At 34.7% G+C, this 144179-nt stretch overlaps 1 protein-coding gene across 1 annotated transcript; it reads right to left on the reverse strand.

Moving 5' to 3' along the window:
• Positions 1 to 22480: 22480 nt before the first annotated feature.
• Positions 22481 to 82890, reverse strand: LOC149574753 (mitogen-activated protein kinase 9-like). The gene is made up of 11 exons (XM_089814570.1): positions 82530 to 82890; positions 62620 to 63028; positions 62379 to 62506; positions 61866 to 61925; positions 40975 to 41124; positions 40510 to 40665; positions 40228 to 40365; positions 40034 to 40107; positions 23468 to 23569; positions 23274 to 23380; positions 22481 to 23130 (listed from the first exon to the last, which is right to left on the reverse strand). The coding sequence occupies exons 1-11, from the start codon at positions 82749 to 82751 to the stop codon at positions 22847 to 22849; spliced, it is 1830 nt and encodes a 609-aa protein (XP_089670696.1). The 5' UTR covers positions 82752 to 82890; the 3' UTR covers positions 22481 to 22846.
• Between the last annotated feature and the right edge of the window lie 61289 nt (positions 82891 to 144179).

A 144179-nucleotide genomic window follows, 5' to 3' on the forward strand; every position in this document is an offset into this window, starting at 1 on the left:
TCTTTTGTATTCACATATTCCATCCTCACTTTTTTGTCTTGAACTAGCTCTCTCAAGTAATGATACTCGATTTTGATGTGCTTAGTCTTTGTGTGCATCACAGGGTTCTTTGATATATTTATAGCACTTGTCTTACCACAATAAAGTACCATAGGTTTAGTGATTTCCTCCTTCATAGCTTTGAGTAGTTGTTTGATCCATACTACATTTGTACAATTTACTATAGCAGCCACATATTTAGCTTCACCAGTAAATTGAGATATGCAATTTTGTTTCTTGTTGGTCCAGGTGACCAACCTCTTTCCTAAGAAAAATGCTCCACTACTTGTTCTCTTTCTATCATCAATGTTTCCAACCTAATTAGTATCAGTGTAGGCTCTCAAATTAAATTTTTTATTTTTCTTGTAGTATAGACCATACTTTGTTGTTCCTTTCAGATATCTCATATTTCTCTTAACAGCCATCAAATGATTCTCCTTAGGATTTGGAGAGAATCTTGAAACAATCCCAACAGATAATGCAATTTTAGGTCTTCTATGTACTACATATTGCAATTTTTCAATCATAGACCTATACAATGTTTGATTCACATCAATAGAATCATCATTCTTTGAAAGTTTATGTCTTGTCACCATAGGTGTGCTAACTAGTTTTGAATCCTCTAATCCAAAAAAATTCAATATTTCCTTCACATACTTCAATTGAGTGATGTATCTATCATATTCCATCTAATATACTTGCAAAACAACAAAGAACTTGCTCTCTTCAAACATATACATCTCAAATTCTTTCTTCATTTCATTTGCAAATGCTTTACATAATGTATCTTGACCTCCAAATATGATATCATCAACAAAAATTTTGGCTACAAAAATACCTTTACTTCCTTTTTTCTTCAAGTATAAATTGTTGTTATCATCAATCCTCTCAAAACCAATCTTCACAAGATAAATGTGAATCCTTTCATACCATGCTCTTGGCACTTGCTTAAAAACCATATAAGTCTTTGTGTAGTCTACATACCATGTTCTTGTTGCTAGCATCAACAAATCCTTCTAGTTTTTCTATATTAACCTCTTCTTCTAATATGTCATTCAGAAATGTTGACTTCACATCCATTTGATAAACTTTGAAACCTTTGTATGTAGAGTAAGCAAGTAGAGTTCTTACTCCTTCCAATCTTGCAACAGTGGAAAACGTTTCTCCATAGTTAATTCCTTCTTCTTGTGTGTACCCCTTGCAAACTAATCTTGCCTTATTCCTTGTGACTTCACCATTTTCATCTAACTTGTTTCTATACACCCACTTGATTTCAATCACATTCTTGTCCTCTAGTCTAGAAACTAGAGTCCATGTCTTGTTTTTCTCAATCTGCACAATCTCTTCTTACATGGCTTTACTCTAGTCCTCATTTTCTAAGACATCTTTCACTATCTTAGGCTCATGCATGCTCAAAATATATGTGTCACTTCTTAGCCCATTTCTTGTCATTGGTCTAGCATCTTTATCTCCAATAATTAGTTTAGTAGGTTGATTTCTTTTAACATACTTTGACAATCTTGGTTCTGCTCTTCTTTCTTCAATAAGTCTATCAACTTTATAATCACTATGTACTTCTCTATGAGGTAACTCACCATTCATTTCATGTACACTTATCTCAGAATTAGAATGTGCCTTAGCTTTTGTCTTCAACTCATTTCCTAAATGCAACTCGACATTCAATTGTATGTGACTCGACAGTCACTGAAATTTTCTATGAGTTACAACTTGGTTTACAGCATCTTTATCAACAAGCATACGTTCATAAAAGTATACAAAATATTTTTAATCTTTAGGTTCCTTCATAGGTTCATCTTTATGTACATTTTTATATTCATCAAACTTCACATTTTCACTTTCCACAACTTTTTTAGTATTAGTATTTAAACACTTATAAGCTTTACTTCTTACAAAATAGCCAAGGAATATACTCTCTTCACTTTTAGCATCTAATTTACCATTTCTAAGATCCTTAAGAATGTAGCGCTTGCTTCCAAATACCTTAAAATATTTTACATTGGATGAGTATCCATACCATAATTCAAAAGGTGTTGAATGAGTATGTTTCTTGACTTGTACAGGGTTCAAGGTATAAAGAGTTGTACTTCAATATTCTCTCTAGTATTTCAAAGCAACATTCTTCTTCATCATGAGTGTCCTAGCACAGTCCATTATAGATTTGTTCCTCCTTTCAGCAATCCCATTTTATGGAGGGGTCATAGGTGCAAAAGTATGTCTTTTGATACTTCTATCATTACAGAACATCTCAAACTCATTTGATGTAAATTCTCCACCTCTGTCAGATCTTAGACATTTCAAGTTTTTTCATGTCTCCTTTTCAACTCTAGCTAAGTACCACTTAAACATTTGGAAAGCATCAGATATTTAATCCAAAAAATCACTGTCATCGTCCTAAAATAATCATCAAAAAATAGGGTAATGTACTTTTCACCTTTGTAGCTTTGCACATCGATTGGTCCACACAAATCAATATGAACAATCTCAAGAATTTATTTAGAGGTGTGATTCTTACTTTTAAAACTACATTTTGTCATCTTGCCTAACTGACATTGTTTGCATATCATATTGTCAGGATTCTTCAGTTTAGGAAAACCTCTAACTCTTTTCATGTTACTGATATTGACTAAGTTATCAAAGTTAACATGGCATAACCTCTTGTGTCATAACCACACATCATAAAATTCTACAACAAGACAAGTAGCATCATTCATATCAAGATAAAATAGATTACCTCTAGTATAATCACCTTTCCCAATTAGTTTCCCATTAGTTTCATAGATATTTTCTATCTTGTTCTCAAACTCAACTTTGCAACCTGAACTATAAAATTGTGACACATTCAGCAAATTATAGTTAAGTCCTTCAACATAATAAGCATTTTCACACATGATCTTTTCTGTGAATTTGATAGATCCTTTACCTTTTATTAGATATGGTGCATCGTTAGTAAACCTTACACTATTTCCATCATAATAATCAAGGGTAATGAACTTACTTTTATCTTCAGTCATGTGATGTAAACACCCACTATCAATGATCCATCTATCATTCTTTTCCAGATAAGATACTAGTGTAGTTGCTTCATCCTCATCAGAATCATCCTTCATCACAACATACACCACTTCATCATCATGGTCGTCAGATCCATCTTTAGTTATAATCTTTGTTGTCCTCATCTCTTTTGCTTTTGTATTTGTCTCCACTTCTATTCTTCTTCTTCTCTAGACATCTAGTAGCAATGTGACCAACTTCATTGCAATTAAAACACATGATAGGTAACTTATTTTTGAATTTTTCTTTTCCTCTGTGAAATCTCCTTGCTAGTAGTCCTTCAAGTTGTTTTGCATCCTCCTCGTCTATATCACTATCACTAGAAACACACTTGACCTTTTTCTTTTTCTCTTTAGGTTCCTTCAATGACAATTTACCATTGAAAGATGATTCAACATTCTTAGATTTGAAGTTATCATAATTGGAGAGTTCAAAGGCAGTGAGCTTACCAACCAAACCTTTAAGAGACAAATTAGTACCAGGTATACATCTTAGTTCTTGTATGGAAGAGACTCTAAAGCATAGATGGGCAGCAATATCCTCAATACTTTTCTCAATACGGTATCACCATCAATAATTTCATTAGCTCCTCTTATAGCATTAACAAAATATTTTATTCTAGAGAAATATTGAACAATGTTCTCACCTTCTTGCATCCTCATGTCATCAAACTTACCTCTTAAACTTTCAAATTTGTCTCTCAAAAAAATTTTGTCTCCTCTATAAATATTGTGAAGAGCATCCCACATCTTCTTTGCAATATCACAATCCTTGATATCATCAAACTCAAAATAACTTAGGGCAGAGGCAATCTCCAACATTTCATGATCATGTTCTTTCTTATTTTTCATATCATCGACAATTAGGGCTCCAGTAGGGTCAACATGCTCACTAGTGATGGTAGTGTTGGTAAAAAGATTTGTTCTTCTTTGATTATGACTCTTGAATGCCCAAATTAGGAACAATATTTGATTACAAATAGTTGAAAAGTTGTTTATGAGTAGATTGGCTTTTCTCTGAATTGATAGGTATAGCTCCCTGAGGTAGATTTGTGATGAATTGTGTTTTGTTTCTAAAACTAGAGGGAGTATGTTCTTAACCCGAGAACAAAAGAGGTAAACCAAGCCAAACCTAAAGAGAATCTAACTCAAGCAAAAAGGATTTCTGAGGAATTGATTAAATTTATGAACCCACACATCTTATGAACTCGTAAAGCTTAATAGTATGTTTAACAATATTGAAATTAGCTAATTTTAATCTGCACTATAGTTAGCTAAATAGGAAAATGCTTTAAATATCTCTATTTGAATATGCAATGACACTACTTATCACATTTGGTTTGCTACTTTTAAATAGAGAAGCAAAACTTTGTTCTTCCTTTGCTTCAATCAAACAAAAGAGAAAGCTTAAAACTATAACTAATAGAAATGGAACAAAAAATAATTGATACAAAAATACCATTAATTATCTCTACAACATCAAGTATTTCACACCAAAAAATTTCCAACCTTTTATTAATCTTTCAATCTCATACATATATGATTTTGAGATGACCGTTACAATGGAAATTCAATCGGTTCATCTTCTCAAAAATGACAAATGGCAAGGCACCAATTTGTCATATTACAATAATTACATAAGAAAGCCAAAAAGGGGGGCAAAATGTAAATCACTTTGAATTCTTCCCTTTTTCTACTTTCGCTCTATAGGCCTTAGCAGCAACTATGATTGGGATGAGTTCCCCATGCTTAGGCATGTGTATGTTGGTGTATCTCAAGAGCCATTTGGAATGTTCTCTAGACAACTCCTTCATAGCATTCAATTGATTTGGTAGTTCCTCCATGGCTACATGTATACATCTGCTGAGTTTCTGGAGTTTAGCAACTCTATTTTGACTACTAGAAGCTACACCAGACAAACTATCCAAGAATTTGGAGTTCTCCTTCATGACATTTATCTCGATGAGTGCTTTTCCTTGGCCACTAGTCTGTGAATATGTATGTAGCCCCTTCATGAGTTTGAATCCTCTGTCTTGGGTCTTCTTCACTTTATCCTCAATTTCTTTAAGCCCTTTCTCTTCCAACAAGATCATTTATGTCTTGAATTGCATACTTTGAAGCCACTTGAACAGAGGTTTGTCTCCCTTTGGCAAGATTTTTGCTTCAATAGCTTATTTTGCCTTCATCTGAATGATCATCTTCAAAAGGGAGATGCAATCATCGCACTTTGTCCTTTCTCTGGCCAAAGTATTGCTATTTGATAAGATGTTATCCTTCTCTATTTCCAACCTTAGGATAACATTACCAATTTGTTCTATAAAAGAATCTCCTTCTAATTTGAGCTTCTTAATCCATTCCTTACCAATCTGGCCAAACTGCCCATCTTCCTGAAGTTGAGAGATGAGGGCTTGAACCTCAACAATAGTAGGATTTTTGGTTACTGATACTCTAGAGGTAGTTTCCAATGGAGTAACCAATTGTCTAATGAACCTATTCAATTCTTCTATCTCAGCCTTCATTCTAGTCTTTGACAACTTTAGATTTTTTAATTGTCCCTCAATCATCTTGTTGGTTGAATTCCACAATCCAACTTTGGTGTCATGTCGAGCCTCTCCAAGGTCCACCGAGTGCAAAGTAAAATATGCAGCAATCATATCTTCAATCCTTCCTCCTTTTTTGGGCTTAGCTATCTCCATTGTCAAGTGTCCACTTTCTAGATCTTGCCAATCTAGAATGAACTGCAAGGGATACAGTGCCTTTGGTAGAAGTACTTTCATCATTCCCTTTTCTCTTTCTTTCCAGAGTATCCTCTAACCAAGAATCAATACCTATCACTTTGGAGGTCGTCCCAAGTAATTCTATACTAAACATCTTCTTCTTAGCTAGAGTAATTGTCACAGTCATCGAAGAGAAGGGATTCTTCAGATCTCGAGAGATGAGCTTAGAAGAGCTCTGACATTTATCTACTTCTAGAGTTTTCTTCGTTGCCTTATTAGACTCAGTAGATTCACTAATACTGCTTTTTCCATCTCCCAAATCTAATATCTGTATTGTAGAGCCACTTGGTTGTAGAAGTGTAGCACTTGCTAGCAGAACAGAGCTATGATGAGGAGAGGGAACTAGAGTACCATGGGGAAAAGGAACTGGAGGAACATGAGGAGATGGAACTGGTGTGACATGGGGGGATGGAACTGGGGTGGTAGCACTATCCTTTGGCTCTTTCATCTTCTTTTCTTTAGCACCAGTTTGGGTTCCAATGACTGGGAGGGAACCATCATGACAAGTCTTGGCTATGTGAATGTTCTTGTCTGGAGGTTGATCACCTCCTCTCAAAGGTTGGGCTGGTCCTTGAGTGGTAGCTATTACTATGCCTAGTGTAGCACTCTAGGAGGAAGAAAGCATTGTTGTTGCTAGGAAGGCTTGAGTGGTTGTGCTTTTACTGTGGCTCCTCTTCGTCATCCATTCAACCCACTTCCCAATTCTCTTGATGATTTTGGCCATCATAACATCTAAATCCTCCTCAGCATCTTCATAAGGCTCTGAAATGATAGAAATGCTCCTTAACTTAGTTAAATATGTATTACTATACATATTTTGTCCATCGTCCTCCAATCCTTCTACATTGAATTTGATACCATATGTTTTAATTTGCTCTACTATGAGCTTGGCGAAAGCATGATCTCTGCTTTCAAGTTCATCTTTAAAGTCTTCCCAAAAGTCTTCAATAGTGGTAATGTGTTTGATCGCACTTTCAATGTGCAACACATCTCTCGCATATCCATTCAGGTCAAACATAGGTCTCATGACCTTGTATGCCTCCAATTTATATTTCATCTTGAACACTTTGAGCGTATTCTTTGCATCAGAGTGGGACTTGCAACTATAAGCTCCAACTCTCATAGGGAATTCATACCATTTCTTCTTCAAGCTTCCTCTTAGCACATTCACCTACACCAACTACTTCACAATCTCTATTAGCACGATCATATCATTTGTGTACTTGGGTAGCTTCAAGGGGAATCCATCGAAAGTTGCAAGACACAAATATGAGAAGGGTGAGAACTAGATAAAATAGTTCCTGAACTAACTAATAGTTTCCATCACCTCCAGGCTTAACCTCCTCTCTGGGCATCCTTGGAGTTCCTTGCAAATTATCATTATAAACGCATCATTAACCTTGACATATTTTGCATAACTGTTCTACAATTGTAAACATGGATAGAATTCATAACATTTCACATCATCAGGAAATTTTTCTATCCTTGGAAGGCTCGGCCATAACTGTAGAGATTCTAGCATATAAATCAAAAAGGAAGACATATAAAAGGTGTTGTAAAACTTCACGGTGCTAAGAGCTCTAGACAGATGCTCACTTACCTCATGGGTCCAATCAATATACTATGTATCTGAATAGATAATTTGTACCATAAAGAAATATTGTTCAAAAAAAATGAGAGCCTCTACCTCGCCTTTCAATTTGTACAGGAGAACCAGAATGTCTACAATCTCAGGCTTGAGATCAGTACCAAATAGAGTTTTGGGAACCTTACTCTTGGTTCCCTATAGCTTTTGAAACTAGGATCACATGATTTCTTTCCTCCACACCATCTTCTTCAAGGAGAACTCAGAGATTACTCCTCCTACTATCAATTCATAAAACTCCTCCCATTCTAGGACTCGGAGGTAATTCACCACAGTTTGCCTGTCAATGGATATTAGAACTATATGATCAGGTAGCAAAATTTGTCTGGTATCTAGATTGTAGTGATTTATACATTCATAAATCAATTATGGAGCTTGGACTACCATCGAGAAACTAGTTACCTCTACTAGTCCACTTCCTCGGAGCTTCTCAGCTATAGGATGAATTAGCTTTGACCTCAACCTCCTTTGGAATCTTGCATATCATAAAAGAAGAGTCAGGTATTTGTGAAGTTTTGCAATGTGGAATTAATCCCATTTAGCCCATCAAATCCTGCAAATCTAGTTGTCATTCTATTTGAGAAAGAAGTAAATTGAAACTTTGAATTTGGATGAGGCACAGAGGATTGAGTTCACAAGCACAGGAAATTTGAAAACATTGTGCAATTTAATAGCATAACAGTTCAAGAAAAAGTGGTAGTTTGAAAAACTGTTATGTTTCCCTCTATATAGAAATCCTAATTCATCTGTTAATCTTCAAGATTTGTGCCACACGAATGAATTAAAGGATAAATCCATTGAATTACTAAGTACGGGAGCCTCTAATAGACATTTCAATGTCTTTTCACTATTTTCATTGGCCCAACGGTAACTTTCCTTCCTTTCATATTTACCTTTTTGTTTTCCATTCAATTTTAGAGAATTAAGAACAAAGTACTCCGTAAAGAAATATCTACCTAGCAGGATTCTGCTCAATATACCCTTCCAATAGTAGTTAGGTTATTTCCACTAACATATTAAGATGCTTTATGTGTAATTCATAAGCCCAATCTACTTATAAAGTTGATTTCCTTATGAATGCGGAAAATTTCCCTCCTGGGTTGAAAACCCACCGAGGAGAAGGCGATTTTCATTTTTCCACCCACGCTTTATTTTATACTTTACCTTTTGAGTTAACATTTACTCTAGGTTTGGAAAATCTCAAAAGGACTATGAAAATCGAAGGGGGGCCCACTTCTTTGCCTTTTTCCTTCACAATTGCTCTTGGCAGAAAATGGTCTTTATGGGTCAAAAGCCCGCCGAGGGGAAGTCATTTTTTGGTTTTCTGCTAAGGATGATTATGATCATCATGATGAATCCCAAATGTTTCCCAAGCTAGAAAACTGTAATGAAAATGTGAATTTTCCATAAAGCAACTTATTATCTTCTTACCTCAATGTGTAAGCCTCATTTATTAATCTTTGCAGGGAATCGCCTGCATGGGTTGGAAACTCACCAAGGAGAAGGTGATGTTCAATTTCTTACAAACTTCATTCTTTCATAGGAAAACATGATAAGTCGTGAACAAGTTCAGCTTTGTGAATAGCCTTATGAATTGCAAGAATCTCCATCGAATTAGGTACTAAGCTACCCATAGACTCACGACGTCAAGGAAAACACAACTGGTCATAAAAGTGTGGGAGAAGGGAAAGGTGGAAAATTCAATGAAGACTCTTTTCACCTAAAGGGAAAAACTAGACCCAGGCATACCTAGAGCAAACTAAGACACAAAAATCTCCACTTTTGAAAAATGGATACAAGGTGAAAATTGGGGCAACGGGTAGATTGTGCATGGTCTCCAAGACCTCCTAAGTGTAGCTTCATCAGACTTTGTCATGCAGAAAAAATTCTCCTTATTAAGCTTTTGTACCTCTCTTTTAGACATCTTGATCTTTTTCTTCTAGTACCTTCAAACTAATCCTCTTAAGCACTATGGCTCTTATACCAATTATTAGAATTCTTTAGAATAACTGAGAGGGGGGCTGAATCAGTTATCCAATGTCTAGAGGTATGAAAAAGACTTTTCAATCCTTAGTAGACCCTTATCCATAAAATATTGTCACACATGCATCCATTAGATCATACAATACTTGAGCTTTTAGGTTATTGTCCTAGGTCAAAAAAAATTGCAGAAGTGTAAACATGAAACAACATAAGAAAATTTACACAATTTGACACAAGGATTTTATGTGGAACCTGATTTGGAAAAAATCACCAGTAACATGCTACTAATTCTCACTCTTCTGAAGTGATGCCTTGTGAAAGGCCAACCCTATTAAAGGTTACAATACACACTGTTACATGTGACTTGGTTAAAGGATTTCAATCTCCCTATTAGGAGTGAGCCTTGTTAGAGGACTTTAGACCATTCCATTAAACTATCACCCAGTTAAAGGATTTACAAATGATTGTTAGGTCAACCTTAATCCAAAGGATTTACCCTAAATTGATACAATGATTAGAAAGTAATAGTAAGGCTTGATCTAAAAACAAATTACAACTCACTTGTAGATTAGATATATTTGTTTTAGTCCTCCATTCTGCTTGCCATTCACACACTTCAGTTATGATAGCTTGTTCACCCTTCAAGCATTCATACTCTTAAGTCTTCTTTCTTTGCATGCCAATTGCAGTCACTTCTTTTCATCCACTGAATGAAGCAATACCCTAGACTCCTTGTCTTTCTTAGGTTTTCACACATGACAACATTTTCTTATGTCTAGCTATCTCTATAAATAGAGAGTTTAGATCTCTTTTTTCTTAACCACAAATGTTCATTTTAGGGTTAGGTAGGATTAGGTAGGATACAATGAGTCTACCTACTTTTCCATTTGGTTGCTCTAGAAATTTCTTCTACAATCTTCCTTGAATTCACCTCAAAATGGTTTGCCTTGAATTCTATGCCACCAGCTCAACATAGTTATCTTCCACACACTTCACATAATTCAAGAGAATAAAATAGTAAGCTCAAATTTGTCAAATCTTCGATTCAACACATTTACTAGCACTTGGCATAAATATGTTGTCACTCGGCATCTATACTATTTTGTCACTCGGCCAACACTAGTTCACTCAGAAAACACTAAAGTTTACTAATGCTTGGCACCAACTAAAATTTACTTGGCATATACTAATAATCACTTAGCTTGCACTATTTTTCATCTTTACTCAGCACCTCTTATTTTTCACTCGGCTTCTACTAACTTATGCTCGGCTTGCACTGACTGCTTGGCAAAGCTTGGCAAACACTTTTCTTACTTGATCTTCTTCCAATCTTAACTTGAGTAATCTTTCATTTTAGACTTTAAGTAGATAAAAAATACACTGTGATTCCTTACTTGTTCTTAATGCTTCTTTTACATATCGAATAACACAACCTTTCTCTAGGTGCTATTGTTATCTCCTCTTTTCAAATCCTCTTCATCAATCAACTTAATCATAGCTTTTAGACCAAAAAGAAAATGTCTCACCAATAGGTAGCAAGTTTGACATCATTGAAAAAATAATAATTGTTCCAATACAGGTTCTTCCATTCAAAAAAATTGTCATATCAAAATTTTTTTATGCAAATAAAGATGATGAGTCTGAGGAAAGAGTTCAGAGTGAAAGTGATAATGAATTAGGATTCATGGCTATAAAAGAAGAGAATTCTAAAAATGAAATTAGAGAAAGAAAAAAAGCCCTGGTTTCACAAGTTGAAAAGAAATCTGATTGAATTATAGACAATGGATATTCATGTCATATGATTAGAGATATGAATAAGTTTGTCAAGTTTAGAAATCATGATGCAGGAATTGTTAGAGTTGGTAACAATGCAGCTTGTCACATCATGGGAATAAATCTATTACTCTTGATGGAAAGACTAATACAAATGATGTTTATTGTATTGATCGACTAAAGCATAACCTTCTAAGTGTTGGATAGTTGGTTGATAAAGGTTATCACTTGCAATTCACAAAGAATAAATGCATTATCAAAGACAAATATGGTAAATTGATTGGAACCAATACAAGATCCAGAGGTAATATATTTCAATTGAACTCTACTAAGGTGACTTATTTGGTTGTAAAAGTGGATAACATTTGGCTATGGAATAGAAGGTTTTGTCACATAAACTTTGACAATATTGTGAAGGCTAGTAGTACATTTGCAGTCAGGAATTTACCTAGAATTGTGAAGTCTACTAATGTTGTTTGCAAAGAATGTATTATGGCTAAGCAAAAGAAGGTTTCTTTTCCCAGCAAGAAGTTCACTACCACAAAGAAGTTGGAGATTGTTCATATAGACTTGGGTGCTCCTACAAGAACAAGAGGATTCTATGGAGAAAGGTACTTTTTTCGTTGATGATTTCACTAGAATGATGTGGGTAGCATTTCTTAAAGCAAAGTTTGAGTCATTTGAAAAGTTTGAGGTGTTTAAGAATAGAGTTGAGAATGAATCTAGTGTAAAGATTAAATATTTGAGATCATATAGAGCTAGAGAGTTTACTTCTAGAGAGTTTAAAATCTTTTGTGAAGAAGATGGAATTAAGAGACAGCTATCATCACCCAAGGCTCTTGAGAAAAATGTGATCGTAGAAAGAAGAAAAAAGTTTGTATCAAATGCATCAAGAGCAATGATGTTTGAGAATGATGTATCTAAGACATTTTGGAGAGAAACAATAAACACAACAGTATACACCATGAACATAGTACACATTAGGAAATGTACAAACAAGACCCCTTATGAATTATGGTTTGCACATGCACCATCCGTAAAGTATTTCAGAATCTTTGGAACTAAGTGTTACATAAAGAGAGATAACAATAATGGTAAGTTTGATCCAAGAAGAGATGAAGGTATGTTCCTTGGTTGTTCATTGAAAAGAAAATCTTATAAATGTTTTAATCAGAGAGCTCAAACAATTTTTGAGTGTACAAATGTCAAAGTGGATGAAAAGTGTGGAGTAAAAGAGAGAATGTTGGATTATATTTATCATGAAGAAGAAGATAATCATAAACCTATTAAAGAAAATATTTTCTTTGAGACTAACTATGATTTGCATATTGATGTTCAAATTATTGAACAAAGAGATGAACAAAGATCATAATCAAGAGAAGGGATAAGAGTTAAGGTAGCAACTCCTACACCAAACAAGAATTTGACAAAGAATCACCTTGTTGAATAGATCATTAGAAGTAAAGGCAAAGGAGTGGTGACAAGAAATAGAGTACATGAGGAATTGTGTTTGATTTCTCGAGTTGAACCAAAAAGCACAAAGGAGGCATGCAAAGATGATCATTGGATTCAAGAAATGAAGGAAGAACTAGATCAGATTGTGAAGAATGAGACATGGAAATTGGTTCCTAGACCTAAAGACAAATATGTTATAGGAACTAAATGGGTATTCATAAATAAGATGAATGAACAAGGTGAAATTATGAGGAATAAAGCAAGATTGGTATGAAAAGGATATTCATAGCAAGAAGGTATAAATTATGAAGAGACATTTTCCCCTATTTCCATAATGGAAGTAGTAAGAATGTTCCTTGCCTATGTAGAAAATAAGAAGTTTAAAGTGTATCAGATGGATGTAAAGTTAGCATTTCTAAATGGAAAACTTGAAGAAGAAGTTTTCATTGAGCATTTTGAAGGATTTTCTTTGACAGAAGAAAAGGACATGGTATGCAAATTGAAGAAAGCATTGTGTGGTCTAAAGAAAGAACCTAAAACTTGGTATGCAAGACTGGACAAATATTTGGGATTTGCTAAAGGTGCAGAAGATAGCAATTTGTATTTGAAAGAAATTGAGGATGGATTATTGATCATTGTAATATTTGTTGATGACATAGTATTTGGAAGTAATGATAAAGAAAGTGATAAGTTTGCTGATGAAATGAAGAATGAGTTTTAGATTAGTATGATTGGTGAGATGAAGTTTTTCCTAGGTCTACAGATTGTGCAAAATAGTGATGATATCTTCTTATCACAAGCTAAGTATTTAAAAGACCTATTGAAAATATTTGGTTTATAAAATTGTAAGCATGTTAGTACACTTATGATAATTGGTCACGAATTATCTAGAAAAGATGAGACACTTACAGTTGAGCAGAAAAAGTATAGATCTATGATTGGAGGTTTGTAATATCTAACTCACACCATACCAGATATAGCATATGCACTTAGGATAGTAGAAAGATTTAAAGTTAATTCTAAGGAATCATATTATTTAGCAATAACAGAATATTCAGATATCTAAAGGGTACACCTAATTTTGGACTATGGTATGATAGATCAAGTGATTTTACTTGTGTTCTTATACTGATGCAAATTGGGCAGGCAATATGGATGATAGAAAAAGCACTAGTGTTGGAGCATTTTTTCTTCAATGAAGATTGGTTTCTTGGCTAAGCAAAAAACAAGATTGTATTTCATAGAGTACAATATAAGTAGAGTATGTAGCAGCAGTAAACAATTGCAATTAGATCATGTGGATGGAGCAGATGCTAAAGGATATTGGAATAGGGTTTTCATAACATGTTATCATACATTGTGATAACACAAGTACAGTGAGTATGTCTAAGAATCTTGTGTTCCATTCTAGGACTAATCATATATCCACTAGGTATCATGTTTTGAGAGAGAAATCATATTGGAGTATGTAAGTATAGAAAAAAATATTGTAGATATCTTTACAAAGCCTTTGCCTAAAGATACATTTTGAGTATTTGTGAGGTATTCTTGGGGTTATGCCCCTTCCTACTTCTAAGTAGATGATGCAAAGAATGCATCAGTCTAGTGGTACATAGCACTATTATTTATCTAGATTAAATGTTGATGCTTCTTGTATGGGGGAGTATCTAAGACGAGAAAAGTTGGCAAGAACTCTTGGTAGTTGGTATAGAACAATTTCTTTAAACACTTGAGCTAGTTGAAAAGCTTGGAGTAGATTATCGACATAATAAAGCCTTTGTCATTGATGCCAATGGGGAAGAGTACACATGAAAAACATCTCCTATGAATGGGAGAAGTGTTATAATGGGGGAGAAGCATTACAATGAGAGTGATTGATGTTAATTGGGAGAAACATTGAATGGGGGAGAATTTGTGAACAATTGATTTCTATCCATCTAAGATTGAGCAAACATAAATAAGGAAGTTGTTTCTATAAGCAAGAAGTGTAAAAATTGTTGACCATCTATGGAAGATTGAGAGTTATTCATGAGAGTCAGAGTGTGAAAAATGGGTGTCAATCCTAACAAAGAGATGCAAGTAGAATAGTGTTCCTATGTGTTTCATATTTAATTGATGAAGAGGATTTGAAAAGAAGAGAACACCAGTAGCAAAATTGAAGTTTGATTTGGTATTTTTGGAACTTAGATTTTTTTCATCTATGTTTCCATCAATGCCAAAGGGGGATTTTGTTAGCATGAATGTTGATGGTACTCCTTTGGGGGAGTATCTTAAGAGTTTCTAGAACACTTGGGGTGATTGTTAGCATGATTGATATGTTGTATTCATGACTATGTTTGGCATTGATGTCAATGTATTATGGTTTTTGTAAAGACTTGTAGAGTAGAAGATAGAGAATGAGGTCATATGAATTGTACATTGATATTTAGGTCAAGTGTATTTAAGGACATATTCTACATTGTGTCCTAATGAAGTGGACAAGAGTGTGTATAGAGAGTCAAAGACATGAAGGAGATATTCCTGATTTACAAAGGACATTATATAGATAGAGAACCTGAGAAGTAGTTTCTAATGGTTGGATTATATCTCCTAACAGAGATAGAATCATGATGTGCAAAGTTGAACAGTGACAGAAGATAGCCTGATGGTGATGTCAGCAAGAACGCAAGGAAAGAGATCACACATGTGATAGTTTGTAAAGATTGTGAGCTGATAGTGTTGTGTAATTATAAAATAATTGATTATCTTAAAGCGGTCCTATTATAACTAATTGGAAAAACCTCAAGGCCAACTCAAGGAATTATTTTGAGGAAATGGTATAAAAGAAGGATATTTTCCTTGTTGTGAGGTATGTATTAAAAATGTGATAAACAAAGTATTTGGTAAATGTAGGTAAATGATCCAAGGGATTATTGGATGCAAAGTTGGTGATCTAGTAACAAGATCAGAAGAGGTTTGGTCTGGTCAAAGGATAGAGAAGAAGATATACATTTCTATTATTCTGTAAAAAATGATACAGAGATCATTTGGACAATGAGTTTGGTGGTCTTGCCCCTGAAGTTGTTTGGACAATGGGTATCGTTTCCTTCTACAACTCCTAACAGGGTTGGCACAACTCCTAATATGGTTGGAACAACTCCTAACAGGGTTGGAATCTCCTAATAGGGATTCAAAGTCCCCTAATAATGATTGATATGTACTAAATGTATTTCATTGGCTCCTAATAATGTCCATCCTCTAACAAGGAACTTTTATATTAGTACATCATTTTGTGGGTACCATCCCCACCAAGGTTTTGCCTCTAATCAAGGGTTTCCCTAGTTAACATATCTAGTTCTATTGTGTATGAGTATCTTCTTATGGTTATTGATTATATTGCTCGCATGGTTAAGAATTAATAAGGCTGATATATGTTCTAATAGTTGGATAATTGATTCACCCCCTGTGCCCCCTCTCAATTATCTTGGTGGACTTTACTTTCTATCAGCCTCTTTGAAGAGAGTGTGGTGGTAGAGTTGTAGGTGTTACACCTAAGGGTTTTAGAGCCCTCTAGAGGCAAATGCAAGTATTGCAAGAGCAAATGTGCAAAGGAATGAATCCTCCCATACGAGATGATGAAAGTGGGGATGAAAGAGAAGAAGAAGTGTTGATCAAGAGGTAGTAGATAAAGTTCTTAACCCAAAGGAGGAAAATTAATTGAAGGTGATTTCCAAGATTGGAAAAAGATGTAAGTTTGATGTTCCCACATTTGTGGGAAATATTAACCTAGAGGGATTGATCAATTGGATCAATGAATTGGAAGAGCACTTTTAATATAAAGATATTGAATATCCAGATAGGATCAAATTTGCAAACGCCAAATTGAAGGGTCACAAGAAGATTTTGTGGCAGGAGATCCAATTGAAGTGAAATAGAAGAGGAAAGGATAAAATCACCAGATGGGATCGGATGATAGCTAAATTTAAGTGATAGTTCATTATCATGGATTATGAGCTTGATCTGTTGAAGAAAATGTAAGGATTGAAGCAAGCAAGAATATCTATTCAAGCGTATACTGAAGAGTTTTACCGAAATTTCATTAGAACTGGCCATGTGAAAGCTGATAAAGAGAAAGTTGTTTGTTATCTTAATGGTTTAAAGCCAAGCATTAAGGAGGACCTAAGTCTAGTTCGAATGAGAAATATTAAGGAAGCATACTAGTTTGTTGCCTTTGTTCCTTTAGTGAATTCTTCTCTTCTATATTCTCTAGTTCCTTTTTTGTGTTTCTTAAGTGACTACTCTTTCTCATTTTTCTATGGTGAATTTCATTTTTGGTTCACAAGTGTCCTTTCCTTCTTTATTCTCTCCAATTTTTTTTCCTTCTCTTGTTGGGCTTGTGTCTCTAGTACCTTCTCCTTCACCAAAAAATCCTCTTTCTGGGGAACTTTTTCACTAATAGACTAGGCTATGATGTGAGTGGACTAAAATCTATGAGTTCCTTAGGTAAATCTTCTACCTATCCTTCTTTTTATTTGTTCAACCCTAGCCCTACTCTAGAATTCTTCTTTACTTCTAGCATTATCCCTTTCCCTTTTGGGTTTGTATGCTAAGGGAATTATGCCTTTGATTCTTCGTCCTATTTCTTCTTTCTTAATTCCTCTAATCATTTAACCAGTGTGTTCCATTTCATGATAGCATATTCAAACACTTCTTTTATTTCACCTATGGTCACTAGGGAAATATTGTATTGCATTGAAAAGTCTTCTACTAGTGTCATTCTCTCTGGTTTGGTGTACTATGGCCTCAACTGTGCAAGGGAATCATCTAGTATCCCTTTGAATTAAATTATCCCTTCGTGTCATTTCTTAACTATAATGTTAGATAGTTTCTTAGGTAAATTGTTCCTTACCTCTAATGGCTTTCTATTGAAAGTCCTCATGCTTACTAATACATCACTAACTACTTTATTCTTCTTTACATCATTAAATTTTTTAAAGCCTTTTTTTGTGTGTTATAATTATCATTATGCATAATGTTGGCAATAATGTCATTGGTCAACAACACAGTCTTGGACTTGTGATTACACCCACACCCATTCCTTATGTAGATTTTCTCATTGAAACTGAGAATCTTGTTCACTCTCTCCCTCCAAATGTGGTTGAAGATGTTCAAAAATATTGTGCAATAGCCTTGAGGGATGCCAAACGTCTGAGGAATAACATTCCTAGTTCTAAACGATTAGCATTTAATGAATTGCTTAAGAACAAATACTTGATCATTACTCGATCAAACAAGGAGAATGTCACCATCTTAATGAACCAACAAGACTACCCCTCCAAAACGTTGCACCTTCTTTTATATGAAATAAATTACAAAATATTACATTGTAACCTTTGCTCCAAAAATTAAAAGAAGGTCAAGGCAACAATCTCTTGTTATTTATTGGACAATGACACCAAAAAGCATCTTATCCCTTCCAAAGAAATAACCCCACGCATTTATGGTGCTCCAAAAATTCATAAAATGGGTGTTCCTCTTAGACCCATTATCGACACGATTGGATCACCAACTTATCCACTTGCTTTTTTCCTTGCCAAACACTTTGCTCCATTAGTAGGCAACTCAATCTTTCATCAAAGATTCTTCCCATTTTGTTGATTCCATCAAAGACAAAAAGCTTGTCAGTTATGACCTCTTAGTAAACTTTGATGTCATTTCTCTCTTTACCAAAGTTTTAGTTCAAGATTCTATTAAGATTATCAAGCGTAAAACAAATGATAAAATTGCCACATTAGTCAAATTGTGCCTTATATCCATATTTTTTCTCATTCCAAGGCATTATCTTCAAACAAGTCAATAGGGTTATGTTGTTATGTGGAATGCAATCAAACTCGAAGGTTAATTTTTCTCCAATTCATTCAGTGCAATTCCTCCCCCCCCCCCCCCCCCCAACAAAAAAAAAAACATTCTATGAGGGTTTGGGGGCAGCACCTCTTGTAGGAGTTAAGGTGTCATGAGTTAATTTTTTCTTATTGGACAACTTATTCTAGCCCTAATTTTGTTAGCAGTAAAAAAATTTGTATAGAAATAGCTTAGGGTTGGGTAGATGATTTAGTGGCAGTATTGAGTTGCAAGGGATTATAGATTGTAATTATGTTGTAATCACTGGATAATAAGAATATTGGACTCGTTGTTAAGTGGATGTAGCCCAAGGATTGGGTGAACCATGTTAAATTTGTGTCTTGTGTTCTCTCATGTGTGCTTTGTTATTTTCTTGATATTGGTTATATTAAGCATGTAGTTATTTATGTCTCCTTAAGCCCAACAGGCTTGTCCTCATAAACTGATTTAAGTCTAACAAAACCTACCATGAATAAAAAGTATTTCACCTTAGCAAACATTATTTTGTATGGCCACTAAAGATTTTAGTTGTTTGAAACATTGTGCCTTAGTTTTTATGTAAGGATTCAATACATAAATGAAATGGAAATTAAATGTTATGATTGTTGGTGTAATTAAATATTCACTAATTACACTAATGATTGTTAGTGTCATGTAGACACGGGAGTTTGCATTGCATTATCGCATATGGTCACTTCAAGTGGAATTATTTGTCATCTCATCCTTAAATGTGAGTGGAATTAGTTGTAATCTCATCCTTATATGTGTGAGATCCGCCTATCACATTATCATCTTCTCATTATTGTGCATACTTTGATGTATAATGAAAGATCATGCACCACTAGTGGACATGTGATTACACCTTATCTAGTTGATAGGTTATATCTTGCATCACCCATAGTTATCATGCATTGTCTATATACTCAAAAAATGTCTACTTTTTGTTCATTGATTTTGTATCCATTATTTTTTTAATCATATTGAAACAATCATTTGATTAAATCATCTTGTCTTTCATATTTGTGTTATCAATTGAGTTTCTAGATCTTGTCATTTTCATTATTTGTCTTAGGCAAACTCTTACATGCTATTAAAGTCATAGGAGTGATAAAGCATAACCACTAACGAGCTATTTGCTTCATATTTTGGAGGGTCATAATTCAAATTAAAAATATCAAGAATTATTGAAAGCATCTAGATCAAGATTGGACATCATCATTGTGTGACATTCCAATGAATTTTGACTATAAATTTATCTATATTGTGCAAAAGTCGGATCTAGAAAAAAAAATTGAAGATCTACAATTTTTAGTAATTTATTTCCATTATTGTATTTTTCTTTCATATTTTTGAGCAAAAAATTGTGTTTGATTCCAAGTTCCCTACCCTATTCTTTTAGATTAGATGTTTGTAGAATGAACTGTACCAAGTGAGACTAAGCTATGAGATCCCAACCCCAACATCACAGTACACCATCAAACCCCTAAAAATAAACTCATCACAGGGTGACCAACCCCACCACATTCACAAGCTCCAACAACTTTGTAGTAAAAATAATAATAATGAAGGGTGGATTTTAAACAGGAAAAAACTCACGTGTTTTATAAATGTAGGATAATTTTTTTTAGGGAATTGAACTCGCTATCCATTGCATGCACATAAAACCTGATCTAGAACATATATCTACTACGATCCTTGTCATCCACCAATGCCACACAATCTAACATTCCCTCTTAAGAACTTCTAACTATTCTAAGTGATAAGTGTCACATTGTCAAAGAAATTGTCTAGAATAAATTTGATGTAATGTCCCTTTTTCTAACCCTTTATCCCTGAAGCATTGTTAGCCTTTTTCGATCACGAAACTAATGCATTGTTAGCCTTTTTCTACCATGGTTTTGTGAGCTAACCTAGCCCTTATAGATGATTTATGTGAGTTTTGGCTAGGCACTTCCAATATTAGGACAATCAGAGTAATTCACAAGATTCTCTGATACTATTTATAATAAGTCAATTGGGGTTCTTATTTCTAGATTTGCAATATTGGACTTTAAACGTCTTGTCAAGAGCTTTCAGGGGAGCTAATATACATAACTTTCTGAGCTCGATGAGATATATATTTTAATGTTTGAATATTATCTTGTTTTAATTGACTTCAAAATTAAAAAGAGAATTAACAAGTCACTTTCACTTATAAAGTTATATTATTATCTTCAGTGGGAAAAAGACAATTAAAAAGGGAAAAACAATAAAAATTGAAGAGACAAATAGCAGAAGATAAAGAATCATCCTATTATACTTAAAAGGGGAAGAGAGTTCATTTCCAGCATGCTTGGATATTGATTTTGTTTGATATTTCTCTTGGAAAAATTAAGGAAGCTTCAACTTCTATTTAGTAGTCGAGGACGCAAACCCTTGTTCTCTTCTTGAGTGGATTGGGCATAGCCTGATTGATTTCTAGTAATTATCAATGTTTTTACGATTAGATTGTTATTATATTGCTGAGAATTATAACACATTTTTTGAGTATTTGTTTGATTTTATTGCATAAATTTTCTAATTATATTTCTAAAATTTTATTGAAGAAAATCAAAAAAGAATATACAAGTAGAATATTACAATTGATGTAGTAAATAATATCAATTAATGATAAAAGTTAAAACTCAAACCAATCACCTAATATGTTGTTAGTCCCTACCTATACATAGGCAAGGAACTAATGTTTTCATTAAACTCCCTTAATTAATTAGCATGACAACTAAAATTTACAATTCTAAAGTTTTAATGACTATTTTTAAAATCAATTTTTGAATCATAATTTGTTTTTTCTAATTGGTTGAAAGTATCTTTGGTGGGGGTTATTTTAATTTTTAAATACAAAAAATAAGATTAAAAAACTAAGATAAGAACAAATTATTCCACTGTGAGAAATGGACACTTCTGGAATGTGGTAGGTAGCTTCCATGTTGATGGCGATCAAGACTAGATATTTCTTTCACCTTGTCATCCACTAATGGGATGGATTCATCTGTATACTCAATTGAAGCCTTTGGTTGCAATTTTAGGATTTTGTAGTGAAATCTATGAGGCCAATACTATGTCTACCATTATAATTATTATAACTTTTCTCAAGAGCAAATTTAGGTAATACACTTCAAATATTTATCCAAACAAACAGTGTCATGTATGAGTGATCGGTGTCTTTTTTCTTGATTAGAATAAATCTAAGTTTTAGTTATTTTTACTCCCTTATTGTTAAAATTGAGGGCAGCATTTTCAATTCAAATTTTCCAATGTTTAAAATTAACTTTTTGTAATAATAAATAAATAAATAATCTTAATGATTACAATTTTTTCTCTGCCTCTATACACTAGTGCTTACTATTTAAAAATAAACATAAATACTTTATAAATAAATAGTACAAATATTTAAAAATAAACATAAATACTTTATAAATAAATAGTACAAATAGTATAAAATTTCTTCTTAGTTTGATTAAAAGAAATTTATTTTTTATATAATTTTAACTTACATTATTATTTATAAACTTTACTCTTTACTAAATTTATTTTTATTATTCTAATTTCTATTATTACTATTTAATAAATTACAATAAAATTTTAATTTAATGTATGCACTTACATTGTATTGACTTGAAATTTTCATTAATACAAGAGACCATAATATATAGTAAATAACTAGATTGCAAATCTAAGCATTAAATTAGATCAATTTCAAACTTCACCCAGGGAGGAGAGCTCTTGTTAATAAAAAGGGATAAATTGTCCAATGAATTATGACAGGAAATGTGACTTGTCTTATTCCTTATTAGATGTGCACTAGACGTTATGCTCGGTTTACAACAAACTTTACTTTTCTTAGCTGTATAAAACAAGGCATATATTCCGAATACATTAGAAAGATATTGTGTTACCGGACATAAGCAACGAAAATAGGTCAATATAACAACTACCCCGATAGACAGGCTACCGAATAGCAGTACATAAGATTAAATGATGATTACGATGAAAATAGGCCAGCCCACTTGACATGGCTGTAACCATGCTTTTCCCAGCCAGCAACCATTACATTTGTGCTGTGCTTAAGAAATTCAAAAGAGAGTCCCTGTTATCCCCAACTTCTTGTGAAAAGCATGTTGTACCCAAATTACAATAAAGTTAGAAACAACTGCCACAAATAACTTAAATATGTAATGATTTTCTTATGAATGGGCCACCCCACTTGGCATTGCTGCAACCTTCCTTGTCAAGCCAGCAACCATAGAGTCTGTTTTCAATCTGACCGTATTCAACTCATGACTCAAGTCCTCAGTCTGCTCATCTGCTTCAGGTTTCATTGTAGAGTTTCTTTTTTCACATGCGTTAACTGCAGGACTGCATTGTGAAGCACTAATGCTAGCACTCTTTACTAAGCTACGTGTATTTGCAACGGCCTCATTTGTAACACTTGTCAGTGAAACTCCCGAAGCAATCACTTCGAATGATTCTGCAGACATGCCAGTGTAATAAGACCAATTCAAGTAAAATTTAGTCCTTCAATGTTGTCACCATTTATATGTTTCACAATATTCCCAGCATAAAAATATTTCAACTTTCAGGAGTGGTCGCATGATACAAATTGAAATTTACCTTGAACTCTTGGTGGACTGTGTAGTGAAGCCTTTGTTACAGCTGCATTCCCTTTGTCCTGCTTTTCAGACTCCTGCTTTGAAGTATCCTCTCTGAAAACTCGCTCTCTACCACCAAAAATAAAGAAAAAAAATTGAGATTTTCTTTAACTTATGATATAATGATCAAAATAATACTACGAGTCTGAGTTGTACCTTGGCAAAGAAGCATGTTGCCTCCCAAGGGGTGTACTATTTTCACCTTTACCATAATGTTCCTCAAGATGAGCAAATTGTCTCTTGAACATGTCTACGGCACTGTTTCAGGCAAGATGGTCCGAAATAATAAATCAAATCCAAATTAAGAAAATTGTGAAAACAGAGAAATGACAAAACACAGGGACCACAAAAATAAATTATTCCAACTATACTAGTCATTAACAAAAAAATTATCCCAACATAAATTTGGGTATTCAGATATCAATTAAAGCTACAGCTTTAGATAATCTGTGAGTGCAAAGATCAATGCTCTCTGTAGGAATATACACGTTTCAAAATCTTTTGCAAGAAAATGACATTAGAAACATGCATGCTTTTCACTTTCACATGAAAAACAGCTATTCATTAAAGAAATGAAGTTTAAACAGATTATCATGTTTACATGTTTGTATCAGCATTAGTAGCTAGAGTCTTCGCTCGGTTTTGTAGACTGTAGCTTAACCAAATCAATCACTTGGAAAATCACAAGCCTTTATCCAGACAATAATGAATCCTTTTTAGGAACCAACTGGTAGATTCTCTTCAGGCAAGATTATGCTTGTCAAAAGGTAAGTGGTTGGCTCAAGGGATCTTCCTCATCAAATCTATTTTGGTTTCTATGCTCATCTATATAATGTTTTACTTGCAAAGATTGGCTGCCATAATTATGAGTTTTGGAAAATTTATATAAAGCTTTCTTCGGTAGGGATCAAATAAAAAGGAACCTCCCTTCTAACCTAAGATAAAGTTTTTTATTTAAGGAAGAGGGCGGTGTTGACATTAAGTGTTGTGATGTGGGGCCTATTCAGACTCGGAGGTTTATTCAATGCAATTTCCCTCCATATTATTTCTACGGGGGCTTGGAGGCAATGCCCCTAAGATGGGGTCAAAGGGCAGCACCCCTTGTGGGGTCCTAGGGCAGCGCCCTCAAAGCCAAAAATGACTCTACTATTGTAAAAGGCGTGGGCTATGATTTTCCAATTGGATGACTTATTCTAGCCCTAATTTTGTAAGCGGCATGAAGCTTGTATAAAATGGCTTGGTGTTAGGGATTTCATAATGGATGATGATGATATTGTAACTTCTTGCAGCGTTATTGCGCTGTAAGGGATTGCGGATTGTAATCACTAGATAATAGTAATAGTGGACTTGTTGTTGGTGGACGTAGCCTAGGGATTGTGTTAACCGCGTTAAATCTTTGTGTCTTGTGTTCTCTTCTGTGCAATTTATTATTTTCTAATTGGTTATATTTGAATGTAATTGTTATTTATGTCTGTAGTTAATCCTAACATTAAGTGTTTGGAATGATAGAAATGACTTTGGAAGCCCAATTGATGTAGGTTGTTTGTTAACCCTTGAGCCAACTAAAGCAAACTCCTTTAGAAGAGGTATTTTAATTTGAAAGATTCAATGCTAATTTTCACAACAGCAAATCTTCCTAGACGGTCTCACAAATGGAACTTAATGCACCACTATAGAACACACCTATCTAATCATCTCTTACAGGCAATCAGAAATGAAAGGAAAACAAAATTTTGGGATTATTGTAATGGATCCTTTGATAAAGAGGGAGGATATGCAAGGAGTCAAAAGATACAATTAATGTCTTGGAGGGAAAAAGGTGTGATGAAATGAGCATTCAAAGAAACAACAGCTTCATATATGTTGATTTTTATCTGCCACAACCATTCCATATAATCATAAAGATGTCTAGAGCACCGAATTGGCAAGAAGACGTGTGAATGTTGGGGGAGGATGTAGATTTGATTAGGTGATCAAAAATGACATTTAGTAGGTGTTCAACTAAGCTTGGATATAAAGCTGCTTTAAAGTCCCCAACTAGAAGTGCCTGGCCCATTTCAAAATGTTAGAACAAAATTTGCCTCCATAAAGCAAGTTTTTTTCCTTGGACAACAATAAATGGGAAAATCTTGACTTTCGATAGGTTGAAGAATGTGACAATTACAAACCCTTCCAAGACAACACAAAGGAATTAGAGGCCGTGGTGTGTGTTTTCCTATGTTGGCCAAGAAACCTCCCTGAAATGATGCTTCAATTGTTTACAGGTTGGTTGGTTGTAACATCGAGGGCAATATTTTCTTCTCTTTGGTTGATAATCCTTGTTTGCCCATTTGCTACAACATTTAGAAAAAACAAAACCAATATTTTTAGTAATTTTTTGAAGAGGAAATGATTGTATGACTAGATCTGACCATTTTTAAGACGGCCATACTACCTACCTCAAAAAATTAGGTTTTCTCATCATAGAACACAAACATCTTGAAGACTTAGCATTTGTTTGAAGCCCCTTACCAGTCAAGGGGGCTATGTATGTTAAAACAGGTTTGCAAAGGAATGAAGCATAATGGTATCCTCTTGCACCCAACTTCTTGAAGTTGAACTTTAATGGATCTTCTAGAGGCAATCCAAGTGCCTCGAGCATTGGTTGTATGAATTCAAAAATGTTAAGGGCTCTTCAGTTAAAGTTTTTTCCAAGAAGTTGATGGAAGGGGTGACTAACAAAGTAGATGCTCTCATTTTTGGGTTTTTGGTAAAATGGCAGCACAAAGTGGCATATTGAATTTTCATATAAAAAGTGATTTTATGGTTTTTTAATAGAATATTTTGGTAAAATGGCAGCACAGAGTAGCATATTGAAGCTTCATAAATAAAGTGATTATATAATTTTATTTATACTAGAGTTTTAATCACTCTACAACACCCCAGGATCAAATGAAAGACGAGGATAACTTTCACAAGAGAATGCCAAAGTCAATTGCAACAAGACGCAAAAATGATATTATTGCTGACAGACATGCGCTGGATTACAATACCATAAGTACAAATATTTTACAATATAGATGTGTTTGCTTATATAAGCAAGGCAATAAGAGACTATGATAGAGTAGATAAGTTATCACCCACACAAGATGGAATCACATATCCAACATAGGTAGATCATCCTCTTTTATGCAATGGAATATGTGCAACATGTGGAGGATGATAATGTGATACGTGGACTAAAGGTGGATCTCACACATAAAGTGGAATGTGATAACTGTCAACACCTAAATTGGAATGTCTATTACACCATGAGCAAATAAGGTGCATGTACAAAGCATTATCCTAAGTAAGCTACACTAAGGTGTAATTAGGAATATTTAATTACACCTACACCCCCTCCCTAAGTGCAATTTAGGTGAATGCACTCAACCTCACAATGCAAGATGGGTCTCAGCTACTAGGATAACCATATATAATGCAAATGCAATGCAATAAATCACTCAAAAAACTTATAAATGAAGAAAAACTCGTCGGAAAAAACTCCCCTCCAAAATGTGAGATGAAAACAAACAATACGTATAGATGGAAGAATCAAAACCACCCAAAGGACTACATAAATCAAGTATATACAAGAAATTTATCCCTCCAAATGAAGGAAAGGAAACATAATATTCCCCTCGCAATGAAGAATCTCTAGCAAAATTGATGTGTGCTTGAACACAAAACATAGTCCAATACCTACAAACAACATTCCTCGCCTTGAGGAGAAGATATACTAAGTATAAATGTGGGAATGCTTCCCATTATTGATAGGAACCAGAAGTGAAACCCAAATGTCGTATGATGATGTTATCTCTGAAATCTGCTCATGTGTCTCCATGCCCTTGATTGATGAAGATGCCATGAACCAATCAAGCTTGTGCCTAATCGCAATAGAAAGTCACAAACACAAAACTGATGGAAATTGATGTTCTACAAGCTCCAAAGACGAAGTGAAAAAAATGTTACCATAACAACCAAAAAATAAGATAGATGTCTCTGAAAACTCAATGGGGGTCTCGAAGCTTGAAGAATCCATCACATAAGCATGATCAACCTGAACCAAGCAATGTGACATATCAACTAAAGGAAAAATCTTGTGAATATCAATCTCCAAAGAAGGTAAAGAAGTATCTACAACTGTGATGAGGTTATCAAAAAGAAGATAAATCCCCTCAAGTATGTTTCTCACATCTAAAATGTAAGACTCGACAAACATATCTGAAATGAGATCCAAGTAATCATCCCACACTACAAGATTTGAAGCACTACGATCATCCTTCTGAAGAGTAGAACTCAAGTCCAAAGAAGCAAGAGGTGAAGTAGTAGAAAGCTCAACACTCGTGTCAAGAACACAAAGATTCAAGTGTCCAAAGTTAACACATAATTTGTCATCATCATCAACAAAATGTGAAAACAAATACAAGCATGATGCGTTATCAACAACTCCCATAGCTAATGACATCTTTAGTCTCCATGTCCTTAATATAGACAAAATCAGGAGTGAGCTCAACAATTTTACCTAGTGCCCCATGAGTAGTTTGATAAATAGAAAGGAGATCAATGATCAAGGACGGTACACATAGAACATCATTAAATGCCCCCTCTCCCATATCACATGACGCATAGGATCCTCTTGTTGCTTCTTACCTTTGTCAATGGAAGCCCTTTGAGTGGGATCATTTGCAAGAAATGCATGAGGCTTTGAAGGCTTCAATTGACCGATCTATGCCAACTTCATTTGATCCCTTGTGATTAAGCTACAAATTCATCAAGAGATGGCATTTTGTATGCACTACCAAGAGCATACATAGTATCATAGTATAAAGAAACAAAAATTGAATATTCAAGACCTAGTTTGGAAAGAATAGATAAAATCAATTGTTCCTCCTCTTTATTAATCCCACAACTAGAGAGCCCCAATCTGATAGAATTAAATTTAGAAAAAAGGTCCTGAATATTGTCAAAATCACTAAGATTAGACATATTAGCTCATTCTCCAACTTGAATTTTCTCATGTTATCTAGCTTACCAAAGAGTCCCTCCATGGTAATCCAAAAATCGCGAGGATGTGTGCAAGATGCAATATTATATTTCAAATCATGAGAGAGAGAATCTAAGAGTGAAAACAACTTTATCCCTTTGTTCAAACCATTTTCTCTTTTTTGCATTATGTGCAATGGGTTATGGGCCCTCACCAAAAGTGCTTCTATGCAATCCCACATGTAACAAATCCTCTATATAACTTTTTTCCATTCATGATGATTATATGGGATTAGGAATGCAAGTTTTGACAAATCCATAATATAATTGACGAGTATAATAGAGCAACATATTACTCCTTCAAATCATTGATGCAAAATAGCAAACTATGATCCAAGTATAACAAGTCCCAAAATAGGCTCCAATGTTGAAAGTGATATGTCCACTCACAATGATTTCACTGATAGCAAATCTGGAAAGTAGAGGAAAAATCATGCACTTTCCAAAAAAAAAACCATCTTATATGTGCCCAAACGAAGCCTCGAAAGTTGCAGAAAGCAGAGAGTAGTCAGATACAATCATCAAAAACTGCAATGTTATAACAATCTTGACACCAAAATCAGCTAATAAAGCCACCAATGGAAAATTCATGAAATTCTACCCCAAATTTAAAAAATACTTGAAAAGAGGACTTAAATGAGCAATATATAAGCCTCTAAAGTTGAATTACAAAAAACGAAACATTCAATGGTGAAAAAGAGATGAATGTCACACCATTAATGATGTCATTAAAGTACTTGATTAAATTTGATGGCCATATGGCCATCACAAGAAAAAGCCAACTACCATCTTTTGACAGCAGATAACTATCAAATTTAAGACAAAAAAAATGTTGATGCAATTGTCAATGCATATAGATGATGATGCAGCAAGTGATGTGGATCACTAATATGGGAATTTGTGTAGTTGACTATATCTGTACAACCGGTAAGTTGGCATAGACTGTATGGTTGTGGAATGCATCTAGATATTGTCATGTGTCAACTTCATAGTTGGCTATGGTGGTGGGCGATGTTTGTCACCTGGTGGCAAATGGGTTGTGCAAGGCGGTTGCACAAGGCAGTGGCGCCCACAAGGTGTAGCACTATTGTGTGGGGCCTATTTGTCCCACATCAAATGCATGGAAAGTTTATGTGCTCTTTATATACCAAAAAACACAATAGTATAGCAAATGGCTATGGCATTGATGACCCGATTGTCGCAAGATAGAGGGGGTTGGGATTATTGGCTTCAAATTTTGTCCCCAAGAATTTGACAGTGCCAGTCGGATCTATAAGGGCTTATGTCATATCTGGCGATGGCGACCTTTGAATTTTGTGACAAATAACAAATAATATCATAGGCGTAGACCTTAAACAATTTTCTTTGCTTGAAAAATGTTCTTCAAAATATACAAAAATGAAATAATAAAATACAAAAAAAAAATTATATAATCAATACTGAGTTGCGTAACTGGGTAATACAGCGTGCTCATGCAAAACAATTTGCCTCGAATTTGACTTTTGCCTAATATAGGCAAATTTATATTCAAAATTCACCATAAAAACCTCATGCATGCAAAAGCAATGCCCAAATAACTTTATTTAGCACCCACAATTGAATAAAGCCAAATTTTCTATGCTTAAGGAGTCTTCAAACCTAGAGAGCTTCGATACCATGAGTTTTAGGTGACTCTACAACACCCCCAGGATCAAAGAAAGACAAACATAGACAATTGCAACAAAATGCAAGAATGAGAATGATATTATTGATAATAGACATACACTGGATTACAAAACCATAACTAACAAATTAATTGATTCAACTGGAATAATTTACAATATAGTTGTGTTTTCTTATATAGGCAAGGCAATAAGAGACTATTATAAGGAGTAGATAAGTTATCACCCACACAAGATGAAATGACATGTCAACCACAAGTGGATCCTCCTCCATTATGCAATGAAGTATATACAACATATGAAGGATGATAATGTGATACATGCACTAAAGGTGGATCTCACACATAATGTGGAATGTGATAACAACTATCACCACCTAAAGAGGAATTTCTCCTACACCGTGTGCAAAATAGGTGCAAACTCATAGGTGTCTCATATGCAAGCTACTATATTATCTCAAGTAATGCTCAAAGATAATTAGAAATAATTAATTACATTAACAAATACAATACACAATCGAGGATAGCCTAACTAAAAGAACGGGAATATACTTGGAATTGCATTGCCTTTGTAGACTCCTTTAAATATTTCTCTTGTGAACATTTTTCCTGGGGCAAATGGGATATAGGAAATTTATTGGCCAACCATGGTATTGATTTGGTTGACAATGTCATTATTGACAATTCTATCAAAAGATGGTATGAACTAGTAGTTAAATGGGCTATAGAATCCATCCCATGATCCAATTTTCCTAAGCAATCAAGTTTTTTTTCTTGAAGATAATTTAGGTCTTAACAAGGGCTCTTCCAAAATTATCTCTTGGGGTAGATTTTGGGCCACACACTTGATCGATGCAAATGTTTTACATGGGCAATGGAAAATTAGAGATTTGTTCGTTGCTTTGTCCTCGATGGATACTCTATGCTATCTTAATTTGGAAAAATGGAAGATGACCTCTAGAGAGTCTTTCTTTGAAATAAGCATGGCAATCATTTTCATGGTGCACTCCAGCATGGCGTTAAGAAATAAAGCAGGTGTTAGGCTCTAATCATCTAGGAGAGATTTGTAGCAAGGGCCATTCTAAATTCACATCTATACTTATTTAAAATTGTATCTACATTTTCTACATTCAATAACCCCTACGAGACCACAAGCTTTGACACCAACACCATCTCCAAGATCCAATTGTAGGCCTCAACACAACCAACCAAAACCCCCAACTTGACTTGGAAATTGTCCTCTATGGAGACACTAGCGAATTTGACACTAGTATTGGATTGTTGGAATTATTGTCATTGATGTCAAAGCAATTGTTGGCTGGCATATTGTCAAGGGAGATTGTTAACTATTGTCAATGATATGAAAGATGAGAAGACAATGTTGTCATTAATGTCAAGTATGTGGACAATTTTATCAAGTCAAAGCAGACTACCATCACAATTCATGTTGAAATTGAGGGAGATTTTGGATGAGATTGCTATTGATGTCAAGTGACGCATAGATCAGAGATGCTCAATGGACGAAATAGTAGCCATCATTGGTATTGATGTCAAAGGAAATCTATGTCAAAGTGCTCTCAAGATAATCATCAAAGTGATTTTTTTTCCTTTTTAATTTATTTTTTTCTAATTCGTTCCTGAGGTACCCTAAACTGATGTGGGTTCCTAAACTGATGTGGATCCCACTTGGGGCCTGCCAAGCCTTCATAAGGCCCATATACTTCATTTGGCATTCATATTTGTGCAACAGCTAAGAGGAAAAAGGCATAGAGAGTTTGAAAGACTGATTGGAAGTAATCAAAAGATCAAGAGGAGCAAGAGCAAATAGGTGTTTTACAATTTTCTTTGTTTTAATTTCAGATTTTCATTTTTTTATTTAAAACATTATAAGTCTAAAACTAAGTATTGATTCTTAAATGCATTGATTGAGTTTCCAATTCTTGTTGAAAGTACTTAGTAATTTAATTTTCGTAACTTGTTGTTTTAACTTTGATTCTTTGAATGCATTGTTTTTTTTTTTTTGATAATTTTGAAATTTGAATTTTTTGCTATTTTGAATTTTTTGATATTTAGGCTGAAACGTATTTCAATTTCTATAATAAGTTGAAATTTATTTATGTTTAACAATTTATTTGTATCGTTTTAATTACTAATTAGGCTAAAATTTATCATTTTGTGAAATGCAATGTCTAAATGGCCTCTACTGACAGTAAAGAAGACATGGAATTGCATTCTGAGGGTGCAAGTTTATCAGAATATGAGCCTAAACATGAGAAAAGTAACCATGGGGCTGATCCAAAAGCCCAATCTGAATCCACATATGTTGCAGTAGAAATACCTTCTATTGATTGCCCCTCTCAGATTTTGACACCATTTGCTTGGGGCTCTGAGGGTGCAAGTTTATTAGAATAAGCCTAAACATGAGAAAAGTGACCATGGGGCTGATCAAAGCCCAATCTGAATCCACATATGTTGCAGCAGAAATACCTTCTACTGATTGCCCCTCTCAGATTTTGGCGCCATTTGCTTGGGGTCCTTATGATCCAAACTCTCCTCTAAAACAATTTGCAATAAGAGTTTCACCCCCAACCACTACAAGTGGTGGCACATGGAAATGGAAATGGAAATTTTTGCGGCACAAAATGACATGGTGTCATTACTAGAATTAATTCACACCTCTTTTGCACTGGATATGGGGTCAGTGCATACGAATTCTTATTAGATGCTACAAATGTGAAATTTAAAATTGAAATAAGCAAACTCTGTGGCATTCCTGATGATAATGCAGTTCCAGCACCTAAGTCTTTGGCTGCTAGGCAACAAGTGCAGGCAATCCAGCAATTACAGGGGCAGCAAGATACTTCTATGCGTACCTTGCATCAAAGAGCAAGAACTATGTCAGAATCGGCTTCTGGTCTTTCATCCATTCATAGTTCGGCAGGGAACGGCAGCAGGGGGAAACACAAGTCAAGATGTTCTAGTAACCCCATTGCTGATTTGTTTTATGTACACACGAAGGGTCAGTTATACAATGATTTTGGTACATTCTTCTTTTCTAATGCCATTCCATTGCATGCAGCTTTATCTCCTTTGTGCCACTAGGCGAGCAAAAATTAAGAACCATGATCTTGGATAGGCAGTATAACAAGATCAGGATTCTGATGGGGCAGATAAAGGCATGCTGGATGAAGTCTGGTTGCAGCAGTATTATGGATGGGTCGATGGACATTAGACATCATCCACTCATCAGCATAATGGTCACATGCACTGGGGACCCATATTTTCTGAGGGCAGTTGATTGATCAAGGCATTTCAAAGATACTAATTTTCAATTTCATGCCCTTAGGAAGGCCATTACGGTTGGGCCACAAAATGCGGTCCAAGTGGTGACAAATGCAGCACATGTGTGCAAAGCTACAAGGAGGCTTGTGAGGCAACGTATTGACGTATTTTGGTGGACTCCATGTTGTGTGTGTGTCATGAACAATGCACTCGAGGACATGGGGAAGATTGAATAGATTAAAGGAGTGGTTAATGATGCGAGAGATGTGCAGATGCTCATGTGCAATCACCCACTTAACATTCACTCTTCAAAAGCTTCGTAAAGGAGTTACTGAAACTAGTTGAGACCAGATATGCATTACAAAATGGTTGAGTTGCAAGAGTCACTACAACTCATGGTTATGGCACAAGAATGGAATCGGTGGGTTGAATCCAAATCAAAGCAGGGGAAGAGGGTGAAGGAGACATTGAAGAAGGAATAGTTTGGAGTGATGCTTAACATAATCTCCACGATTACTCCAGTTTTCTAGGACATCAGATATGGTGATGAGGATGCCCCTACCCTTAGAGAGGTTTATGAGTGCATTAATTCCATGCTTGCCCAGATAAAAGTTGTTGTGTGAGAGGGACCCCACTTCAACATTGTGCAATGACAGCATTCAGCCTATCATTCACTGCAGATGGGAAAAGTTGAACACTCCTTTGCCCATGACTGCCTATGCATTGAATCCTAAATGGTACATGCCTAGGCCTGGTAGAATTACACCACTTCAGGATTACGAGGTGAAGATCAGGCTCTTTAGGTGCCCTGGTATAATGAATGATGCTAAGATTACTGGTGAGATTTGCTCTGAGTGGACGGAATTTGCCCCTCTTACAGGTAATTGCTAAGTCGGTATTAGTTATTAATATTTAGTTTTACTATCTAGAGTTCTAGTGCCTTTAGTTTCACTATTGGGTGTGCTTATGACATTCTGTGACAACTTATCATATTCCAAGTTACTCCAGTAAGGCAAAGATGAACATTAGAACTATGGTACAAAAGCAACAGATTTTGTGGTGGAAATGTCATGGATCACAGAGAGTGGAGATTATCACATTAGCTATCTAATTGCTATCACAGGTTTGCAGTTCCTCATCTTTAGAACCTATTCAAGTTTTTTTATTTTATTATATTTAATTTTAACTTTAAGTGAACTTAAGAGTTTTACTTTTCTGATTTTTACACAAGGACTATTTGTTTGCTATCTCAAGTTTCTAATTCCTCAGTTGCGAAGAGGAAATGATCTATTTATAGCTTCATCCACTCTGTTAAGAAGAAAAGACCTACCTCTAAGAAAGCATTGAAGCTAGTCGTTGTACCCAATATCTTGTGTACCATAGACTGCACGTCACACGTGTACAAAGAGAGCCCAACAGCACGATGGTGTGTTGAGCCAGAGGATCTAGCTCAGATTGATGACGATGAGATTGCAGCAAAAGTCGATGTAGGGCTAGTTGGTGTTCCTTTGCTGAAACTTGACTGTGAAGAATCTAGTAGTTCTAGCGATGAGGACTTTGGCTTGGAGGATGATTAGATTCGTTACTTCATATCATGCTACTGTACTTGTTGCAATCATGATCATCTTTAGACTATATGATATACCATATTTCATATTTGAACAATGAATTTTAAATCTTTCATAGAACTAATATAATTTTATGATTGTGTTCAATGGTTCTAGTTTGTGTTGCAATTTTGCAATGTGCAAGTATTTGGTATGTTATATTGAAAGCTGAATTAGCAATTCAAGTTATATATATATAGTATGCAGCAGCCCACCCTCCCAACACACTATCACCCCATCATCCCGAAATTGAGTTCCTTTTTTCCACACCCAAAACTCATCCCAGCAACCCCCCATATCCATGTGCCGGAGTTGCACTGTATATAATATATATTAATGGCCCTTTTAAGTGTTTAAGGACTGAGGTATATGACAGCAATGGATACGTTATTATAGCAGATTTAATGAGCTAATATGGCAGCAACTATATTTAATAAAGAGCAGCTTTGTGTGAAGAAAGGTATGTAAAATCAAGACACACATTTTAAACTAGTGTTAGTTGACCCCAAGATAGAAGCACTGGAATTAACTAAGGCTGACCCTCATGCACATTGGCGCCTAAATCATGATTTTATTGGGCTAACCCTCTTATGGAGCCTCCTCTCTTTGTGATCAAGTGTGTCTCTTAAAGGAGTCACCTCTGTTGAAGCATTTGGGTTTAATATAAAAGGAGACAAAATTGCGATTGGAAAACAAGCTTTTGTAATCAAATATCGTACAGAATTAGGCAGATCTTGAGCAAGATTTATTATAGCAGAATGTATGAAGGAAAAATATGTCGATTTGAATGAAGATAATATGCAGATTTGAAAAGGGAGTATAAGTGAACAATGAAACATCATTATAGGCCATGTAGAAAATAAGAGCAGTTTTAGAGCAGATCTTTAAGGGAGAACTGCAATAGATTTATGAGACATACCAGAGTTGATTTGTGAAGTATTGATGCAATATTGTCCACAATAAGAGCAAACTTGTACAAGAAATAAATATGAAAACATTGTAGATTCATGATGCGAAACACAATGACATATCACTCCACTTATGAGCGGATAAAAAATATAAAAGGTGTTGATGTTTTATATTGAAAGAATTCATGAGCAGATTCTGAGAATGAGATTTATGTGAGAGACTTCAATGAGATTGCATGAAACTCAAAGGTGAGAGAATATGTACATCAGATCTTGTCCAGGTGTAGAAAGAGTTTGTCAGCCATTGGAGAAGACTTAGTTTGAGAAAGAGGATACTCATTTATTTGGAAGTTGGTGATTACTAAACTGGCAATTGGTTTCTCTTGCTATGTTCGTACTTAGCTGTGGGGGTTGGTGCATTCAGAAAGTTGGCAGATACAAATTTAGGGTATTCGTATCTCCTGTCGGTTGGTGCCTACGAAGTTTATATAAGTAATAGTTTGTCGTGGTTTTCTGATTTAAGGTTTCCACATAAATCGTGTGTTCTACTTGTGTTGCACAATTGTTAAATCTTAAGTTATTGATATAAGGTATTACTGTTATTGTAATTGTTAGTTAGAAAGGAAAAAAAAAATTGTATTATACTGAATCACCTGTCTAACCCCCCACAACACCTCTCAATATGATCATGTGCTCGTTATGGTTATGCATTATTCACAAAGAATATATTGGACCATGCCTAGAAGCTTAAAAAAGCATAAGTATATTGGTTGTGCTTGTATTGATTGTCCCACTATTTACCTAAATTGTAGCAAAAATGCAAAACTAACAAAGAAAAAAAACTCAAGACGTGAAAAAGTGGGAAGATATTAATGTGGAAGGTTTAGCTCCAACTACTGTACCATCAAGGTGAATCCTCTTTTGAGTAAGCTCTATGGGAGTATGCTAGAGCATAGTAGAATCAGCAGTTGGGCAGAAGAGGAAAAAAGAGCAAAAAGGCAGGCAAGATTCAGACCAAAACACTCCACCATAGATGACTGCATTACCTTGTGATACCTCATCGAGAAAGTATGGGAGAAATAAGGAGATGAAGCTTTTTGTTGCTTTGTCGACTTCAAGAGAGCCTTCAATACTGTCCCCAAAGATAAACTATGGAGTAGAATGGAAGAACTGGAAGTGCCAAAAGAATATAGGGATGTTGTTTACAAGCTATATGAACAAGTTAAAGCAAAAATCGGAACTAAAGAGAACATGTCAGAGTGCTTCGGGAGTATCATTGGGGTCAAACAGGGATGCCCGCTCTCCCCTACCCTGTTTGGACTTTATATAGATAAGCTGGAGGAATGGATAAACAAGGCCAATGGGGAAGGTATCCAACTTGTTGGTTATGTGATTAGACTACTTCTTTATTCGGATGACCTCATCCTCATCGCTAAGACTGCCAGAGGCTTGAGGGAACATTTGAGTGAACTAGGGACCTTTTGCACGGAGGTAGGGATGGAAGTCAACACATCTAAGACCAAAATCATGATCTTCTCCTTGAATAAAAGACAGCAGCAACATGCATTCATATTTAAGGGTAACACATTAGAGATCGTGGAATAATACAAGTATTTAGGGATTGACTTGTTGGAAAACTTGCGGATCAAAAAGAATACAAGGGGGCTGGAAGGCCTCTTACCTCCTTCAGAACAAGTGCAAGAAAGCGGAGTTGTGGGATTGGAAGACTAGAAAAACCCTATTTGGGTTTTTGGTGATTTTGGTTGTCCTGTACAGGCTAAGTCACAGGATTCGGCAAATCCCAAGCATGAGATTCGGATTTTGCCGAATATTAATTTTTCCTAAAATATTTGATGAAAATCGTTAGTGTTCGCCAGCAAAAATTGGAGATTTTTTTTATTGCTGTAAATATTTAAAAACTACTACTGTAGGCATTTGGCAATATATTTTATAGGGTTTTGGAACCATTTTTTCGGCCCTGAAACACATAAAATTCTGAAAACAAAGGATTCAATAGAGGTTTCAATGAAGGTTTGTATAGTCCTGTAGCGGTGGAGTGTGCACATGCGAAATCTCTAGCTCCTGTAGACAAGTGTGCACAGGGTCTTGCAAACGACAATGATTTTCCTTACGCCTGCAATTTTCCGCTCCCGTGTCTGCGAAGTCCTCAAATGTCTCTCAACGTCATTGTCTTCCTTAAATTTATTTTAATGTAATAGTCTTTGTTAACTTTATTTAATAATGCTATGTAATATTAGGTTCGTTTCATTGTAATGTATAAATGAATTCTTTGTTATATTAAATTTAAGTACAAATGAAATAATATTCATGAATCTTAGGTTTATTTCTTTATAATGTAATAATACATATATTACATTATTCATTATAAATAAATTTTTGTTTTATTAAATTTGTTGATTATAAATGAAATGTTTAAAAAAATATATTATTTTTTAAGTAATATAATTGATTCTTTGAATTTTAAAATCTTTGACTAGTAGGTCATTAAATATATATTTAATCAGTCTATTAAATTAATGTAAAATAAAAAATTTGTTTTATACTTAATAAATATTAAATACTATGTTTTATACTTTATAAATGTGTCATCATGTTTTATAGTTTTAAAATCTTAGGCAATTTTAATTATTTTGATAATTTATAGGATATATTACATATATTTTTAAAAATAATTAAAAATATATAAGGCGAATTTAATTTGGTTTTTTTCTCGAATTTTTTCTCTTGCCGAACTCCATTCGAATTTTATAGTCGTCGAACTCGAATTCGAATTCGAACCTTGTGACTTAGTATACAGAAGTGAAATATGGGGGAGCAACGTATCAGACCATAAATGGCGACAAATAGAAAGAATTCAAAAACATTTCATTACCACCAACCTCAAAGTCAAGTCAAAGGTTCCCTGCAAGATTCTACTGGCTGAAGCAGGCATGTTCTCAATGGAGACCTATGCAGTTATTCGCTTGCTAGGCTATCTAAAAAAAGTAGAAAAGATGGATACGCACCATGGCCTAAGTTAGTGGTTGGGGAGGAGCTAGACCGCCGAAAGAAGACATGGAGGAAACAAAACAATAAATGGCTCAACAAATAGAACATTGATTATCAAGAGTGCCCTGAAACCAATACAGAGATAAAAAGTGAGTATTAGAAAAAGTTAGAACTGCCATGTGGACAAATCAGGTAGGTAGAAAAAAGGCTTACTATGTCAACGAATTTAACCACACTTGTGAGCACAGTGACAAAGTACCTAGGAGCCAACATTAGGGGAAAGGCAAGAATCTTGATCGCTCAATTGAGGTCCGGTTCACATAACTTGAGATGTGAAACCGGCAGATGGAAGATCCTTAAAGAAAGGTGGGAAGAGAGAATTTGTAGGTTTTGCAACAGGCGCATAGTGGAGATGGAATGGCACTATATCAAAGAGTGTACGGCATACGAAGACATCTGGGTCCAATTCATGGACATGATACAAGTGAACAATATAAAAGAGCTTTTTGAGAGGCCAAGACTTCACAAGGTGACCACCTTGCTAATGCAGCTCCACAAAAGAAGGGACAGCCTGGAGAAATCACAGCAGAATATTTAGTGGATCCCCTTTTGGTCCCATAGACCTTTGGTCTCGTGGACGTTAGTAAAATTCATTTCAATACTAGGGTGTTGCACTGTATTGTAATCTCACATCCGTAATTTTACAATTTACAAACTTTTTCCATAAAAGTTGAGATGTAACCAAATACAAAATCCACCTCAAAACTAACTTTGCACCAAAATAGATCATTACTATAAAAGTAAAATTAAGACACATAAAAATAAGTGAGAAGATATGTGAAATGAAATCCTCAACAAGGCATGTTGCATTGAAATGTGCTATCGGACAAATAATCCTTAAAGAAAGCTTTTTTTCCCAGCTTAATTGCAGATCTATGAGTCATTCCATGTGTATCTCCAAATATGACATGGATAGGCTACCACATATTTTCGACAACAGAACTTCACCACATAGTGTGAGGAAGAAAGAAAGCATTGTCTTAATGTTTGCGGATGTAAAATGGGTCAATTAAACTCAAAGGTACAACAGCATCTATCTAATGTGAAGCTCGAAAAAGATGCTACAAGCTTAAAGCTAAACTTTATAAACCAAAAAAAATGAAGATTATTATTGAAATATCTGAGGACAAACCTTGGGTACATAAAGTTTGCATTGTTGGCACCACACAGATACTCTTTTAGCATCTGAGGATGATACTCCAAAATCTGTCCAATTTGTGAGAGTAAAATAACCCCCACAACCGAAGAAACAAATTAAATTTTTGACAAGTATAGTGAGAACAAAAAATATTCAAAATAAAATTTCTTTTTCTATGTTATATTTACCTCTCGATAAATAAGCTCTCTTACATCATCCTTACTTAATCTCCTCCTTTCAAACTCAAATTCCATCTTTGAGATGGGCAAAGTAGAAGGTTCGCGCTCAACTTTTGCCAGACCTTTAAAATATGGATCAGCCAGTGCCTGAAGACCAGTTTTTACCCAAGTAAAAGTAAGTTGTATCATGTTTCCAGCATTTATGTTATAACTGAAGTTTGATTACAAGGCACAATCCAAGCACAAGAATGCTCTCAATATAATCTTTTTTAGAGAATTGTATTTCCTCACCTCCTCAGCTGTAGGTCGGTCTTTTGGATCAAACGCAAGTAACCGCTCAAGAAGGCGAAGAGCCAAGGGATCTGCATTTGGAAACTTCTGTGTTAAGGGGACTGGCTGCTTCTTCCGCATACTACTTAAGTACCTTCTAGCCTTCTCATTGCGAATCTGAAATTTTCACAAACTTAATTATTTGAAGAATTGTTTTTAAAAATCAATGTAAGAGCATCTGCAGTGTGGTATATGTGGTTGCTGGCAGCCAGAAGCAGAACATATACTATATATTGTAAAAATGCATATGTTGTTAAGACCTATGCAACCAAAACTTTATTTATGACTCCACTAATCACTAAAAATTTAGTGATGGCTCACACTAACAAGCCAAACCTCCATGAGGAATGCCTGATAATCCTTTTAGATAAATCCACAAATATGCTTGCTGGCTGCAAAGGCAATGGGCGAGATCAGAGAGCCAACCCTGGATATTGATTCTACTGAAGGAGTGCCAAGCAAATCAGTCATGAGATCTAGCTGATGCACCACATTCTTCCCAGGAAACAAAGGCTTTCCAGTCAGCATTTCAGCAAAGATGCATCCTATGCTCCAGATATCAATAGCTGGAGTGTACTGCAATATAAGAAAAAAAAGTCAAAAACTTATTAATGCACAATCATATTATTAATTTAAGCAATGAAATACTATTCGGGATAATTTTCAAGAAATAAAAATAGACAGCTACTTAAAATGCTCAACTATATTACGATGCTACTGTCTTTGTCAATGAAAGATAACGGCAATTATCTTATACAAGTTTCAAGAGAGCAAAGGACAATATAATATGCAAAATTCCATAGACACACATATAATTTTCAATAGAGCAATTTTGGCTAGAAATGACGATGAGGCTAGTATTCCCAAGAGAGCAAAGGAAATATTGGAAAGGGCATTTAAATGATGCCAGAGATATTGTTGACCCCCTTGAAGATATCTATATGCAAACGATTTTTCATTCAATGTTGCTTTATCACCATATAGGCAAGACATGGTAGAAAAAATTAATGAAGTTTCAAAGGAGTACAAAAGTCCTAGTTATGAGAAGGTGCATAAAACTTTATTGTTAAAGGATGTCAAACATATAGAAGCTCTATTAGCTCCCATTATGGCCTTACAAAAAGAAACAGGCATGTTTGTTATTTCCAATCTATGGAGGGATGCCAAAAATAGATCACTAATTAATGTGTCTGCAATGTGTCCTAAAGACACAATGTTTCTAAAAGTTGTGGAGGGTGAGGGGCAGGTGACGAATGCACAATTTATAGTTGACATCCTTCTACAATGTATTAAAGAAGTGGACCCTCGAAATGTTGTCCAAGTTATTCAGATGGATGGAAGAATGCAAAAACTAGACCATCAATTAACGCGATTGCAATGTGTCATTCATTTGATCAATGGACACATGATGGAATCCCAAATGGAGTAGGTTTTTTAGGTCTTTTTGCAGGAGACGAAATGAGATGCTTAGGGGGAGACATATATCTTCCTATATATTTTTTTCTTTATTTTATATATTAATATATTTATTTATTTTCATAATGTGAAAAATGAAAATTTTCACCATAGAAAACTAGAATGTTATATTGAAATTGTGCTCTTTATCAGCAAAAGGGAGCACTAAAAGTTGAGGATTGTGAGAAGGGGGTGAAGGATGCACAATTTATTGTTGGCATCCTAAACAATGCATTAAAAAAGTGGGCCCTCAAAATGTTGTCCATGATAAAGGACAATACAATGAATTGTAGAGAAGCTGATAAGTTAGTTGAGATGGTTTGAACATATATAATGGACACCCTGCATCTTGCATTCACTCAACCTCATACTCAGAAGTTGGGTATGAAAAATAGATTGGATCAAACAAGTCTATATTGAAGCTCTAGAGATCCAAATGTTCATAACAAACTACAATGTCACAAGCTATTTTCAGATCATTCTAGGGACTGGAGCTAAAGAGCAGTGCAAAGAATTGTAGAACAGTTGATATGTTACTTAAGACACAGTTTGAAAATATATATTTGACACCACGTGTCTTGCATTGACTCAACAAGAATCAGGTACAAAAATAGATTGGATCAAACAAGTCTACGCTGAGCTGTAGAAATCCAAATGTTCTACCACATGTCGCAAGCTATTATTAGACCATTCTGGGTACTGGAGCTACTGAAGGTAATCCAAATTTCAAACAATACAATTTTCTGATTTTATGTTAAAAGTCTATTTGCATTCTTTATTGTTTTTTATTATTTAATTTTTTACTTTCAAATATTTTGTTGAGACTAGATTTTCATTCAACACAGTTGTCTTCAGACAATCTGTAGAGGTGCAAGAGGCACTTTCTAGCATGGTCATTAGCCAAGCACAGGCCACATGCTTCTTTATCTTCAATTATTTATTTTTTTATTTTCAAATAGGTTGTTGAGATTACATTTACATCCAACACAATCATCTTGAAACCACTTGTGAAGGTGTGAGAGGCACTTTCAGGTATGGTCATTTCCCCATCATAGGCCATATAGAGACAATCCAACACTAAGAGGGCAGAAAATGTAAAGCAAAAGATTCTAGATTACACTTGTAGGGATCGTGTGGAATATCTTCTTAGACCAGCCCATCATGAGTATAATTCGCTTTACTAATAAGGACAAGCCATGCTTGGGGGAGCTTAATGAGTGAGAAGATAAAAAAAGGCCAAGATCATAATCAATGTCACAATATGTTGTCATTGATATCAACTTATTATTGTATGGCAAAAAGATGAATTGATGCACATGCAAATATGGAATCGGTATGATTAATATCAATGAAGCAGTCAAAAAATCCAATGTAGACGTGATCATAACATGAAACAGTCTGGATATATTGAAAGCATTGACTGCACCATATGTTTTGAAGTTGATGGTGATCATCCATATTTTGTGCAACTGTTATATCTTTTCTTTGATATGCATGAGATTGAGTTAGTAGCACATAGCAAAAGAAGGTTGTACCTCATCTTTTGAAGTTCATGATGAACTTCTTCAGGCTATGAATATTTTAAGATGTGCAATCATATAAGTTGGTTTTTTAACATTGCAAGAGTTGGTAGAATCTCATGAGCCTCATACTTCACAGGAATTTGGTTTGCTTTCCTTTTGCATGGCAAGATTTTTTTCTTGCAATTCAAAATTTCAGATTTTCAATCAATCGGCAGGCTACATTTGAAAGTTACATCTTCCATAGTAAAAGTATGACTAATTACAATACTGTACTATAGCAGTGTAAAGTGTCTCAGAAAACAATAAAGCACGCTCCACATTCCTCCAGACTGATTGATATGGCTATGCAGTTCCAAGGACATGATCGGTAAGGGCCAAGGTGTAATCTATGCAAGTTTCAGATGTTTTAGTGTATCCCAGTTCTGTCTTCAAAGATTTAGTGTGATACAATTAATCTGATATACTCGGCGTTCATTTGTACAAGTTGTTTCTATACTTGCACCAACACATAATTATCAGATACAGTAGAAGAGGTTTGTAGCAATACGTTGCAAGAAGGACAATGCTCATATCTTGATCTGCATGATGATCTTTGTCTCCCTCAGGTAACACAAGGGATACAAGCTGATGGTTTTGGTGATTGGTTGCAGGTTGGACCGACAAGACTTGATCCTTCACTCGTGATATGATCCTAATTATTTGCATTTGATCTGAAGCATGTTTTGGGAGATTTTTGTGCTCAGTTGAGCCTTGTGATGATCCACAACTTGTTATATTTCATAATATATATGTTTGAGGTCAACCAACAATGTATTCATGCTTTCATTAAAAAGCTATCATGGGGCCCACGTAATTGATGTTTTGAGAAGTTGCAAAGGATATATATAGAAGATCAAATCATTTGTAAAGTGATGTAGCAAGACATGTGAGAAAAAGGAACTGTATTATCTCTATATGGTGGATTTATTATGTAAAAGTTCGAAGTTCAGTTGTAAATCTCTGTATGGGCATGTACTACTATTTCAATTTGTGAGGCTGGATTTGGAGAGTAGATCCAAGCAGCTTTCTCAGTGTAGTTTTTCCTTGTTGGACTTTCCACATTAATTTGCTATCCTTGTGTGCAATAATGTTGTGCAAGTTTGTCTTTGTGATTTTCACCTTGACAAATCTGTTTTGAAGTTGCAAATTGAATTGACTGAACTTAAGACGATAATGATTCATCCCACCCCCATCCGCCACCCCACTCTTTTTGATATGTTCAACAAAAAAACCCTCTTCAAAGAGGTGCAGTCATTTTTTGTTGACCAATGGAACAAAATGAACACCACACTCCATCTTCTTGCCTTTGCATTAGCTCCCGAATATTATAGTAAAGAGATTCTTGCCATGCCAAAAAAAGTGCCACCATATCATGATGCAGAAGCCAAAGAAGGATTTAGGAAAGCTCGTACTGAACTCTTGCCTGATATTGATATGGAAGATGCAGTTACAACTGAATTTGCTGATATTGTAGCCTTTAGTTTTCAAAATCCTTTTGCTCTCCATGACAAGTATTAGAAGAATGCTTACTCTTGGTAGACCTCAATGGCCAAATATTGCTACTCCCCCAAGTTCTTGAGATCAAAATTTTATCACAAGTTTATGAATTTTTAGCCACTCACTAAAATTACTATTTTTAATTTTTAAGTTTGATTTATAAAATTGTTGATTTAAAAGCTCTAACAAGAGCTCCCTTTGCTTCAATAGGTTGCTAGTTCTTCAGCGGAATAGAATTGGAGTACACACCCCATCCACTCAATAAAGTGCAATTAATTGGTAGGAAGAAACGCACAGGAGCTAGTTTATGTGCATTCTCGCTTGTGCCTTCTTACTCATGAAAATGGTGAGTACAAGGGGCAACAAAGTTGTAGGAAGAAGAAATGGAGTATATTGACTTGGAAAGTTGCACAATCTTCAGTAATTGTGGAGAGCCAACTAGCCAGCATATTTTTAGTGCAAGTGGTAGTGGGGTTCCATCATCTAATGTTAATGTTGATGACAATCCTGGTCTTGATAATGACCCATACAATGACGAACAATGTATTATTGTATTATTTAAATGTTCAACAATGACTTCTATCATGACATTCAAAATTGGTCCTCCTGATTTTGAAAACTAAATTTAAATTAGTATGTTATGTTTCAAAATCTTAAAAAATGAATGGTTTTGTTTAGCATATGTATAGGTATATGGCATTTTAAACTCAATTCTGGTTTAGGCTATACATACTTACATTACATATACATGTACATATGTGTGTGTGTGCACGCGTACCCAACCCCACCATACTGGTGTATCACGCTCATGTACCCATACCCAATTTGGCAACTTAGCAGAAAAGCATACAAAGAGAAAGGTTGTGTCTATAACATGGAAAAAAGGATCTAGTTCTCTTACTTACCTTCATTAAGAATCATCACCTCTGCTTCAAATCATAGATCTATAGTGTTACAGAACCTAATTCATAAAGTTCTGTGTATCTTCAAAAAATAAAGACAGTCTCAACAATCAGGGAATATCTCAGAAGGAAAATGAAGACAAAGCCATCACCATAACATCATCCAACAATTTATAAGAACATATATCAATTCATGGCATCATCATTGAGCTTATTTTACAGTTTAATAGAATAATATCATCAGAATCGAAGTTGTGTCTAATAGCATAAAATTCCAGTTTACTCTCTACCGGCCAACCTGTATTTAATTTTCTATGGCTGTGCTGAACAACATGACATTGTTATTGGTTGACTAATGCTAAACACCATTTATACATCAAATAATGGCATTCTACAATCCCCTAGATTCAGGCAAACAAGGACAGAAAGAACAATTGATTAGTGAAGTGATAATAGTTGTGGCATTGACTAGATCTTATTTTAGCTTTCACTTTTCAGAAAAGCAGCATTTACATCCAGGAAAATAATCTCATTGATTACTTTTTTTAAATGAAACCTACTTATAACGGAAAAATAAGGTATCTTCTTTTGACTGGCTGAAAAAAGTTTTAACAAAAATATCAACTTTGAATGGCAGACTTTTTGCAGAAGCTGCTTTTTAGTTTGAATAGCATATCTGACAGTTCTTTAGGTTCTTTTAATCAATATGACAACCCTGAACTTTGTCCGACTAGATGATTGATTTTCATGTGAAAAAATTAAAAAAATTGATTGCAGCATTCAAGCAAATTGCCATTAATGCTATTAGTTGCTATCTCATTGATTACTTTTTTAAAATGAAACCTGCTTATAAGGGAAAAATAAGGTATCTTCTTTTGACTTGCTGAAAAAAGTTTGAACAAAAATAGCAACTTTGAATGGCAGACTTTCTGCATCAGCTGTCTTTTGGTTTGACTAGCATTTCTAATGGTTGTTTAGGTTCTTTTAATCAATATGACAACCCTGAACTTTGTTCGACTAGATATATAATTTTCATGTAAAAAATTGTGTGCAGCATTCAGGCAAATTGCCATTAATGCACTTAGTTGCTATCAGGAGCTTCATCCAAGGACCAATCACCAATGACAGTATTAAAACAGTACAATGTAACCTGCTCTGAGACTGAAAAGCAGGTTCCTATGTAGGAGATATTTTCAATGGCAAGTCAAATTATGATATTGCTATCAAGATTCGACTTTGTAGTTTTCAAATCAAACTCATTGACCCATGTTTCAGGAGTATTTGTTCACAAGAATATCTCTCATGAGAATGAATGGGACACTTAGCATTCATTGCATCTAGGTGATGCTCACAGTGGTGAAGCATCGGGCCTTCTCAGGAATAATAGGATAACTTACGTTAGTGCCCTGGTATTTGATGGTTTTCACAAGGGGAATCCTACCAACAACCTAATAACCATACCATATACCATAGGACTACTTATGCAGATACTAGTCTAAGGAATACATGTTATACATGTAAACTTTATCTGGACATGCATTGATTATATTTTCGTCCTATAAAACTGATTATATATTCTTCCTCTGAAATCCCAAAGCTTAGAGGATGAATAAGGGCAATAAATATGGTGGAATATATTGTAACTTGCTCCCAGTAGGAAAAGATATCATGCCTATTACCTTACCATTTGGACTTCTTCAATGTGCTTTTGCATGGAATGCAGCTAACAAGTAAAACTATAATATCATAAATGCACACCAGCTGGGGCAGGATAATGTAGCAAATTACTTGCTGCCTTTGATGAACCATAAAGATGAATTTGAAGTTCAGGTATTGTGGAGATGGGAGAACACAAAGCATATTGCATGCATTGATGGAGAAAGTATCTTGACCAAGATACAAAGATCCCCACATTACTCTTAACTAGATCACATTACCATGAATGATTTTAATCGCTTGCACTGAGACCTGTCAAAAAATATTTAAAAACCTTATTGAGATCAAATTCTACAGAAAACCTCAACCAATGGGAAGAATTCTTCCAAGGTAATGGAAGGCAAATTTTCAAGTTGGGGCACTAGCAAGCCTATCAAATTCTTCATGAACTTGTGAGTAGAAGGGAGGGTACCGAATCGAGATGCACAATAGGGCAAAGATGTAATAGGACAGTATTTTGATATATGCACATAACTAGCAGCATATATGGGTTGAGACTCAACAACTTCATTTACTTGATAAGTTCAAATAGATTTTAATTGTCACTGTCTAAAATTATCAATGTCTGCCCTCCTACTTGGTTAACTTAGTAATCAGAATTAAAAATATATTTTAAATGTCACCACTTCAAATGCTAAATGTTAGCCCTGCAAATAAGTTGACTTAATAATTTAAAAAGGATTTTTCATTCTGAATGTCACAGACTACAATTTTAAACATAAGCCCATATCATCTTTACCGAAATAACCTGTAGTCCAATTAATTAAAGCATATTTTAATTTACAATAATATCCTTATTAGCAGTACGAGTCCCTGATCATAAGAAGATGACATTTTTAGCAACAGATTCAACACTACTTGTACACTATAAAACCAGATGCATTGTGAAACTAAATATATTTATATCAATGAAATTGAAATAAATTAAGCACTACATAACAACATCAGCATAACACTAAATTTGAGCTCAAAAGGTTCTTTACTTGCCTGCTTTATAAACATAGCAAAATTATCCGTGCAATTATGAGTTCCATTGAATCCATACCTTTAACTACCTTGTCAGAGCCTAAATTTGAATTTTAAGAACATTACTCATAATCATTTATTTTCCCATCGCCACAAACCACAGCTTGTTCACACAACTGCCCCACTGTTAGTTTCACTCACAACAACATTCATATGTTCCATTTCAATTATCTTCTATATAGATTTCTAAGATTGAACTCGGCTTGAGATATTTTGGATGGGTAAAGTTAAAATAATGTCTGTTGATTACCATACATTACTGACAGTGTTTTCAACTATCCAAGACTATTATTTTGAAGTTTTCAACCATTCAATCCTATTGTTTCTATTACTGGATACTAGAACATGTTGAAGATTATGGCTGTGATAGAGATCTTCACCTCTGATATTGCTATATGTTAAAATTGAGATAATGCCTTTGCATTGTGTCAGCAATGAGAAAAGAGACTTATGATGATGTTTCCATCATATAAATTTGTGTAATCAAGTGAGCACGATGTGGCATTCAACGTGTGCTAAATGTTTCACCCAAAATATCTGACATTTTATTATGTGAAGGGACATGTGTTTGGAAGTATGAAGAGTCTAGCATCATATAAATTTGTATAATCAAGTGAGCACGATGTGGCATTCAAAGTGTACTAAATGTTTCACCTAAAATATCTGACATTTTATTATGTGAAGAGACATGTTCAGAAATATGAAGAGTCTAGCATTTGGAGATTGAAACGACCTTTGGTTATGATGTATATGAATATGTATACATACATACATACACACATATACATATACATACATAGATACATTCATATATATATACACACATACATATATACATATATACATATATGTATGTATGTATGTATGTGTGGGTGCGTGTATGTGTTTGTGTGTGAGATATGATTGTATCAAGTTGAAAGCATTGTACTTCGATATTTTTTTATCTTTATAAAAGAGATATTTTCTGGTGTGGCTGGGTTTTTCCCTCCAGTTGGAGGGTTTTCCCATGATAAATTGTTTTGTCTTTATGTGCCTTTTTTGTTCTTCTTTTCAATATTGTTGTTTATCTTTATTTATAGGCTAAACATTAACATGATGTCAGAGGGGGTTAGATGACAGAAAATAAGAGTGTTGAAAAGAGTAGCTGCATTGTAGATCAGTTTACCTATGATAATTGCTGTTGATTCTATCTCAGTCAAGTTGCCTCCAAATTTTGATATGCTTCTGCAAGTATAATCTCCTGGTTAGCATATTCATCTCTGGCATCCTTCATGACCTGCTGTCTTCCTTGTTTTTTGTTCATGTCTCTATGTTTTGTCCAGATATGCATCTGTTTGTTCGTCCCTCTCTTTGTCAGCTCTTCTATTTGTATTTCCCGCGGTTATGTCTTGATATCAAGTGTCAAGATGCTGTGATGTGGATATTTTCACTTGTCTTATTAATGACTTGGCAAAACACCTCAGCATTTTTCAGCAGCTCCTTAATAATTCTCTTGTTCCATCATGTGTCAATTGTTATTACTTTGTAAAGGTAGGGTGTTCATGTTTCTTATCCAACGCTGAAGTTATATTCTTTTGGTAGTGTCTATTTGGTATTCAAATATTTGGTGGTTGTGTCCAGAAAGCATTTCAAATTCTTATCGCACCATATGCTGAGTGAGACTTCAAAAGCTGGAGGCATGAAAATTAATGAAATCAATTTTGCTCAAAAGCAGGAGTTGAGTGATATCGTGGATAGACATACCATTTTGATCAAGAAGAGAAGTATCGATATTAAGGAGACTGTGATATTGCTATCAGGATTTAACTGTGTAGTTTTTGAGTCAAACTCATTCCTATCAGGATAATAAGGAGACTGTATTGATATTTTCTGTGTGATATTCTTCAGATGATTGGTTTTTGTTTTCTGCATTCAGATATATACGAGTGACAGTATATGATTATTCCAGGTTATCTGTTATTCTTCAGAACATCTATCATATATCCTTCAAACTCAGTGTGATTGTGCATACTCCAGCATGTTTAAATGATTCATGTCCAGCTTGTAAAGACTATATATTGTGAGTATATTTAAAGTATTTGTGTTGAAAACAATTGATCAATTGTATATTGTATTTGATGTTACACAAAATATCATATCTTTACCAGTTAGTGTATGCCGAGCTCACTCGGGCGATGAAGACAGTTTCTTGTGTCTGTTGAGCATTCTAGTGTTTGCCAAGTTTAGAAGACAGTGTCTACCAAGTTCAATCAGGCACCTACGAGAAGTTCGCAGAAATTTAGTCCTAACTAAGCTCACTCGGTTACCAAAGGAAATTTACGAAGTTGCAGTAGTCACCGAGTTCACTTGGTTAACACAGGAAAATCATTTCAGTGTTAGTGTCTACCAAGCTAGGTCGGCTAACAAAGGATTTTCTTGTTTTGGCATATTGAGTTTAATGGATTTGTTTGTTGGTTCTAGTCGATTGAAGAAATGAAGAATAATTGTTGTAAGTTGTATTCAAGCCGACTTGACAATGTATATGATATAAGTATAAAGTCAAGTTGAAAATTGAATGTGTAAGAAAATGTGTGGAAGATAAGAAGATGCTTAGAGGAAGCGAATTGGAAGGATAAGCAGAATATCCTTGCTGAGCTGCAAAAATTAATCTAATGAGGAAGGATCGAGTATTCGAGCTTGAGATTTGAAATTACTAATACAATTGCATCAGCAATCACGTTATATCATTGTGACTCTCTCACCATTGTCGCAGTGAATTAAATCTCCTAACAGAGTTCGCCCAACAACTATTTGTAAATCCTCTAACAACGTGGCATTTCTAGAGTGAAGTGTCTAAAGACCTCTAACAAGGCCACTCCTAACAAAGTGATTAAATCCTCTAAAAAGGTCACACCTAACAGTGGGTTTGTAACTTTTAACAAGGTTGGCTCCTAATAGAGCTCACTTCAAAAGAGTGAAAAACAGTAACTAATTGCAATTGGTGGTTTTTCCCAAATTGGATTTCCATGTTAAATCTTGTTGTCACTTGTGTTCATATTATTTCTTTTATGTGTATGCAACTAAGTTAATTATGGTTAATCACACTTAATATATTAAGATCTGCATGTTCGGTATATTGCCGAGTAATAGTTGTTATTTCAATGCTTGTCGAGTTACACTATATTGATAATGTTAACCAAGTGCCTGTGTGTTAACCGAGTGATAGCAGTTTTAGCAGAGTTTATGTTTTGTTTTGACCTCTAAGGGATCTGGGATTTATTTTTGTGGTAACTATTTTACCCCTCCCCTCTCAATTACTCCTCTTATATTTCCAACAATTGGTATCATAGCTTTTGGTGCTTGCAGAAAAGGTTTCAAAGACCTAAGCTAAAGATCAAGATGTCTTACAGAAGAGAGATTCCCAAGTTGAACAGAGATAACTTCGAGGCATGGCAAGAACCTATGAAGTTGCATTTGGCAACCATCAATGATTCAGGTTTGAAATATTTGATCAACCCTTGCAAAGCTCCTACTAGAACATTAGTTGTGGCGGAGATTGTTGAAAAGAAAAATCATAATATTATGATGATTGACATTGCATCTACACTCTTTAATTATGCTAAATTTGATGAGGTCAAAGGTTGTGCTGCTACTCATGAGATGTGGACCAAGCTAAAAGATATCTATGGAGGTGATGATAATGTGAGAAGAGCCAAGGCAAAAAGCTTAAGAGGTCAATTTGATCGGATGAAGATGAGAAAATGGAAACATTACAAAATATGTTGAGAGAGTCAAAGCTAATGTACGTACAATCAAAGCCTCTGGAGGGAAAATTGATGATGCAACCGTGGTCAACAAGGTACTCAAAACCCTTCTTCCTATCTATGCAATTAGAATGTCAGCTATTCAAGAGATGAGATGTGATCTAAATAATAAGATAAATTTGGATGCTCTAATGGGAAGGTTGACAACATTTGCGCTAGATAACTATGATAATTATGTTCCTAGTTCTAGTAATCTTGAGTTTGCATTTGAAGCCAAGTTGTCACTTAAAAAGAAAGTTGCAAAGTCTAAAGGCAAACAATCTAAAAGTGGAGAGGAAGACAGTTTTGACAGTGATCTTGAAGTCATTGAAGCCCTGCTTGCGAGTAGATATCCCAAAGGCAAAAGAAAGTACAAAGGTAAAATTCCTCTACTCTATTTTTCTTGTGAAGAAGTTGGTCACAATGTTGCAAGGTGTCCAAACAGAGAAGACAAAGAAGAAAAGAAAAACAGCAAGTACAAAGGCAAGAAGGATTTCAAGAACTGCAAGGACTACAAGGATAAAGGTAAGAAATCTTGTTTCATGGCTAAAGATTTTGATAGTAGTGATGATGATGAAATAGTTTATATTGTTGTAAAAGATCAATCAAATGATGAAAATGATAAGATGGCACTTATTTCTCATGTTAGCAAGAATGATACATAGATTATTGATAGTGGATGCTCTCATCATATGACTAGTGATAAAACAAAGTTTGAACATATGGAACACTACAATGGTGGGAGTGTTAAATATCGAAACAATGAACCTTGTTGTATAAAAGGAAAAGATTGTATTTCACCAACCAATGAATTCAAATGTGACAATGCTTAGTGGGTTGAAGGACTAAAGCATAATCTACCAAGTGTGGCACAATTGAATAACATTGGATTCAAGGTAGAATTCATGAATGGGAAGGCCAAGCTGCTAGATGGAAAAGAAAATCTAATTGAGTCTGGTAATCAAACAAAAGGTAACCTATTCTACCTAGATCTTAGTGAGAGTTCATGTTTCATTGCTCAAGTAGAAGAAAGTTGGTTATGGCACAAAAGGTTATGTCATGTGAATTTTGATAACTTGATCGAGATAAGCAAAAACAAAAGAGTGAGAGGTATTCCTAGTTTGAAGAAACCTAATATGTGAATGTGCAAAAATTGTCAAATTGGTAAGATGGGCAAGACAAGTTTCAAGAGCAAGAACTATCATTCTGAAAAAGTCTTGGAGCTGGTTCATACAAACCTTTGTGGACCTATTGGCATAGAGAGGTACAGTGGAGATAAGCATTTTATTTTATTTGTTGATGATTATTCTAGGATGATGACAGTAATGTATCTAAAAAATAAGTCTAAAACTTTTCAAAAGTTCAAGTGGTATTTGGCTAGAGTTGAGAAAGAAACAGGAAAGAAACTAAAGTATTTAAGGTCAAATAGAAGAGAAGAATTCATTTCTAATAAATTCAATGAATTCTGCACTAAGAAAGGAACAAAAAGACAAGTATTAGCCCCTGGTACACCTCAGCAAAATGGTATAGCTGAAAGAAAGAACAGATCAATCATGGATTGTGCAAGAACCCTAATGATAGAAAAGAATGTTGCAATCAAATACTAGAAGGAAGCAATCAATACAGCAGTTCATACCTTAAACAAAGTACAGCTGAAGAAAGACTCAAATCAGACTCCTTATGACCTATGGTATGGCTACAAACCTAACGTAAGTTACTTCAAAATATTTGGTAGCAAATGTTATATCTTGAAGGACACTATGAAAGGTAACTTTGATGTCAAAAGTGATGAAGGCATATTCCTAGGATATTCCAACAGAAGTAAAGCATTAAAATGTTTGAATCTAACTACTCATAAGATCATAGAAAGTGCACATGTGAAAATTGATGAGTTTGCAGAAAGGAGTGAAGAAGAAAGCAACAAAGAACCTGAAGTCTACAGAAAGTTTGTTTACTTTGAACTTATCACATTGCCTAATCCAAATGGAAGTTAGCAAACTTCACCTCTTGAGTTCCCAAAATCTCCAGAAGCACCCGAGTTGCAACCAGTGGAACCCAAGTCACAACCTAAAGGACCCGAGTCGCAATCAGAAGCTACCAAGTTGCAACCCGAGTCTGAGTCTGAAGGATCCAAGTCACAAACAATGGGACCTGAGCATGATGCAAAAAATCATGGTGAGGCAAGTGAAACAAGTTCTAAATCCAAAGTGACTATATTAGCAAGATATGTCAGAAGGCATCATGCACCTGAGCAGATCATTGGAGACAAGTCAAATGGTACAATGACAAGGAACAAATTGAAAGGTACATGTTTGCTTACTAAATTTGATCCTAGAACAATTAAAGATGATTTGGATAATGAAAACTGGATTAAAGCAATGAATGAGGAGATGGAATAGATAGAAAGGAATAAGACTTGGACTCTTATTCCTAGACCCAAGAATAAGAATGTAATTGGCACTAAGTGGGTGTTCAAAAATAAGTTGAATGAAGATGGAGAAGTTTCAAGAAACAAAGTAAGATTAGCATGCAAAGGTTATTCTCAAGAGGAAGGTATTGATTATGGTGAAACTTTTGCTCCTATTGCAAGATTAGGTGTTAGGACTCTACTTGCTTATGTTGCACATAAAGGATTTAAAGTATATCAGATGGATGTGAAATCTGCATTCTTAAATGAAATTTTAGAAGAAGTTTACATAGAGTAACCTGAAGGTTTTGTAGACCCCAACTAAAAGAATATGGTTTGTAAACTGCTCAAAGCATTATATGGTATCAAACAAGCTCCTAGAGCTTGGTATGAAAGACTCGATAATTATTTGATGAAGATTTGTTTTCAAAGGACAAATGATAACAACAACCTATATATCAAAGAATGACCAGATAAGAAGATTGTGTTGGCAAAGATCTTTGTGGATGATACATTGTTTACTAAAAATGATGACTTGTGCAATAATTTTTCAAAGGAAATGAGCAAGGAATTTGAGATGTCAATGTTTGGTGAAATCAAATTCTTTGTTGGCCTGCAAATTCAACAGAAGAAAGATAGTATCTACATTACTCAACCAAAGTTTTTCAAGGAGATACTAAAAAAATTTGGAATGGAGGATTCAAGACCAGTTGAAACACCTAAATGATGATTCCAAAAAGGTAGATCAGACCACACATAGATCTATGATTGGAAAACTTCAATATGTAGTACATACTAGGCTTGATATTGCTCTTGCAGTTGGTATGGTGGCAAGATTTTGAGCTAATTCTAAAGAAAATTATATGATGGCAATAAAGAGAATCATGAGGTATCTAAAGGGTACTGAAGATTATGGATTATGGTACAAGAAAGGAGGCAACTTAGATTTGAGAGCCTTCACTAATGAAGATTAGGCAGCAAGTGTTGATGACAGGAAAAGAACCAGTGGTGGAGCACTCTTTCTTGGTAAAAGACTAGTGTCTTGGACATGTACGAAGCAGAATTGCATCTCTCAATCTACAACAAAGGTAGAATATGTTGTTACAGCAGTTAATTGTTCCAATATTGTTTGGTTCAAACAACTATTGGCAAGTATGAAGGTAGAAATCAAGGATCCAATGGTTATCTTCTGTGATAACACCAGTGCAATCAATATATCAAAGAGTCCTGTGATGCATACCAAAACCAAACATATTGCAATAAAATATCATTTTCTAAGAGAATTAGCGCATGACAAAGAGGTGAGATTGGAATATGTGAATACTAAAGAACAAATTGCAGACATATTCACCAAGCCATTACCTAAGGATGCATTTTTGTATCTAAGAGGTAAGCTAGGGGTTATTCCCCTATCTGAAGCTCACTAAAGGAAGTTTAATGATGCATCAACCAAAGCATGTTGAAGATCAGTCAAGTTGATGCAGTAATAAAAGGGCAAACTGCATATGAATCAATACATCAAGTACATTGATATTCACTAAATATTGTCTTTGGCATAAGATGTCAAAGAGGGAGAGTTTACTATCATATCACAGAAATTTTCTAAAGAGAGAGAGTTTGCTATATTAGAGAAATTTTGAAGATGTCTAAAAGGGAGAACTTGTGGAAAAGTGGAAGAGTTTGATGAAGAGTAAACTTGGAGACTTTATTGAAAGAGGGAGAAACTGAAATCAAAGAAAGAGAATGAAGTCAGAGGGAGTTCACACTGATAGAGGCAGTTCTCATGGATGAGAATCAAAATGAAACGAAGGATATTATCATTACTTTTATTTTGCTTTAAAATTTCATTGTATTATGACATGTTGTGTTGCCACCAATGCAAAAGGGGGAGATTGTTGAAAACAATTCATCAAATGTATATTGTCTTTGATGTTACACAAAATGTCACATCTTTACCAATTAGTTTATCTCGAGCTCACTTAGGCGATGAAGACAATTTCCTATGTCTGTCGAGCATTCAAGTGTTTGCCAAGTTCAAAAGACAGTGTCTACCGAGTTCACTCTGGCATCTAAGAGAAGTTAGCAAAAGTTCAGTGTTAACCAAGCTCACTTAGTTAACAAAGGAAAGTTGGATGGAACCAGTGTTAACTGAGCTCACTTGGTTACCAAAGAAAGTTAACGAAGTTGTAGTGTTAACCGAGTTCACTTGGTTAACACAGGAAAAATCATTTCAATGTCAGTGTCTACCAAGTTTGGTCAGCTAACAAAGGATTTTCTTGTTTTGGCATATTGACTTTAATGGATTTGTTTGTTGGTTCTAGCCGACTGAAGAGATGAAGAATAATTGTTGTAAGTTGTATTCAAGCCGACTTGACAATGTATATGATATAAGTATAAGGTCTACTCGAGGATTGAATGTGTCTAGAAAATGTGTGGAAGATAAGAAGATTCTTAGAGGAAGCAAACTGGAAGTATAAGCAGAATATCCTTGTTGAGCTGCAAATATTAATCTGATCAAGAAGGATCAAGTATTCGAGCCAGAATTGAAATCTAAAATTAGCAATACAATTGCATCAGCAATCGAGTCGTATCATTGTTACTCTCTAACCATTGTAGCAATGAATTAAATCTCCTAACAAAGTTAGCCTAACAAGTATTTGTAAATCCTCCAACAAGGTGGCATTTCTACATTAAGTGTCTAAAGACCTCTTACAAGGCCACTCATAACAGGATGATTAAATCCTCTAATAGGGTCACACCTAACAATGTGTTTTGTAACCTTTAACAGGGTTTGCTCCTAACAGGGCTTACTTCAAAAGAGTGAAAAACAATTACTAGTACAATTGGTGGTTCTTCCCAAATTGGGTTTCCACGTTAAATCGGAGTGTCACTTGTGTTCATGCTATTTCTTTTATGTGTATGCAACTAAGTTAATTATGGTTAATCACACTTAATATCTTAAGATCTCCATGTTCAGTATTCGCTAAGTAAAAGTTGTTATTTCAGTGCTTGCCAAGTTACAGCATATTGATAATGTTAACTGAGTGCCTTTGTGTTAATCGAGTGCCTGTGTGTTAATCGAGTAACAGTAGTTTCAAAAAAATTTATGTTTTGTTCTAACATCTAAGGGCTCTGGGATTTACTTTTGCAGTAACTGATTCACCCCTCCCCTCTCAGTTACTCCTTTTATATTTCTAACAATCTATACAATGAATACAGGCAACCCATATGTTTTGGGTCAGCTTTCATATTACAGTATCAACAACACTGGGATTTCATCGAACAATCCTTGTTCTTCCATGTCTCCTGTTGGTTGTATCTAGTTGTTTTCTGAGTTTAATCTACGTCTGAGGGGGTGTGAATAAATTGAGAATAAATTAACCATTGTATGGAGGAAATATGATTAGACTGCCATATGGATATCTATCACCATCCAGTTGGTAGCAAATATTGACATTGTTGAGACTGCCATATTGTCGTGTTTTGGAAGATTAGGTTGTCCTAATAATTCAATTTTGTACTAAAGTTTGCTTCTTGCATTGAGAGCATTTAAAAAAACACACCCGTAGAGTTGGGGATGTTACATGCATTTAATGGTTGCCATAATATCAAGAGTCCTTGAACATTCGAAAAAGGTTATAGAATAGATGGTTCTAGAAATGTTTCTTGCATACAGTCACAAGGATTAAAATAACTTCTTAAGACACAGATGTATGTAACAATGACCTCTTTGAGAATGTTTTGTTGTAGAACTGAGTTATTGTGTATCCAGACTACAAAGGGAGAAAAATTCTATAATTACATTTTGAATATTGACTATAAATTTTTGTTATAGCACTGGGAATAGTATTTGCTTTTAGCATTGATCTCTATATATCTCTTCATGATAGGTTGAGTTTATGAGTTATTATTAATCCCTCATGGTTGCAACCCAAGAATCTATGTGATGATGAGAGATCACATGCAGAATGTAGAAATGAACATGGGGGCACTACTTGCAGTCATTGGATTGAATTGATGATACATATCTTCATTAGAAGTAAAAGATCATATACACGAAATGATATTCAATGAGAGACTATTCAGATTCAAAGGGAGGCTGCGTGACAAAGGAAGATGTCTAATTCTTTGCAAGCTTGTGAGACAACATCACTGCTAAAGCTCCTTATTTGATCAACTTGGAATCGGCTCTCTTATTGTGGCAATCAAAGCAATTAGAATGTTGCTCCTATTGAATGGGAGTCTCTATTTAGAGAGAATCTCAGACATTTTTATTCATATTGGAAATACATTCTTCTTTGGGAGAAGTCTAAGGTGAAAGCCCTTGTCCCACCCTCTGCGAGTAGGCCCGGTGGAAATGCATTCTGCTTTGGGAGAATGCCTAAGCCCTCATCCCACCCTCTACAAATAGGCATGGTGGAAATGTATTCTTCTCGAGAAGTCAAAGATGAAAGCCCTCGTCCTAGGCTTTGCGAGTAGGCATGGTGGAAATGCATTATGGGGTGAAAGCCCTCATACCACCCTCTGCGAGTAGGCATGGTGGAAATGCATTATGAGGTGAAAGCCCTTGTCCCACCCTCTACGAGTAGGCATGGTGGATTAACCCTTTGTGAGTAGACAAGGTGGAAAAGCATTCTTCTTTGCGAGAAGTTTGAGGTAAAGGGCCCTCATTCCACTCTCTGCAAGTAGGTATGGTGGATCCATCCTCTGCAAGTAGGCAAAGTGAAAGTCACGTGAACGACTCCATGACTTTAATCTTATGCTTTTATAGTTCACCCTCTAGATGTAGCTATGGTGAATAGTGTTATGCTGATATAACAATGTTTTATTGAGAAAAATTGTGCTAAGAATTTTTTAATTGACATTTTTGGTTGCAACTACTTGTGCCTGCCATATTAAAATCTCTCTCATGCTTAGAGGGATTGTTGAAGATTGTACCTGTGATAGAGATCTTTACCTTTGATATTGCTATATGTTAAAATTGAGATAATCCCTTTGCATTGTATCAGCAACTAGAGAAGAAACTTATGATGATGTTTCCATCATATACATTTGTATAATCAAGTGAGCACGATATGGCATTCTATTGGCATGAATGCTGATGGTATTCCTTTGGGGTAGTATCCTAAGCATTGAAGAACATGTGGCAATATTGACATGTTGCATTCATGACTATGTTTGTCATTGATGTCAACATAGCCGTAATTCTATGAAGACTAGCAGAGTAGCAGAGAGAGATCGTGTTTGTATGAACAAAGGTCTAATGGTCTGATGATGCAAAGTTAAATGTTTCACATAGTGTCCCGAAAACGAGGTTAAGTGTGCATAATCTAAGTCAAAGAGATACGGAAGTTATAAGTGATTTACAGAGAGCAATGCAAAAATAGAGTACCTCAAAAGCAGTTTTTGATGATCATACTATATCTTCTAACAAAGATATAATCTGGAGACGCGAAGTTACACAATGGTAGAGGACAGTTTGATGATGACGTCACTAAGTGTGCAAGCCCTAAAGTCACACATGTGAAGAGTTGTATACACTGAGAGACGATAGTGCTATCATGAATGTGAAATAATTAATTATCTTATTGAGGGCCTATTATAATTAATTGGGATATCCTCAAGGTTGACTCAAGGAATTGTTTTAAGGACTTGGTATAAAGGAAAGTATTTTCCTTGTTTGTAAAATTAGAATGGAGTATGTGAAGTGATCAAGCAAGTGCGAACAAGAGCCGAGTGTTTGGCAAATGCAAGCAAGCAATCCAAGGGTTATTAGATGCGAAGCTTACGATCTAGTATTGAGATCAGAAAGAGTAGAAGTTTGGTTGATAGGACAGAGAAAGAGGAAGGAGCAATACAGTTCAATTCTATTATTCTGCAAGGAATAATACAGAGATCATTTGGATAGTGGGTTCATTGGTCTTGCCCCTGAAGGTATTTGGACAGTGGGGCCATCTTCCTTCTACAACGCCTTACAAGGTTGGCGCAACCCCTAACAAGATTGGAATCTCCTAACAGGGATTCAACATCTCCTAACAGGAGTTGATATGTACTGAATGTTTTTATAGACTCTTAATAGGGTCCATCCTCTAACAAGGAATATTTATATTAGTACATCATCTTGTGGCTACATCTGATCAAGGGTTTCCCTAGTTAACATGTCTGGTGTTATTGTACATAAGTATCTTGCTGTGGTTTCTGATTGTATTGCTCATATGGTTAAGATTTATTAAAGTTGATAATTGTGATAATAGTTGGATAACTGATTCACTCGCCCCCCCTCCCCACCCCCCTTCTCAGTTATATTGGTGGACTATATATTCTAACAAATTCAACATATTCTAAGTCTCCCACCCAAAACATCTAGCATTTTATTATGTGAAGAGACATGCGTCATGTGAAGAGACATGTGTTTCGAAATATGAAGAGTCTAGCATTTGGAAATTGAAGAGAACTTTGGTTATGATATAAAGAGTCTCTCAATTTAACATACATACATACATACATATATATATATATATAATTGCTTTGTGTGATATGATTGTATCTAGTTGATAGCATTGTACTAGGTCATTTTATTATCTTAATAGAAGTGATTTTTCTACTGTGGCTGGCTTTTTCCCTCAAATTGGAGAGTTTTTCCTGGATAAATTGTTGTCTTTATGTGCCTCTTTTTGTTGTTCTTTTGCATATTGTTGTTGGTTCTTATTTCTGGGCTAAACATTAGCAGAACATGTCTATTATGATCATTCATCATTATTGTGTAATTCTAAGGCAGACATGATAGAAACAATTGTTAGATAACCCATTGCATGCATCATTATTAATAATATCTTCTTCTTTTTTTAAATTGCATTGTAATGTAGGCTGCAGTATCCAATGGTTCAATGTTACTATTTAAGACAGCATGACATAAATCAAACAAATGGAAGCACAACAAGTATAGACGACCAAAGATTGAGAAGCTTACCTTGGAGAAAAAAGATCCACAAAGTTCAGGGGCTCGATACCACCTTGTTGCCACATAATCCTGCAACCAAAGTGTGAAATCATTAATAATTCAAAAATAGCATTTCTTTCAGCTCAACTTGATCAGTTTGATTTGTTGTATAAATTATAATATCAACTTCAAAATTACTAGTTTTCTTGAGGTAAGGTAAAGCAGATGCATAATTTGGTAGCAAATTTTCCTGTAAAGTTGTAAACTTGCAAGCACTTGCACACATGATAAGATATATATGCTAGCACATAGAATATATGATACTTGAGGATTGGCTCCTCACATAGAAAAGCCAATCTCATTGCAATTTGAGTTTTTGTTCCTCTCCTTTGATGATGACATGTTTGCAAGGATTACCCCAATAAGAACAAGCATTACTCTTTCAAGGAAGATAAAAGAATACAGATTGGAGCCACAGCTCTAACAACATGGCTAGATGCAAAAAAACTCCTATTCAACCTTAACCAAGGTGAACAAAGTTACCGTCCAAAAAATCGCTGAAGGAGCATCATTAAATGAGACACGTGCAAGCCCAAAGTCACATATTTTCAGTTTACAGTCTGCATTTGCCAGGATATTTTTTGGCTTCAAATCACGATGAAATACATTTGCTGCAAGGAAAATCAAAATAAATTATTGAGTGAATACAAGAATATAAAAGCTGAAGCCCTAAAAAAAATCCAGAATGATTTGTTATGAAATCAACCTGAAAATATTTTCACACCTGTGTGTATGTACTTCAAAGCTCTAAGTAGCTGATAGAGGAAAAACTGATAATGTTGAGGAGTAAGATCATCATTTGCTTTAATAACTTGATGTAGATCAGATTCCATCAACTCAAACACGACATAAATATCTTTGAATTCTCTCCGCGATGGAGGAAGCATAATGTGCTTAATTTCAACTATATCTGGATGACGAAGCAGCCTAAGGAGCTTGATTTCTCTCAGAATGCGAGTTGCATCGGAGACATGTTCAAATACATCATTAATCTTCTTAATTGCAACTCTCTCACCTGTATGAGTATCAATTGCAGAACCTACTATGCCATAACTTCCTTTCCCAACAACCTCTTGTATCTGATACCTATTAGCTTCACCATATTCTGTAAAAAAATCTGTATCCTGCAAGTTCTGTAACAGCACAAGCAACATTAGCATCTGATATTTGTTTTGACCCTAGTAGTGATTATATGTTCAAACCATTGATCAAGAGAAAAAGGTCCATATTGTCTGATATTCGTATTGGTTGTCTGTTCAAGCTAATTATCCAAAGAAAGATCTAGTGCATATAGAAATGTGATAAGAAGTTTCAATTTGATTTATTCTTCAAGAAAGCAACTCTTCAAAGAGCTGACCAGACAAGAATGTCACAAAGAGCTCTGGTTTTTAATTTTTACACTCCAGCTATTTTTATATGGCAATCCAGCATTAAAACTAAGGCATTCCCCACGAAGCAAATCAATCTAATTCCAGCCATTGTTATTTTTCTTTTTATCCTCAAAAGTACAAATTTATTTCTTTCTTTGTTTGCATAAGTTACAGTGCTTATCGTTCTTATTTTTTATTAGATAAGCATGCTTTGCATTTTTGCAGCACATCATGTACCTCACGTTTTGTTACCAAAATCCTCCCAGCCTTTTTCACTATCTGTTGAATAATCAGTTATGCATTTGAAGCATATGATAATTCCATTCATTCATCATTCTTATATGATAACAGCATATTGAAATCCTAGAAAAAAGCAAAACACATGACAATGAAGTTTAAATGTTATAAATCAGGGGTGGATTGGCAATTTGAAACATAAAACAATCTTAAAGAGTATGAAGACTGTAAGCAGAAAAGAAACAATAAACCTCAGCTATTATGAGACTCATATAATTAAGAGATTTTAGGTGGACTGTGGGAAGGCCAAAAACAACAAATTTTGATTGAATATTTCAGTTATGCATTTGAAGCATTTCATGGTCCCGTTCTTTCATCTTTTTTAAATAATGGCATATTGAAATCCTAGAAAAACGCATCATAAATGAGAATAATGGGTACATTTATAAATCAGAAGTGGACTGACAACAGAGAAGAAACAAAAAAACTAAGCTATAGTGGGACTTATATAACTTGAAAGTTTTTAAGTGAACTATGGGGAAGGCCTACCACAACAAATTCTGATCATTTGTTCTATCTGAATGAGGAAATTTGACACCAAAACTTGTAATGAGCTAAGGATGTTAGATACTAACTTCCATGTGGACTACAGATTACTTATAGGTTGCATAAAACAATGTGCAGTTAAAAACTTTCTTAGGGGCGGTTTCCATCTTTAAAAACATCAAATAAAATACGATACTCATTACAAAAGACAAGCCAAACACTCTTTAAACATTGTTTACGTATGAAGGACAAAAAGATGTTGGAAAACATAGAAGCAACTCAAAAGTAGAAAAAGATTGCACAGAACTTTGAAGTTAATAATGCAAGATAGCTTTAGGTTGTTTCCAAGAAATAAATACTCTTAGTGAGCAAACCTGTATCCATAATGTCACTAAGATATTTGGCAAACAAGTTACAAATAGTTGAAGCAACTATCTCAACTTCATTTTTTTTATTTAACATTTTCCTTTGGCAATCTGATAATCACTTCGAGAAATCAAGGAAACCAGCTCTGGATCGTGTGCTGAATAATCCTTCACAACAGCCAGGGAAAATAATCTACTCTGCTACCCTTCACCACTTCACATACCAGTTCTTTACTTCTAATTTACTACTCTGAAAACAGAGAATGCAATTGAATCAGAATTACAAGCATGCCTATCACTTCCAGGTAGGATTACTCCAGCAAATCAAGAGGTACTTTAGTAACATGCATATTTTAGCCAAATTTACAAAAGATTGTCTGCTTCGAAACCAGATGTATTTCACTCAATTTGAACAAAAAATCACCCTTTTACAAAAAGCTCTAACATCTGTCTCAGCCAACAATGACATGTGAAAATCCTGTAATGCAACTGTAATGATGAAATTAGCATACACATGCCAATTCCTATTTAGCTTTGTGCACACCTTGATGGGAACGCAATAACATATCAACAAGTAGCATATTCTTATGTTAGATTTATCTTATGACCATATCCCTTTCGGTCATCATTTCACCCCCACTGGCACTAATTTCGATGCATTCACTCCCGATCTTGAGATCCCCGCTTTATCTCTATAGACCATTTCTTTGTAATTCAAGATTGATCCAAGTCAACCCCAAGAAACAAAAGAGTGATTGCCAATTGCCAGAGCTCAATATTTACACTTGCCCATTCCTTTATACATAGCTTACAGGTGCATAGTAGACATACCTGGAAGCAGATGCTAATGCATTCGGATGCTCAATACTCTTTGGGCGCTTCCTAGGCTTCCAGATGCTCGTGGAAGCTCATAAAGTATCAAACCTAAAGAAGAAAATTTTGGAATGAAGAAATATGATGTTTGCAGCAGATTTTTGTATAGAAAACATGAGAAAAGTATTTTTACAATAGATAGGTGCCACATTGTATGAGACCCGTCATAGACTTTGACACCCAAACATAGCATCAACCTTCTTGACAACTGAGCTGTAGGTAGAAAGGTAGCACTTCAGGAAAAAGGAAAGCAGAAAGCGAAGGTCCCAATATGCGTAGGCAAAATGTTGCTAGTGAGAAGGACATCATGGATTTCACAACTCTAATGAACAAAGAGTTTTCAAGCCTTGCTCTGTGGCAATGGCTGATGAGAATTTGAGAGCTGGCTAAGAATGTGGATGGGTCCCCTAGCATCTATATTCATCCAGCGATGGCTAACTTCTTTTAGATACTGGACACACTCGTGATCTGCAGAATGTTGTTGATGCCATTCAATCCCTCTCCTATGCCTCTTCACTATAACTGCTGCCTGTTCATATTTCCTACATGACAATTATCTGACATTATTCATCTGTTATAGAGGTTCGTCATGACTGTTTCCTGGAACATTTTCATGGAATTTGCCAGAATTCTATGTCCCACCAAATTAATGAGATAGGAGGACAGGGCAACACATCTTGCATTTCTTTATATATATTTGCTGAGTCTTGCATCCACATCCAAATCGGCAACTTAGCTTTCTACGAATTGTCATGAGCTGACCTACCACACGTGTCACATCTTGCTACATTATGGTCTTTAAAGACATTCATTGTGCGCTAAAACATAAAACAGAATAACATGGGAAATTGGATAATTATTTAAGCATTTGCTTTCGAATTCAAGGTCATTAAAGGAATTAAATCTGCATCAGCATATTGGTTGTCTGTGTGTCTATGAATGCTGTCTTCAATATCTTTCATCGCCATTAACTCAGTCAACCAAGGAGTTTGACCTGATAGAACTCATTCACCTATCAAATTGACAAACTCATCAAGGTGACTCTAGACACCAACCGACTGAGTGAGATAGTGCAAATAGCTCTTGCGTGCTTTTTTTGTCAGATCAGCCTTGTGCAGCTCATATCATTTTGTACACATCAGATCAAGTTTGCAGCAGTCAAGATCAAACTAGCACGGCTTGGAATCAATCTGCATCTTTTCCTATAACAAATTAGACTCTCAGACAGTCATCAAAATTAATTTTCTGACCGATGTAAATAATTTCAGAGCAGCCTGAATCTATCACTGACCTCTATATATTCCTACACTATGATCTACTAGCTATTGCACAAATCCTCACACCACTAGACATCAATGCCATAGTACAAAATCTTGCGTACACCTTACTACATCATGTGCCATGTACACAGTGCCAAGAGCCATGTTACACTACTCAAAAGCCACTCCCAACTTTTGCACACTACTTCACATCATGCATCATCCACAAAAATTTAAGGTTGTGATGCTGAACATTGTCGACAATTTTTTCTACACCGTACACCAAAGTTGCATTCCGGCATATATTCACGGCATGCAATACAAATCTCAAGACAGCATATTGAGCAACATCTCATAGATCATGCAAAAATCTAATGCAGATATAGAGACATTTCATGACATGTCATTTGTCAACAAACTGCATAACCAAAATCCTAATCATTGGAAGACAGAAAAGTCACACATGGAAGACCAACCAATCCAATTTCCACTAAAACCACCTCCCTCCAAAATGATGTCAAATATAACTATACATCTATAACATAACAAGGAGAAAGATTCAGCAATGCAACATTATAAATAAAAACAAGACCACATGTCTCTACAAGAGTGTGTCATGTACAAAAATAAAAAATTGGTTAAACAGTTCATTCCACTTTATCTCCACGTAGCTTGCACACATTCATTCCACTTTATCTCCATGTAGCTTGCACACACTTACAATGCATCTAGGCCCACCCTAAAAGTGTATCCCCAAAACTAACTAGGATTCAAATTAATGAAACTGGCTTGATTCATCTTGCATATCCTACAAAAGAAGATCAATGTATTTGAGCTCAAACATCAAACCACGATCCATCTAATTACCTTCTAAGTCATTTCAAATTGATTAAAATGACAATGGAGAAAGATGCAATCCACACAATATCAAAGATGAAATTATAAATACTTTTCAAAAGCAAAAAAAATTATGTTGTACCAATTTATAAAAGTCCTTGAATGGGGGTTCCATTGACATTGGTAAAACTTTCAATTGCCAAATCCCCCATAGATTCCAAGTGAACTTAGAGTTTTTGTTCTTTGTGTTTGAGGGTAAAATAGATGCAAACATTGTAAATAATTGATTACATCAATTAAAGTCGTGCTTTTCTCTTTGAAGGACTTTTCTAACAAGGATAAGATTTGAATTGTGCTTCTAAAATTTTATTCACCTATCAAGAAGTGTCGGAATCCCATGTGCATTAAGAAGGAAACTAAACAAGAGAAAACTTTGAGCCTACCTTGCAAATTTTCTTCAAACCCATCATCTTGAAGATTTCTATGATGACCACTACATTCAATAGAAACAATTGCACCAAGGACATGACCAATTAATCAATGCCTATGCTAATGATTTCCACGACCTCTATGCAAATTTGAGAATATTCAAATTAGAGCAACACAAAATCCTCAAGTATATCAACAAGATGCACCTTTCATTTAGTGTGAATAAAAACTACTGAAAAATCAAGACAAGAGAAGCCTATAACTATTGTAATTAAGGATTAACAACAAAAATGAAGGACAGGTGGGAAAAAACCCCAAGCCCAAAAAAACATTGCCCTAATATGAAACTATTGAGGACAACTAAATGGCTCAACAAACATAAATACAACCTTGTCAACATAAAGTCCCATGCATAGAAGAATTTGTTCTTGTGCACAAAAGCAAGGTGTTCCCATGAGCTAGAGGTGGAGAATATAAACCCCAAAGGTACCTATCTTCATGCAACAATTATAACATTCATGATCAATGAAAAAGTAAAGCACCTATTCTATTTGCATATGTGAGTATAAGGGTGTAGCCAATAGCCACTGGATTTTCTAGTTGCTAGCAATAGCATGAAGAATTACATTTCTAAACTAGTGTTGTACATCTAAGTTTGTCAAGCATGCCCTATTCTTAGTCTTACAATTAGGGATGAATCAATTCCTATAAAACCAAATTTATAAGCATCATCCATTAACATTGCTTCTATTATTCTAATCATCTTTTCTATAAGGGGCTAGCATGTGAGATCACACTAATTGATTTCACTAACAATCATTGGGCATCCCAATCTAAATTGTCACTAAAGTATCTAAACAAACAATACTCAAAGCATCACCATTTTAGTGAGTGATAAGAGATATTAGATTCCAAGTATGATTCAACAAGTCAAATGTACCATGTACGCTTTACATCCACATGCACAAGTTTCCTTCAACACATCTAGGATGATTGTCTTTCAAAAAGGGAAGAATGATCTAGGCATGCCATTGGACATTAGCTCCTATATCATCTTAAAATGGAAGCACTTCCATGTTAAGAGCGTTTAGATCTCCAAGTAAGTGGTTTAGGGTCATGTCAAGTGCTTTGAATAGGTCTTTGCATGGATCTGACTATTTTACCCCTGTTTTGCTTCTCTCTCTTTATTTCCAGCTTATTTTTGACAAAATGCTCTGTGAAATTGAGGACTTTGGCCTTTAGGTCAAAGATGACCTTCTGGGTCACGGTCAACCTCAACCCTGACCTAGGTCAAGGACATCCTCGACCCTGACCTAGGGCAGGGTCAACCTCATCCCTGACCCCAGGTCCCAATTTCAATTGTCGAGAGTTTCAAGATCTAGAGCTTCAAAAAGTTTCTTTTCCCGCTTATGGGTCAGCTGTTTTAGGTTTTGGAATGGTACTCTTAAATTACATTTAATCTAGGTCTATTCCTAGGGGTTAAGGTTAAATGGGATTTAATGCTCCTATGTCGGCCTTCTCTAGGAGTTAGTGCCCTAAATCATTATATAAGGAAGCCTTCTCCTCTCGTTTTTCTCTAACCTAACCGAAGAACGCGTGCAAAGATCAAGGATTTCTGAGAGTGTCCATAATCTACACATGAACGACTACTATTTATAAGCAACAACCTACTTTTCAAGAACAAGCAAGCATTTTATCTTCAAGCATTCAAGTTTTCCATTGAAGATCAAGCATTTAAGCATTCAAGCCTTTGACGAGATTTGGTTCAAGCATTCAAGATTCATCATTCAAAACCCAAGATCTAGCCATCATGTTGGTGTAATCTTCTTCAAGATCCTTTGTTCATCTCCAAAATCTATTCATACTTCTTTCAAGGTGGATTCTAAGCATACAATCATGGAGGTTTTGATTTACATTTGTTAATGTTATGTTCAAGCTTTCATATCAATATACTTGTTTACATTTCAAATACAATTGCAAATTTATTGAGTATCATAGCTTCATTGTTAGATTTACTTCTACTACTTGCTAGCATTCTCTATTTCAATTCAATTATTAAGGTTGATTCCAAAACAAGATTTGACTGAGGCAAACCCCTCATCCAAACAACAAAACCGTTTTTCTTGCAAATACAGGTGTGGAACAGCGAATCGGAGAGCAAATTTGGATACCCTTTTCGTCGAACTTGCGAGATCCATGAATAGAAATTTCGTCAAAGGAATGTAGGTCAAGGTCGACTTTTCGGGCTACAACTATGCCCGGGGTAAAATTGTGCCCCACCAACAAGGTCAAGTTCAACCTCCCTTCAAAAAGACAAAATATTTTTGGGCTTTCATTGTCTCAACATTTCCAATCCGAAATAGGTTGCAGAGTCTCCAAAAACTACATACAAACATCTGAAAACAGCATTTTCCAGATTCAAGGTGAGTATGTCTTTTATCTATTTTAGGTTTTTGGCACATACTCTCCCATAATAGAAAGATCACTCATAACCCCCCTCTTTCCCCCTATTTTTCATCACTTGATCCATTTCTGCATTGAACACTCTCTTGTGTTTAATCAATTTGGATCATTCCTTTTGAAAATTATGGTTTGGAAGAAGGTTTCCATTTTCTTTCTATTCATTTTGGTGAACCTGCAATAGACAACTCTTTCTTTTTGGTGTTAGATATGCATCTTGTGTTAGATCTTGCATGTTAATTAGATTTCTTTCATTCATATAATTCAAAAATACTAAAAAATTCTATATATTCCATAAAATGCAAAAATATTTCTTGCATTTCATTTACTATGAATATGATGAAGATGCTTTCGTGTGTGATTATGTTCCTGATTACCCTTCTTTTAGCATCTCTTTACCATAATTTTGATGTTTATGAGAGTTTCATTCATTTTATTATGTTCATGATCTTTCATTTTATTCTTGCTTGTGCTTTTGTGGATTTAACTGATACTGGTCTTTCTACATTCAAAACTTTTCTTAAAGATTCATGTGGTTTATTTTTCTTTTGGATTATGTGAAGAATTTGGTAGATGATACATCATCTCATAATCTTCCTAATCTGAATCCTATTATTCCTAATCCGATACCTAATTTTTCATCTCCTGTCCCTAGTTCTTCTCATATTTTTGCAGAGATTCAAGCTATAGTACAGGATGCAGAGGTGCAAGACTTTTTTGATTTACCTTCTCCTTTGATTCATGATGATATTAAGGGCAAGGGTAAAGATACTTCTTTAAAACCTATTATTCCATCTTATACAACTTTTTCTCATGAGCATGATAAACAATCATCTCCTGTAGAAGATTTGCATGATATGTACACTACATGATATATGATGATCACTAAAGGTTTAGGTCTTGGAGTTAATGAGCATGGTGTTAAGTATCCTGTTCATATACCCTCTAAACCGGATCTGCATGGTGTTGGTTGTTTGAAATCTCAAGTTAAGTAAGGTGATGATAATCATTGTCCTCCTCTTCATCAACTTCTTCCTACACCTACCTTGGATAACTCTAATATTCATCAAGAGCTGGCTAAACAAGTATATGTTGAATTAATGAATTCTAAAAAAGAAATCTTTAAACCTATACCGAAAGATGCTTTATCCAAGTATAAATGTCCTTCTTTATCCAAGTATAAATGTCCTTTTCATTATCATAATACACACTTGCTGATTGTAGACATTTTTAAATTGTATGTTCGTGAACGAGATGCTTTAGGAATTCGTACAATTTTACAATTCATTCATAATTTTGATATAGGGGATTCTACTCATGTTGATATTATATAGTGTTAGATTGTGGTGACTAATCAGGAAAGTACTGTACATACTTCATAAATAGTGGGGTTCGGGGCATCGCCCCGAAAAAAAAAAAAATTTGGGAAGTAGCCGACATGGTAGTCGACATATTATGGCCGACATGTTATAACCCTAAAGCGGTTTAATACTTGTATAAAAAGGGCTTAGGGTTGGGTATTTTTCATGTGTGGTGATACGAAATTGGTTCTTGCGGCGGTATTGAGATGTAAGGGATTACGGATTGTAATCAGGTTGTAATCACTGGATTGTAATAAGATCGGACTTGCTGTTTGGTGGACGTAGCCCAGGGATTGGGTGAACCACGTTAAATCTTGGTGCCTTGTGTTCATTTCTGTGTGTTCATTTCTGTGTGTTCTATTATTTTCTGTTATTGGTTATATTTGCATGTAGTTTTTTATTTCTGTCCGTGGTTTATCCTAACAGTGGGGCCCATTTGCCGTTGCACCAAAAGCCATGACTTTTAGTGAACATGGAACACCACATAATTAACCACCTATGGGCAAGGGAGCGCGTCACATCACCCAACATATAGCTCCCTTCTCCTCATCTCTGGACTCGAGGGCAAGAGGTGTATTTTCATCCAGTCTCTTAGGATCCATTAGGCTTTTAGCATATTTTGTGCCTTGAGCTTAATTGGTATTCTTTTTGTTCTATCTCTCTATGTTTTGTATTATGTTTGTAATCATCCATAGAATATTTTCAAGATATTTGTTCTATGACAAAGGTCTTCCTTGTCTTCCTCCCTGGAGGGCAAGGTTCTTCCTTCTTTTTGTTTGTCTAGGGAACTGCTTTCCTTAGCTTAGTGGTACTTATTTATATTGCAATATTATTTCATCATATTGACAGATGTTTTGACTCTGGATAATCTTTTTATGTGAGAAGTTGTTGTCCTAGGTCACCACCTCTTCTTTATGTTGCAAATTATGTTCTTTATAAACTCTTACCTTTGCTTTGGTGTTAGAGTCGTTATCCTTATTCCCAAGATTCCTTTCTCTCTTCCTTGGAGGGGGTTGGATGATTGAATCTTTGTTCCCACTTGGTTTATCTTTGAAAGCTGATATTTTATCTAAAAGCACTCCTCTATGGTGGGGGTCTTGTTGATAAGATCTCTTTCTTTGAGGATCCTTTGTCCATAAGTGATATGTCCTTTTCATGATTATCTATGCTCTTCGATTTAGGGATTAATACCCTTCGTTAAGACCATAGTGCACGTTGTTGTTAACATGATATCTCCTTATGTTGTGAAGTAGGTATCCTCTTCCTCTTCCTTATCATGTCTAGTAGGCAATCATGATAAGGAGGGGGGCATATATAGGGTCTCCCTTGTACTATAGTTTTTTATTTTTATGCTAAATCTTGGAAGGTAATGCACATAAGTTGCTAAATCTTGAAGAGACACATTTTTCTAATTTTTTATATATATGCTAAATCCTCTGAAGGTAACGCGCATAAGTTGTTAAATCCTAAAGGGACACGCACTGCTAAATCCTCTAAGGGTAACATATATAAGTTGTTAAACCCTGAAGAGATACACACCTTTTCAAATTTTCAATATGCTAAATCTTTTGAAGGTAACACACGTAAGTTGCTAAATCCTGAGAAGACACGAATTTCATATTCATAGTGATACAAGAAGGTGGATCTATGAATATTCCAGAAGCCGTCAGAAGACACATTTACAATTGCAAGTCTAGTTTATCAGTGAACTATCAAGTTTGGCCAACTATTTGGCTCTCCCCCTCCTTTGGTGATTCATGGTAAGGTGGGCATCTTACTGGGCAAGGTAATCACTTCTTTTCTTTCTTTTTCAATTTCATGCTAGTAGGATTGGATCATGAAGCTATGTAATTTATAGTGTTTCTCTTGTCTTTCTTATGTAATCACTTCTGTTTTTATGATAGCTTTCCAAATATAATATTAGTGTGAGAAATATTTCTTAGCAAGGTTTCTTGTGCTAGTTGATTTGGGTTTTTTTGTACTAACCCTTTTATGTTATTGTTTTAGTTCTCTTTTGCACTCTCGTGCATGTATGTGGAGTTAGAATCCTTAGCCTGGGAGCTTATGTCCTTAATTAAGTATTATTTTATCTCATTATGAATCCACTTGGATCTCTTCTTTCTTCTCTTCCTTTACCAAGAGTTTGCATCGAGTCCTTACTCTTGCTAAAGTGGGGGCTTAATGTATTGTCTTAAAATGGATGCACTTCCATGTTAAGAGCTTTTAGCCCTTCGAGTAAGTGGTTTGGGATCATGTCAAGTGCTTTGAATGGGTCTTTGCATGGATCTGACTATTTTACCCCTGTTCTGCTTCTCTCTCTTTACTTCCAGCCTATTTCTGACAAACTACTCTATGAAACTGAGGACTTTAGCCTCTAGTCAAGGACGACTTTCTAGGTCAAGGTTGACCTCGATCCTGACCTAGGGCAGAGTCGACCTCATCCCTAACCCCAAGTCCCATTTTCAATTTCCAAAAGTTTCAAGATCTCAAGCTTCAAAAAGTTTATTTTTCCACTTCTGGGTTGGTTGTTTCGAGTTTCGGAATGGTACTCTTAAATTACATTTAATCTAGGTCTATTCCTAGGGGTTAAGGTTAAACGAGATTTAATGCTCCTATGTCGGCCTTGTCTAGGAGTTAGTGCCCTAGATCATTATCTAAGGAAGCCTTCTCCTCTAATATTTCTCTAACCTAACTAAAGAACACATGCAAAGATCAAGGATTCGTAAGTGCGTCTACAATCTACATACGAACGACTACTATTTATAAGCAACTACCTACTTTTCAAGATCAAGCAAGCATTCTATCATTCAAGCATTCAAGTTTTCCATTGAAGATCAAGGATTGAAGCATTCAAGCCTTTGAAGGGATTTGGTTCAAGCATTCAAGATTCATCATTCCAAACCCTAGATCTAGCCATCATGTTGGTGTGATCTTCCTTCAAGATCCTTTATTCATCTTCAAGATCTATTCACACTTCTTTCAAGGTGGATTCTAACCATACAATCATGGAGGTTTTGATTTACATTTATTAATGTTATGTTCAAGCTTTCATATCAATATACTTGTTTACATTTCAAATACAATTGCATATCTATTGAGTATCATAGCTTCGTTGTTAGATTTACTTCTAGTACTTGTTAGCATTCTCTATTTCAATTCAATTATTAAGATTGATTCCAAACTAGGGTTTGACTGAGTTAAACCCCTCATCCAAACAACAAAACCATTTTTCTTGCAGATATAGGTGTGGAACAGCAAATCAAAGAGTAGATTCAGCTACCCTTTTCATCGAACTTGCAAGATTAGCGAACAGAAATTTCGTCGAAGTAGTGCAGGTCAAGGTTGACTTTTCGGAGTACAATTGTGCCCCAGGGTAAGATTGTGCCCTGCCAACAAGGTCAAGGTCAGCCTTCCTTCAAAAAGACAAAATATTTCTGGGTTTTCTCCGTCTCGACATTTCCAATCCAAAATAGGTTGCAAATTTTCCAAAAACTACATATAGACATCAAAAAATAGCATTTTCCAGATTCGAGGTGAGTATTTGTCTTTTATCTATTTTAGGTTTTTGACATATACTCTCCCATAATAGAAAGATCACTCATAACCCCCTCTTTTCCCCTATTTTTCATCAATTGATCCATTTCTACATTGAACACTCTCTTGTGTTTAATCAATTTGGATCAGTCCTTTTGAAAATTAGAGTTGGGAAGAGGGTTTCCATTTTCTTTCTATTCAACTCCATAGAGGACTATCACATGCACAACTCCTAGCGTCATGAACCATGCAAAAAGAGCTAAGAAGCATGTAGCACAATCCAAAAGCCACATCTCAACTCATATGCAAGCCCTTTTCCTCATGTGTTATCTACACAATGTTGAGAATCATATTGCATAGCATTGTTAATAACTCTACATGTGCTTCATGCCCCACATAAATTCCCAAAAACTCATGAAGTGCAATACAAAGTTGATCACAAAACATTATGTAACATACCCTTGAAATGCACAATATACCAATAAATCTTTGGAGTTATATTTCATAACATGCGCTTCATTAGCAATTTAGCACAACATGCAACCATCACACAGGATGCCATCTAATTCAACTACCGTAACAACCTTCACAACAACTTAGCAACTAGACATTGTAAATACATATTCACATATCTCTATGGGAGTGTGTCATCCATAAAAAATGAATAAATCCATAAAATAGTTTATTCCAATTATTGTATTCTTCTTTGTCTAATGTTTCCATACACTTATTATAAGGAGGCTCAAGGGCTTGGAATTAGGGGCAACATAACGAAAAATTACGGAGTACTTGGCCTTACTTGACACAACCTATTGTAAACTTGTGAGTCAATGAGTAATTGCTAAGTTTTCCATCTAGAGTTTATACCAACCAACTATTCATGAAGCCTTATTACATGTTTGAGCTACATGGCTAGTAAAGAACGGTTTCACAATTTATACATCCACCGTGATTCAAGGGCATTTTCTTTCAATTGTCCCAGAAACATTTGTATTCAAGTGTAAATTCATTAAAAAGTATTTACTTATTATGTGTGATTTTCAACACAATTATAATATTATATTGTGCTCCAATATCTTGACATCCATGATATTAGTGTAAATAGACTTCCACAATCCATTAAATTTTGAAGTTATACAGTCTTCTGGAACTTATTGCGTAAATGATTTTTGCATCAACATTTAGGATCACACTCTATGATCCATCATCATGATGAGAAGAACTGGAGGAAATAAAAAATGAGTTGTTGCATACGAATTGAAGAAAATATTGACAAATGCATTGTTCTTAAAGAAGACCATGAAGGCAACTGCAGACATGTAAATGCCAAGTTATTAGTTCAAAAGACTTTACAAATGGAACACTATTTGTAGACCATGGAAAAGGAGTCTCATTTATTGAGAAATGTTCAAATTGCCACACTCACAATAATTTAAAACATGCCGCTACTCCCAAATTGCATCCATTCACCTCTCATTGACCATTCTCTCCTTGGAAATTAGATTTCGTAAGCAAGATTTGCCCAACATCTTTTGGGAAACACAATTTTATCATTGTTGGTACACATTATTTAACCATATGGGTTGAAGCTATTCCACTCAAACCTAAAACAACAGCTAACATTTGCATTTTCATCACAAGAAATCTTCTCTCATCTAAACTACCAACTACAATTGCTATAGATAATGGTAATTATTTTGAAAATCAAAAAGTGAAGAAATGTTTCAACAAATTCCATATTCAACAATGCTTCCCTACTTCATATTACCTAAGTTGCTGGTTCAGATTCTAATATAGATGCAGATTCAAAATTTGAGTTCAAAATTCATCCAAAAAAAATTTGGGTTGGGTTCGTTTTGAGTTCGTATGTACAAGAATTTTTTTTTAAATAGATAATATATAAAACCCAATTTAGATAATATTGTAACTTTATGTGAATATAATATTTTTTAAGGTTCAAGCAAGAGCCTATAACACAATGGTAAATTGTGAGCCTCTTATGTGGAAAGCCTTGGGTTCGAATCTACTCGAACTTAACACATAAAAATTATTTTTTTCACCAAATAATAATAATTGATCAAGGCTTCGGCCCATTACCTATCTAAAAAATATATTTTTTAAGGTTTAGATTTTATGTAAAGGGGAATTTTTTTTTTAAGTTTAGATTTGATGTAAAGGGTTGTGCTGCCTCAACCCCTTTATTTTATTTGTATATTTTTGTAAAGGAAAAAATTAGAGAACACACTAGGTCGTAGGGTATGGCTAGACTAGTCTGGGATTTTAATAAACACCACTAAGATGTCTCCAAATTCAACTAAGTATTCGGAAGCGCACAAGGACATCTCTGATCCTACATAGTTAAAACATCCCCTATTGGGGACATCCCTAATTTAGCCCAATAGGAATCCTTAGGTTTCATTGGGTGGGATCATTTGTTGTTAATTTAATTGATAGCCAAGTAACATCAAACAGTTGTCTTGCCATCAACTGCTTAACATTTTTTGTCCTCATTTATTAATAATAATTTAATATGGATGTATAGTGTACATGATATTTTGTCCTCCTTTCACACAGATGATTTAACATTTGGATCAAAATTTGTCCCAATTTTGCAACACTGACATTATAACATTACCCAACCGATATACCATCTAAATTACAACTTGCCTATATTTTATCCCAAATTCCTTGAAATTCCATCAAGGATCGCACAAAGTTTTCAAAATTCATCAGAAGTCGCAACACATTCACCCGATGACCCATTCACCGAATTTTGAGCAATTTTCTCAAACTAGCACCAATTTTTTGATGATTTTGAACAGAATTTGAATTGCATAAGTATCGAATTTGGAATACCAAGTTTCCTGAGAGAATGTGCAAATGTAGCATAATACCCGTCAAGTAATGGCCAAGTTAAGGATATGAATAACATCATTGAACAAATATTGCACAATGCATTTAATAAACATGGTACACATTGGCACACATAGCTTATCCCTACACTTCAAGCTCATCTTACTAATATGTGTACGTCTACAAGTTACATGTCAGAGAAACTATGGGACTAAGGCCCTTATGCCCCTTGAGCTTGAGATTCACTATTTGCAGTTTTTTCTATTTAGTAATCTTGATGACACTACCTATAAAGAACAAAATCTTAAAAAAAGCAAAATGTTGGATGAATGAAGAGTCGATACCTTAGAAAACCTCCATGCACATACATGCCAATTAGACTATAACTATAACAAAGGCCCTGATCACAAAGTTTTTTGATTGTGTAACTTGGTCAAATAATGTTAATTGTAAGAACGCTTGTGATAAAAAAGAATTAAGACACAAAATCCATCCTACTCTGTTAGGACCCCTTTATCATGACACTCAACTTTGTTATCGGTGCCTTTGATTTGTTTATATATGGATGATAAGCCAACAAAAGATACAAATTAAATCATGCATCTATAATGACACTATTATTGTTGTTTGCTTGGTTGTTGCATTACATGAGGCATTTTCTAGGTATCAAGGCTCCTTGAGCCATTAGTTTCTTTATCTACTTTCATATACCAAGCTCACTTGCTATATCTTTTTGATTTACTATTAACCTATTTTCTTTCACAATCAAATTTGTCTTGATGTTACCATTACATGTTTTTTATCTATCAAATGTTCATTGGAGGACATCTTTTCACCCCTTATTTTAGATGCTTATTTGATTATTATTCCATATTCATTATATATTTGTTGAATACACTTAATCATAAGAGTTAGTACATGATTTTCATGCTGTTATCTTTTCCATCTTTCCTCCATTTTCGTGCATTGATTGGATGCAGCCAATTATAGAGAGACATAATTGTTGATTTATACTCTCATGATTGAGATTTGATATGGCATCTTGAGCTAGATAAAAAGTTGTCATCATATCCAAACAAAATAATATTGTTTTGTAATGACATGTCCATATCACATGGAGTCTAACCACATCAAATGCTCAAATCATGTGGAATTATATTGAATGGCAGCATCATACAAACTTTTATCATGTACTAAGCACTAAATGGAGTTTTATCAAATTTCTTGCCCAAGATATGCAGAAGTTTATTGCAAGACCACATCACATAAACATTTTTCACATTGTCCTCATTGCAGAAAGCGTTATCACACCTCACTACCACAAGACTTGGTCTTTTATCATATGGCTGAATTACTTGGATCCTTATCGCATTTCCACGTCATTTAAAGGTTTTCATAGCACATTTTGAATAGGAAAAAATTCCTAACCTTCTCAGCTCTCTTCATTTTTCCTAGACAATTAGAGCAATTTGTGGTTTGCACTTAATTTGATTATGTTATAGAAGCTGCATACAGCACAATCCAGCTATTAGTATGTTTTGATAGACCACACATAGCAAGAAGAGTACAAGAAGAAGCTTTGTATTTGTTTTATTTTCAAAAATTGTATCATTTCAAAAATTAGGAGTAAATGAATATTTATAACATACATTGAAATGGATGCTCATTTTGGATTCATGTACACATCAACACAAAGACAAAATCCAATAGAAAATTAGCATTTCCCATTGATATTTGTTCACACCTTGATGAGAATGTCTCAAGGCAATAGCATATCAACCAAGTGGCAAACTCTCATGTTAGGTGTGGTGCATTACCCCACCCTTATCCATCTTCATTTCACTCCCATAGGAATTAATTTCCGTATATTTGCACGGTACCTCGAGATCACCACCTTATCCATGTAAATCATTTTTGCATAAAATGTTCAGTTCAGCTCATGACCGGAATCAAATCTGCAGCCCCATAAAGGCAATGTGTATGTCTACAAAATGTTGCCTTCAATATTTCTCATTGGTGTTAATTTCATATGTATGCCAGGGGATTAGACCTAGAACTCGTTCACCTACCAAATCAGTAAGCTCCTCAATGGTGTCTCCAGACAGTAGGTTAGGAGAGTCATATATCTCGATGCCAAATGCAAATTGATCTTCAGACACGTTTTTTATCATATCAATCCCATGCAACTCAAATCATTTTGGCACATCAGATTAGGTTGACAGTTGTTATCATCAAAGTCAAGGGTCTCGGTAACAATCCTCACCATTTCCTGCAACAGGTTACACTAAAAGACAATCATTATATGCAATTAATTTTGTGATAGCATCAGCACACTAATCTATCATCAGTCGGAGAGCTGAGTACACCTAATATATTTTTTAAATTTCCATACATTGTCCCAGCTCTATAATCTAGTTTAATTTGTGCACAATTACTTAATTAGACTCGATAATATATGTATAGTATTTTATTTTACTTAGTGTACACATATATAACAAATGGAATTAAAGGATCCTTCCAAAAAGAGAAAGATCATAGCCAACAAAAGAAGACAAGGGAATCAAATTCTATTTATGTCGATGATACCAGACTCCAAGGGAAACAAAACCAACTAGTCCACAAGAAACAAAGCAGCAGCGACATTATGATACATGTTGCAAGATTGTGAGTACACAAAGAACTGTGTAAGAACAGCAGATGTAATTACAATCAATTGCAGCTTCTTGCTGGAGACTGAATCTTTATTGCTAGTCTTGATCAGAATACAACATACACTGTCCATTAAAAAATTATATTATATAAGAAAGCTCCAATATTTATTTCACCAAACTGACATGTGCAAAAGTACTATAGGGTAATGAATACATATGAAGTGAATAGGGTGAGAGGGCACTGTCTTAGAGATAAAGCTAATGGCCAACAAAATGATGAGGAATTAAAATTCTACATGATAAAATCAAGAGGTGTGGGAAAGACAAAGCAGAGGAAACGCTCTGATAAATACTTGCAATTGTGAGACAAAGACAAAGAACCTCTGGAGTAGCAATCCTACATATAAGCAATTGCAGCTTTTTCTGGAGATTGGATACTTTCAAGTTAAATTTGGTCAGAATTCTAAAAAATCATATTGTATTGGAAAGCTCCAATATCTATCCAACTGAAATGAGCAAAAAGGCGATGATTTAATGAATGTAAAATGAATGGATTGACAGCACCCTGCCAGAAATGAAGCCTGTGGCTAATAAAACAAGAAATAAGAATTCTATTTTTTTGACAAGACCAAAAAGTCTATGGGGTATAAAGAAACAATAACATTCTGATTAATGTTAGCAACGAGGAAGACGATAAATGTCTAATGATACAAGGACAACCAGCCTAATTACAACCTACAGCAGATTCTCTCGAGGTTGAATCTTTTCTTGTTAGTTTTGGTCAAAATTTTGTTTTTACTGATCTCTCTTGTTCAAATAAGCTATAAGAAGATTTCAACCCTCGAGGTGTTGGTAAATCTAACCCAGATGTTACTGTAGGTTGTGAACTGTGTCATAAAGATAAAAGATGTATTTTCATTCACGATATGAAGATCAATTATTTTCATAAAACCCCACACTATATAGTTTCAAAGAATTTACAACACAGTCCAGCGTGCAGGCAGCTAAAACGCAAGGGAAGATCTGAAAAGTATAAACAGAACTATGCTGTTTGCAACCACGACACTAAAATAGCTCCACGGGACCACAAGCCAACAACAACATTCTGATACATGTTTACCATACTGACAGTATCAAGAAAATTGTAAGAGGCCAGAAAGCCTAGACAGGCGCTATTGAGGCTTCTTTACGATAGTTTGTTCTCTGGTATTAATTTGGGCCAGAAATTCCTGTCTTTATTAATCTTGCAAGACTCAATCTTGCATGTGCCAAGGTACTCAGCTCAGATATCCCATAAAAATCGACAGCTTGGGTCTTCAAAGAAAGAACGGAGTCTTCATGTATGGAATCAATTCAAGTGGTAAATCATCAGGTTCTCATAATGCAGACCCATTGTCAAATTCTCTTAAGAAGTCTTAAACGATGAAAATTTGAAATATTGAAATAGGTAAACCACTGCAACCAATTCTGAGTGTAGTGTACCCAAAACTCAAGGTCAGGAGCAAATCCTAAGCGAAAATGACCAAAAAAGATACCCTTTAGTCGCGGCATCTGTGATGAAGGACACCGGCCAAAGAGATATTAATTATCCTAAGTCAAAAATGTGGAAGAGCTAAAAAAAATTGCACTTCCCTAAAAGAAAAGACCGTCCACAATTCTAAAAACAGTCTTAAGAAAACACAATGCGTCAGCAACACTCTAATACAAGATTCTAATAGTGACAATCAAAAGCATACCAGGAAAAGAAATAAAGTAAAATACAGCTCCAAGAAAGCTAAATACAACTCGTTACGGCGCAAATTCTGACAGGAATTTCATTTTTCCAAAATTATGAATTTAAATGGGAAAAAGAGAGCTACTTTTCTGTGGCGATCAGGTGCCGCCATGGCGCTCCTGAACTGCACCCGCACAGGCTTTAATCCACCTATTCCAGCTGCCTCAAACGAAGACACAGCCCCCGACTCAAAATAGTAGTCTTTATCGCTACTTGTTTGTTTATCTGGTTCAGCTGGCGCAGAGTTGGAGGTGTTCCAGCGACGATGGTACCACCGTCGGAAGCTATCCACAAGAGCTCCTCCCATATGTAAGCCTCTGCTCCTCCTCTGCTCGCATTTCCCCACTGATAGTGTTTTTTATTGCTTTCAGCTGCTGAGATTCGAACCTGGATCTATAGAAAAACAGAGTTGATCCTTCCACCTCACGCTATGCTGGATCACGCGTAATGCAGGTTAAGGAAAGTGGTGAGAAGTACCTAGTGCTGATTTTAAATCCAGCTAGGATGAGGTTCGAACCCAGGGTTAGTTGTCCTAACTTGGCGCCTTGATCGTCGATGTGATTGACGGAGATGGATGAGTTCAAGGGTGGCGTCATTTGCCCCCTTTGTTTTTCTTCACGTGACCTCGTTGAGCTACCCTCTTTTTTTTCTCTTTGAGACATTGCAAGTTTTCCTCTTTTTATTTTTATTATTTGATAAGGTTCACATGAGGAGCGTGATAGTTCAACAAAGGTACAAGTTTGTGAATACATGGAGGATTTTAATGACATTGAGGAGATTAGTCTAATGCACTATGAAATCACAACTTTTAACTTCACATTCTTTTCTATGTTTGATCTTTTGATATTGATCTTGACAATCAAACTAGTAATTTGGTTGATCTTATTCTTTTCAAATAAATTGTGCATGGTGTCGGTCTTCAAGGTGATCTTAATTGAGCTCAGATGTTTTCATACATTGTGCACTCTGTTAGAAAATGGAATTTGGTCTCAATCACACCCATCTCATAAAACATGCTCAAGTCCTCTCTTCCCACCCCTCTTTGTCATTTTCCATCTACTTGTCTCACATCTGAGATGATGCAAACTCATCCTCAATTTTGTCACTAACAACCTAACTTTCCCTTTAATAGTTGCCCTTGGTAAGCCTTATCACCATGTTCTCATATTGGGTTGAACACTTTGATGTATTCAGCTTTTTCCAACCAATGCTATTAGTCCACGTAGGAGTCTAAAAACTTTGTATGAAAAACTTTTTCATTTCCACATTAGTATTAGGACACTCTTAACTTGATGATGACGTTTTCAACTACTTTATGTTTTGTTTCATCCAATCTTTCTTTTTACGGACCAAACCCTCTTTCATTACAATTTTGGGCCATCGTTGGTTATCAGTGTTTTCAAATTTCTTTAAATAGCTTATTAATTAAGTTATTGTTGTTGCCTCCAACGGGAAAATACCAGCTTCGATTAATAGGATTGCATATTGCATAAAGATCTTGACTTCGAGAATACTTGTAATTAAGCATTTATGAATCCTCTCTAATTGTCTCCATCCACATTTTGTCATGTTGGCTCCCCAAAGTTTGCACCCATAAAGGACAATTGGTGTGACCAACAAACTAAAAAGAGTTCTTTTGGTTTTCAAGTCGTAGAGCTTGGTGTTCGAGCATCTATTTTTTAGTAGATATGAATATTTTCATCCCTCGTTTATAATTTTTGCTCTACAACTCTCCTACTTAAGTCTATAATGAAAGTTAATCCCCAAATATTTGTAGTCTTTCACTATTTCTAATGAGATGTCTTAAATGTATTGTGTTTTCCCTTTCTTTTCAAAGAAAAAATTATGGTTTTTGTTTTAGTAATGTTCATTTGCATCCCCACTTCCTAGAAAAAGTGCACTAAAGCCTTTGCATAATATTTTAATCCTTGAGTTGTTTTTTATATCAAGATAAGATCACTGACATATAAAAGTAGTTTCACCACATATCTTGCCAATGGACCCCTTCTTTATCTATTTTGTCTAACCAAGTTTCTAATTAATCAATGTATAAGCCAAACAAAGTGGGAGATAATGGATATCATTTCTTTACACCAATGTCACTATTGAAACATGTAGTGCCTCTCCTATTTGACTTTTGTAAGTCATTCTGATGGATGCAACCTTGTTGATCTCTCCTTGAGAAGGGACCGTGATTGGGACCATGAGTGGTCTACACCCTTGAGGTGATTGGATTTATGTTATTCTATCAGTTGCTTTGATTATGCTTATGGGTGATTTACGAGATTATGATGTGTTAGATGGTTGGTTGAAGTTTGTGCCAGTGGTTACCAGGACCAATGTGGTATCATGATGTTGTTCCATGATTACCCTGAGATGTGTGCATAGATTGCATTGTGTACTATTGCCCTACTACATTGGACTAGGTTCCTATAGCAGTGGTTAGTCATGTTTATGATTGTATTCGCTTATGTGTTTTAAGTGCCTTTTTATGTTATTTTTACAACCATTATTAAATGCTTAAATAATTAGAAATAGATTGTCCATGTTGGATTCCTTGGTTATGTGTTGTGTATATTTACCTCATTGTACTTTGATCTGAGAGATACTTGTTACTCATGTTATGTTTACTTTTGAGATGACTTAAGGGTCGGATGTCATACTTTGATTTCAGTATCATAGATGTTAGACTACTGTGTTGTTCAATTGATCATATTGCATGATGATGCCATTTTGAGATGACAGTATGTTTTATGATGATATCTGGTTATCCGATATTTGGACATATCTCTAATATGTTATGTGATGGATTTAATGCAATGGTTATTTACTTCATTCTTGCTTCATTATGCTATATGTGAATGTGAGTGATGTAAATAGATTATTTTAATATAGCTGAATAAATGGTTAAATTAGGTGATTTAATGCATTTATTGCTTTGGTTATATTATTATATGCAATTGCACTTGATCGTGTATTTTAGTGTGCAAGATTTATATCCCTAGTAGTGGCACATGGAGTTATTGGTTTAGTCATTCATATTTTACCAATGTCATCTCTATATGGTTGACATATCCTTGTTTTAATTGTTTAATTAATCCTTTAAGTGATTATTAAATCCAAACTCATTTGCATTATGTGATTAGACCAGTGAGCCTGTCTATGCATTTAGAGGTTCGCATCATCGCGAAAGTTATTAAGGAGATTTATGTGTTTTTGGGTTTTTGGACTTTTAATTTAATTTAATTTAATTTCTGGCAGCTTTGCCATAGATGAATTCCTATTTCTAGGAATGGACTATTTTCATTTGGGTTGATTCGGAGTTTAACAAGGTTGGTTGGTTATTTTCCCTAATCGATTATTCACTCGAAAAGTGTACAAGTATCCAAAAAGGAATTTAATTCCTCACTTCTCACTTTTGAATTAGAAATTTTAAGAGTAAAACCCAAAATCTTGTTCATGAGGATTTATTGTCTTGTTCGATGTGGGAGTTATGGGCATGAGATCATCGCAAGGTTGGTATTATTGGATCCAGCTCAAGGAGACCTTGGATTGTTGCAATTTTTAGCTACTTTTGTGAGATTTTTATTGTATGGTTCAAATTCCCATTTTGCCCTTTTGGTTGTGAGGTAAGGCTCTCTCGTTTTATGGTTTCTACTCCTTTTCTGCTTTTGGTTTTGGTAGTAATTTGTTAAGAGGTTAAGAACTAGTGTTCCCCTCTGTTTTTATATGCTAGCTCTACCCGATTGGGTGGGTATGAGCATTTCCCTATTTTTTGGGATGAGGGTTTGAGGTTTTGCACCGTTATGCTGGTCATTTTTGCATACGAACTCCAAACCCAAATTTTATTTGATACTTGTGGCTTTTGTGCCCTAAGACTAAATGGGTTTTAATATCAAAGTTTTTGAGTTTTGAGGTTTTTTGCCTCAATTTGCATGCTGCCTAATTTTCTCGAGTTTTCTTTGCATGATGTTGGTCATGGACTTCGATTATCTGTAGGATGTCAGTCAAACCATTATTGCACTTTTATGTTTGCATTGGGATGTGTGCCATATCCGTACTCCTGACTTTGTGTTCAGTTGAGTAATTTTATACTTGGTGTTATTGTTTCTTTTGGACCCTTGTTATTGTTTTGTGGAGACTAGGATTTGTGTAGAGTCCATACTCCCGGATTAAGGCTAGTCGAGTGAGTTCATAATGTGTGGTTTTGTTGTTCATTGGGATTTGTGTAGAATTTATCCTCTCAACCTATTTTCAATTGAGTATATTTTGCTTATGTTCTCATCCAGTCCTTGTGTTATGATCTTTGTGATGGTGGTGCCCCACACACGAGTATGTGCGTGTACGTTTGTCAGGTGACTTGCGAGGCCTAATCTTTCGTGGTACTTTTGGGAGTTATGATCATTGGGGTTGGGTTGGGAATATGCATTCCTATAGGCACTCATCATTGGATGAGCATAGGTAGGGTAGGGTAGCATATGGAGGGGGCTTCTATCTTGTAACCTGACGATCATGGCGCCATAGGTTGGTAGAGGGAGCTTTAATTAAGTGATAACTAAATAAAATGTGTGAGTGGTAATAAAACTTAAGATAATGAAAAATGTTATGTGCTTGAGCCTTTTGTTGAGGGAGTTGAATCTACACAATTCGAGCTTGGGCTTGTCGATACCAAGCGACTCTCCATGATGTCAACCCCTACTTAGTAGCCCATTGAGTGTCTGACCAAAACCTGTAGTCTATGCATTGTCTATGTTCTTGGTTTCAATCATCATTATGTCTAGCGTGAGTGTTAGCCATGGACGTTTGCTTTATAGGTGTTTGTGGTTGGATCATTAGCTCCATCAACACTATAGAAGTGGACCTCTAGGTTCCATGTGGTTTGAGGCATAACTACCTTCACCATTACTAGGGATCAATGTACAGAGACGGTCTTATATCCTTGTGCAATTGTTGCTAGATGTTTTCACTTGGTACTTTGAGTTCCAGAGTATGCTTTCTTGTGATTTATGCTTTCATTGGAATGCTTGTATATCATGTTTAGATGATGTTAGTTTATCTGACACATTCCCTTATTATGGTGTTTAGCATATGTTAGATGATGAATTTGATTTGTAGGATTATCTTATGCTTTACTTCTAACATATTAGATTTTCTTATTCTTATGTTGTAGCATGTTTTGGTAGCGATGTACTCATAAGATAGCTCTGACAATGTGGTTTGTGGTTTGGGATGTTACGCGTGGGGGATGGCTAGGACCCATGATGGTTGCATGATGCTATTAACGATTGGGAGGAACTGCGTACTTAGTTTCATTGTTTAGTTATTGTGATGTTATTTCTATACATTGCAATGTTGCTTCTATACACTACATTGTTGCTTTCAGTTATTTCCCTTCACTGTTATGTTAGATGGTTAGATGTAGATTCATCTAGTAGCTATTGTTTTCGAGTGTTTATGCCTTGAAATGTGGATCCAATACTCCCTGGTGTGGAGGAAATTTATTTCCTAGCTTTTTACCTTTATGTTTTCTAGCTTGCTAATTTGTATCCTTGTACAAAATTGTACTTTCTTGTGTGAGAACGCAAATTTTTGTGTGGTGTGTTGGGCTTCCTCGCATGGCTTGTGGTGAATCCTTGCATGAAACCCCACACCATTTTTGGGTGTTTTGGCTATTGGGCCAAGCATGTCCTCATGTGAGATGGTGTTTCCTCACGTGGCTTAGTGTACTTTCTCGAGCGAAGAGGTACTTCCTCATGCAAGACTGTTAGTTGTTATTCTCTCGCGTGAAAAAATAGGGGTCATCTTCGTTGTTTCTCAAAGAATTCAATTTGGACTTTTAAGTACCCTTTTGGATTGCTTGTGGTTCCATGATTTGACAATTAGAGATTTTGTGTTCAAATGTCGTCTTTGGCTTTCGTTCTTCAGTTTGGTCGTGTCAGTTTGGTTTTGGTGTTTGGAGATCCGTTGGTCACTAGGATTGTTGGTGAAGTCTTCCATTGCGATATTTGTGATCCCTGTATGATGTTGTCACGTGCATTCATACTTATAAAAAAATATCTTTGCTTGTATAGAATCGTTGTTCCAAGGATCTTTGGGCGAGGCATTACAAAACATACAAAGATTATTTCCTTCATTTTGATCTTAGCTCTAACTCTTTCATATACTCTATGCATTGTTGATCTATACACATCTAAAATGTATAATTCTTCCAATATGTTTCACAACTCATCTCTAGGTATTGTGTTAAAGGTTTTCTTGAAGTCCACAAAAGAAAAGAAAGCTCCTCCCCTTGATTGTCTGATATATTCTTTATTAGATGTCAAAGGATGATGCAATAGTATTGGATTAATTGTACAGTTTTGTGTTGGTTGTTATAGCAAATGAGAAATGGGGTATTGGCGATGTATTATGATGACACTTGGAAATGACAACTATTTGACCCTTGCTTGCATAAAAGATCCCATAGCATTTGTCATTACCCAAAAGCTAGAATAGTGACTATAAGTAATTAAGTTGCATTCAAGGACAACAACAACAAAAAAATCATCAAAATCTAATGTATTGTTTAGGATATCTAGGCGTATGAAGTTAGCTATAATGACTATTGGTATGCTTCCCCTACTCCACATTGACTACCATTTTTACAATTAGCCATCACATCTACTTATCTTTGGTGGACTATTTAATGTCTAGCCTCATAGATTTTAAAAGTTCTTCAAAATTGCAATGGTCATGTTCATAGGGACATGTAAAGTAAGATGACTTTAAGTTAATTCAAATTAAATCTCATAAATATGATTTTAAATTTTAATGTTTTGAATATATAATATGGTAAACAAATTAAAGAGAAAGATATTGAAAATCTAAATAAATATATATTTTTTAGAATGTGATATCTTCAAGGACAATAGGGACAAGTACATTAATATCCTAATAGTTGCCTTCACTTATATTTTATTCAATAAGGGGACTTCTAAGAAGTTGGGGATGCTCATCATCACAACATATAAGAAAAGGATTAATTTCCAAAAGTAATTTGATTGGGTGAGGTGTCCCATAAGCTATATTTAACCTCTTGGACATTAATGTCTTCTTCTTCTTTGATTTTTGAGGTTTTTTTTTCTTGCTTTGGTTTTGGTCTTACTTTTTGTCTTTTTTTCTCTTTGTCCTAATGTAGCATCATTTTTATGTTTTACAAATGGACTTTGGCTTAATCTATGTTTAATATGTTTTTAAATTCAATTGTATAACAAGGGTGTTGACCCTTACAAAACTACAACCCAAGGGTGTAAAGAGATCAACAACACATTAACAAAAGTGTTGGTTATTATAAGTCAAGGTTATAAATGAGACATGATCAATAGAACAAACAATCCTCAAAAAGATACTCAGAAAATAAGAGGCCACAACTAAACACTTAGAATAGATCAACCGAAGAAGACCATTAATAACACACAACTAACAACCTACAGAGTGGAGCATACTTATAACAATACTTTGAAAGTCTTATAAAGACTTACCATCCAAAAAAATGGCATCGCCCTAATAGAAAATCCACCCCCTCTAGGAAACTCTTTTCGACCTAAATAGAAAAGGATCCGACCTCCTTTGGAGCAAAAAAGGAAGTGACCAACAATAAGGAGATCTTACCATAATTTGAACCCTCATCCAAGCAATAATATAAAAGAGAAGTCCATTTGAAGTTACAAGAGTCCTCTTTCACGAAGCAAGTCTCCACCTCTGTAGGGATGCTTCCACCTCTATAGGAAACATAAAAGAGGAACAAGCAAATAGAATGTGTTGAGTCCTTAATATGGTCATCAAAATACACTCTAACTGAATAAGGACTAACAAAAACCATAGAGAATACACTGATTTAAAAATAGAAGTGACCAAAGATTAGAATGCACCCTTGAAAGCTATCAATAGACAGTTGGCCACCAAAATATACATGACCATTGTCTTGAACCTAAAAGGAAAAATCTAAACTTTAAAAAATAAAAAAAAAACCTTAGTACCAAAAATCGGACAAGGCAACAATTTTAAACTTGTAGCAAAGGTTTGAAGTGTTTACTAGGAGCCTCTGGAGCCCAATACATCATGTGTAGAGTGTAACACCATTGTGGCCCACTACACCTATGATCTCCACAAAAATATGATGTCAAACCTCCTCTAACAATAATGTAGTCATGAGCCAATTCCAAACAAAGAAAAACCCCATAACCTAGAAAATAACCCCAGTGTAGTCCCTAAAAGGGAAATTCCAACACAAAGCCACAAACAAGCCATTATGAGAAAGAACAAGGGTCAAGCCCAAACAAGCCATCAACAATAATTAGTAAGTATTCTTGGACAACAAACCAAGGAAAAGGCTTGAATGAGAATCACCATAGACGCAAAGACCCATGTGCAGTAGCTAAAATAGGGACCCAAGTAGTTGACAAAACCACCATATGAACCATAAAAAGAACTTAGAACCACCAAGACAAAAGGAGAAACAACATATTTTTGCACTAGAATGGTAGTCTCTAGATTATCCAACACATGAGCTAGAAAGGAGTAGTTGTCAAAAAAGGAGATACAGTAAAAAAATTCAACTCCTTCCACCACAACTCTAATGACCATGGCCTGGAATATAACTGTAAGAAGAAATGCTTCAAGGCTCCCATAATCTATTTCTTAATATCCCATAATCATAAAAAAAAAAACTTCCAAAAATTGGACCCTCAATAAAAGACAAAATCTTTCATTGTAGATCCACGACTCACACAACAAATCATGTAGCCACAACTCACTACAATTCTTGAAAGAGCTAGACATCCCTCAAACAAAATAAGAGACCTAATCGATAACAAAAAAATCCCTTACTACAAAAGAAGCTTGTCTTACCATCACCTCTAGAAGATACACCCTGCTTTTGCATTTGAGAACAAGAGTAAATGCCAAAATCACCAAAAACCCTAATTATAGGGACATTGACAGGGGAAACATTTAAAGATCTACCAAAAACTTCTTTAAAAAGTCTCACTGGTTACATTTCTATATCAAACTTTTGAAAAATTTCTGTCCATTTTCCTCTTCACTATCCCTCCTCATTCTATATTAGAAATAATATTACAAGTAGTTCCAAACCATACCTATCTCCTAACTTCTTAATATGTCGTATTATAACTTCTTGACTATTTTCACAAGGGAAAAAATTTGTTTATCTAGATTTGGGTACCTAACTTCACCACTCTTCAAAGGATAACTCATAAAATAAATAGGCTTTTGGACCCCATCTTCTCCCTTCTATGTCAATACTCAAATACAAGAATAATTAGATGTAAAGGAATGCACTTTGAAAGGTAAAGTATTTTGGAGTGTCTAGCACTAGGTTGCTAGCAATTAAGCTCTTAATTTTCTTGAATTATTTCTTGACTTGATTAGCATATTTATTTAACATATGATTGAGCAAGCACACAACCTCCACTAAATCTCCACCAAACATCTAGACAAAACAAATTTGATCTTTTTTAAAAAGGACTTAAGTTCCTTTTTGCTATTTAGGAGAGCCATTTCAGAATTATTTCAACTTTGGCCAAGTATATGGTTATTCTTGCCTCAAAAAATTACATGCACCAATATGTTTCCTTTAGAAAGCCCAAATATACATTTCTTATGGCTTAGGTAGATAGTGAACTTCCTATACCTTTGGAGTTCCTTGCACAAATCATGCACATGATATGTATGATTATTTAAAAAGATAATCAATTCATCCATATAAATGACAAAGATGAATGAAACATTAAAGTTGAGGAAGAATTATTAAGTGCCCTATCTGCTACATAGGACACATGTTATGGAATTAGAGACCAAAAATGAGATTTGGATGAAGTTGGAGACCCTGCATGAAGGTGATACATGTGTGATGTTAGATAAGTTTTAGAGCCTAAAAGGAAAGTATGAGTCCTTGAGGATGAGTGGAGATGAGATTATTACTGACTACTTAAAATGTGAAATGAACTTGTTTGCACTATCAGATGTGTTGGTGGAGAGATGAATCATATATTGTTGGTAAAGTCTTGACATTTTTTTCTCTTGCCTATAAGAACAAATTTGAATCTATCAAGGACAACAAATAGTAATTTCTATGATAAGATACATGTTGATTGGTGAGTTGGTTGCTTTTGAGATGAGTGAGATTGGTAATGTTCTTCTTGAAGTCGAATCTACATTTAAAGTTGTTATTTCCAAGGATAAGTAGAGATATGATCCTAGAGAAAGTTCATCAAAGTGTGTGTCCAAATATGAAAAGGTGATGGAAGATATTGAAGAAGAGAGAAAGATTGAAGAACTTGAAGTCCTAATTAACAAGAGATTGTCTAAAGGTGTTGGTAAGTATGAAGGAAATTTGCCTCCTAAATGTTTTTATTACAGCATGATTAGTCATTTTGCTTCAAAATGTCTTGAAAGAGTTCCAAAGCATAATCATAGAAAATTCCAACCTAGATGTTATAAGAAATGTTACTATGCTACCGATGAAAGGTGATTCAAAATATGGTGAATGGGTATATATGACCCCTAATAAGATCACTAGTTGCATGAATATGGAGATAGACCTTGTTGCACCTATTGGATAAAATATGAATGGATTATTGGTAGTGGGTGTTCACATCATATGATAGGTGATAAGAGAAAATTTATGATGTTGGAATGAGATGATGTTGATGTTGTTAGGTTTGGTGATAACACTTATTTTTTGAATCCAAGGTAGAGGTTCCATTACTTTGCTAAGGATGATATTGATGATATCTTATTGAAGCTCTAAATCATAATTGTTGAGTGCTGGACAAGTAGTTGACAAAGGTTATGATATCCAATGATAGAATGAAAAATGTTGAATCTTGAGAAGTTTTGGTGTTAAGATTGCGTTAGGGTTAAATACCAAAGGTAATGTATTTCATTTGCATAGTGCTAAGAAAAGATGTTTTATTGTTATAATTAATGATAGTTGGTTATGACATAAGTTTTAGCATGAATGTTGATGGTATTCCTTTGGTGGAGTATTCTCAGCATTACTAGAATAATTTGGGAGATTGTTAGCAAGATTGATATGTTGCATTCATGATTGTGTTTGTCATTAAAGTCAACATAGTATTATTTTTGTAAAGATTGGCAGAGTAACAGATAAAGAATGAGGTCATATGGATTATGCATTGATAATGAGGTCAAGTTCATTTGAGGATATGTTATATAGTATGTCCTAATGATGTGGAAAAGTGTGTGTGTAGAAAGTTGAAGACATGTGAAAGTTATTTGTGATTTATAGAAGATGTGTGCAAACAGAGTACCTGAGAAGTTATCTCTGGTGTTTGGATTCTATCTCTTAATAGGGATAGAATCATAATGAATGAAGTTAGACAATGATAGTAGACAACCCAATGATGATGTCAAAAAGTGTACAAGGTCTGAGGTTGCATGTGTGAGAAGTTGTAATTACTATGAGCTAATAGTGTTTTGTAACTGTGAAAAGATGTAATGAATTGTAATATCCTGATGAGGTCCTATTATAATTAATTGGGAAATCCTCAAGGCCAACTTAGTAAATTATTTTGAGGATATGATATAAAGGAAGGTTATTTTACTTGTGTTGAGTGTGAATTAGTGTGTAAGTATGAATCGTTCAAGTGATATGTGAAGTTGGTAAATGTTTATAAATGATCAAAGGGATCAGTGTGATGCAAATTTGAAGATTTGGTATTGAGATCTTAATGGTATTTGGTGTGGTATCAGCATAGTAAGAGGACAAAGAAAGAGTTTGAGTTGTGGAGTTCAATTTCATTTGTGTTATTTTGAAAGGAATAATACAAAGATCACTTAGATAGTGATTTCGATGGTCTTACCCCTAAAGATGTTTGGACAATGGGTCCATTTGCCTTCTACAACTCCTAACAGGGTTGGAATCTCCTAACAGGGACTAATATTTACTAAATATATTTCATTGGCTCATAACAAAGTCCATCCTCTTACAAGGAACTTGCATATTAGTACATCATTTTGTGGGTACTGTCCCCATTGGGATTTTCCCTCTGATCAAGGGTTTCCCTAGTTAACATATCTGGTGTTATTGTGTATGTGTATCTTCTTATGATTGTTGATTATATTGTTTGCATGTTTAAGTTTTAATAAGGTTGATAAAAGTAATATTGATATGATAACTGATTCACCCCCCCTGCCTCTTAGTTATCTTGGTGGACTTTACTTTCTAACAATTTGTATCAGAGCATGAGGTCTTTGAAGGAAAATCTTAAATGCTTAAGAAGATCAATGGTGTGTCATTTCAGAAGAGAAAGTCCTACATTTGATGGAGTTAACTATGACAACTAGAAATATAAGACGAGGACACATTTCCTATGCATGGGTCTAGGTTATTGGTTTATGATAAAGAATGGAAAAAATATTGTGGAACAAAGAAAACTTGAATAATGTAGTGAAGTTGAAAGAGATCTATTTATGTGGAACATGCTTGCTAGAGAAGCACTTTTGTTAGCGCTTCTTGAAAATGAATACAATCAGGTAAAATCCTTAGATTTATCTCAAGATATTTGGAAGGCTTTGGAATCTACTTTTGAAGGTGATAAGAATGCTAAGAGAATCGTATTAAAAAATTGGATATGTTTTTTTTTAAGAGGCTAAGATGATGGAAGATGCATTTATAAGAAGTTATATTGGTAGAATATCTTAAATTGTTGCAGGAATTATGTCTTGTAATGTATCCAAAGATGAAGATGAAGATGAGATCATATGGAAGATATTGAAAACCTTGACACTGTCATTAAAGAAGACATAACATACGATTGAACAAGTGATACCTTGTACTAAGGAATTTAATAGAGGGACTCTTCTTGGAAGATTGGAAGCAACAAAAGTAAGCTTGAAACAAGTTGGACATGGAATCTTTCTTTGATGTCAACGAAATTTAAATGTTTTAATATGATGTCTCACCGGGCGTGCCAAAAACTATTGTCATGAAAGCTTGCACCCTTGTCCAAAGTCTTACCTAAGGACAAACTCATGAAACATGGAAACAACCTCCAATCTATGGGACTTAAAATATGAGGTTGAGTCTCCGGAGAAGGTTGGCTTCCTCTACTATTAGGATGCACTTGAACTATTATTAAAGAGAAAAGGGAGAAGAAATATATGAAAGTAACTACCTAATCTATTCTAATGAGGTGATGCACCAAAATAGGGTGTTTAGACTAGTCTCTGCCCATACACACACAATACTATTATTATGACATTCTAAAGATATTTGAATTCAAGCTTGCTTCAATCTGTAAACTACATAAAGATCTGACAATCACATGAGTGACATGAGGAAAATTGCTTCACTTCTTATCATTCACGGGTCAAAGAGATACAAAAAATGTAGATTATAGATATTCACAGTATGTTGAAGAGAGGTAGGCAAGCTTGCACAATATGATGATAGTTGAAAGAGATAAGGCAAAAAGTCATATAATTCAAAGGCAAAGAGGGAATTTACAGTATTATGCCAAGGCAATACTAGGGAAATAGAGAAGATCTAACCCTAAGAAAGAGTACAACATTTTACTTTATAGTGCCAACATAACTTGGATAACTTCCCTCACAAGATAAAAATCAACCACTACGATCAAATCATCAAAGAATAATCACTGCAAAACTGAAAAGGTCTAATCATTACTCAAATCTATACATGAGAGGACCACTTCTTCACCAAACAAATCTTTGAGAGGTTAGGAGCAATGGTCATTTAATCTCTAACTGAATGAATGGATCAAATGACAATATTGGAGTATCTCTTTGCATTTATCAAGCCTAGGGATCACTGAAAGTGGTTACAAGAGATGAAAAAGATTGGATTCATCATTTAAGGAACTGCTTTCGCTACCATCAACTTCCAAATCGATCATGACTTTTTGGTCAACTAAGGTTTAATAATAAGTCTTACTATGTGGACCAAACATTTCTCACCATTCTATCACTCCGTCAGTGATTCAATCTTTATGCCTTGCATTTGACCATTCACGATCGCAACCTCACCACCACCTTCCTTTAATAATCGTCACTGCTGCGAAACCACAACCATTATTTCATCGCTACCTCATAACCCACTCTTAGCATTCATTACTAACTGCCATGACCTTTCGAAAGTTAAGCTCTAACCATATCTGCATCATCGCCACCTTAGCCTGATGTTATTGTCTGGCCCTTGTGATCAAGTGAAACAAGGGGAACCACTCGATCATAACTCAAAACTTAGCCATTTCTTAGCCTACTACAATCATGCGTTTGTCGTAGATCTAAAATATTTAGCAGTGTGAAATGTATCTTGAAACATTGAAGGCTTTCTCCTTTTCATGTTGTCACAACCTAAACCATAGCATGCCACTATAACCATACGATCAGGTGAAAACAAAGCAAAGCACACCTTTGCCACCCTGACCTTAGTCAATACTTAACCAACTATGATTATGAGAATTGCATGATTGCAACTTAAAAATATTCCAAGGCATAATATTAAATAAGGAATATGGCCAATGCTAAATTATTTCATAAGAAACCCTAGGTGATCATTAAAATAGATTATCATTTGAATTTGCTTTTTTGGTGGGAGGAAAATTTTGGCTGACATTTCTAGTGACCTAGGGGGGATGCAAGTTTGCTTAGCATGTGACCAGTGACCATCAAAAGATCCATTGGGCTATGGAATTTTTGAAACCATAAAACTCATCAAATTTATTGCTTCTGTTGCATTCTGGGCCATAACATACCTTCTTCCTTTGCAACTTTCAAAAGTTTAGAACCAAAACCCTCTACCATAAAGCAAAACATGTGCCCGTGCACTTCTTGGAAAATAGAAAAGAACAGGAAGCAAAATTACTCTGACTATGTACATGAATATTAATTTCCATAAAAAATAGGGCTTAAGATATATTCTATTGACTGGAATAGGCAAGATTTTGCCATTAGGTTTGCTCAACTAGAAAGCATTAGATTGTTTGCAAATGACGATCACATAGGGACCACTCTATAACGCATCAAACTTTGAGTGCCTCCTTGCTTTTGCTTTGTCTGCATCCCACTTAAGCACAAGATCGCCTTCCCTGAAATTTTTGACCTTAGACTTCTTATCAAAACTCCTCTTCATCTGTTGCTGATGTATTCCTAAGGTCTGTATTGCTTGACCTCTTTTCTCCTCTAACCCCATCAAATTTTCCATTCTTACAGACATAGCATCATCTTCAATTAATTCTAACTGATGAGCCAGCTCAAGAGCAGGAAACTCTAGTGAGACATGAAGCCTAGAATCCCTTCCATATACTAGCATGAAAGGAGAATTTCCTATGGCCCTATTTGGCATTATTTTATTAGCCTAAAGGGCAGTCTTCAATTTCTAGTGCCAACACCTTTGGCTATCTTCAATAGTTCTCTTGATGATTCTGATCAATTTTTTATTGGATGACTCAGCTAAACCATTGCCTTGAGGATAATAATTGGAAGATGTGCTCAAGTAAATGCTATGATCAATTGCCCATGAACAAATTTGAGCTCTTACAAATGATGTAGAATTATATGATATTATGGTAGAAGGTGCACCAAATCTTGTGACAATTCCATTAAGGAATTCCACAACTAAAGCTTTTATAGAGTCTTTTAAGGCTATTGCCTCTATCCACCTTATAAAATAATCCATAGTAGCCAGAATCCATTTGTGACTAAAGCTAGAAGGTGAGTTAATAAGACCAATAAAATCTAATCCCCACTAGATAAAAGGTTGATCAACTTGGATGGGGTGGAGTGGAAGGGTTGTAAGTTTCTATTTACTTGAGAAGAAGGCGCACTTTTTGTACTTCCTTACATACCTATGGCAGTCATGGAACAAGGATGGCTAGTAGTAACTGGCTCTCATGATCTTCATTGCAATGGTTCTTGCTAAAAAGTGGCCACCATTAGGACCATCATGAAGCTCTTTAACTATCCTCTCTGCTTGATCTACATCAATACATCTTAGCAAGGCTCCATTGAAGTCTCTCCTAAATAGAAAACTATCAATTATAGCATAAGGAATAGACTACAATTTGAACTGTCTTCTCTTAGCTTTATCCAACCCTTGAGGATATCTATTTCCAGCTAAGAAGGTCTTCATATCATCTATCCAACTCCTTGGATTGTCATTTCTTGCCTCCTGTTGTTTTGCCAACACCAAGACAACTTCTTTGTTGGGCTCATGAGATGAGATCATCTGTTCGCACAATTCTTTTCCTCTTATCACTTTGGTAATCTAAATATCCACATCATACTCCATTACCTTGGTGATCCAACTAACTCTTTTCTCACTCGTCTTTGCTTCACAAGAAATTCTTAACACTAGCACGAGGGACCAACAAGTGGATTTTGTTATGAGATAGTAGGTGTTTGAATTTATTCAAGGCTCTTATGACTGCAAGGGCCTACTTTTCCACATACCTATACTTATTCTCATACTCTTTCGGTCCTTCACTGAAAAAAGCAATAGATTGCTCTTCATTTTTTTCATTTAATTGAGTCGAAACAACATAAATATTTGACCTACCTCCTAAGGTGTAAAGAATGAATTCCTTATCAAAATTTGGATTAATGAGAGTAGAAGCTAAAGTTATGGCTACTTTGATCTCTTCAAAATTGCTTTCCCTTCCTTGGTCCATGAGAAGGCCATATTATTTTTTAGCATAGCAGCAAAAGGTTTCACCATGGTAGCTAGGTTAGGAATAAATCTTCTCATAAAATTTATTCTACCAAGAAAACTTTGTAAACCTTTCTTGTGACTAGGAAGAGGAAGGGAAAGTATTGCCTTTGTCATCTATGGACCAATAGTCAGACCATCCTTAGATACAATATGTCCTAATAATTTCCTTTGTTTAGTGGCAAAGACACACTTGCTTGGATTCAAAGATACTGCGTACTCTCTACATCTTACAAACACTTGTCTGAGATGACCAAAATACTCTACTACATCCTTTGAATATACTATGATATCATCAAGGTAGACTAACACAAACCTCTCAATCATATTTTTGAAGGCCATCTCCATCACCTTTTGAAATGTGGAAGTTACATTTGTTAGTCCAAAAGGCATCTTACTGTAGGCATAGGTAGCCCATTTGGTAGTGAAAGCAGATTTATATGTGTCAACTTCCTTGACTAACACCTGATTATAACCCAAGAATCCATCCAAGAAGGAAAATCTCTCTGAACCACTACACTTGGACAATATTTGCTCCATGGAAGGGAGATGATGATGATGATATTTGAGGGAGGCTTGGTTAAGATTCCTAAAATCTACACACAACCTAATTTCTCAATTCTTTTTCCTAACAGGGACAAGGTTTTCCACCCAAGAGGAGTGCTTGATAGGGAAAATGATATTGACTTCAATCAACTTGGACACCTCATTTCTCATTAGAAACTCAATCTTGTGATTTACTGGTCTCTATTTTTGCCTAACAGGCTTGACATTATCCATCAGATATATAGTATGTTGAAACAAACTAGGGTCAAACCCCTTTAAATCATCATATGTCCAAGCAAATATATCATTAAATTCTTGACATAGATGAACAAAATTTTCCTGCTCAACTTCATAACATACCTTCTCTGTGCTTAATGTCCTTCCATCAACAATTGTGATTGGCATATGGTCTCCTTTATTTGTAGCTAGATTCATGCCTCTTTTCCTCACTTGGTCATCAAGATGGAAGACACTCTCTAAGGTAATAAGACCCTTAGGTAACTTGTTGGAGCTAAGGTTGATGATTTGATCAATGCAATCTCGACTGATTTCTATTTGAGAACTTTGCTTCATTCTGCAAGAAACTCACAATTTGTGCATCAGACTCAAAAACCTGCCAATGGATATCATCATTAGGGACAATAGGTTTAACCACCACTTTAGTCTTCTGCCTCTTCTCATCTTTGAGGCTCCTTGGGACGTCATAAGATGCACTCACTGCTGCAATTTTTTCAGAATGTCTATTTTCTTTTCTAGGAATGCATTGCATATTAAATGCATTGAAACCTTCAAGAAAATCCCACTCTATGTTTATAAAACTTAAGCAAACTATTCTTAGTAACATTTTGATTCCTCACCTGATTGATCACAGCTCACTATCCCCATACACACTCAATGCTTGGATTCCTCTCTTTTGAGAAAGTAAGAGACCTTGAATCAATATCTCATATATTCGGCTACATTATTCGCACAACTAAATTGAAGCCTAAATGAGACGTAGTACTTTTCTAGTGTAGGAGAAACCAACATTACACTAGCCCCTAACCCATTTTTATTTCTTGATCCATCAATATACATACTCCATATCCCACTTGTATCTTCTTTGGTTTTCATCAAATTAGGGACAAGAGCATCTTTTTTTTAATATATAATAAGTGCCCAGGTCGGTCTTTAAGGTTTCAGATATAGCATCAAACTAATAAGCATTAGCCCACTCATCTAATTAGGAAATCAAGTATATCAGATAAAGAAGTGGTAGACTCATTTGTTGTATTATTTTCATCTATCTTTAGAATGGTGCAATTCATATTGATGATATTAGGTGTATAGGGCTCAATATGATGGAGGGCTAATGGTTCTGCTTTGATTGAAGCCTTGGTTCCATATCTAGTTCTAAAAAATATATACGACGAATCAAACAATATTTAACCACCTATCCGAGCGATAGAATCCCTTGAAAGACAAATGGCAAAGTGTGGCTTAACTTTAACAATCGATATGCCTTGAACTATAGTACAACCTGGGCATGCATGTAAGGTCATTTTGACATTTATAAGGATTCCAATAGTCTTGAAAATACTACCATCTAGCTTTAACACATATTTAACAATGGGTTCATATTTCACCTCTAAAATATTAGTGACACACTTGAGCATTACTGAGCTACTACCCCCTGAATCAATCATGCAGTTGTGGACTAGCTTATCTCCTATAATCAAAGAAACATAAAATGGAGGAGGTCTACCCTTTTTGCTTATTTCTACCTCCTTTAATGGTTGAGTTAAGCTCACAACATTCTCCATGCTAGATGGTTAATTTCTAAGTTCAATGCTTTCCAACTCCTTTTGCAGTAATCTCCTTTATGATGGTACAGTAGTTACAGTGTCCCACATAGAAAGGTTCACATTTGTCTTCTTCATCTTCTCTACCACATTGAAAGGAGCATTAGATGTTCTAGTGGGAGCCTTGGAAGTAGAAGCTTGAGGTGGGATAGTTTATGGGTTATTCACACTATCTCTGCTTTCACCCTGCCTTTGCTGTTGAGTGGCATCAACATTCTGATTCACATTGTGTTGCTGGGAAATTGCTTGTATATGAGGCACTACACTTGATGCAGAAGTCTAATCAAGAGGTTGAGAAGCAACCTCTTCCACAACTTTTTTCTTGCTCCTAGTATTGTAAGCACAGGAATCCTGGTTTACATTACCATGTTCTTTCATAAGATGGTTCATAAAAGAACAATCCTCCTGCTGAAAAGTATCAACGGGTTGAGTAGCATTGTGTTATTGGGAAACTACTCACTCTAGTATAGTTAAAGCCAAGTAAGATTTTACCTTTTGACACATGCAATATCCATAGGAGTAGTTACAAGAAGGGTAGAAATCTTGATCTTGGGCAAGGTTGTTCTAAGGGACTAAGGCCCTATTTAGGTTGGTGTTCGAAGACTGGGGGTGGTTGATAGTTCTATTCTGATTATGAGAGTGGTTGATAGGTCTATTCTAATTAGGAGCTATACCATGAATGGGACCCTGACTCTGGAGTTGGAGAGGGTTATTATTTTGAGCTTTCTATCTTTTCATAGTCACTAGCTCATTACCCATCTTCTGCACTACTACACTATTATCTTTCATCTTCCTTTCTTGGTCTTGCATCCTCCTTTCTATATTCTACATCAGTGTCTGCATCATGGCCACAATCCTACCAACCCCATCAAAGGATGTGGAGGCTATTGGAATCACAAAAAGATGTTGACTTACAAAGGAGACATGAATAGGGGCCATAGTAGGTTGATGGTTAGGCATGTTAGGGAAGAAAGGCATTAGGGGCCATGGAGCTAACTTTCCTCCCTGTATTAAAATATTCTCTGCTGTTATTGCAATCTCATAAGCATTTGGCAGAGTGTCACCTCCCATAGATTACAAAGTGGTAGAAAATCACTATTGAAGGCTCAAAGATATACAAGAATGCATTACCAGGAGAGGGTTTCACTACAGTAGATATCCTATCCTAGGTCTTTTGAAACCTATAATTGAAATCAATCATACACTCATGGGGAGCCCTCTTGATAGTTGTTAGTTGTTCCAAAAGTGATAGATGATCACTTTTGTCCTTGAAATGCTTGCATAAGGCTGCACCTAACCCATCCCAATCAGTAATAGAGTTATGAGGCAAACCTCTATACCATTGTTATGTCTTTCCTTTCAGGGATTAGGCCAGAAGCCTAACTGCTACATCATCCTCGATGATGCTATGAATATTACAGATATTAGACACCTCCTGAATATTTTCAGTAGGGGAGATAGAGGTTTTGCTAGTAAACTTAGGTACTCTTTTAAGAGTTGATACTGGTATGTCATGCCTTTGGGCTAATAGGAGGGGTCTCCCACCATTGAAAGTGGCAAAAGCATGAGATCTAGCCATGTAAATAAGTGATCTATTAATATGAGTAGATGGTATCCTAGTGTGAGACCTAGCAAGAGGAGGAGTAGAGATAGATCTTATAGGAGTATGTGTTGCTATTGTACTCCTAACTGGTGATAAGGATACCCTAGCCTTTCTTCTTGAATTAAAAAAAGAAAGCTCTTGATATTAAAAGTTACCTTTGGATGATGCTCTCGTGTGTTTCTTGGGCATGAATCATGACAACTTTGGTCTAGGAACTAGATTATTCTTGAAAGTAGAGTTGCCAAGTACCTTTGAATAATGGGCCTCTAAAGGCTTAATACTGAAGGCAATACTATCTCCTCAGTACAAAAATTGAATCTTTCTTTGATGCCAGCAAACTTTAAATATTTTAATATGATGTCCCACTAGGTATGCCAAAAACTATTGTCACAAAAGCTTGCACCCTTGTCCAAAGTCTTACCTAAGGACAACCTCATGAAACATGGAAACAACCTCCAAATAGTGGTACTTGAGCTATGAGGTTTTTTGAGTCTCCAGAGAAGGTTGGCTTCCTCTACTATTAGGATGCACTTAAACTACTCTTGAAGAGAAAAGGGAGAAGGAATATATGAATTAACTACCTAATATATTCTAATGAGGTGATGCACCAAAATAGGCTATTTAGACCAGTCTCTACCCATACATGCATAGTTTTATTATTATGATAGTCTAAAGATATACAGATTCAAACTTGCTTTAATCTATAAACTACATAAAGATTAGACAACCACATGAGTGACACGAGGAAAATTGATTCACTTCTTATCATTCATAGGCCAAAGAGATACATAAAATGTAGATTATAAATATTCACAGTACATCAAAGAGAGGCAAGCAAGCTTGCACAATATGACAACAATTGAAAGAGATAAGGCAGAAAGTCATATAATTCAAAAGTAAAGAGGGAATTTACAGTAGTATGCCAAGACAATACTAGGGAAACATAGAAGATCTGACCCTAAGAAAGAGTACAAGATTTACCTTTATAGTGCCAACATAACTTGGATAACTTCCCTCATAAGATAAAAATCAACCACTACAATGAAATCTTTAGAGAATAATCACTGCAAAACTAAAAAGATCTGATCATTGCGCAAATCCATACATGAGAGGATCACTTCTTCACCAAACAAATCTCTGAGAAGTCAAGAGCGATGGTCATTTAATCTTTGATCGAATGAATGGATCAAACGATGGCAGTGGAGTATCTCTTTGCATTTATCAAGCCCAGGGATCATTGAAAGTGGTTATAGAAGATCAGAAAGATTGGATTCATCATTTAAGGAACTGCTTCCACTACCACCCACTTCTAAATCGATCATGACTTTTTGGTCAACTGAGGTTTAACCATCGAGTCTTGTTACATGGACCAAACATATATCACCATTCTACCACTTTGTCAATGATTCAATCTTTATGCCTTGTGTTTGACCATTCACAATTGCAACCTCACCACCACCTTTCTTTCATAATTGTTATTGCTTGTGAAATTGTGACCATTAGTTCATCGCTACCTCACAACCCATTCTTAGCATTCTTTATTAATCGCTATGACCTTGCAAAAGCTGAGCTTTGACCATATCTGCATCATCACCACCTCAACCTGATGTTACTATCTAGCCCTTGTGATTAAGCGAAACAAGGAGAACTGCTCGATCGTGACTCAAAACTTAGCCATTTCTTAACCTACTGCGATCATGTGTTTGGCGTAGATCTAAAAGATCTAGCAGTGTGAAATGTATCTTGAAACACTGAAGGCTTCCCCCTTTTTGCACTATTGCGACCTCAACCATAACATGTCAATATAACCATGCAATCAAACGAAAATAAAGAAAAGTGCACCTTCGCCACCCCAACCTTAGTCAGCACTTAACCAACTGCGATTATGTGAATCACATGATTGCAGATTAAAAATATCCTAAGGTGTAATATGAAATAAGGAATATGGCCAATGCTAAGTTATTTCATAAGAAACCCTAGGTTACTATTAAATTTTTTTATCATTTGAATCTAATTTTTTGGCGAGAGGGCAATTTTGGCTAACAAGAATGTGTTATGGCTAAGTAGAAGAAAAGCCCATTTCCTACCAAGAAGTTTACTGCAACAACAAAATTGGATATTGTTTATACATATCTAAGTAGTCCTTCTAAGACAAGAAGACTTTACAATGAAAGGTACTTTATGATTATTGTTGATGTGGATAGTGTTCCTTAAAGAAAAATTTAAAGTATTTTAGAAGTTTAAATTGTTTTAAAATAGAGTTAAGAATAAGTCAGGATTGAAGATTAAATGTTTAAGATAAGATAGAGGTGGATAATTTACCTTGAATGAGTTTATCACCTTTTGTGAAGTTGATGACATTAACAGATAACTATCAACACCTAAGACTCCTAAGCATAATGGAATTGTTGAGAGAAGAAATAGATCTATAACATAAGCAACTAGAGCTATGATGTATCAAAGACATTTTAGAGGAAATCAGTCAATAAAATAATATATACAATGAACAAATTGCATACAAACAAGATATCTTATGAACTATGGTTTGGACATGCACCATCGGTGAAATATTTTAGTATTTTTGGAAGTAAATATTATATCAAGAGAGATGATGACATTGGTGAGTTTGATGCAAGAAGAGATGAAGCTATGTTCCTTGGTTATTCATTGAAAATGAAAACTTATAGATGTTTTAATCAGAGAACTAAGACTATTGTTGAGAGCACAATGTGAAAGTGGATGAGAAGTTTGAAGTTAAAGAAAGAATGTTGGATTATAATTCAGATGATGAAGAAACTAATCCTAAGCTTATTCAAGAAATTTTTTAAACTTTCTTTGAAACTAACAATGTTTGTAGTATGATATTCAATTTGGGAAATAGAGAGAAGAACCATGATTCGAACCTAGAGAAGAAGTAAGAATTGAGATAGTAACATCGAACAAGAATTTGATAAAGAATCACCCTCCTAATTAGATTATTAGAAGAAAAGAAAAAGGAGCTATGAAAAGAAACAAAGTTCAAGAAGAATTATGTTTGATTTCTCAAGTTGAACCAAAGAGTGTCGATGAAGCATGCAAGGATGATCATTGGTTTTGAGCAATGAAGGAAGAACTAGATCACATTGTGAAGAACGAGACATGGGAATTGGTCCCTAAACCTAAAGATAAGAATGCTATAGGAACTAAATGGGTTTTCAACAACAAGATGAATGAACGAGGTGAGGTTGTGAGAAATAAAGTAAGCTTAGTATGTAAAGGATATTTGCAACAAGAAGGTAAAGACTACGAAGAGAAATTTGCACTTGTTGCCAAAATTGAAGCAATAAGGACATTCTTGGCTTATGCAGAAAGTAAGAAGTTCAAAGTGTATCGAATGGATGTGAAGTTAGCATTTTTGAAAGGAGAACTTGAAGAATAAGTCTTCATTGAGAAGCCTAAAGGATTTCCTTTGACAACAAAAGAAGACATGGTATGTAAGTTGAAGAAAGCATTGTATGGACTAAAGAAAGAAAATAGAACTTGGTTTGTGAGGTTGGACAAGTATTTCACAAAGTTGGAATTTGCTAAAGGTACTATAGATAGCAACTTATATTGAAATAAATAGTGACAATTTTGCTAATGAAATAAAGAATAAATTTGAGATGAGTATGATTGGTAATATGAAATATTATTTAGGTTTACAAATCATGTAGAACAATGATGGTATATATATTTTTATCATAGACTAAGTATTTGAAATACTTGTTGAAGAGATTTGGTTTGGAAAGTTGTAAGCCTATTGGTACACCTAGGATAACTGGTCACAAGTTATCTAGGAAAGATGAGATGCCTACAGTTGAGCAAAAGAAGTATAGATCCATGATTGGAGGTTTGTAATATCTAACTCACACAAGACCAAATATAGAAAATGTAGTTGGTGTAATGGCAAGATTTCAAGCATACCTTAAGAAATCACACTATGCAGTAGTAAAGAGGATATTTAGATATTTGGAGGGTATGCTTGATTTTGGGTTATGGTATAATAGATCAAATGACTTTACTCTATGTGCATATACTGATGTGGATTGGGAAAGTAGTATGGATGACAAAAAGAATATTAAGTGGTGGAGCATTTTTTCTTGGAGGAAGATAGGTTTCTTGGCTAAGCAAGAAACAAGATTGTATTTCATAGAGTACATTAGAAGTAGAGTATGTAGCAACAACAAACAATTGTAATCAGATCACAAGGACAAAACAGATATTGGAGCATATTGGGATAGAGTTTACAACACTTGTTATCATACATTGTGATAAAGCAAGAACATTAAGTATGTCTAAGAACCATGTGTTACATTCTAAGATTAAGCATATATCTATTAAGTATCATGTTCTAAGGGAGAAATTTGTAGAGAAAGAAATCAAATTAGAGTATGTGAATAAAAAATAGAAGATTGTAGATATTTTTATGAAGCCTTTGCCTAAGAATACATTTGAGTATTTGTGAGGTATGCTTGGGGTTATTACCATGCCTATTTTTGCGTAGATGATGCAAAAATTACATTAGACTAGTGGTACAAAGCACTATTATTTATTTGGATTGAATGTTGATGCTTCCTATATGGGGGAGTATTTGTAATTGAGCAGAGTCATCAAGGACTTTTGATAGTTGGAATGAAACAATGTCTTTGGACACTTGAACTGGTTGAAGACTATTAGTTTGTGGTGATTGATCAGGGAAGTACTATACATACTCCATAATTGCTTGGCATGTTGTAACTAATTTTAACCCTAAAGTGGCAAAAACACTTGTATAAAAAAGGCTTAGGGTTAGGGATTTTCATAAGGTGTGATGCAATAATTGCTTCTTGCAGTGGTATTGAGTTGTAAGGGATTATAGATTGTAATCAAGTTGTAATCACTGGATAGTAATAATATTGGACTCGTTGTTTGGTGAACGTAGCACAGGGATTGGGTGAACCACATTAAATCTTGGTGTCCTGTGCTCTCTTCTGCATGATTTATTATTTTTTGATATTCTTTATATTTGCATTTAATAGTTATTTTTGTTTGTGGTTAATCCTAACAAATGGTATTAGAGCAAGGTTGTTTTCTAATTATCCTCTACGAGAAAGTCTCATGGTTGGGTGGGAGTGATGGTAGACAAGGGTAAGTTGAAGGTGGAGAAGTTTAATGGGTAGACATTTTAGTTATGGAAAATGCAAATGGAGGACTATCTTTATTAGAAGGATTTATGGAAGCTGTTGGAAGGAAAAACAATGAAACAAGGAACTATGATAGATGAGGACTGGGAGATTTTAGACAAAAAGGCACTTGGAAGCATTTGGTTATGCCTGGCACCATCGATGACATTTAGGATTACAAAATTGAAGGTGACAGTAGAGTTGATGCAAACCCTAGCAAAATTGCATGAAAAGCCCTTTGCTTCAAATAAGGTATTTCTCATGAAGTGTTTATTTAATATGAAGATGATAGTAGGTGGATTTTTTATAGATCATTTAGATGATTTTAGTACTTTTAGTAGTCAGTTATCTTCTATGAGTGTCAATTTTGATGAAGAAATTAGGGCTCTCTTGATTGTGTTATTTGTGAGAAAAATTGAATGGCTTGGTAATGACTGTGAGTAATTCTATTTCTGGATCTAATATCCTAAAATTTGATGATGTGATTGGTGTTGCTTTTAATGAGGAAACTTGTAGGAAAACCTCAGGTTGATCTACATCAGGAAGTACTTTGAACGCACAAATCAAAGGTAGAATGAATGAGAGAGGAAGTAATTCTAAAAATCTAGGGAAATCAAGAGGAAAATTAAAGGGGAAGAGGTTTTAATCTAGAGGCCTGAGAGATTGTTGGTATTGTGGAAAACTAGGGCATAAGAAGATAGATTGTTAGACTCGAAAGAACAATGAAGGAGATAAACCAAAAGGTAATAAGAGGCAAATGTGGTAAGTAACAAATCTGAAGGGGATGTTTTTCTTCTTTCTTTAGAAAGTGTTGATGATTCTTGGGTTTTAGATTTTGGGGATTCACTTCATGACACACCTCATAGAGGATATTTTATTGGTTATGTCCAAGGGGATTTTGGGCTTGTTTATTTGGGGGATAATGAACCCTGTCTGATTGTTGGAAAGGGAAAAGTTAAGATTAAGTTGTAGAATGGGAATCATTGGCCACTACATGAGGTAAGACATGTTCTAAGGCTAAGTAGGAATCTAATTTCAGCAGGGAAACTTAGTGATAAGGGTTGTGTAGTTGCTTTTAATGAAAAAAATTGGAAGGTTTCAAAAGGTTCCCTTGTAATAGCAAAAGGTGCGAAAGTAGGCACCTTATATCTTTGTACAGGTCATAATGTTCCTTCTACTTTAATTTTTTCAAAGAAAAATGAATGTTCAGGAATAGTTGTTGTAGTTGAGCAAGGAGAACAAATACTTGTTGTAGATTCTAACAAAGTGTTGTGGCACTATAGACTTGGGCACATGAGTGAGAAATTTATGAAATTACTTCATTCAAAGCAAGTTGGTGCACAAGCACTTTAGGGAAAGGAAAACCCTAATAGGAAATTTGACTTGTAAATGGAATAACCAACCATTGACCAAATAAGGACTAATTATAAAGTCCCAAGGTGTGTTTGGAAAGAGTGTAAAAGATGGAGTGCAAGTGTTGGCCATGAACTAGTTGTTAAGGCCTAGTGAGTGCTATAAGGTTTGGATAGGATCAACTTTGGTCAAAGTTGAAAAATACCTCAAGATTGAGGAATAGTTGTTAAAATGTGGTCCATAAGTGTTTTTGGAACAAATTGGCTGTATTTGAGTCAAACCAGATATGTTTGAGATGTTAAAAGGTCACCTTGCAAAAATTGTAAAAGTTGCTTATGACAACTTTGCAATTTTGCAAATTTGTCATGACAACTTTTCCTCAATTTTAGGAGGAAGCACTAAAGAGATCTAGGATTCAACCTAAGGTTCTAAAAAGTTAGAATATAAGGACATACCACTCTATTTTGTAGGGTTGGTAATTGTCGTGTACGAACTATTCATGAAGGAGGAAAACTATACACAGGAAATGTAATTTTGGTGTGAGACCTATTGTTTTGGATTTATTCTCTAAATTTTTTGCATGGATTAGTTTCCTAACATCATGTGACTAATCTGTGCCCACTTTTTTAAGGTGTTTGAATTCATTTTTTTAGGTTTTAGTAATTAGTTAGTTTTGCTTTTCCTGTTGGTCTGTGCACAACAGTCTGAACAAGACTAACTATAACTTGGATGCCCTTGGTTAAAAACTAATGGCCTTTGGGATTAAAGAAATAACCTTTGTAAATTATGTAAATATGCATTTTTTTGGTTGTGTGAACATGTTTTCTATTTTTGCGAGCAGGCCCTAGGTAAGCTTGATGTTGTTTGGCGAGGAATTAAGATGCTTGTAGGAGAGTTTTAATGAACTTGCCCAATTGGTATGAGCCAATCTTGTTAGGGGAAATGAAAAGTAAGAAGCCAAGTGTCCAGGTACCGAAGGATAAGGTCTGAGGAAGAGTTCTCATCATATTAGGAAGGAAATACTGATAGAGCCCTATAAACCCTCAAAAAATAGGGTTTTCTAGGAAAGGCACTATACGAACACTATGGGAGGCTAAAACCTAGAAAATATTTAAGGCTAGGTTATTATGAGACAAAGTATAGAAGGCATCAAAGGGGCTTGTTAAGGCATTTTTGGAGTTATTTCAATTTCCTTGTTTGTAGGAGGCCTAATTGGGGCTTAGAGGGCTACAAGGCCAAACAGAGCAAGATTGTTTTTTTCCAAGCTAAGACCTTGAAAGATGGTGAAAAATGGTTGGAAAATGATCAAGAAAATTGTGAGGGTGGTTAAAAAAATCATTTTCCATTTTGGGAGCCCTTGGTGAGTATGTCTACTTGTTAATCCCAAAGGTGCACTTTTGGGGTTTGAAGGATTAGGAGAGTAATATGAATTGATAGGTGAGTTTCTAGGTGAGAGAGGACTAGGAAAAGATCCTCTGAAGTAGGCTATCAAATGAGAACTATAGGAAGGCTAAGAGAAGGCCTTGGATAGAGAAAGAAGGCTTTAAGTTGAAGAAACTCCCCATCACAAGTTTTACCAGGTTTGAAATGTGTCAATATGGATTTAAGTGAAAGTTGTGTGTATGGAAAACAAAAGAGAGTGAGTTTTGTGAAGAGTGGGAAGGAAAAGAAAAATGAGAAATTAGAGCTTGTGCATACAGATGTATGGGGGCCAACTCAGGTATCTTCCCTTGGCGGCTCTCATTATTATGTTACATTTATTGATGATGCAACTAGAAAAAGTATGGGTATATTTTCTTAGACATAAATTTGATGTATTTTAAACTTTTAAGAAATGGAAATACTTGCTTAAAAATAAGACTGGTAAGAAATTAAAATGTCTTAGACCTGATAATGGTGGTGAGTATTGAAGTCATGAATTTGAAGATTATTGCTCCACTAATGCTATTCTTAGACAGAAAACTATCCAAGGACTCCACAGGAAAATAGAGTGGCCGAACGCATGAACACGATATTAATGGAGTGTGCAAGGAGCATGAGGTTGCATGTTGGGTTTCCCTTAAACATTTGGGTGGAGGTTGTCAATATTGTTGTATATTTGATTAATGGATGTCTCTCTACTCCTTTGAGTTGTGGTATACTAGAGGAAGCATGGACTAGTAAGAAGGTGAGTTACTCTTTTCTCAAAACCTTCAATTGTGAAGCATTTGGACATATTGATTGTGAAAATAGAACCAAGCTGGAAGCGAAGTCAAATAAATGTATATTTGTTGAATATGGAATTGATGAATTTTGTTATAGGCTTTGGGATTTTAAAAATCATAAAATTGCAAGAAGCAGGGATGTTATATTCAATAAGAAAGTGTTGTACAAAGATCTATTGCAACAACATTGAAGGAAAGAAGATGAAGATGATTATGTAGCATTGGATGATACTCCAAAAGATGATGTTCCTATTAGAAATAGGGATTACTAGGAGGGGGGGGTGAGTCAGTAATCTACAAACTTTAGTTGCCAATTGGATATTACTTCTTACTTTAAATTGTGCATAAAAAGTAATAAAGTAATGCTGAATAGTAAAGATAACTATGCATAAATATAAATCATAACACCATATTATTGTTAACTAGGGAAACCCTGGCCAAGGGAAAACCCCAATGGGGATGATACTCACTAGATAATATAGTGATATATAAGTTCTTTGTTAGAGGATGGACCCTGTTAGGAGTCAATGAGCAAATTTAGTATAAGGAGTCGCTATCAAGAGACTTTGAATCCCTATTAGGAGATTCCAACCCTATTAGGAGTTGTGCCAACCCTGTTAGGAGTTGTAGTACAATATATGCAAGATGAGCCCACTACCCAAACACACACTTCTAATTACAAGAAGAGCTCACTACCCAAACAAGCAATCAAACTTCTGGAATATAAGTATTGTAACTTCTTCCTCCATTGATCTCTGATCTTCAACTTGATCTTAGATCACAAAATAGCTTATACAAAACTTTGCATATATCACTTTCATAAATGTTCGCATACAATTGCTCAACATAACTTCTTCAAGATAACACACTTGAACTCTTAAGATGTCCTTTGCATAAATACCATGCCTTTACACAAATTTTTTGCTAGGTCGGCTAAGACCAAAATACACTTTTTCCAACTTAGAATAAACATCTAGGATGTCAGCCCTTATTGGACAAGTAATTATTTTGTAAACAAAATAATCCTTTCCTTTAATTCTGTTGTCCTGTTTCACTATTAAAACACGAATATATTTGTTTTGTATAGTTTGTACTGACTTTTGAGGTTATACAAATCATCATCAACATGTATACAATCTCCATCTAACTTTACTAGTCATAATATGACATCAATAACAAGTTATAAACAAAACAATACACTGTTGTATACCAAATTCATACTTAAACAATTTTCTGAGTACCAAAAGCTAAGTATCTTTATTTTTGAGGTTTTCTGTGAGCATGTACATCATGTGTTACCATAAATGACAACAATTACATATTTCCATTAGCTAATTATCAACAATCTCCCCCTTTCGCATTGATGACAACAAAATAGGGAAAATTGGCTAAGTATCAAAAACTTAACAAAAATAATAATAGAGTAACATTACATCTATTACAATTTGTCCATCTTTACATATGCTCCCCCTTATAATATACTTTACAATATTATTTTCTTCTCTTTACCTGATTTGCAATTTTCCATTGTATCTCTCCCCCTTTGACATCAATGACAAAGATCAAAATGTCAAAAACTATTAAAAAACTATGTATCTGTTGTCAAAAATGTTGTCCTTCGATCTTAAACTGATAGGATCTTTATGCAATCATCAAAATTTTCTTTCAGACTATCCATATCTTTAGTCCATGTCTCCTTAGTGGATTTAGTAGAGGTGAGAATTGCACATAAGACATATGATGCTATCTCAACTGCATTAAGGCCTGAATACAAAAAGTTAGAATAAGTGTCCTTGGCCTTGATACATTCCTCCAACTGTTTCTCAATAAAAGATACTTTCAGAGTAATAGAATCTTTAAAATCCGATATTCTCTTCAAAATCTATTCCTTCCAAAGTTCCAGTTTCCTAATATCATTGTGAATGCTGGCCACTTGTCCTTCAAAATCATTAATCTTACAAGATGGATGTAGAATTTGGTTAGATAGAGCCTCTAACTCACTCATCTTTCCTCTAATCTGACTGTTAATGTCTTTAGTTAGTTTATAAGATAGGGTACACTTAATGTATAGTATCTTCCCATCCTGTTGACACTTCCAAAGTTCCTTGATACAAGTATTAAGACTTATCAAATCATTCTTAATATTTTGATAAATGGTGCCAAACAAGTTAGCATCATGTGAAATTTGTGCCTTTGCTTCTGCAACACTTAACAAATTAGTGAATTCTTCATCAAATGACTTTAGCACTTCCTGTGCCCTCTATTCTAGATCTACTTCTGTGTGTTGTACTTCCAGAGTACTGTGTAGTCTGTCAGTAACCTCCATCAAGGTTTTCTGCAGGCTCTTCACTATTCTGTTCTTCTGAATAAGTTTTGATAAGGATGAGATCAAATCAGTTTGATCATCATCATCAATTGCTAGGCTGGCAAGTGAAAGCAGAGTAGATGAATTGGAAGGTTTAGTTTCATCCTCCCTTTGCTTCTTGGCTACCTCTTTGACTCTTCTCTCTTTTAATTTCCTCTTTTCTTCAAGTAATCTCTTCTCCTCTTCAATTTGCCTTAGTTTGTCTTTAATATCCTCGATATTAGGTTCATTAAGTTTAGAACCTTCAAATAGATTAGTATCATCAATGTTAATGGTAACATTGATCTAATCTATCTACATAGTGTCACCTCTCATTGACACTTCCAAGGTTCTAGGTGCTGGTGGAGATGTTGCCTTAGATTCTGTCAACATCTGACTTATTGTTGCTACAGTCTCACTTCTTAATTTGTCTTTCTCACCCACCATAAAAAAAATGGTCTCACTTTATTTCTCAAATAAGGTGCAAGATTATTCAATAATCTCTTAATTTTTTCTTCATAATCAGTCTTCAAAATAGTTCTTAGCATAGACTTCCGAAGTTCTAAATCTTCTTCTCTTGCTGGTGCCTTCTTCTCAATAAGTCTATCATAGACTTTTTGGTTTACTATGCCCTCAATATCCTTCAATTTCAGATTATTTTCTATAATGTATCTCAGAGTAGATATATCAATCTGAACTTTTTGAAAGTTGTTATACAAATCATAAAATTTGTTCATCTAAACAAAGTTACCCTCAATAGCAATAATTGAGTTTATCTTTTCCATCTTTGGCTTCCAGGGTTGTCAAGATTTTCCTACGAATTGCTTTGACGTTGTCACCTTCTCCACTTGCTTAACTTCTTGTTCTTCTTCTTCTTCATCACTAGACTCGACAATTATCAACAATGTCTTTTTTCTTTTGCTTGGTCCATTGGCTTGTTGCTTGACCCTTTTTGTCTTTGTGGTCATCGCTTCCATTAATCTCTTAGATTTTCTCTTTGGTTCACTAGGTTGCATGTTTGATACTACTGCATACAAAATACTTTGTTCTAAAGATGTCTCTACAACAGATATTGACAAGGGTTGTATGTTTAGTATACCTTGTTTCATGGTTTACCTAACTACCTTAAACTCACTCTCAGTCATACTGGCCTTTGATAAAGCTTTCTTCATAATAGTTTCTATCTTCTTGTGAGAATCCTTCTCTAAGGATGCCTGATGAGCTAACTGGGCAATCTCATCATATTTTCCAAATCTTTATTTTTCTTTATCCTTCTCTAATTTCAACAACAAATCAATATATCCAACTGCAATATCATCACTCAATTCATAACCTAAGGGATCAAAAAATGTTTCCCAAGGTTCTACTACTTGTATATAAGTAAAATCTATATCAACCATAACATAAATGTCATCTTTAGATCTATCTACAATTGCAAGTGCAATTTTGAATCTCTGTCTCATTTCATTCTGAAATGTCCTCATTATTAGGTTTCCATTATCCAATATCTTATCTGCACGATATCTTCTACATACTTCTATGATCTTCTCCATCGTACATCTATCACTACTCATTATCTTTGTGACTGATAAATATGGAAATCTTTTAAGCAAATGAAAGAATATGTGGTTGATTAGTGACTGAAATCTAAACACACTATTCTTAGTCATCTTGATCTTTTCAAGGTTCTCAAGTAGTTACATTCTTAGAATTTCATTGAAATTTACTTGTTCCTTCTCAATACGTATCTTATAGGCTACATAGAATAATCTGACTAACAATTCATCAATCTTTGAGCTTGCACATATAGAGTAGGCAATAATTCTTCTCAAAAATCTTACATCATCTTGCTTAATGGTGCTACTCACCATGGCCTTTCCATTGTATACTGCTTTGGTATAACTTTCAACTTTCTTCTTAACCATTTTCTCACCTATGGGTACACTACCTTGTTTACTAAGACCAGTTACCTCATGAATAAGGTTGGCATAAATATGAACTACATTATCTTGCATCCATAGTTTCCCATCATGTATTCTACTTAATATGATTTGTGTCCAATTTTCTGTAGAAATGATATTTGAATAGGTTTAATTCCTTCAAGTGTTCAAATTCGGGTTTCATTGTCATATCGTGATTGAAGACTAATTCCATATCCCTATTCATGTATTCACTCCCAATAGATTCAAATTTATGATTAAAATAACTTCCTATATCTTCCAAATATACTACATTGTTCGAAGTAATGGATAATGCTAAGTTAGGGTTTCCTTCTACGAGTTTCATGGAAAGAACTTTCAACTTAGATCTATCTTTGTTCTCAACATTGTGCACTACTGACATATCCATGATTCTATCAACTACAAGCTTTTACCAAATAAATTTGTGGAAAAATGATAAAATACCTCTTTTCAAAAATAGGGTTTACTTCAAAATTGCCTTAACAAGTCGTTTCTGAGTGCTTTTTCTTTGGGTGTATTTGCAATGAAGTGAAAATCAAGTTTGTACTTTATTTATTCCATCTACTTGAACTTTCATTAATTGCATGCTTTACAAATATGAAAAAGCTATCAATTACATTCTATAATCAAATAACTACTCAAGATCATCTATCTGATCTTCAGATGCCACCCGAGGTTTGCCATAGTCTCCTTTCATCATGACAAAGCTCCATAAGACTTCACTTCATGAAATTCTCTGCAAAAACATAGTTTTCATCTTCTGCTACACTCTGTAATATCAATAACTCTTACTTCCTTCATAACTTGTTTAGATGAGCTCCAAATTACAAGCGATCTTAGGTATAATCTAAACTTATCTCGATACATCTTTTCTCAACTTCGCAACCTCTAATTCGATCTCTGAATGAAGATTTCAAATTCTGGTGCTGTGAACAAGCTTAATTCAACTTATTTAAATCAAACTCGATAACTGACTTCAATCTTCCTGTGTCACAATCATCTAACTTATCTTTTGAGATGTCCAATCCTTTTACAAATGCCTCATTGAGTTCTCAAATTTCACTGACTACATTCCTTTGTTCCTCATTGTCTTTGTTAGTTTCAGAGTTCCTTTCATGGTTCTTTCTGTCATTTTTGACATTTCTTCCATCATTCCTTCTATTTCTAATGTTCCTTCCATTATTCCTTTTATCTCCAAAGTTTGTGTCCATTCTGTAATACTTTTCTGTATGTCTAAAGTTATTGCATAACTGATATACTGGTGTTCTACTTCTAGGATTCTACTGATCATCAGGTGCATGACAATTCTAAGTTATGTGTCCAAAGCTGTTACACTTATAACACATGATCTGTCTTCTATCTTCATAAGGTCTTTCTTCTGTCGATGTTCTTTCATTAGATCTTCTTCTATTTGTAGGGTTAGTATTTCTAAACATTCTATTATTTCTTCTATCATTATCATACTTAGGTTTCCTATAATAAATTGCTTTATGACCCATACCATGACAACTATGACAATAAAAATCCTTAACATGATTAAATGACTTATTTGTACAATCTCTCTTCATATGATCTATTTCATTACATGAAAAACACTTACTTCTAAATTCATAGCTAGTTTCGTTAGGAGATTCTACTTACTTTGGTTCATCCAAAATTTCAACTTCCTTATCTTGTCCAACTTCTTTAGGTTTATTGGAAGATTGACTAGATTCAATCTTATCATCAGATTTTCCTTTTTCTTTTGAATATGATCTAATCTTAGGTTTCTTTACAAACATGTTAAATAGATAGTCAAGGCGAGTCTTATCATAAGTAGGTCTCTATATTGACATTGAATCATCAAGCTTTTCTTTGCTAGAATAAAGCTTCTCAAGTTGTTGCTTGCACTAAGTTAACTCACCTTTCACAATAGTATTATATTTATGAAGTTCATGATCTTCTTTCAATGTTTCAAATTCAGATGTCTTCTTTCCCAAACTTGCTCTAAGATTTGCATTCTCAGTCTTTAAATCAGACTCAACTTTGCTAGGATCATTTCGCAAAGTCAACTTTAGATTCGTAATCTTTAATTCATGCTTCAAGATCTTATAGTTTGTCTTCAACTTTGAATAGTCATCATTACTAGTTTTAGATTTAGTAGATTCATGCTTGGATTTGAGATGTTCAATATTTTCCTTTAATTGTCCAATGTATACTTTGGAGTCTTCATATCTGTCTTTCAGCTTATCTCTTTCTTCAGTAAGGAGATTAATTTGTTCAAGTGTCTCTTCAAGGTTCTTCATCAACTATTCCATATCCATAGAGATCTTACTCAAGTTGTTAAGCCTCTTTAGAGTAACTGTGCTCTGATACCAATTGTTAGAAATAGGGATTACTAGTGGGGGGGGGGGGGGGGGTGAATCAGTAATCTAAAAAAATTAATTGCCAACTTGATATTATTTCTTACTTTAAACCATGCATAACAAAATAATAAAGTAATGTTGAATAGTAACAGTAACCATGCACAAGATAACTCATAACACCATATTTTTGTTAACTAGGGAAACCTTGGCCAAGGGGAAAACCCCGATGGGGATGATAGCCACTAGATAATATACTAATATATAAGTTCCTTTTTATAGGATGGACCTTGTTAGGAGTCAATTCAAAAATTCAGTATAAGGAGTCCTTGTTAGGAGACTTTGAATCCCTATTAGGAGATTCCAACCTTGTTAGGATTGTGCCAACCCTATTAGGAGTTGTAGTACAGTAGATGCAAGATGAGCCCACTACCCAAACATGCACTTCAAATTACAAGAAGAGCTCACTACCCAAACAAGTAATCATACTTTTAGAATATAAGCACTACAACTTCTTCCTTGATTGATCTCTGATCTTCAGCTCAATCTTGGATCACAAAATAGCTTACACAAAACTTTGCATAAATCGCTTTCACAAAAGTTTGCATAGAATTGTTCAACATAACTTCTTCAAGATAGCACACTTGAATTCTCAAGATGTCCTTTGCATAAATACCATGCCTTTTACACAAATTGCTGCTAGGTTACCTAAGAGCACAATACACTTTTCCAACTTAGATTAAACATCTAGGATGTTAGCCCTAATTGGAAAAGTAATGATTTTGTAATCAAAATAATCCTTTCCTTCAATTCTGCCATCTTGTTTCACTATTAAAACACAAATATCTTTGTTCTGTACAATTCGTACTAACTTTCAAGGTTATACATATCATCATCAACATGTATACAATCTTCATCTAGCTTCTCTAGTCATAATGTGACATCAACAACAAGTTATAAACAAGACAATACATTTTTGTATACCACATTCATACTTAGACAATTTTTTGAGTACCAAAAGCTAAGTATATTTATTTCCAAGGTTTCTTGTGAACATGTACATCATATGTTATCATAAATGAAAATAATTACATATCTCCATTAGCCAATTGTCAATAGTTATAGTAGCTCCTCATGATCTGCAACAACTGCAACAACAAATACCACACATCCCAGTGAATGTTAGATGATCAACAAGACTAAGTAGACCTCTAGAAAAATTTTCCCCCTTTTTATACTCTATTTTACTGAATGATGCTAGTGAACTTGAATGTTATGATGAAGTTGTCCATGTGGATACTAAGATTCAGTGGGAGTCTGCAATGAAAGAAGAAATGGAATCCTTGCTGAAAAATAAGACTTGAGATTTATGTAAGTCGCCTACAGGTAAAATGAGTTTACAGGTGAAAGAAGAGGATGGAGGTAAGAAAATATTTAAAGCTATTTTAGTTGTAAAAGGATTTGGACAAAAAAAGCATATTGGTTTTGATAAGATATTATCTCCTATTGTTAAAATGATTTCTATTCACACTATTTTAAGTATTGTGGCTACCGAAGATTTTCATTTGGAGCAGCTTGATGTTATAATAGCCTTTCTTCATGGTGATTTAGATGAAGAGATATATATGGTACAACCACATGGATTTGAGGTCAAAGGTAAGGAGAAATTAGTGTGCATATTGTAGAAAATTTTATATGGTTTGAAGCAAGCACCTAGATAATGGTATCTAAAATTTGACAATTTTATGCATGAGCGTGGATACAATAGGTGTCATTCAGATCATTGTATTTATTTTAAGAGGTTGGATTATGAAAACTACATTATTTGATGATTATATGTTGATGATGTGCTTGTAGTTGGGTCTAACATGGATCGCATTAAGGGGCTAAAATACCATTTAGTACATTCATTTGCTATGAAGGATTTGGGGCCACCAAAACAAGTCCTTAGTATGAAAATTTGCAAAGATAGGAAGAACAAAAAATTAAAATTATCTTAGGTTAATTATATTGAGAAGGTGTTGCAATGTTTCTTTATGGAGAATGCTAAATTTGTCAATACACCTTTACTTGGTCATTTGAAGTTGACTAAGGAGATGTGTCCAAAGACACATGAAGAAGAGGATAAGATGTCCAAGGTACCTTATGTTTTAGCTATAGGAAGCTTGATGTATGCTATGGTATGTATGAGGCTAGATATTGCACATGTAGTGGAAGTTGTTAGCAGGTATGTGAGTCATCCAAGAATTAAGCATTGGAATTTAGTCAAATGGATTCTCAAATATTTGACAGGAACATCCAATAAGTGTTTACACTTTGTGGGCTCTACTACTAACTTACAAGGTTTTGTTGACTTAGATTTGGCTAGGGATATTAATACCAGATAGAGTACTATAGGTGATGTATTTATTGTTGGTGGTGCAATAGTGAGTTGGGTTTCTAGGTTACAAAAGGTGAACACTTTATCCACTACAAAGGAAGAGTATGTTGCTACTACAGAGGCAACCAAGGAGATGATATGGTTTTAGTTCTTCTTGGAAGAATTGGGACACCCATAGAAGGATAATTATTTGTTTACAAATAGTCAGAGTGTCATTCATCTTGTGAAGAATTCTTCTTTGCATTCAAAGACAAAACACATACAGTTGCGATACCATTTCATTTAGTCAATTTTGGTTGATGGAAAATAAAAGCTGGACAAGATGCATACAAATGACAATCCAACATATATGTTTAAAAAGGTAGTGACAAGGGAGAAGTTGAACTCCTCTTCAACTTTAGTTGGTCTTTTCAATTGAATAGAATAAAAGAACAACAGAGTCACCATAAACTAACAATCTCCCAAGTGAGAGGTTGTTGTCTAGTGTGGAGTTTGATCAGTCCCCAAGTGGGAGATTGTTAGTTTATGATGACTGATTAGGGAAGTACTATACATGCTCCATAATTCCCTGATAATTTATGGCCGATATGTTGTAACTAATTTTAACCCTTAAGTGGAAAAAATACTTGTATAAAAATGGCTTAGGGTTAATGATTTTCATAAGGTGTGATGCAATAATTTCTTCTTGCAATAGTATTGAGTTATAAGGGATTGCAAATTATAATCAATGGATAGTAATAATATTGGACTATCTACTTGGTGGACATAGCCTAGGGATTGGGTAAATCATGTTAAATCTTGGTGTCTTGTGTTCTCTTCTCTGTGATTTATTATTTTTTGATATTGGTTATATTTGCATGTAATTATTATTTATGTCCATGGTTAATCCTAACAAAGACTTTGAGCAGTTGATTGACACAATGATGCCTTTGTCATTGATGTCAATGGGGAGAGAGATTGCATGAAAACATCTCCTATGAAAAAGGGAGAGTGTGATAGGGAAAGATGTAATAAAGGAAGATGATCACTTTAAGTTATAGAAATGAGGGAGAAGTGTGAACAATTGATGTCATCTACATAAGAATGAAGAAGTACAGATGGAGATTTATTCATGTGAGTTTTAGATTTTATTGATGAAGAGGATTTGAAAAGATGAGAGCAGTACCAACATCAGAGTTGGACTTGGTATTCTTGGAACTTAGATGTTTTTCATCTATGTTGCCATCAATGCCAAAGGGGGAGATTGTTAGCATGAATGTTGATGGTATTCCTTTGGAGGAGCATCCTAAGAATTGCTAGAATAGTTGGGGAGATTATTAGAATGATTAACACATTACATTCATTACTTTGTTTGTCATTGATGTCAACATAGTATTGTTTCCATAAAGACTGGTACAGTAGCGTATAGAGAACAAGGCCATAAAAACTATGTATTGATGATGAGGTCAAGCACAATTAAGGATATGTTCTATAATATTTCCAGATGATGCGGACAAGTGTGAGTGTAGAAAGTTGAAGACATGTGAAAGTTATTTATGATTTACAGAAGACAATGTGCAAATAGAGTACACGAGAAGTTATTTTTGGTGTTTGGATTATATCTCTTAACATGGATAGAATCATGATGATCAAAGTTAGACAGTGATAGTAGACACTTAATGATGATGTTTGTGAGTGTGCAAGGTCTAAGGTCACACATGCGAGAAGTTGTGATTACTATGAGTTGACAATATTTTGTAATTGCAAAAAGATGTAATGAGTTTTAATATCTTAATGAGGTCCTATTATAATTAATTGGGAAAGCCTAAAGGCCGACTCAACAATTTATTTTGAGGACATGGTATAAATAAAGGTTATTCTCCTTGTGGTGAGTGTGAATTAGTGTGCAAGTGATATGTGAAGTTGGTAAATGCATGTAAGCAATCAAAGGGATTAGTGTGATGTAAAATTGAAGATCTAGTATTGAGATATGAATGGTATTTGGTGTAGTATTGACACAATAAGAGGATAGAGAAAGAGTTCAAGTTATGAAGTTCATTGTCATTTCTATTATTCTGAAAGGAATAATACAAATACTAGTTGGATAGTAAGTTTGGTAGTCTTGCCCTTGAAGCTATTTGGATAGTGAGTCCATCTGCCTTCAATAACTCCTAATAGGGTTGGCACAAATCCTAACAAGGTTGGAATTTCCTAGTAAGAATTCAAAATCTCCTAACAAGGACTGATATGTACTAAATGTATTTCATTGGCTCCTAATAGAGTCCATCCTCTTATAAAGAACTTTTAAATTAGTGCATCATTTTGTGGATACCATCCCAACTGGGGTTTTCCCTTTGATCAAGGGTTTCCCTAGTTAACATATCTAGTGTTATTGTGTATGTATATCTTCTTATGGTTGTTGATCATATTGTTCACATGTTTAAGGTCTAATAAAGTTGATAAAAATTACATTGATATGATAACTGATTCACCCCCCCACCCTTAGTTATCTTGGTGGACTTTACTTTCTAACAACAAGAGGATGATTAATGTGAATTTTGGTAACTTTGTGAAGATAAGTTTACTGATACACAACATCCACATAACCTAACCACTAATAAAGACAACTTTTCCTAGTCTACAAATTTATTAGAAAATTTCTTTTGTAGGTTTCTTGAAACCCTATTGAAACTCCAACTTATTCAATTCAGATCCATAGACCCAACAAAATACCCTTAGACATTCATCCTCCAAAAATATCCTCACATGCTTTCTTGGCAACACATTATCCTTACAAGATCCTAGCCTTACCAACACAAATTCTACTTTCCCAATTAAATCACTAACTTAATGGGCAATTCTTGTACCCTAATAATTATTTAGATAACCCTTCAAATTCCTCGAAATACATCACATAATCAATATTCTAGTGCCATCCCAAATCCCTTAGACAACAACATTAATTCTCCCTCTACCTTCAAGTATACCTCTCCATTCCCAAGGGATTTTTCCAACATTCACCCTTCTTGAGATGCTTGACCCTATCCCAAACTAATACTCATACCCAACCTAAACATTGTTAAGTCTCCCATAAATGCAAGGAGAATCTTATTGTCTTTAGGATAGTTAATAGAATTCTCTAAGTTAGTCTCTTCTAATTGCACCAATTTAAGTGTTTATCCCTTCTATCCTTTTGGAAACACTCAAGACCTTCCCTCACTCTCTACCATACTCATCAACCCATATCCTACAATATAGAATAGTTAATTTTGTCCTTATGCTTGCAATCATCATTTTTAATGAGGGTAATTATAAAGGAAATTTTTAAAGGAGTCCACTACTAAGATTAGGATGCTCAAAGAATATAACATATAATATCATACTTTCTACTTACATCATGGTAGTACAATGTACCCTTAATCCAAATAAGTTGTCACATATCCCTTTGATAAAATCATACTAATGGAGATCAATAAAAAACTTGTGGATTCATACAAGAATATTGTGAAGAAGACGCACTTTTAAGACTTCCCTATATCCATTGAAACTTATACAATCTAGAATATTAAAGTGTAAAAGTCTATCTACTTTGAGTGGGATGGATGCCCCTTAAAAATGTATAAGGTCATTATGCCAAAATAAGGAGCCTAATTGTGACGAGTTAGTTAAGGAGCATCCAAAAGCATAGCCTCCTCTGCCTCCACCAAAACCACAACCAAAAATAGAGTAGCAAGCAAAATAGGTGCCAAAAAGTGAGAAAAACCAACAAGAGGCTTGTGGAAAGGTATTTCTAATCCTCCATCTTAATAAGAAAATGAGAAAACTCCTGAGCAAGAAGAGCACCAAGGAGAGGAAGATGAAGGGTAGAAATTCAGATCTTTAATGATAAATTTGGATGAATATAAACCTCTTATAGTTAGTCCAAAACCTACCTATCTAGACAAGGTAGTTCAACCCTAGAAAAAGGACATATTTAGAAACAAAGAATGTTGACTCAGATGGGTCAAGCATTCCATAAAAAGGATCCCAGATGGAAGGCACAAAAGATGTAATATGTAAATAGGGATCATTATAGAAAGTAGAAGGATTATGTCAAAATACTACCTCCAAATATCAGAGAAAATGAGTCTAGATTTCATGATTATGTAATGAAAGAGGCAGATTTGGAAGGTGGGAAGACATTGATTGCTTTAGGATTTAGTCTATTGTTTAAATGTTAACAAGAAGATAGGAGTGAATTTCAAGGTCTCTTTCAGTAGAATAAAGTCCTTATGGATTATATTAGTAAAAAGAATTGGTCCAATTTATCAATATAATCCAAAGGCATCATTTTAGGAAACACTAAAAAAGTGAGAAACTCTTGAGTCTTTAGGAATCTCTTATTATTTTGTAAATGAATATAGAAATTAGAGAATAGAGCTTGAAATATTTGGTATTAAAACAATTCAAATTATTTTGAAATATTTTAGAATTATAGTCAAGGAATCAACTCAACTCATAGATTTAGTTGATGGAGAGCATGGGGTTGGGAATTATATATAGTTGTGGCAACAAGCATTGGTGGACTTAAATAAAAATTAAAAAATCTAAGTTGTAAGGTCCTTCTTTCAATATATGAAGGCTTAGAGTTACAATTTTTTAAAATGTGGATAAGTTTAATCAGTATTAGAGTCAATAAATATAACAAAAGACATTCTTAGATTGAAAAAAAAAAAATATGTCTTGGTAGAGATGGATCAGATATATTTTCTTTAAAGGAATTTATTTCTAATCTTACCAAGATGAGGATAAAGAAAAGGTGTCTTCCATAGACATTATTTGTCAATAATTCATGTGTATGGTGAAATACGTAAACACTCAAGATGATGTAAAAGGAATGTTATATATAAAGGAATATATGTGGAGGATGATTAATTTGTACCATCTTACAAAGTAACCCCATTCTTTGTGAAACAAATTTATCCATCCTTATTGTGGTTTGGTACTGTTGGCATTAAATCATGTTTGTTATTAGTGACAACACTTATTTAGATTTTATATGGTTACCAAGCTCTCCAGTGTTTGTCGAGTAATTCAATGGTTACCAAATTTCATAGTTCATACCAAGCATTCCAATGGTTACCAAGTGAATTCAGGCAATGTGAAGTCCAACAATTTAGACCGAGCAGTTCAGTTCTTACTGAGCAGTTTAGTGGTTACCAAGCTTTGTAGTGTCTACCAAGTCATCAATTCTTGTGATATGAAGCAAGTCTTAACTGAGTGATGGGATGAGTAGTGTTTACTGAGTGTAAGCATAGTAAACATGGTATTTAGTTTCTATCGAGTGACACTATATCTACCAAGTCTCCAATGTTCACCAAGTTTGAAGCTATGTTGAGTGATTAGTATGGACTGAGCCTCTACTTCTACCAAATGCATGACGATGCTGAGTAATGTAGTGGACATTGAGTATCAAAAATTCACCAAGTTAGCTTTTAGAACCTGAGTTTCTACATTTGGGCTGGCTCAGTAATATTGGTGTTATCTTGTGTATTGGTCGACCTTGTAATTATGAGGATTGGGTTGTTATATATGTAATGTATTCTATCATGCCCCAACATGATGAAGTAATAATGTTTTGAGAAGAGTAAAAGCAAATGTTATGATCAGCATGCGGATGTGAATTAGCAACAGAGTAAAGTATATGGCAAGGTCAAATCAGGAGCAGTCAAGTTACACCTATCACAAAGAGGTGATCAGTACTTCAAGGATCTAAATCAGCAACTTAGTTGTAAGTCAAATCTATTGTTTCATGCTAATAGGTGAATCAACTTCAAATCCTTTAATAGGGTAGACTTAATAGTATTTTCTTTAAATCTCTTTACCGAGTGCATACTTCATTGTATGTTTATAAAACCTCTAACAAGGTGGACCTAGTAGTCCTAATTGCTCCTAATAGGGTAGATCATCAAAAGTGATCATTGTAAGCCTTAATAGGCCAACTTTTTAATGCAGTATTGAAGTTTTGTGGGTATCATCCCCACCCCAGGTTTACTTTCTATGTGGAAGGTTTCTAGGTCACCAAATATTGTGTTCAAAGTGTTTTGTGCTTTTAGTTTCTCATGCATGCAATAGATTATATTTATTAATGGTAAATGGATTATGTTATTAAGTGCTAAGTTTTTCAAAAGTTTTGAGGTTATTGATTCACCCCTCCCCTCTCAGTAACCTAGCTAGTCTTGATTATTTCCAACAATTGGTATCAGAGCATTATGGTTCTTAGGACAAAGTTTGACAGCTTGAGCAAAGATCAAGAACAATGGAGATATTCAGACTTGACAAAGCTATTGACAATGAAAAGCTAGATCTAGAGATGACCATAGCTCAACTCAAGGAAGAAAAAAAGCATCTTTTCCAATCCCTAAAAAAAAGGAAGGAACTTGCAAAACAGATGAATGACCTCTAGTATGTTGAAGAGAAGATTGAAGACTTTTTCCCCTCAAGCAGTTCAGATGAAGCAAATGCTGCAATCAAAGAACTCCTAGAAAAGATTGGCTCCCTACAAGAAGAGATAAGAAAATTGAAAAGAGAATAAGAAATTCAGACAATAAGATTGTGTGAAATTTTGAAACAGAGAAATAAGGCAAGAGAAGAGTTGGAGGCAAGAAACAATGAAACTCAAAATCAATCCCTTTAGCAAGAAAGTCTTATCATCAACTCTCCTATGCAAATGAGGAAATCATGATTCTAAGATCTAAAAATGGTTAAGGAATGATTTAAGCACTAAAAAGAAAATCAATGAAAGGTTGAAAGTTGATCTAAATTCGGAGAAGCAACTCAATGAAAGAATAATGAAATCCCAAGTAGACATGGATAAATTGAATAAGCAAAATGAGCAGAATCTTTATAGGCAAAAGGGAAAAGCAGGACTTGGATACAAAGAAGAAGGTGAATCCTCCAAACAAGGTGCTCAAAGGAATCAAAGACTTACTTGCAATTACTATGGTAAGTTGGGTCATACATAAAACAAATGTTGGAGCAATGGAAAGGAAAAATTCAATGGAAAATGCTATAATTGTAGTTAGCATGGTCATAAAGCTAATGAATGCAAGGAGAAACCAAAGTTTGAAGGCAAGTGTCACAAATGCAAGAAACAAGGTCACAAGGCATTTGAATGCAGATCTAAACCATTCAATCCAGCTAAAAAATTTGTGAAGGCAATATTTGGTTGAGACTACAATACTTGGTGTAGATGTCATTACTATGGAGAATATGGACACATTGGCATAAATTGTGTTAGGCATCACTTGAGAAGAAAGGATACTACAATAAGATGTTACACATGCACTAAACTTGGTCATATAGCTAAGAATTACATGAATATAGGTAGAGTTGAAGATGAAAAGAAAGTAAAAGTTGATAACATTTGGAAGCAGATGAGAGAGCAGTGGATTCCTAAATCTACTGAGCATGCTAGTTCAAGTGATGATGGTCTAGTCACTCAAGAAGTGGGTGACTCTATCATTTTCAATTAAGTTCCTAAGAAAGAACTAGAACTGTATTTTCAAGGACAAATCTTAAATAGTTCCAATTGGAAGGCAGAAAAGATACAAATCAGTATTCCAGATATAGAGGGATCACAAAAAGTTTAGCATTAGTATTTCACTGAGTAAGGTTGGGTCATACCAAGCGAAGTTAGGAGTAACAAAGTTTTGTTTAGTTGCAGAGTTACAAGCTTCTACCGAGAAATCTGTGTAGATAATGGATGATACCTTGTCACACACTAAGTCATTATGGCTCTCATCATACCGAGCATTAATGGGAAATTTTTATCAAAAGGCAGGAATTTTACTTCATTTCCATCGTGATTTCAACATATTCAAAGCATAGTGATTTGCAGAGCATTCCAGTGATCTTGAAGCACCATTTGCAACAAAGTTTTTCAAAGAATTTTCTCAGTCTACTGAGTGATCATGGCATCCAATAGCAATAGCAATAAGGCAAAGAAAGGATAAAAAATATTGGTGCGAGGCATTGAATGGAAAGCTCCGAATTCCAAATTAGTGCTAGTGATTTCAGAAACCCTCAACCCAAATGGAGCTCAGTTGCAAATTCCACCAAAGGTACTTCTTATCAATGACATTCAAACTCATTTCAAATGTGCTATACAAGAGATAGGAACCCTAGAAATGGATAGTGCCCTAGTTGAACTCTATGTAGATGGAACTCTTAAGCCCAAGCATAAACACCTAAAGGAGAAAGGCTTAACCCATAATCCACACCTGCAACGAAATTTTTAGATTAAATGGATTAGATATATCTTAAGCCGAGTCCATAATGGTCAATTGTGGTTAGAGCAACCAGATTTGATTACAAAGAACATGTTTCATACAATTACTAGTCTCCCTATGCTTGCCAAGGTTAAAGTCACAAAAACCCTAGGTCTGGATGAGCTTCAGAAGAAAACCCTAGTCAAGTGGGACAACAAAGGATTGAAAATTAGCAATGTATTTGATGTGGAACTCAGATTTAGAATTCATATTATTGCACATAAGATTTACAGCTCTAGTTGACTCAATAGTGTGCCATGTGAGGCTGTGGACCTAGCTTACAAGGTTGTGAAGAAGAATTTGGAATATGACTTAGTAGATTTAATGTTGAAACAATTGAACAAGAACATGGAAAGCATTAGGACTTTGAAGAATAATCCATGCAAATTTGGTTCACTGTTGACATGCTTGTTCTTTTATGTTCAAAATTTTTTCCCCTCCAAAGGCTCTGTGGTATGGAGAAAGGACACACCCATTTTGTATCAGATAAATGAGTTCATTGTTGAAATGGGTAGAAATTTTGATAGTATCATGGACAATTATTTTGAAGCCTTTAAGGAAAATATGAATAAAAGGTTCCAGATTCCACAAAAATTGGTTGAAGACTATAAGGATGATGTCTATTTTATGGTTGACAGTGACAGAGTATACATCCAGGCAGTAAGGCCTAGAATAGTGTGGGTGAAACCTCTTCCTTATGAGGTTAATATTGATGAGAAAGGAAATAATTGAAGCCCTGGTGAATGAGCCTATAGATCCAAAGGTATATATCTTTGGAACTTATGATGAAGCCAAAGGCAGAATAGAACTTGAGATTAAGCTTCCATAGGCTATGAATAAAGGTAAGAGGAGGATATCTAAACTGAAAACAACAAATACCCCTCTTATGCTTGTCGAGGGAAAAGGTGAAGATGAAGAAGAATCTGAGAATGAAGAAGAGGAATCAGAAAAGGAGGAAGATCCTATAAGAAAGAAAGGAAAGGTGATTATAACCAAGCCACCCAAGCCCTCCATAGCTATATTCTCCAGAAGATCCTAGAAGAAAGGAGGTAGTGAAGTTGTGTTTAGCAAGCCCCCTCTCACCTTCGAGGCAAGACTGAAGCAATTAGAAGAAGGTGTTGGTATTAAAAATTTTAAAGCATAAAAATATGAAACAAGAATAGATGTAGAGAAAATGTAGATTGAAGAGTTGGTACTGACAAAGATGGGAAAATAGAAATATTCCCCTAATCAAATTGCCCCTCAAATTTCCAATGAGCTATTAGCAAGGTTAAAGCCAAGATGGGAATCAACCATGCAAACAACAAAGGACATATATGAACAATCTTTGAGACAATTTTTACTGAGCATGTCCAATGCTAAGGTAAAGGAAGCAATGAAGAAAAATGAAGATAAGATGACCATCAAATTTCATACTTGTTTAATCTTGGTAAAAGACATAGAGCATGTATTGAAGGATGCTGCATCTATGTGGAAGAATGTCTAAATATGTGGAAGAATGTCTAACATCTGCACAAACCAAGTAAAAATCCAATTGAAATAAATGATGATGATGATGATAGTGACAAGGATGAAGATAATGAAGAAGACTATACTCCTTGTGTCACCATTGATGTTAAAGATTATCAAGAATTGATGAAGGATGATGAAGAGGAAAAAGAGGAAGAAGCTGAGGAGGAAGCCAGGCAAGAAGAAGAAGAAGAAGAAAGTGATCTAGTTAGGATAGTTATGGAAGTCATAGCCTCCCTTCCTCACTCTCCAACAAAAATAGTAACATCATCAACCATGGAGACAACTTCAACAAGTGCGATCGTGACCACTGCAGACACATCAAATGTCAATCACTCTTTGCTACCTCTTAGCTCCAAGTATCTCTAATGGAAGTGTCTACCACTTCATCTAACGAGTTGTAGCCTCCCTCTTCTTTAGCTCCTAAGTTAGGATCATCAACAGTAAGTAAAACTTCTAGTTCTGCAGTTTTGGACTCTTCAATTTTGTCTACTTCAATTTTGCTTGCTCTAGTAAGTACTCATATTGTAAATACTTCTATCAGCATTCCTCCTGTAGTTACATCAATTTTGGGAAGTACATCAATTTTGAATTCTTTTAGTGCTCTAGTAAGCATTCCATCAGTAGGTACCATACAAGTTTTTACTGCAAGCCCTATTGTTTCCACTATTGTTTCTGTTTCAAAATCCAAAGCATCAATGTCAGAAGTTGAACCAAAGACACCACTAAAAATTTGATTAGTGGAAAAGAAATTAAGGAAGATATTGATTTGGATAAGGAGATTTAGATTCCCAAGTTAGATTTTGACAATGTTACTATAGACTAGATGAGATTAGTCAGCCAACTACTTGAGAAGAAGGCTAAGCTGAAGTAGCTCAGAGAAGAAAGAGACAAAGAATTATGAATTATTGGGATTACTAAGAACAATTTGACAGAAGCCATAGTTGTTGATGTTGATTCTTCTCAACATATTTTGTTACAATTAGAAGAGGTAGTTAATAAATTCAATGAGGATTCTAGTGGCCAAGAAAAGTTAATAGAAAAAATAGAGAAAAAGTTTGACAATAAAGTGCTTGAGCACATTACTCAGTAGATAGCTATCAATCAGGTAGAACTTTCTTCAATTTTGACAAATCTTGAAGCATCCTACACAAATGTAACATCTCTTTTTGCCAAGTTATGTGATGTTATTAAGTATACAAAGGAAATAAAGGGAAATTTGAATAAGGTTGATGAGGATCTGAAGGCCAGTGCTCAGAAGTTGCAGCTTGACCCCAGTTCAAGCTCTGCACACCACATGAGAGTCAGATTCCTATCAGATATGCAGGTAGAGTTATTAAGAGAGGAAGCAAGGATCTAGTCTACACTCATAGATATCCAAAACATGATCCTTCCTATCATGGATACAATGCAAAAGCACATTGCTTATTAAAAAACAATGATCAATGATAATAATTTTTCAATTGCAAATCATATGATTGAACTCTCTGTAGAAGTCCAAGTTGCACTTCAAACCTGCAAAATTTTTCAAGAAAACCAAGACAAGACTTTAACACTTATTCTTAAGGTACATTCTTAGTTTCTCTCACATTTTGGTGTCTCTATTTAAGTAGATTGTGTATAATCTTTGGAATTATTGTTAAAAAGGGGGAGAGAGACATGATATTTTTTTGGAGGGAGACATGTATATAAGGAGGACATATATTTTTATATACACTCAGTATGATATTATGCCTGATATGATATGTACATTGTATGGGGGAGATATGTGTAAATGTATATACAATAGAATTACAAAGACAAATTTTGAAAAATCAAAAATCATAATCAGCATGCCTTACCAAGTATGTATCACATCATGTTGTACATAAGTTTTAGCTATAAGTGTTTTTGTCACTAATGCCAAAAGGGGAGATTGTTGGCATTAAATCATATTTGTTATTAGTGACAACACTTATTCAAATTCTGTATGGTTACCGAGCTCTCCAGTGTTTTCTGAGCAATTCAGTGGTTACTAAGTTTCATAGTTGACACCGAGCATTCCAATGGTTACCAAGTGAATTCAGGGAGTGCAAAGTTTAGCAGTTCAGTTCTTACCAAGCAATTCAGTGGTCATCGAGCTTCACAGTGTCTATCGAGTCATCAATTCTTGTGATATGAAGCAAGTGTTAACCGAGTGATGGGATGAGTAGTGTTTACCGAGTGCAGCATGGTAAACATGGCATTTAGTTTCTATCGAGTGATACTATATCTACCGAGTCTCTAATGTTCACCGAGTTCGAAGCTACATTGAGTGATTAGTATGGACCAAGCCTCTATTTCTATCAAATGCATGATGATGCTGAGTAATGTAGTGGATGCCAAGTATCAAAAATTCACCAAGTCACCTTTCAAAACTTGAGTTTTTACATTTGGGCCAACTCAGTAATATTGGTGTTATCTTGTGTATTGGTCAACCTTGTAATTATGAGAATTGGGTTGGTATATATGTAATGTATTGTATCATATCTAAGCATGATGAAATAATAATGTTTTGAGAAGAGTAAAAGAAAATGTGATGATCAACATGCGGATGTGAATCAATAGTAAAGTATATAGCAAGGTCAAATCAAGAGCAGTCAAGTTACATCTATCACAAAGAGTTGATCAGTACTTCAAGGATGTAAATTAGCAACTTAGTTGTAAGTTAGATCTATTGTTTCATCCTAATAGGTGAATCAACTTCAAATCCTTTAATAGGGTAGATTTAACAGTCTTTTCTTTAAATCTCTTTACCAAGTGCATACTTCATTTTATGTTTGTAAAACCTCTAACAAGGTGGACCTAGCAGTTCTAATTGCTCCTAATAGGGAAGATCATTAGAAGTGATCATTGTAAGCCTTAATAGGCCAATTTTATACTGCAATATTGAAGTTTTGTGGGTATCATCCCCATCCCAGTTTTACTTTCTATTTGGAAGGTTTCTAGGTCACCAAATATTGTGTTCAAAGTGTTTTGTGCTTTCCGTTTCTCATGCATGATTAGATTTATTAATGGTAAATGGATTATGTTATTAAGTGCTGAATTTGTCAAAAGTTTTGGGGTTACTGATTCACCCCTCCCCTCTCAGCAACCTAGCTAGTCTTGATTATGTCCAACAGGTACATCATGACCTCCTACTACATTTCATTACTTAAATCAAGATTCTTTTTCTTCTTCCAATCTTGCTAAAAAATTGGCTCTAATTTTTATGCCTAACTCTTCATTCATCCCTCCAACCAAAAGAATTAGTATTTAAATATATTTCTACTAATTTCTCACATATTTCACCATATTTACCCCAACCCCATCAATGCTTCTTAAGACATGGGAAGTTTACCTTGAGTTTTGTACCTCTAGGTATAAGTCAACCTCAACCTATACTTGGTATAGGTCAAGGTGTTAGCATGAATGCTAATGATTCCTATGGGCGAGTACCCTAGAATTGATGGAGCATTGATGATATTGTTAGCATGACTGTGTGTTGCATTCATGACTGTGTTTGTCATTGATGTCAACAAACTAGTTATTCTTCAAAAACAGATAGAGTAGTAGACAAAGATTGAGATAGTGAGGTTCAAGGATTGAATATGAGGATGAGCATAGTTGAGGAAATATTTTACAAAGTTCCATGATGATGTGACTAAGAGAGCATGAATAAATATGATGGCAGTTGACAATTATTCAATACTTATTGAAGATAGAATTCTAGCAGGGTTCCTAAGAAGTGGTTAATATTGTTTTGATTATCTCCTAATAGAGATAAAATTTGGTTAAGCACATTTGGACGAAGGAAGAAGATATGATGATGATGGCGTGGTTGATCATTCTAAATTTGATATTGCACATATGAAGGATTGTGAAGATTGTGAGTCAATCGTGTTATGTAATTATGAAAAGATGTAATGTAATGTGTATTTCATTATCTTAATGTGGTCCTATTGTAACTGTAAATTGAGAAAGCCTCAAGGTCAACACAATAGTTAGTTTGAGGACTTGGTAAAAAGGAAAGTTATTTTCCCTACAGTTAAGTGGGATTTAGAGTGTGATTTGTGATTGTGAAAGTTATTGTGGTTACAAGCAAAATATGTGTAATACAAGGTGAGTGAACTTGGATGTAAGATCCAATGAACTTGATTTTGAATATTTTGAGATTAGAGAAGTGTTTGGTGTGGATAAGATATGGCAAGCTAACAAAGATACTATATTTTAAATTTTTTTTGTAGTGAATAGTTTTTTATTGGTTTTATTCTACAAATGATAGTACAAAGTCCAATTGGACAGTGAGTGTTGAAAACAATTGATCAATTGTATATTGTCTTTGATATTACACAAAATGTCATATCTTTACCAATTAGTGTATGTCAAGCTCACTTGGGTGATGAAGATAATTTCCTGTGTCTATCGAGCATTCCAGTGTTTACCAAGTTCAAAAGATAGTGTCTACCAAGTTCACTTAGGCACCAAAAGAAGTTTGTAGAAGCTCAGTGTTAATCGAGCTCACTCGGTTAACAAAGGAAAGTTGGATGGAACTACTATTAATTGAGCTCACTCGGTTACCAAAGGAAGTTTATGAAGTCGTAGTATTAACTAAGTTCACTTGGTTAACATAGGAAAATCATTTCAAAGTTAGTGTCTACTGAGCTAGGTCGGCTAACAAAGGATTTTCTTGTTTTGGCATATTGAGTTTAATGAATTTGTTTGTTGGTTCTAGCCAACTGAAGAGATGAAGTATTATTGTTATAAGTTGTATTCAAGTTGACTTGACAATGTATATGATATAAGTATAAGATCAATTTGAGGATTGAATGTGTGAGAATGTGTGGAAGATAAGAAGATGCTTAGAGGAAGCGAATTGGAAGGATAAGCAAAATATTCTTGTTGGGCTGCAAAGATTCATTTGATCAGGAAGGATCAAGTATTTGAGCCAGAATTAAGATATGAAATCAGCAATATAGTTGCATCAACAATGAGGTCATATCATTGTTAATCTCTAACCATTGTAGCAGTGAATCAAATATCTTAATAGAGTTAGCCTAGCAGTTATTTGTAAATCCTCTAACAACATGACATTTCTAGATTAAAGTGTCTAAAGACCTCTAACAAGGCCACTCCTAATGGGGTGATTAAATCATCTAACAAGGTCACACCTAATAGTGTGTTTTGTAACCTTTAATAGGGTTGGCTCCTAACAAGGCTCACTTCAGAAGAGTGAAAAACAATAACTAGTTGCAATTGGTTGTTTGTCCCAAATTGGGTTTCCATGTTAACTCTTGGTGTCACTTGTGTTCATGCTATTTATTTTATGTGTATGAAACTAAGTTAATTAAGGTTAATCATAGTTAATACCTTAAGATCTTCATGTTTAGTATTTGTCAAGTTATAGTTGATATTATAGTGATTGCCGAGTTATAACATATTGTTAGTGTTAACCAAGTGTTTGTGTTAACTGAGTGACAGCAGTTTCAGCAGAGTTTATGACATCTAAGGGATTTAGGATTTATTTTAGTGGTAATTGATTCACCCCTCCCCTCTTAGTTACTCCTCTTATATTTACAACAATTGGTATTAGAGCTTTTGGTGCTTGTAGAGAAGGTTTCAAGGACCTAAGCTAAAGATCAAGATGTCTTATAGAAAAGAGATTCACAATTTGAACAGAGATAATTTTGAGGCATGGCACAGACTTATGAAGCTACATCTATTAACCATCAGTAATTCAGGTCTAAAATATTTGAATACTTAGTGTAAGGGTCATACTGGAACATTGAATATGGAGGAGATTTTTGAAAAGAAGAATCATAACATTATGATGATTGACATTGCATCTACTCTTAACTATGCTAAATTTGATGAAGTCAAAGGGTGTGATACTGCTCATGAGATGTGGACCAAGCTAAAAGATATCTATGGAGGTGATGATAATGTGAGAAGAGTCAAGGCAGAAAGCTTAAGAGGTTAGTTTGATCAGATGAAGATGAGGGAAGATGAAAACATTGAAAAATATTTTGAGAGAATCAAAGCTAGTGTAAGCGCAATCAAAGCCTCTAGAGGGAAAATTGATGATGTGACAGTGGTCAACAAGGTACTCAAAACTCATCTTCCTATCTATGCAATTAGAGTATCAATTATTTAAGAGATGAGATGTGATCCCAATAATAAGATAAATTTGGATGGTCTAGTGGGAAGGTTGACAACATTTGAGCTAGATAACTATGATAATTATGTTCCTAGTTCTAGCAATCTTGAATCGACATTTCAAGCCAAGTTTTCACTCAAGAAGAAAGCTACAAAGACTAAAGGAAAACAATCTAAAAGTGAAGAGGAAGAAAAATTTGACAATGATCTTGAAGCTATTGAAGCCCTTCTTGCAAGAAGATATCCCAAAGGCAAGGGAAAGTACATAGGTAAAATTCCTCTAATCTATTTTTCTTGTGAAGAAGTTGGTCACATTACTGCAAGGTGTCCAAATAAAGAAGACAAAGAAGAAAATAAGAAAAAGTAAAAAGGCAAGAAAGATTTCAAAAGTTACAAAAATTACAAGGATAAAAGTAAGAAGTCCTATTTTATGGCTAATGATTCTGATAGTAGTGATGATGATGAAATGGTTTATATTGCTGTAAAAGATGAATCAGACAATGAAGATGATAAGATGGCACTTATTTCTCATGTTAGAGAAAATAATACATGGATTATTGATAGTGGTTGTTCTCATCATATGAATAGTGATAAAACACAATTTGAACATATGGAACGCTATGATGGTGGGAGTGTAAGATTTGGAAACAATGAACCATGTTGCATAAAAGGAAAAGGTTGTATTCCTCTAACTAATGAAATCAGATGTGATAATGCTTATTGGGTTGAAGGACTCAAACATAATCTACTGAGGATAACATAGTTGAATAACATTGTATTCAAGGTAGAATTCATGAATGGGAAGGCCAAGCTACTAGATGGAAAAGGAAATCTAGTTGGGTTTGGTAATAAAACAGAAGGTAACTTATTCTACCTAGATCTAATTAAAAGTTCATGTTTTATTGCTCAAGTAGAAGAGAGCTAGTTATGGCATAAAATATTGTGTCATGTGAACTTTGATAACCCAATCAAGATAAGAAAAAACAAAAGAGTGAGAGGTATTCCTTGTCCGAGGAAACTTGACATGGGCATGTGCAAGAATTGTCAAATTGGTAAGATGGGCAAGACAAATTTCAAGAGAAAGAATTATCATTCTGAAGAAGTCTTGGAGCTGGTTCATACAGACCTTTGTGGACCTATTTGAATAGAGAGCTACACTGGAGTTAAGTATTTAGTTTTATTTGTTGATGATTATTCTAGGATGATGACAGTAATATATCTAAAATATAAGTTTGAAGTTTTTCAAAAGTTCAAGTGGTATCTGGCTAGAGTTGAGAAAGAAATAGGAAAGAAGCAAAAATGTTTGAGGTTAGATAAAGGAGGTGAATTCATTTCTAATGAATTCAATGAATTATGCACTGAGAAAGGAATCAAAAGACAAGTATTAAACCTTGGTACACCTCGACGAAATAGTATAGCAAAAAGAAGGAATAGATCAATCACAAATTATGAAAGAACCCTGATGATAGAAAATAATGTTACAATCAAATATTGGAAGGAAGAAATTAGTACAATAATTCATGCCTTAAATAGAGTACAATTGAAGAAAGACTCAAATAAAACTTCTTATGAACTATGGTATGGCTACAAACCTAATGTATGTTACTTGAAAGTATTTGGAAACAAATGTTATATCTTGAAGGAGACTAGGAAAGGTAAATTTGATGTCAAAAGTGATGAAGACATATTCCTAGGATACCCCAGCAAAAGTGAAGCATACACATGTTTGAATCTAACTACTCATAAGATAATAGAAAATGCACATATGAAGATTAATGAGTTTGCAGAAAAGAGTAAAGAAGAAAGCAACAAAGAACTGGAAGACTATAGAAAGTTTATTTACTTTGAACTTGATACATTGCCTAATCCAATTGGAAGTCAGCAGGCTTCACCTTTTGAGTCCCCAAAATCTCCAAAAGCACCCAAGTTGCTGCCAGTGAAACCCAAGTCTAAGTCTGAAGTTCCTGAGTCATAGACAGTGGGACCCGAGCATGATGAAGAAGATTATGGCGAGGCAAGTGAAACAAGCTCTAAGTCCAAAGTACTTGTACTTGCAAGATATGTTAGAAGGCACCATGCACTTGAGAAAATCATTGGAGACAAGTCAAAAGGTACAATGACAAGGAACAAACAAAAATGTACATGTTGGCTTATTGAATTTGAACCTAGAATAATTAAAAATGCTTTGGATAATGAAAGTTGGATTGAAGCAATGAATGAAGAGATAGAACAGATAGAAAGGAATAAGACCTAGACTCTTGTTCCTAGGCCTTAGGATAAGAATGTAATTGGAACTAAGTGGGTGTTTAGAAATAAGTTGAATGAAGATGGAGAAGTTTCAAGAAATAAAGCAAGGTTAGTATGCAAATGTTATTCTCAAGAGGAAGATATTGACTATGGTGAAATATTTTCTCCTATTGCAAGATTAGAAGGTGTTAGGAATCCACTTGCTTAGGCTACACATAAAGGATTTAAAGTGTATTAGATTGATGTGAAATCTGCATTCAAGAATGGAATTCTAGAAGAAGTCTACATAGAACAACTTGAAGGTTTTGTAGATCCTAGCAAAAAGGATATGGTTTCTAAACTACATAAAGCATTATACGGTCTCAAGCAAGCTCCCAGAGCTTGGTATGAAAGACTTCATAATTATTTGATGAATATTGGTTTTCAAAGAACAAATGATAACAATAGCCTATATATCAAAGAAGGACTAGATAAGAAGATTGTGTTGGTAGAAATATCTGTGGATGATACATTGTTTTATTGGAAATGATGATTTGTGAAAATATTTTTTAGAGGAAATGAGTAAGGAATTTGAGATGTCAATGTTTGGAGAGATTAAATTCTTTGTTGGCTTGCATATTCAACTGAAGAAATATGATATCTACATTACTTAATCTAAATATACCACGGAGATACTAAAGAAGTTTGGAATGGAGGATTCAAGACTAGTTGGAACACCTATGTCTACTAGACATAAGCTTTCCAAAAATGATGATTCCAAGGATGTAGATCAGATCACATATAGATCTACAATTGGAAAACTTCAGTATGTAGTACATACTAGGCCTAATATAGCATTAGCAGTTGGTGTGGTGGCTAGATTTTTAGCTAATCTTAAAGAAAATTATATGATGGAAATAAAGATAATCACGAGGTATCTAAAGGGTATTGAATATTATGGATTATTGTACAAGAAAGGAGGAAACTTAGATTTGAAAGCCTTCACTGATGCAGATTGGGCAGGGAATATTGATGATAGGAAGAGCACCAATGGCGGGGCATTCTTTCTTGGTAAGAGGCTATTATCTTGGACAAGTAAGAAGTAGAATTGCATCTCCCAATCTAAAATTGAGGTAGAGTATGTTGCAACAATAGTTAATTGTTCCAATATTGTTTGGTTCAAACAACTGTTGGTAGGTATGAAGGTAGAAATCAAGGATCCAGTGGTTATCTTCTATGATAACACCATTGTAATTAATATATCAAAGAATACTATGATTCATACCAAGACCAAGAATATTGCAATAAAATATCATTTCCTAATAGAATTAGTGCAAGACAAAGAGGTGAGATAGGAATATGTGAATACTAAAGAAACAATTGTAGACATATTCACCAAGTCATTACCTAAGGATGCATTTTTGTATCTAAGAGATAAGCTAGGGGTTATTCCCCTATCTAAAGCTCACTAAATGAAGTTTAGTGATGCATCAACCAGAGCATGTTGAAGATCAATCAAGTTGATGCAATAATAAAAGGGTAGATTGCATATGAATCTATACATTAGGTACATTGAAATTCACTGGATATTGTCTTTGGCATAAGATGTCAAAGAGGGAGAGCTTTTTATGTCATATCCCAAAATTTTTGTTAAGAAAGAGTTTTCTATATCAGAGAATTTTTTCTAAGTGTTCAAAGATGTCAAAGAGGAAGAGCTTGATGAAGAATAAACTTGGAGAATTTGCTAACAAAGGGAGAAACTAAAATCAGAGGGAGAGATTGATGTTAGAGGGAGTTCACACTAATAGATGGAGTTCTCATGGGTGAGAATCATAATGAAACTAAGGAAATTATCCTTACTTTTATTTTTCTCTAAAATTTCATTGTATTATTACATGTTGTGTTTCCATCAATGCCAAAGAGGGAGATTGTTGAAAACAATTGATCAATTGTATATTGTCTTTGATGTTACACAAAATATCATATCTTTACTAGTTAGTTTATGACAAAATCACTTGGGCGATGAAGATAGTTTCTTGTATTTGTCAAGCATTCCAATGTTTACCAAGTTTAGAAGATAGTGTCTACCAAGTTCACTCAGGCACCAAAGAGAAGTTCCCAGAAGCTCAGTGTTAACCGAGTTCACTTGGTTAACAAAGGAAAGTTGGATGGAACCAATGTTAACTGAGCTCACTTGGTTACCAAAGGAAGTTTATGAAGTTGTAGATTTAACCACGTTCACTTGGTTAGCACATGAAAATCATTTTAGAGTTAGTGTCTATCGAGCTGGGTTAGCTAACAAAGGATTTTCTTGTTTTGGTATATTGAGTTTAATCGATATTTTTGTTTGTTCTAGCCGACTAAAGAGATGAAGTATTATTGTTATAAGTTGTATTCAAGTTGACTTGAAAATATATATGATATAAGTATAAGGTCAATTTGAGGATTGAGTGTGTGAGAATATGTGGAAGATAAGAAGATGCTTAGAGGAAGTGAATTGGAAGGATAAGCAGAATATTCTTTTTGGGTTGCAAAGATTAATCTGATAAGGAAGGATCAAGTATTCGATCCAAAATTGAGATCTAAAATCGAAAATATAGTTGCATCAACAATCAGATCATATCATTATCACTCTCTAACCATTGTATCAATAAATCAAATCTCTTAGCATAGTTAGTCTAATAGTTATTTGTAAATCCTCTAACAAGGTAGCATTTCTGGATCAAAGTGTCTAAAGACCTCTAACAAGGCCACTCCTAATAGGGTGATTAAGTCCTCTAATAGGGTCACACCTAATAGTGTGTTTTGTAACCTTTAATAGGGTTGGATCCTAATAGGGCTCACTTTAGAAGAGTGAAAAATAATAAGTAGTTGCAATTGGTGATTTTTTCCAAATTGGGTTTCCACGTTAACTCTTGGTGTCACTTGTGTTCATGCTATTTATTTTATGTGTATGCAACTAAGTTAATTAAGGTTACTCATAGTTAATATCTTAAGATCTACATGTTTAATATTTGTCAAGTTATAGTTGATATTATAGTGCTTGTCGAGTTACAACATATTGTTAGTGTTAATCGAGTGCTTGTGTGTTAACCGAGTGACAAAAATTTCAGCGGAGTTTATGACATCTAAGGGATTTGGGATTTATTTTAGTGGTAATTGATTCACCCCTCCCCTCTCAGTTACTCTTATATTTCCAACAGTGAGTTCAATGGTCTTTCTTTTGAAGCTGTTTGGATAGTGGGTCATTCTTCCTTCCACAACTCTTAATAGGGTTGGAATCTTCTCATAGGGATTCAAAGTCTCCTAATAGGGATTGATGTATTAAATGCATTTCATTGACTCTTAAAAGAGCCCATCCTCTTATAAGTAACTTATATATTAGTATATCATTTTGTGGGTACCATCCCCACTAGGGTTTTCCCTCTGATCAAGGTTTTCTCTGGTTAACAAATCTAGTGTTATTGTGTATAGTGATCTTACTATGGTTGTTGCACTTATTGATTATATGTTTCATATTTAATAAGTTTAATAAATTTTTTTTTAATTGGATAACCGATTCACCCCCCCTCTCAGTTATCTTGGTGGACTTTACTTTCTAGCAATTGTTATTAGAGTATTAGGTCCTTGAAAAAACAATTTAATAGCTTATGGAGATCTATGATGACTCATTTTAGAAAAATAAAGACTAAAGTTTGATGGAATTAACTATGACAGTTGGAAAGAGAAGATGTAGATACATTTTCTATGCATGGGTCAAGGATATTGGTTAATCATTAAGAAAAAGAAAGAAGTGATTGAAGAATAAAAGCTTGAGGAGTGCAGTTAACCTCAGAGAGAATTGATTATGTGCAATATGCTTGCTAGGGAAGCACTTTTTTAGCCCTTCTTGAAAATGAGTACAAGAAGGTAAAATATTTAATTTAGCACATGAAATTTGGAAAACTTTATAATATACTTATGAAGGTGATAAGCATGTTAAGGTTAGATTGTAGAATTGGATAATTTTATTTGAAGAAGCTAAAATAATGGAAGATGAATATGTAAGAACTTACTTTGGTATAATATCATAGATTATTGCAATAATTAAGGCTTGTGATGGATAAAAATATGAAGATTACATTATATGGACAATCTTGAAAAATTTGACACCAGCATATAAGAAAATAGTGCAGATGATTGAACAAGTTATACCTTACATAGAAAAGTTCACAAGAGAGACTCTTCTTGGAATATTAGAATCAATTGAGATAAGCTCGAGACAAAGTAGCGATTTACCTAGAGTTTAGAATACTTTCAATGCATTGAGTGTTTGACCTATATTGACATGAAGTGTGATTACTAGTGGAGGTTATACTAACAACAACAAAGGAAGATCTGAAGAAGATAGGAAGATTGAAGAAGGAATTGCCCTGCTTGTAAGAAGAGAACCTAAAGGTAAGAAAAAATTTAAATATTGGACTTGTAATGAATATGGTCATTATGCTTCTAAGTTCCCTAAGAGATTAAATAAGTATAAGATGAATTTCAACCCTAGGAATCCTAGAGAATGTCTTTATGCAAATGGTGAAGACCTAGAAGCTAGTGTGGGAAAATTCTTGAGTGAGAGTGATAATAAAATTGATGAAATATAATTTATTGTAATCAAATAAGAAAGTCTTGAAAAGGAAAAAATTAGAGAAGAAAAGACATTAGTGTTACAGGTTTAAAAAAAGAAATATAATTGGATCATAGAAAATGGTTGTTCAAATCATATGACTAATGATATGAATAAATTTGTTGAGTTCAAAAATTGTGCTAGAAGAATTTTTAGAGTGTGAAACAATGCAACATGTCACATAAAAGGAATAGGAAATATTACTCTTGATGAGAAAAATAACACTAATTATGTTTATTTTGTTAATGGATTGAAACATAATCTTCTAAGTGTTGGAAAAATAGTTGACAAGGGATATCAGTTGCAATTCACAAAGAAGACATCTATAATCAAGGATAAAGATGGTAATATGATTGGTATTAGTGTAGACACCTAAAATTGTCCAAATCCTCTTT

This window comes from Cupressus sempervirens, chromosome 2, assembly GCF_028749045.1.
Source record: "Cupressus sempervirens isolate cs-2001-9-10 chromosome 2, ASM2874904v1, whole genome shotgun sequence".
In the NCBI taxonomy this organism is placed as follows: Eukaryota; Viridiplantae; Streptophyta; class Pinopsida; order Cupressales; family Cupressaceae; genus Cupressus; species Cupressus sempervirens.

Excerpts from the sequence above, each read along its gene's own strand:
- LOC149574753 (XM_089814570.1), bottom strand. The coding sequence starts at position 82,751 with ATGGGAGGAGCTCTTGTGGATAGCTTCCGACGGTGGTACCATCGTCGC. Across the intron at positions 63,029-82,529 it reads CACCTGATCGCCACAGAAAA|AACTTGCAGGATACAGATTT; the intron begins GTAGCTCTCTTT and ends GTGCTGTTACAG. Across the intron at positions 40,666-40,974 it reads CAGTAGAATCAATATCCAGG|ATTCGCAATGAGAAGGCTAG; the intron begins GTTGGCTCTCTG and ends TGAAAATTTCAG.